This window comes from Coregonus clupeaformis, chromosome 7 (assembly GCF_020615455.1).
Source record: "Coregonus clupeaformis isolate EN_2021a chromosome 7, ASM2061545v1, whole genome shotgun sequence".
NCBI classification, from domain to species: domain Eukaryota; kingdom Metazoa; phylum Chordata; class Actinopteri; order Salmoniformes; family Salmonidae; genus Coregonus; species Coregonus clupeaformis.
The window spans coordinates 57,003,247-57,147,425 of record NC_059198.1 but is presented as its reverse complement, the minus strand read 5'-3'; the positions used below and the strand labels follow the sequence as shown (position 1 = coordinate 57,147,425).

Genomic DNA, 144,179 nt, shown 5'->3' with positions numbered 1-144,179 from the left:
CATGTGATGTCATTCATGTTTCATACCTGATGAGTACAAGTGTGCACGCGTGCGATCTAGATATCCTGGTCAGTAAACACTTCATTTGGGCTGTAGAAAATCTGTTTCTGCTGTGATGATGTCGCGAGTGTGCCGTGGTGGCAAAGGCTCACATTTCGAACCAGAAAGATTGTTGAAACCTTTTGAACTAAAGAGGTACAGTTGAAGTCGGAAGTTTACATACACTTAGCTTGGAGTCATTAAAACTCATTTTTCAACCACTCCACACATTTCTTGTTAACAAACTATAGTTTTGGCAAGTCGGTTACTTTGTGCATGACACAAGTCATTTTTCCAACAATTGTTTGCAGACAGATTATTTCACTTATAATTCACTGTATCACAATTCCAGTGGGTCAGAAGTTTACATACACTAAGTTGACTGTGCCTTTAAACAGCTTGGAAAATTCCAGAAAATTATGTCATGGCTTTAGAAGCTTCTGATGGGCTATTTGACATCATTTGAGTCAATTGGAGGTGAACCTGTGGCTGTATTTCAAGGCCTACCTTCAAACTCAGTGCCTCTTTGCTTGACATCATGGGAAAATCAAAAGAAATCAGCCAAGACCTCAGAAACAAAATTGTAGGCTCCACAAGTCTGGTTCATCCTTGAGAGCAATTTCCAAACGCCTGAAGGTACCACGTTCATCTGTACAAACAATAGTATGCAAGTATAAACAGCATGGGACCACGCAGCCGTCATACCGCTCAGGAAGGAGACGCGTTCTGTCTCCTAGAAATGAACGTACTTTGGTGTGAAAAGTGCAAATCAATCCCAGAACAACAGCAAAGGACCTTGTGAAGATGCTGGAGGAAACAGGTACAAATGTATCTATATCCACAGTAAAACAAGTCCTATATCGACATAACCTGAAAGGCAGCTCAGCAAGGAAGAAGCCACTGCTCCAAAACCGCCATAAAAAAGCCAGACTACGGTTTGCAACTGCACATGGGGACAAAGATCGTACTTTTTGGAGAAATGTCCTCTGGTCTGATGAAACAAAAATAGAACTGTTTGGCCATAATGACCATCGTTATGTTTGGAGGAAAAAGGGGGTCGATTGCAAGCCGAAGAACACCATCCCAACAGTGAAGCATGGGGATGGCAGCATCATGCTGTGTGGGTGCTTTGCTGCAGGAGGGACTGGTGCACTTCACAAAATAGATGGCATCATGAGAAAGGAAAATTATGTGGATATATTGAAGCAACATCTCAAGACATCAGTCAGGAAGTTACATTTTGGTTGCAAATGGGTCCTTCCAAATGGACATAGACCCCAAGCATACTTCCAAAGTTGTGGCAAAATGGCTTAAGGACAACAAAGTCAAGGTATTGGAGTGGCCATCACAAAGCCCTGACCTCAATCCTATAGAAAATGTGTGGGCAGAACTGAAAAAGCGTGTACGAGCAAGGAGGCCTACAAACCTGACTCAGTTACACCAGCTATGTCAGGAGGAATGGGACAAAATTCACCCAATTTATTGTGGGAAGCTTGTGGAAGGCTCCCCGAAACGTTTGACCCAAGTTGAACAATTTAAAGGCAATGCTACCTAATACTAATTGAGTGTATGTAAACTTCTGACCCACTGGGAATGTGATGAAAGAAATAACAGCTGAAATAAATCATTATCTCTACTATTATTCTGACATTTCACATTCTTAAAATAAAGTGGTGATCCTAACTGACCTAAGAAGGGAAGTTTTACTAGGATTAAATGTCAGGAATTGTGAAAAACTGAGTTTAAATGTATTTGGCTAAGGTGTATGTAAACTTCCGACTTCAACTGTATGTACCACAGGTTCCTTTGAACTAAAGACCCACAGTGTGTTCGGAAAGTATTCAGACCCCTTCACTTTTTCCATGTTTTGTTACATTACAGCCTTATTCTAAAATATATTAAATTGTTTGTTTTTTCACTCTGACAGAGCTCCAGAGTTCCTCTGTGGAGATGGGAGAACCTTCCAGAAGGACAACCATCTCTGCAGCACTCCACCAATCAGGCCTTTATGGTAGAGTGGCCAGACGGAAGCCACTCCTCAGTAAAAGGCACATGATAGCCTGCTTGGAGTTTGCCAAAAGGCACCTAAAGGACTCAGACCAGGAGAAACAAGATTCCCTGGTCTGATGAAACCAAGATTGAACTCTTTGGCCTGAATGCCAAGCGTCACATCTGGAGGAAACCTGGCATCATCCTTACGGTGAAGCATGGTGGTGGCAGCATCATGCTGTGGGGGTGTTTTTCAGCGGCAGGGACTGGGAGACTAGTCAGGATCGAGGGAAAGATGAACGGAGCAAAGTACAGAGAGATCCTTGATGATCCAAACATCTCTGGAGCAACCTATGTCCTGTGCAGCGACGCGCCCCATCCAACCTGACAGAGCTTGAGATAATGTGCAGAGAAGAATGGGAGAAACTCCCCAAATACAGGTCTGCCAAGCTTGTAGCGTCATACCCAAGAAGACTCGAGGCTGTAATCACTGCCAAAGGTGCTTCAACAAAGTACTTAGTAAAGGGTCTGAATACTTATGTACATTTGCAAAAATTTCTAAAAACCTGTGTTTGCTTTGTCATTATGGGGTATTGTGTGTAGATTGATGAGGGGAAAAAAACAATTTCATCAATTTTAGAATAAGGCTCTAATTTAACAAAATGTGGAAAAAGTCAAGGGGTCTGAACACTTTCCGAATGCACTGTATATCTTAATCTGACAATTATTCTCTGCTTCACCTCATGCCAAGATGAAAAGTCCCCCACAAAGCATGGCTTTTATCTCCAACAACATCCTATTGTACTTCATATGGAGCCCCTACGGTTCATTTCTAAAGGAGAGATTTCCTCCCTGTGATACAAATGGCCCCCTTTCTTTTACCACAGGTTCCTTTGAACTAAAAAGTTACAGCGCCTTCAGAAAGTATTCATACCCCTGGACTTATTCCACATTCTGTTGTGTTACAGCTTGAATTCAAAATGGGTTACATTTATTTATTTTTCTTTCACTAATCTACACATAAAACCCCATAATGATCAAGTGTAACATGTTTTTAGAAATGTTTGCACATTCATTGAAAATTAAATACAGAAATATCTCATTTACATACGTATTCACACCCCTGAGTCAATACACACCTGTATTGTACAATATTTGCCCATTTATTATTTCTTCAAGCTCTGTCAAATCGGTTGTTGATCGTTGCTAGACAACCATTTTCAGTTCTTGCCGTAGATTTAAGTCAAAACTGTAACGCAGCCACTGGGGAACATTCACTGTCTTCTTGGAAAGCAACTCCAGTGTAGATTTATCCTTGTGTTTAAGGTTATTGTCCTGCTGAAAGGTGAATGAATCTCCCAGTGTCTGGTGGAAAGCAGACTGAACCACGTTTTCCTCTAGGATTTTGCCTCTGCTTAGCTCCATTCCGTTTATTTTTTATCCTGAAAAACTCCCCAGTCCTTAACAATTACAAGCATGCCCATAACATGATGCAGAGAGTGGTAACATATGGAGAGTGGTACTCAGTAATGTATTGGATTTGTCCCAAACATAACACATTGTATTCAGGACTAAAAGTTAATTGCTTTCCCACATTTTTTGCAGTATTACTTTGTTGCAAACAGGATGCATGTTTTGGAATATTTGTATTCTGAACCAGCTTCCTTCTTTTCACTCTGTCAATTAGGTTAGTATTGTGGAGTAACTACAATGTTGTTGATCGATCCTCAGTTTTCTCCTTTCACAGCCGTTAAACTCTAACCTGTTTTAAAGTCAGCAGTGGCTTATGGTGAAATCCCTGAGTAGTTTCCTTCCTCTCCGGCAACTGAGTTAGGAAGGACACCTGTATCTTTGTAGTGACTGGGTGTATTGATACACCATCCAAAGTGTAATTAATAACTTCACCATGCTCTAAGGGATATTTAATGTCTGCTTTTTAATTGTGTTCCTATCTACCAATAGGTGCCCTTCTTTGCGAGGCATTGGAAAACCTCCCCGGTCTTTGTGATTGAATCTGTGTTTGAAATTCACTGCTTGATTGAGGGACCTTACAGGTAATTGTATGTGTGGGGTACAGAAATTAGATAGTTATTCAAAAATCATGTTAAAAAGTATTATTAAACACAGAGTGAGTCGTTGTATCTTTATATGTAACTTGTTAAAGCACATTGTTACTCTTTAACTTGTTTAGGTTTGACATAACAAAGGGGTTGAATACCTATTGACTCGAGACATTTTAAGCTTTTCATTTGAATTCATATGTAAAAATGTCAAACATAATTCCACTTTGACATTATGGGTTATTGTGTGTAGGCTAGTGACAAAAAAAATCTAAATGTAATCCATTTTAAATTCAGGCTGTAACAACAAAATGTGGAACACGTCAAAGGGGTGTGAATACTTTCTGAAGACACTGTATGTACCACAGGTTCCTTGAATCTGATTCGTCCCCATATCCTATGTGAGTAGACAGGTGGAATAGAGCATTGTACAACTTGCTATAAGCCTTCATAACAGCTCATTGCTCCTTATAAACAGTCATAAAGCATTTATAATGCAGCATACCCAGGGTCCAGAGGTGCTCCAAAGATGTCATGCTTTGTTCTTCCTTTACTAAACTCCATGGTGGTGATGAAAGCTGGACCTGGAGAGAGACCAACACAGTCCCCAGGTTATAACCAGGACCTGGAGAGAGACCAACACAGTCCCCAGGTTATAACCAGGACCTGGAGAGAGACCAACACAGTCCCCAGGTTATAACCAGGACCTGGAGAGAGACCAACACAGTCCCCACGTTATAACCAGGACCTGGAGAGAGACCAACACAGTCCCCAGGTTATAACCAGGACCTGGAGAGAGACCAACACAGTCCCCACGTTATAACCAGGACCTGGAGAGAGACCAACACAGTCCCCAGGTTATAACCAGGACCTGGAGAGAGACCAACACAGTCCCCATGTTATAACCAGGACCTGGAGAGAGACCAACACAGTCCCCAGGTTATAACCAGGACCTGGAGAGAGACCAACACAGTCCCCACGTTATAACCAGGACCTGGAGAGAGACCAACACAGTCCCCATGTTATAACCAGGACCTGGAGAGAGACCAACACAGTCCCCAGGTTATAACCAGGACCTGGAGAGAGACCAACACAGTCCCCAAGTTATAACCAGGACCTGGAGAGAGACCAACACAGTCCCCACGTTATAACCAGGACCTGGAGCGAGACCAACACAGTCCCCACGTTATAACCAGGACCTGGAGAGAGACCAACACAGTCCCCAGGTTATAACCAGGACCTGGAGAGAGACCAACACAGTCCCCAGGTTATAACCAGGACCTGGAGAGAGACCAACACAGTCCCCAGGTTATAACCAGGACCTGGAGAGAGACCAACACAGTCCCCAGGTTATAACCAGGACCTGGAGAGAGACCAACACAGTCCCCAGGTTATAACCAGGACCTGGAGAGAGACCAACACAGTCCCCAGGTTATAACCAGGACCTGGAGAGAGACCAACACAGTCCCCAGGTTATAACCAGGACCTGGAGAGAGACCAACACAGTCCCCACGTTATAACCAGGACCTGGAGAGAGACCAACACAGTCCCCAGGTTATAACCAGGACCTGGAGAGAGACCAACACAGTCCCCACGTTATAACCAGGACCTGGAGAGAGACCAACACAGTCCCCAGGATATAACCAGGACCTGGAGAGAGACCAACACAGTCCCCAGGTTATAACCAGGACCTGGAGAGAGACCCACACAGTCCCCAGGTTATAACCAGGACCTGGAGAGAGACCAACACAGTCCCCAGGTTATAACCAGGACCTGGAGAGAGACCAACACAGTCCCCAGGTTATAACCAGGACCTGGAGAGAGACCAACACAGTCCCCACGTTATAACCAGGACCTGGAGAGAGACCAACACAGTCCCCATGTTATAACCAGGACCTGGAGAGAGACCAACACAGTCCCCAGGTTATAACCAGGACCTGGAGAGAGACCAACACAGTCCCCACGTTATAACCAGGACCTGGAGAGAGACCAACACAGTCCCCATGTTATAACCAGGACCTGGAGAGAGACCAACACAGTCCCCACGTTATAACCAGGACCTGGAGAGAGACCAACACAGTCCCCAGGTTATAACCAGGACCTGGAGAGAGACCAACACAGTCCCCAGGTTATAACCAGGACCTGAAGAGAGACCAACACAGTCCCCAGGTTATAACCAGGACCTGAAGAGAGACCTACACAGTCCCCACGTTATAACCAGGACCTGGAGAGAGACCAGCACAGTTCCCAGGTTATAACCAGGACCTGGAGAGAGACCAACACAGTCCCCATGTTATAACCAGGACCTGGAGAGAGACCAACACAGTCCCCAGGTTATAACCAGGACCTGGAGAGAGACCAACACAGTCCCCAGGTTATAACCAGGACCTGGAGAGAAACCAACACAGTCCCCACGTTATAACCAGGACCTGGAGAGAGACCAACACAGTCCCCACGTTATAACCAGGACCTGGAGAGAGACCAACACAGTCCCCAGGTTATAACCAGGACCTGGAGAGAGACCAACACAGTCCCCACGTTATAACCAGGACCTGGAGAGAGACCAACACAGTCCCCACGTTATAACCAGGACCTGGAGAGAGACCAACACAGTCCCCATGTTATAACCAGGACCTGGAGAGAGACCAACACAGTCCCCAGGTTATAACCAGGACCTGGAGAGAGACCAACACAGTCCCCAGGTTATAACCAGGACCTGGAGAGAGACCAACACAGTCCCCACGTTATAACCAGGACCTGGAGAGAGACCAACACAGTCCCCAGGTTATAACCAGGACCTGGAGAGAGACCAACACAGTCCCCACGTTATAACCAGGACCTGGAGAGAGACCAACACAGTCCCCATGTTATAACCAGGACCTGGAGAGAGACCAACACAGTCCCCACGTTATAACCAGGACCTGGAGAGAGACCAACACAGTCCCCAGGTTATAACCAAGACATGGAGAGAGACCAACACAGTCCCCAGGTTATAACCAGGACCTGGAGAGAGACCAACACAGTCCCCAGGTTATAACCAGGACCTGGAGAGAGACCAACACAGTCCCCACGTTATAACCAGGACTTGGAGAGAGACCAACACAGTCCCCACGTTATAACCAGGACCTGGAGAGAGACCAACACAGTCCCCATGTTATAACCAGGACCTGGAGAGAGACCAACACAGTCCCCAGGTTATAACCAGGACCTGGAGAGAGACCAACACAGTCCCCACGTTATAACCAGGACCTGGAGAGAGACCAACACAGTCCCCAGGTTATAACCAGGACCTGGAGAGAGACCAACACAGTCCCCAGGTTATAACCAGGACCTGGAGAGAGACCAACACAGTCCCCAGATTATAACCAGGACCTGGAGAGAGACCAACACAGTCCCCACGCTATAACCAGGACCTGGAGAGAGACCAACACAGTCCCCATGTTATAACCAGGACCTGGAGAGAGACCAACACAGTCCCCAGGTTTTTATAACCAGGACCTGGAGAGAGACCAACACAGTCCCCACGTTATAACCAGGACCTGGAGAGAGACCAACACAGTCCCCACGTTATAACCAGGACCTGAAGAGAGACCAACACAGTCCCCAGGTTATAACCAGGACCTGGAGAGAGACCAACACAGTCCCCACGTTATAACCAGGACCTGGAGAGAGACCAACACAGTCCCCATGTTATAACCAGGACCTGGAGAGAGACCAACACAGTCCCCAGGTTATAACCAGGACCTGGAGAGAGACCAACACAGTCCCCACGTTATAACCAGGACCTGGAGAGAGACCAACACAGTCCCCACGTTATAACCAGGACCTGGAGAGAGACCAACACAGTCCCCAGGTTATAACCAGGACCTGGAGAGAGACCAACACAGTCCCCAGGTTATAACCAGGACATGGAGAGAGACCAACACAGTCCCCACGTTATAACCAGGACCTGAAGAGAGACCAACACAGTCCCCATGTTATAACCAGGACCTGGAGAGAGACCAACACAGTCCCCAGGTTATAACCAGGACCTGGAGAGAGACCAACACAGTCCCCAGGTTATAACCAGGACCTGGAGAGAGACCAACACAGTCCCCACGTTACAACCAGGACCTGGAGAGAGACCAACACAGTCCCCAGGTTATAACCAGGACCTGGAGAGAGACCAACACAGTCCCCAGGTTATAACCAGGACCTGGAGAGAGACCAACACAGTCCCCACGTTATAACCAGGACCTGGAGAGAGACCAACACAGTCCCCAGGTTATAACCAGGACCTGGAGAGAGACCAACACAGTCCCCACGTTATAACCAGGACCTGAAGAGAGACCAACACAGTCCCCAGATTATAACCAGGACCTGTAGAGAGACCAACACAGTCCCCAGGTTATAACCAGGACCTGGAGAGAGACCAACACAGTCCCCAGGTTATAACCAGGACCTGGAGAGAGACCAACACAGTCCCCAGGTTATAACCAGGACCTGGAGAGAGACCAACACAGTCCCCAGGTTATAACCATGCAACTATGTGACTCAGTTGGTAGAGCATGTGTGTTTTAGTGCGTGTGTACCTGTGTTCTGAGCGCAGAACTCTCCCTGGTGTGAGCGGTGCTCCATGCAGCCTGCCTGCTCCCCCAGACTGGGACATGGCTCTCCACTGTTCCTGGGCTCCTGCTCAATGTGGCGCTGCCTACAGTCGATTGATGATTCATCGATTTTTTTGGGGCGTTAAAAAAAATGCAATAACATTTGCAGACTTTAAAGCATTTTAAAAGTACAAATAAATCGATCCCAGAAGATACCACATGAGTGTTTTAATACGCTTATTATTTCCAATGTGGTCCTCGGAATAGGACAAAACGGCGGTTTGCACAGGAAGCCCAATTCTGATATTTTGCCACTAATTGATATTTTTTGACCAATCAGATCTTTTCCCCAATAATTGGGCAAAATATCAGTATTTGAGCTTCCTGTGTAAACGCAGCCAACATGACTAATAAATAGCACACGGGACTCACCGGACCCTCGCGGACCGCTGGCAGGGCTGGCCACAACTGCTCCAGTAACTCCACTCAGTCACCACACACGACTGGCCTGGACGAGAGACAACAAGGTCACACGACTGGCCTGGACGAGAGACAACAAGGTCACACGACTGGCCTGGACGGGAGACAACAAGGTCACACGACTGGCCTGGACGGGAGACAACAAGGTCACACGACTGGCCTGGACGAGAGACAATAAGGTCACACGACTGGCCTGGACGAGAGACAACAAGGTCATCATTTGCATTGAGGGTCTTCATAAACACCTATAAAACACAGAAGTGTGACATTCCGGCTACATCAACAACGCTTCATTAATAGTACATTCATAGCATTGCTGCATAACACTGTCCTTGGACACATCTACGTCTTTTGATAGACCATTCAGGGAATCGTTACCTGACATTCATACACTTGCCATGTTCTTCACTCCTGGTTTGGTGGATGTACATGCTTTTGTTCCAGCCCAGCATAAAACACACCTATCAACTCATCAAGGCTTTGATTAGCTGAATCAGATGTGTTAGTGGAGGGGTTTGGAACAAAAGTCCCAGGCACTAGGAGCGAAAACCCCTGAGGTGGCAACTTAGGTGTTGTTAGTTTGACGACCGAAGTTCTGTAACTTTTTAAACCATGTGAGCCAAGGGTGTGTACAGTTCACTCAGCCGACTGCTCAACATTCTAGAAGTGACAGTCAATCAATGAGATTGAGTTGGCACCCTATTCCCTCTAAAGTGTACTACTTTTGACCAGATCCCAACGGGAATAGGGCTGCCATTTGGGACGCAGACTTGGATTTGAAGGATTAGTGTTTCTGTACAGCGTTGAGTGATCTGAATGTAACTGTAACGTTGAATGAACTGGATCCAGTCACTGACCCATTTGATCCTGTCATTCTCTTTTTAACGCTCTCTGAGTACTGAGTCTTTGATGTGTCAGGTATTAGGTTCGCTCGGCTTGGCTGACTCCTACAGTAATGGCCACAGAGATCCTATTCAATTCTATACGTAGTGCACTACATCGGGGAAAAAAAAGGTGCTATTCGGGACGGAGATAAATGACTAATAGAAGTGCATTCCTGGCATATTTGTCCATAATTCCATCCTGTTTGCAAATTCATAATAAGCAAATCAGTTACGATTGAAACCAGTCAACATAGTTGATATCAGATCAGTCAGTGTACTAACCATAGAAATCATATTAAATTACTAGAGGGGATATATTTAGCTAGCTAGCTAGCTAGCAACTGTTCAACTAATGTAATGGAAGCCTAACCAGCCAGGCTAACCAAGCTAACTAACTACCTCCAAGTTTTGAATATTGTTTGCAGGAGAATGTAATAGTTTTACGCGAGTTGGTAGCTATCATTTATATTTTACAAAAGTTTCATTATAATGCCTAATTTAGTTGTTTGTTACAAAGCTAGCTAGCTACTATGCCAACTAACGTTAGCAGGCTAAAGGCTAGATAAAGCGCTAACGTTACCGTTAGCTAGATGTAACGTTAGCTTTTCATCCCCACTTTGTCTTAAACTAGTGTCGTAGTAAATATTAAAATGTTATAGCTTGGTCTGACTAAAATCTTGTGCATGACCCATTTTAATGTTAGGAGCTTGTTTTCAGTCAATGCTGTTCCTATGCAAGAACAATGGACAGAGCCAATATCTTCTCAAGGACAACTCCCACGCCACAGGCCACAATCTGGTTGCTCCCCACGAGACTTTCCTTTGAGAACATACACACATTCACACACACATCTCCATGCATACGCACACTCATCCTCATGCCTCACGAGTTACGCACACACACAAACTGCACATCTTTCTACTGGTCGGTGCCTAGGGCAGAGGACTCTGCCGTGCACAAAATGGGGCTTCTACTCTGGACAGAGCAGACCCGCCTCCTACGCTTCGGGAACCAATCAAGGGACTAGAAGAAGGACCCCTTCCTTTGTGTTGCATTGTATAAAGTAATGCTGAAAACTCTGTTTTTTGTCTCCATAAGAGGCAACTGAAATGGGTCCATGCATTGGGCCCATGCATGTAGCTTGAGCAGTACCAGCTATCTCTGTGTTTAATAAACTGCCTTTTGCTTAAATATATTCCTCTCCGTCTAGCGTCGTTGGTTCTGAACTTCCTCTCCTGTATGGTTTCACCAACACTAGTCAGTGCATTAAAGCCAGCTGTGGCGATTTTCGCATGTAAATCTTGGTGGGGCAAACTCAACCAATTATTTTAGATGTATGACAGCGAAGCCACTACACAACACTAAACAATACATTAAATGCACTATAACTGTGACAAACGGTGCCCACAAACTGTTAGGGCCTATACAACGATTATCCGACAGTGGAGCTTTTTAAATATGGATTTAATTGTAATTTTTTTGTCAACGATCTACACAAAATACTCTAATGTCAAATTGGAAGAAAAATTTTAACATTTGTAAAACATTTATGAAAAATTAAACACTATTTTGATTACATAAGTATTTAACCCCCTCCCCCTCCCCCCTCTAAGAGCTTTGCACACCTGGATTGTACAATAATTGCACATTATCCTTTCGAAAATTCTTAAACTTTGTCAAGTTGGTTGTTGATCATTGCTAGACAGCCATTTTCAAGTCTTGCCATAGATTTTGAAGCTGATTTAAGTCAAAACTGTAACTAGGCCTCTCAGGAACATTCACTGTCTTCTTGGTAAGCAACTCTAGCAAAGGCTTTTATAACTAACCCAAGATAGACCACAGGCTGTCGTTTCCAATGGGAGCAAATTAACCATAGTGGGCAAAACAAGCAAGGAGGTGGGCAGAGCCAAGCACAAGATAGCTTTCTGTGTTTGCAAACATTGCCACAAGAGGGCGATGCAGGCAAGTTGGTGGCAGAACACAGGGGAGTTCTTATCCACCTAATTTTAGAACGCTGGTTGAGAGAATGCCAAGCGTGTGCAAAGCAAAGAGTCACGATGCCAGCATGTTCTGTATTTAACTGAACTAATCGTCATTCAAAAGAGTAATCTTTTTGTTGTTGTTGGTAAATCAGTCGTAATTCTGATTATCGTAGTTCATATTTGCTGTCCGTTTGGTTTTCCAATGAAGAATTTCAAATATAAAATACATTTTTTTTTTTTTTTATGTTGTTTACTACATGATTCCATATGTGTTATTTCATAGTTTTGATGTCTTCACTATTATTCTACAATGTAAAAAATAAAAAAAAATAAAGAGAAACCCTGGAATGAGTAGGTGTCCAAACTTTTGACTGGTACTATATAAACTTAGCGACTGTTTCAGCAAGAATCAAAACATAATTGTAAGCGTACGAGAACCCAAAAAAGTTATTTTGTTTAGAAGTAATTAAAATCTAGGCTATGTTGAATGGGCGCAGATGGCGATTGCTTTCTTACTGCAGCCAATAGTCGCGCGCATCTGTGCGTGACGTCAGTGTGTCGTGTCCTGGAAAGGGGTCTATTCACGCCTACTCTGTGAAGTGTGCGTGTGCAATAACTCAATTCGCCCTTGCACTTCTTCTAAAGAAAACAACTTTTAGAAATTGGGCAAAGGGTAGTCTACAAAACTTAGTCCACTCTGTTCGTAACAGATTCTTGGTTTGGAAACAGAACTGTATCGAGATCAAATGTTTCAGTGATGAGAAAATTTGCAGAATGTCGGCCAAAATCCATCTTCGCTCCATCTTCTCCCACTGCCAGCCACTGGGCTTCCTCTCATCACCATATTTGGTAGTGAGTGGAAACGCCAACTGGATGCTTCACATTTATACATCTGGTGAAATATGTCTCATTGTTCTATCTGTGACTAGTGTATATTTGGCCTTGTGTTTTAGGTTATTGTCCTGCTGAAAGGTGAATTTGTCTCCCAGTGTCTGTTGGAAAGCAGACTGAACCAGGTTTTTCTCTAGGATTTAGCCTGTGCTTAGCTCTATTCCGTTTCTTTTTATCCTAAAAAAAACTCCCTAGTCCTTGCCAATGGCAAGTATAGGCTTCCCATAGCCACCACCATGCTTGAAAATATGATGTGTTGTGTTGGATTTGCCCCAAACGTAACACTTTGTATTCCGGATTTTTTTTTGCAGGTTTACTTTAGTGCCTTATTGCAAAAAGGATTAATGTTATGTACAGGCTTCCTTTTCACCCTGTCATTTAGGTTAGTATTGTGGAGTAACTACAATGTTGTTGATCCATCCTCAGTTTTCTCCTATCACAGCCATTAAACTCTGTAACTGTTTAAACTGTTTTGTGGTCCTCTGTAGCTCAGCTGGTAGAGCATGGCGCTTGTAACGTCAAGGTAGTGGGTTCGATCCCCGGGACCACCCATACACAAAAATGTATGCACGCATGACTGTAAGTCGCTTTGGATAAAAGCGTCTGCTAAATGGCATATTATTATTATTTATTATTATTATGATGTCATAAACCCTCAAAGTTCCAGAGTGGGCTGAAAATGGCAGCCATCTTGGTCAGGGATAAATCCAAACCAGTCTAATTGGTATGGATGGCAGTAGAGGCAGAATCCTGATTTTACTACTCGGGACAATAAAAAGAAGACATGATGTATCAGAAATTATGTAATATAATTATTGTCAACCTAAAATATTGTCATATAATTATAAATACAGTTTATATGGGTTTTATATCAATTTTCTGTATAAATAGCCTCTAAAATATATGTAAGAAGACCATAAATGTCTCCATTTTTTGTTTGTTTTTTAAAGCTGTGAGTGCTATTGTAACCTCTAATTATTTGACTAATTATCCATCATCTTCTCTGAAGGGCCCATGGGATCGACGATAAAGGGACGGGTTACAATCAAGTTATTTTCTATAGTTGAATCCTTCCAAGTAGCAGCAGCACAAACTTTAGTGACACAACACGTTAGGCTACACCTCCATCACTTCCCTTCTCTGTCACTCACACGTCTCCCATGAATCCTCCTCACGTGCAGGGGAGTCTGGGAAGGGTATTTTCAGAATAACAGTCCCAACATAAAATCTAAAATCATAAAATGCCATAATAAAAATCTCAGATACACATTACATATTTGTCATTATAAAATATATAAACTGAACGAAAATATAAACGCAACATGTAACAATTTAGAAGATTTTACTGAGTTACAGTTTATATAAGGAAATCAGTCAATTGAAAAAAATTAATTAGGCCCTAATCTATGGATTTCACATGACTGGGAATAAATACCTTTTTTTTTAAAGGTAGGGGCGTGGATCAGAAAACCAGTCAGTATCTGGTGTGAACATTTGCCTCATGCAGCACAACACATCTCCTTCACATAGAGTTGATCAGGCTGTTGATTGTGGCCTGTGGAATGTTGTCCCGCTCCTCTTCAATGGCTGTGCGAAGTTGCTGGATATTGGCGGGAACTGGAACACGCTGTCGTACACGTCAATCCAGAGCATCCCAAACATGCTCAATGGGGGACATGTCTGGTGACTATGCAGGCCATTTTCAGCTTCCAGGAATTGTGTACAGATCCTTGTGACATGGGGCTGTGCATTATCATGCTGAAACATGAGGTGATGGCGGCGGATGAATGGCACGACAATGGGCCTCAGGATCTCGTCACAGTGTCTCTGTGCATTGAAATTGCCATCGATAAAATGCAATTGTGTTCATTGTCCGTAGCTTATGCCTGCCCATACCATAACCCCACCTCCACCATGGGGCACTCTGTTCACAACGTTGACATCAGCAAATAACTCGCCCACACGACGCCATACACGTGGTCTGCCGTCTGCCCAGTACAGTTGAAACCGGGATTAATCTGTGAAGAGCACACTTCTCCAGCGTGCCAGTGGTCATCGAAGGTGAGCCATTTGCCCACTGAAGTCAGTTACGAAGCCAAACGGCAGTCAGGTCAAGACCCTGGTGAGGATGACGAGCACGCAGATGAGCTTCCCTGAGACGGTTTCTGACAGTTTGTGCAGAAATTATTCGGTTGTGCAAACCCACAGTTTCATCAGCTGTCCGGGTGGCTCATCTCAGACCATCCCGCAGGTGAAGAAGCCGGATGTGGAGATCCTGGGCTGGCGTGGTCACACGTGGTCTGCAGTTGTGAGGCCGGTTGGACATACTGCCAAATCCTCTAAAACAACGTTGGAGGCGGCTTATTGTAGAGAAATTAACATAAAATGATCTGGCAACAGCTCTGGTGGACATTACTGCAGTCAGCATGCCAATTGCACGCTCCCTCAAAACTTGAGACATCTGTGGCATTGTGTTGTGTGACAAAACATTTTAGAGTGGCCTTTTATTGTCCTGTGTAATGATCATGCTGTTTAATCAGCTTCTTGATATGCTACACCTGTCAGGTGGATGGATTATCTTGGAAAAAGATAAATGCTCACTAACAGGGATTTAAACAAATTTGTGCACAACATTTGAGAGAAATAAGCTTTTTGTGCATAATATAACATTTCTGGGATCTTTTATTTCAGCTCAGGACACAACACATGTTGCGTTTATATTTTTGCTCAGTAATATTTCTTATTCCAAAACCATGGCTACACTATAATATGATACAATATCAGTACTTGTTTGCTTTTACAACTTGTCTAAGTCCCATCATCAACTGATTTCAAAGTTTGAATGGAATGTTGGCATATTGGCAGTTAATTAAAACAATTATGGATTCCCAATCTACTCTTTTTCTCTCTCTCTCTCCCTCTCTTTCCAAACTGCCTTTCCCAGCGATGATGGTAGTGTTGGTATGGGGGTAATCTGGGGGTAGGGTTAGGGTAGTTTAGGGGTGGTTTTCGGGCGGGGGATTGGATCTAGGGTTGGGGGTAGGGTAGGGGTAGGGGTGGTAATGTGGAGGGTCACAACGGGACCTGGTGGAATGTTGGCATATTGGCAGTTAATTTTTTTTTTTTAATGGTGGAATCATTCTTCTAAACTGACCGGCTAGCAAGCTAACAAACATAAAGTGCAGATCAATTCTTCAAATGCATTATTTTACACAATATCTTATCACAGCAGTGGCAAACCATGGCAGACCTTTATCCCATTATAAGAAGGTTCATGTCCATTCTAGTATTCCAATTCCTAAATCTATGGTCCGAACACTTAGAACATCCACCAGCCAACATTGACCACATCTGAAATCGCACCCTACTCCCTCTATAGTACACTACTTTTGAACAGGGCACATAGGATTATGGTCATAAGTAGTCCACTGTACATGGGGACAGGGTGCTATTTCAGACGTTGCCATCCTGTACTTATAGGTGAAGTAGAGTGTATGAACTAGAGAATGTGGGCCCATACAAATGGACTCTGTCTGCTCCCAACCTCTAATCCAACAGTAAGATAAACACTTTAAAGAAGTGCAGATATGTCGTGTCTGAACAGTGTACTGGAAAGTTAGGCGCTGTACGCGTCCCTATGTGCCCTGGCCAAACGTAATGCACTATTTAGGGAATAGGGTGTCATTTGGGACGCGTCATCTATTGGCAGCGCTGGTGAGCAAGTACAGTAGATAGATCAGTATGTTTCGGGTTCTCAAACTGAGGTACTGCAGATGGGACGCGTATTTAAAAAATATATATATATAGAAAAATATGTTGTGTTTTTTGTTGTGATTCATTATTTTGTTAATATCGCTAGCTGCAACAGAATACCACCGTGGATACAATTTTTATGTCTCTGCGTCCAGTATGAAGGAAAGATAGACGTACAGTAGTTTCATGAGCGAGTGCTAACTAGCATTAGCGCAATGACTGGAAGCCTACAGGAACAGTTAGCATGCTAGCTGTTCCTGTTCATCCGACTACGGAATTTGATAATAATAATAATAATAATATGCCATTTAGCAGACGCTTTTATCCAAAGCGACTTACAGTCATGTGTGCATAAATTTTTTGTGTTTGGGTGGTCCCGGGGATCGAACCCACTACCTTGGCGTTACAAGCGCCGTGCTCTACCAGCTGAGCTACAGAGGACCACATAAATGGCTTCTTTGCCAAAATCTCGAACTATTCCTTTAATATGGAGGAAATTACAATCATTGGAGCGCTAAATACAGTGTTTTTCTGTAAAGAAAATTCTTAGGCGAGCCGTCTAAGTGGTCATTTTCGGGATTGAAATACAGTTTCAGTGTCAACTTAAACAAACAAATCCAGACAGAAGCATGCAGAAAATATATTGAACTAAATGTATTTTTTAATAGTACCATCTTTGAGAACTAACGATAAAATAAACGTTAGACAGTCAGGGAGAATCGATAAAATAAAATAAACGGGCATTCAGGGCATATGCCCATTGATTTTGTTATAATGTTTGAGCAGAGGAACACAGCATTAGCCATAGCAAAATGCATACAATTACAGGAAATTAGCTTTAAAACTGCAAAAATTGTCTCATCTCAATGGATAAATATGTAGAATTGCAGGAAATCAGCTTTACAACAGCAACATTTACTCTATGCCGCCAAGATACCTGTTTAGCTAATAAACCATGTTAGAGTTTACACTTCCTCTTCCAATGAACTGTGGGGACAGGGAGGTCAAAATAATCAAACTGATTACTTCTACTTGCCATTACCGGTTTGCCTGGGCGGGGGTCCCTGGGCAAGAAAAGTTTGAAAATCCCTGGGTTATAGCAGCGGTAGAGCGTAAACCGTGAGTGGTAAAATTAGATAAGGGTTTAAAATCCCACTGGTAAGAAAACACTATGCATCCATTGTTTCTCTGGCCAGATACAGTGCTTTCGGAAAGTTTTCAAACCACTTCACTTTTTCCACATTTTGTTACGTTACAGCCTTATTCTAAAATTGATTAAATTGTTTTTTTTCCCTCATCAATCTACACACAATACCCCATAATGACAAAGTGTCACGGTTTCTGCCGAGGCTGCTCCTTCTCCTTGTTCGGGCAGGCTTCGGCGGTCGTCGTCCCCGGAGTACTAGCTGCCACCGTTCGTTGTTTCTGTGTTTGTTTGGTTTGGTCTGTCTTGGTACACCTGTTTCTCATTTTGTCTTGATTATGTGTCCTTTAAGTTCTCGTTGTTTCTGTCTTGTGGTTGTGTGTAGTTGTTCCTTGTCAGCTGGTGCTTCCAGTCAGTTAGTGCTCTATTCTGTGTTAGATAGAGAGTCCTTGTTGTGTGTTCTCTGTGTTTTGCATTTATACGCTGTGTGGGTTATTGTTCTCTTGCCTCCGGCTCTGGTTGTAGCCGTTCTTTCTGTGGACTTTACTAAAGTAATTTTGGACTAGCATCTGTGTCCTGCATCTGATTCCTACACCACACCTACGCCCGCTCTGACACAAAGCAGAAACTGGTTTTTAGAAATTGTTGCTAATTTCTTAAAAATAAAAAACTGAAATCACATTTACATAAGTATTCAGACCCTTTACTCAGTACTTTGTTGAAGCACCTTTGGCAGCAATTACAGCCTCGAGTCTTCTTGGGTATGACGCTACAAGCTTGGCACACCTGTATTTGGGGAGTTTCTCCCATTCTTCTCTGCAGATCCTCTCAAGCTCTGTCAAGTTGGATGGGGAGTGTCGCTGCACAGCTATTTTCAGGTCTCTCCAGAGGTGTTAGATCGGGTTCAAGTCCGGGCTCTGGCTGGGCCACTCAAAGACATTCAGAGACTTGTCCCGAAGCCACTCCTGCGTTGTCTTGGCTGTGTGCTTAGGGTCGTTGTCCTGTTGGAAGGCAAACCTTTGCCCCAGTCTGAGGTCCTGAGCCCTCTGGAGCAGGATTTCATCAAGGATCTCTCTGTACTTTGCTCTGTTCATCTTTCCCTCGATCCGGACTAGTCTCCCAGTCCCTGCCACTGAAAAACATCCCCACAGCATGATGCTGCCACCACCATGCTTCACCGTAGGGATGGTGCCAGGTTTCCTCCAGACGTGACGCTTGGCATTCAGGCCAAAGAGTTCAATCTTGGTTTCATCAGACCAGAGAATCTTGTTTCTCATGGTCTGAGAGTCCTTTAGGTGCCTTTTGGCAAACTCCAAGCGGGCTGTCATGTGACTTTTACTGAGGAGTGGCTTCGGTCTGGCCACACTACCATAAAGGCCTGATTGGTGGAGTGCTGCAGAGATGGTTGTCCTTCTAGAATATTCTCCCATCTCCACAGAGGAACTCTGGAGCTCTGTCAGAGTGACCATCGGGTTCTTGGTCACCTCCCTGTCCACGGCCCTTCTCCCCCGATGGCTCAGTTTGGCCGGGCGGCCAGCTCTAGAAAGAGTCTTGATGGTTCCAAACTTCTTCCATTTAAGAATGATGGAGGCCACTGTTTTCTTGGGGACCTTCAATGCTGCAGAAATGTTTAGGTACCCTTCCCCAGATCTGTGCCTCGACACAATCCTGTCTCTGAGCTCTACGGACAATGGCTTGGTTTTTGCTCTGACATGCACTGTCAACTGCGGGACCTTATATAGACAGGTGTGTGCTTTTCCAAATCATGTCCAATCAATTGAATTTACCACAGGTGGACTCCAATCAAGTTGTAGAAACATCTCAAGGATGATCAAAGGAAACAGGATGCTCCTGAGCTCAATTTCGAGTCTCATAGCAAAGGGTTTGAATACTTATGTAAATAAGGTATTTCTGTTTTTTATTTGTAATACATTTTGCAAAAATTTCTACAAACCTTGTTTTTGCTTTGTCATTATGGGGTATTGTCTGTAGATTGCTGAGGAAGTTATTTTATTTTATCCATTTTAGAATAAGGCTGTAACGTAACAAAATGTGGAAAACGTAAAAGGGTCTGAATAGATTCTGAATGTGCTGTATATACTGTAGAATGCATCCAAAATGGCGATATTTTCCATATACTGTATAGTTCACTAATTCAAATGTTATCCTATTCCCTACATAGTGCACTATGTCTGGCGTCCCAACTGGCACCCTATTCCCTATATAGTGCACTGCTTTTAACCATGGGCCCTGGTCTAAAGTAGTGCACTATTTAAGGAATAGGGTAGCATTTGGGGCAATTCATGACAACCGTGACAACCGTTACTGTAGTGACTCCGCCCATCCTCCCTTACCTGGGCACGCGGTGGGGTAGTCATAGCAACAGTCCTTGGTCCTCAGGCAGCCCTCGTCGCAGTAGCAGGTTCCGTAAACACGGTCCATCCTCCAGTCTGCCGTTGCACAGGTGATGTCTGAACCCCGGCAGCACTTCCCAGCGCACCCCCCTTCCACCACCACGTGGTACGATACCAGCACGACAGCCACCAGCAACAACACATAATCCACGGATGACGCCATCGTCAGGGACAAAAAATACAAGGGGGGGGGACCAAGTTAGCGGGGGGCCTCCAAGGATTCCCCAAGAGGCTGAAATAGTCTCCCCAAATAACAATGTGTGTGTATGTCGTCTCCTCAGTGTGTGTCGGCGTCCTTTCCACAGTCTGTGTGTGTGTGTGTGTGTGTGTGTGTGTGTGCGTCTCTGTGTGTGTTTGTGTGTGTGGATCTTCTACTCAGTGTGTTTTCAGATCACAGGTTTAGAAGGACAGGGACAAACTTCGATCGAACAGGACACCAGTACACACAGTCCCAGACCCAGCCTACCCCAGTCCAGTCCAGTCCAGCCCAGTCCAGCCCAGCCCAGCCCAGCCCAGTCCAGTCCAGCCCAGCCCAGTCCAGCCTCTGCCCCGCCGCTGGAGCCCTTGTGACCTGGAATTCCTGCGTCCACACAGCCCTTCTGTTTACCAGCAGATTGAGCTGAAGAAAAGCTCCATTCCACGAACACACAGCTCTGCTCCTCTGTTCACACACAGATCAGTCACTCCGGCAGTGTGTCTGTCTGTCTGGTGTCTGTTTCTGCCCCGACTGCTTGTAGACTCACCACACACCTCTCCCTCCTGAGATTCTCTCTCTCACCCACTGAGTTCCTCCCTCTCTCTCTCTCCATGCCTCACTCCCTCTCTCTCTCTCTCTCTCTCCTTCCCTCGCTCGCCTCTCTCTCTCTCTCTCTCTCTCTCTCTCTCTCTCTCTCTCTCTCTCTCTCTCTCTCTCGCCCTCCCAGTGTCTCAGGCAGTGTAATGCCAGTCTTGCCCAGCCGGTTTCAGCTCCATACCTAGGAGCCTGAGGGGCAGAAGCAGGAATATGAATGATTGGCTGGAGTCCAGGCCTCAAATGCTGAGGGGGCTAGAGTACAGGGTCTGTGTTCCAAATGGCACCCTGTGTGGTTTACCTGTTAGTGTTAAGTTATCTATACAAACACAGTTTGACATCCACATCACTAGCCATCACTAGCCGGCTACCACCCGGTTACTCAACCCTGCACCTTAGAGGCTGCTGCCCTATATACATAGACATGGAATCACTGGCCACTTAAATAATGGAACACTAGTCACTTTAATAATGTTTACATATCACTTTAATAATGTTCACATACTGCTTTACTCATCTCATCTCATATGTATATACTGTATTCTATTCTACTGTATTCTAGTCAATGCCACTCCGACATTGCTCGTCCTAATATTTCTATATTTCTTAATTCCATTCTTTTAGTTTTAGATTTGTATGTATTGTTGTGAATTGTTAGATACTACTGCACTGTTGGAGCTAGAAACACAAGCATTTCTCTACCCCCGCAATAACATCTGCAAAATATTTGTATATGACCCATACAATTTGATTTGATATCCACACTTGATGTGTACTCTTGACGTGTAGTCTTGATGTGTAGTCTTGACGTGTAGCCTTGACGTGTAGCCTTGACGTGTAGTCTTGACGTGTAGCCTTGACGTGTAGCCTTGACGTGTAGCCTTGACGTGTAGCCTTGACGTGTAGCCTTGACGTGTAGTCTTGACGTGTAGCCTTGACGTGTAGCCTTGACGTGTAGCCTTGACGTGTAGCCTTGACGTGTAGTCTGGGTGAAGAAGTGCAAGACAACAGGTTCTGTGCTGTTGTCAGAGAGAGGCACGTCAGATCAGCGGTAATAACTTAATCTGCCAACGTGGTTTGACTTGAGGATGATTGATTTGTTTGTCTGCGTACCAAATGGCACACTGTTCCCTACATGTGCTGCTTTTCGACTGTTCCACCCTTATGTTATACTAGGGACATAGTGTTTCCATATCTAGGGCTGATATGGACATGGTGTTTCCATATCTAGGGCTCATGTTATACTAGGGACATGGTGTTTCCATATCTAGGGCTCATGATATACTAGGGACATGGTGTTTCCATATCTAGGGCTCATGATATACTAGGGACATGGTGTTTCCATATCTAGGGCTCATGATATACTAGGGACATGGTGTTTCCATATCTAGGGCTGATATGGACATGGTGTTTCCATATCTAGGGCTCATGTTATACTAGGGACATGGTGTTTCCATATCTAGGGCTCATGATATACTAGGGACATGGTGTTTCCATATCTAGGGCTCATGATATACTAGGGACATGGTGTTTCCATATCTACGGCTCATGATATACTAGGGACATGGTGTTTCCATATCTAGGGCTCATGATATACTAGGGACATGGTGTTTCCATATCTAGGGCTGATATGGACATGGTGTTTCCATATCTAGGGCTCATGATATACTAGGGACATGGTGTTTCCATATCTAGGGCTCATGATATACTAGGGACATGGTGTTTCCATATCTAGGGCTCATGATATACTAGGGACATGGTGTTTCCATATCTAGGGCTCATGATATACTAGGGACATGGTGTTTCCATATCTAGGGCTCATGATATACTAGGGACATGGTGTTTCCATATCTAGGGCTGATATGGACATGGTGTTTCCATATCTAGGGCTGACAGTGAGGACTTGTGAAGAACAGAATCAACATCCTCTGCATAATTAAAACAGTTTGCTTTGTGAGAAAGTGTTAAAGTTCACAGTTAGCCATTGTTATGTAAATGACAGCTGAAATGTACCAGTGGCCTGACTTTGGCCCCAAGTGAGAGCAGGGCCTTCGGAAAGCCATGGTCCAGTGAGACAGAACTGCCGGCCCCCGTTAGATGGTCTGAGCCTTTTGAGAAAAAACATAGGGGTGAATCCTGTATGGAAACGCGCCATTTGTGCACTACTTTTGATCAGAGCCCTACTGTCCCTGGTCAAAAGTAGTGCACTATATAGGGAATAGGGTGTCATAGGGCTCTGGTCAACAGTAGTGCACTACATCGGGAATAGGGTGCCATAGGGCTCTGGTCAACAGTAGTGCACTACATCGGGAATAGGGTGCCATAGGGCTCTGGTCAAAAGTAGTGCACTATATAGGGAATAGGGTGTCATAGGGCTCTGGTCAACAGTAGTGTACTATATAGGGAATAGGGTGCCATAGGGCTCTGGTCAACAGTAGTGCACTACATCGGGAATAGGGTGCCATAGGGCTCTGGTCAACAGTAGTGCACTACATCGGGAATAGGGTGCCATAGGGCTCTGGTCTAAAGTAGTGTACTATATAGGGAATAGGGTGCCATAGGGCTCTGGTCTAAAGTAGTGTACTATATAGGGAATAGGGTGCCATAGGGCTCTGGTCTAAAGTAGTGCACTACATCGGGAACAGGGTGCCATAGGGCTCTGGTCTAAAGTAGTGCACTACATCGGGAATAGGGTGCCATAGGGCTCTGGTCTAAAGTAGTGCACTACATCGGGAATAGGGTGCCATAGGGCTCTGGTCAACAGTAGTGCACTACATCGGGAATAGGGTGCCATAGGGCTCTGGTCTAAAGTAGTGCACTACATCGGGAATAGGGTGCCATAGGGCTCTGGTCTAAAGTAGTGCACTACATCGGGAATAGGGTGCCATAGGGCTCTGGTCTAAAGTAGTGCACTACATCGGGAATAGGGTGCCATAGGGCTCTGGTCTAAAGTAGTGCACTACATAGGGAATAGGGTGCCATAGGGCTCTGGTCTAAAGTAGTGCACTACATCGGGAATAGGGTGCCATAGGGCTCTGGTCTAAAGTAGTGCACTACATCGGGAATAGGGTGCCATAGGGCTCTGGTCTAAAGTAGTGCACTACATCGGGAATAGGGTTCCATTTGGGACACATCCTTTGAGTCTCCATTAGTTTTCATTTCAAGAAAAGAGAGCGCAGAAATGCTTCCTTTATGCCAGACACACAGAGTAAGTTTAATAAAATATAATTTTGTATCAGTTAGTTTACAAGCAAAAAATATTGTAATCAGATTAGATACTTTTGAAAAACTAGATGATTACTTCTTGGATTGCTTTTACATTCAGAAAGGATGCTTTCTTTTTGTCTACTTTTAGTGATTCGTAAGGGGAAAAGTAATCCAAAAGTAACTGAAAGTAATCAGATTACGTTACTGAGTTTGGGGTAATCCAAAAATTACGTTACTGATTACAATTTTGGACAGGTAACTAGTAACTGTAACAGATTATATTTAGAAAGTAATCTACCCAACCATGCACACAGACATATGCCTGCTCACACACACATAGTCTGCCCCTCTCTCTCCCCCTCTCCCTCTCTCTCTCTCTCTCTTCCCCCTCTCCTCCCCCTTAGCCTCCCTTTCTCCGGAAAGCTGCTCCGACCCAGCGGAGGGAGGGGGTCTGCACGGGTCCTGTGATTCTCCCTTGCGTCACAGAGCAGGCAGGTCCAGAGACAGTAACACCCTTCATCATCAGGTGTGTAGAAGTCCATCTGAACTCAGTCTGACCTTACGACCACTTATAGACATTGTTTTTATGGAAACTGTTTTGTTTTGTTTTGTATGTATGTTTTGAAATGATGTTCAGAAAATCAGAGTAAAACTTTACGTTTTTTGTGTAACTATTTCTGCAAGTACTGTGTAACAAGTATTGGTATTACACTTTCCTTAAAGTACTAACCCCTAGCCTTACCTTAGCCCTAACCCTAACCTAACCCTAACCTAACCATAACCCTAACCATAACCAAACCATAACCATAACCCTAACCCTAACCTAACCATAACCCTAACCCTAACCATAACATAACCCTAACCCTAACCATAACCCTAACCCTAACCCTAACCATAACCATAACCATAACCCTAACCCTAGCCCTAACCATAACCCTAACCAAAGTTACCTAATCTGAGTGTCCATTTCTCTTTGTCACAGTGAAGCATTAAACTGAGTTATACCTACCTAGCAGAGTTAAACAGTTAAGGGTTAAACTGAGTTATACCTACCTAGCAGAGTTAAACAGTGAAGAGTTAAACTGAGTTCTACCTACCTAGCAGAGTTAAACAGTTAAGGGTTAAACTGAGCTCTACCTACCTAGCAGAGTTAAACAGTGAAGGGTTAAACTGAGTTCTACCTACCTAGCAGAGTTAAACAGTGAAGGGTTCAACTGAGTTCTACCTACCTAGCAGAGTTAAACAGTGAAGGGTTAAACTGAGCTCTACCTACCTAGCAGAGTTAAACAGTTAAGGGTTAAACTGAGTTCTACCTACCTAGCAGAGTTAAACAGTTAAGGGTTAAACTGAGTTCTACCTACCTAGCAGAGTTAAACAGTTAAAGGTTAAACTGAGTTCTACCTACCTAGCAGAGTTAAACAGTTAAGGGTTAAACTGAGTTCTACCTACCTAGCAGAGTTAAACAGTGAAGGGTTAAACTGAGTTCTACCTACCTAGCAGAGTTAAACAGTGAAGGGTTAAACTGAGTTCTACCTACCTAGCAGAGTTAAACAGTTACATGTTAAACTGAGTTCTACCTACCTAGTAGAGTTAAGCAGTTAAGGGTTAAACTGAGTTCTACCTACCTAGCAGAGTTAAACAGTGAAGAGTTAAACTGAGTTCTACCTACCTAGCAGAGTTAAACAGTTACATGTTAAACTGAGTTCTACCTACCTAGCAGAGTTAAACAGTGAAGGGTTAAACTGAGTTCTACCTACCTAGCAGAATTAAACAGTTACGGGTTAAACTGAGTTCTACCTTCCTAGCAGAGTTAAACAGTGAAGGGTTAAACTGAGTTCTACCTACCTAGCAGAGTTAAACAGTGAAGGGTTAAACTGAGTTCTACCTACCTAGCAGAGTTAAACAGTGAAGGGTTAAACTGAGTTCTACCTACCTAGCAGAGTTAAACAGTTACATGTTAAACTGAGTTCTACCTACCTAGCAGAGTTAAACAGTGAAGGGTTAAACTGACTTCTACCTACCTAGTAGAGTTAAACAGTGAAGGGTTAAACTGAGTTCTACCTACCTAGCAGAGTTAAACAGTGAAGGGTTAAACTGAGTTCTACCTACCTAGCAGAGTTAAACAGTGAAGGGTTAAACTGAGTTCTACCTACCTAGCAGAGTTAAACAGTGAAGGGTTAAACTGAGTTATACCTACCTAGCAGAGTTAAACAGTGAAGGGTTAAACTGAGTTCTACCTACCTAGCAGAGTTAAACAGTGAAGGGTTAAACTGAGTTCTACCTACCTAGCAGAGTTAAACAGTTAAGGGTTAAACTGAGTTATACCTACCTAGCAGAGTTAAACAGTGAAGGGTTAAACTGAGCTCTACCTACCTAGCAGAGTTAAACAGTGAAGGGTTAAACTGAGTTCTACCTTCCTAGCAGAGTTAAACAGTGAAGGGTTAAACTGAGTTCTACCTACCTAGCAGAGTTAAACAGTGAAGGGTTAAACTGAGTTCTACCTACCTAGCAGAGTTAAACAGTTAAGGGTTAAACTGAGCTCTACCTACCTAGCAGAGTTAAACAGTGAAGGGTTAAACTGAGTTCTACCTACCTAGCAGAGTTAAACAGTTAAGGGTTAAACTGAGTTCTACCTACCTAGCAGAGTTAAACAGTGAAGGGTTAAACTGAGTTCTACCTACCTAGCAGAGTTAAACAGTTACATGTTAAACTGAGTTCTACCTACCTAGCAGAGTTAAACAGTGAAGGGTTAAACTGAGTTCTACCTACCTAGCAGAGTTAAACAGTGAAGGGTTAAACTGAGTTCTACCTACCTAGCAGAGTTAAACAGTGAAGGGTTAAACTGAGTTCTACCTACCTAGAAGCAGTTTATTGTTCTGTTAGAAGGAACATACTGTACCTCCCTCTTCTCCCCTCTTCTCCTCCTCCTCCTCTCCTCAGCGGCCAAATATTGACCCATCCCGATGCTTGACATTCTACAAAACAGAGAGCGGACGGATGGTGTTGGTTCTTCTATTGTGTGAAAAAGGGAGGCATTTCTGAATCACTACTTATGTAGTTCCATGACAAATACACAGTGAGTGGATATGAAAGAAATATATGATTAATCTGGTGCGAACAACGTTGAGTGTTTGAGAAGGATTTCCTACAGTGATGAACAGTGACTGTTGAGGGGTTTATAGGGAGGGGAAGGCATCTGCATTCCAAAAGGCACCCTATTCCCTTTATAGTGCACTACTTTTGAAGAGGGGAGGGGATGAGAAGGAGAGGGGGAGAAGGAGGGAAGGAGAGGGGGAGAAGGAGAGGGGGGGAAGGAGGGAAGGATGAGGGAAGGAGAGGGGGAGAAGGAGAGGGGGGGAGGAGGGAAGGCATGTAGGAAAGGCACATGAAAGGTTGTGTACTTCACGTCTGACAGGCTCCTGATCCGGAACATTCTGCTGCACTTGCTCTCTCTGACTCTGTGTGTGTGTGTGTGTGTGTGTGTGTGTGTGTGTGTGTGTGTGTGTGTGTGTGCGTCAGTTGGTAGAGCAAGGTGCTTACAATGCCAGGGTTATGGGTTCGTTTCCCACGGGGGAACCAGGACGGAGAGAAAAGTACCTAAATGTTTGCACTCACTACTCAGAGACACGCTTGTCGCTGTGGATAAAAGCTTCTGCTAAATGACTAAAATATACATGTTTTATGTGCATTTTGTGGGTGCCTGCGTGTGCACAAGCGTGTGTCTGAGTTTAAGGTTAAGACTGAAGACATCCTGACTATCTGAAGACATCCTGAGTATCTGAAGACATCCTGACTATCTGAAGACATCCTGACTATCTGAAGACATCCTGACTATCTGAAGACATCCTGACTATCTGAAGACATCCTGACTATCTGAAGACATCCTGACTATCTGAGAGATGGGTGGTTATTTCCTTTACTCCAGGTTAAACAGCTCCTGACCTCCATGCTAAACACTCACTAAAACACAGCACACACACATCCCTCGGTTAACACACACACACACCGATCCCTCAGTTAACACACACACACACACACACACAGATCCCTCAGTTAACACACACACACACAGATCCCTCAGTTAACACACACACAGATCCCTCAGTTAACACACACATAGATCCTTCAGTTAACACACACACAGATCCCTCAGTTAACACACACACACAGATCCCTCAGTTAACACACACATAGATCCTTCAGTTAACACACACACAGATCCCTCAGTTACACACACACACACACACACACAGATCCCTCAGTTAACACACACACACACAGATCCCTCAGTTAACACACACACAGATCCCTCAGTTAACACACACACACACAGATCCCTCAGTTAACACACACACAGATCCCTCAGTTAACACACACATAGATCCTTCAGTTAACACACACACAGATCCCTCAGTTAACACACACACAGATCCCTCAGTTAACACACACATAGATCCTTCAGTTAACACACACACAGATCCCTCAGTTAACACACACACACACACACAGATCCCTCAGTTAACACACACACACACAGATCCCTCAGTTAACACACACACAGATCCCTCAGTTAACACACACACAGATCCCTCAGTTAACACACACACAGATCCCTCAGTTAACACACACACAGATCCCTCAGTTAACACACACACATATCCCTCAGTTAACACACACACAGATCCCTCAGTTAACACACACACAGATCCCTCAGTTAACACACACACAGATCCCTCAGTTAACACACACACAGATCCCTCAGTTAACACACACACAGATCCCTCAGTTAACACACACACAGAAAGCAGAGAGGAGAGGGAGAGAGAGAGAGAGAGACAGTAATTGACTACAGCTACTCAATCTACATGCCTCGGAGTTAAAACCTCTATATTCAGTCCACCACTCAGCCTTGCCTTTTACATGCCTCGGAGTTAAAACCTCTATATTCAGTCTACCAGTCAGCCTTGCCTTTTATCACTGGTGGTCATTTCTGTACGCGTCATTGTCTCATATAATTCTGTTGGCTGGGAGTCTCTGACTACCAGAAGGGCCCAACATTGGCTATTATTTGTATATAAAGCAACTTCTCCAGAAACTCCCATACTACCTCACCTCACTTCTAAAATGGAAATCTAAGGGTTGTACCGTTATCTTAAAAGTGAACATCTTTGGTTCTCATGTGGTATATTACTAGCAGCTGCTAATGAAGATGTTGGAAGTCTTGGTAATTAGCTGTTATTGACAGACAGAGCTGTTGGTTGTCTTGGTAATTAGCTGTTATTGACAGACAGAGCTGATGTTGTCTTGGTAATTAGCTGTTATTGACAGACAGAGCTGTTGGTTGTCTAGGTAATTAGCTGTTATTGACAGACAGAGCTGATATTGTCTTGGTAATTAGCTGTTATTGACAGACAGAGCTGTTGGTTGTCTTGGTAATTAGCTGTTATTGACAGACAGAGCTGTTGGTTGTCTTGGTAATTAGCTGTAATTGACAGACATAGCTGATGTTGTCTAGGTAATTAGCTGTTATTGACAGACAGAGCTGATGTTGTCTTGGTAATTAGCTGTTATTGACAGACAGAGCTGATTGCTGTCTGATTACCAACACCAAACAAGCAGCCTTCTCCTTCCTTTAATGTGTCTACTCCTGCAGGAGTAGTGTTCATGCGTCCCAAATGACACCCTATTCCGTACATAGTTTACTACTTACCCTAATGGATACTGGTCTAAAGTAGTGCACTATATAGGGAATAGGGTGCCATTCTCTGGTCTAAAGTAGTACACTATATAGGGAATAGGGTGCCATTCTCTGGTCTAAAGTAGTGCACTATATAGGGAGTAGGGTGCCATTCTCTGGTCTAAAGTAGTGCACTACATAGGGAATAGGGTGCCATTCTCTGGTCTAAAGTAGTGCACTACATAGGGAATAGGGTGCCATTCTCTGGTCTAAAGTAGTGCACTATATAGGGAATAGGGTGCCATTCTCTGGTCTAAAGTAGTGCACTATATAGGGAATAGGGTGCCATTTAGGACGCACATTTAAGTATTACTCAGCTTTACTTCCACCTGGAAACCAGAGAGCCATAACAAAACAGATCGTTCCTACGTAACGTCACCTACGTGTACCCACACACTGTAGAGATATCACACTGTCCCCTAGACAAACGTCCAGGCAACAACTCCATGTTCCTTTTACACAATAGCTATGTTTCCATTTACTTGTCAAGTGATTTTTTTCCCCCGACATTTAGTAAGTTCGCATAGCAAATAGATAATTGCCTGCTGCGGTGCGTTTCCATGTGTCTATAAAAAAAACAGCTGGATGTAACGATGTCACACATAAAAAAGAAATGTTCACAAAAACCTAGTATCGAATATAAATGTAGTGGTTGAAGTGTTTTCATTACCCATTTAGGTAAATTGCGCATTAATACATTGGCGACAGCCTGTATACCAGGGATCATCAACTAGATTCAGGCGCAGGACAATTTTTTCTTGAGCGGATTGTCAGGGGACAGGAACATCATTTTTATAATTTGTAGACAACAAATTGACCGCAAGAAGCCCAAGCAGATAAGGTTGGACTAAAACATTATAATTTCAAACCTTGCTTGTATTTGTATATGATCACGTGAATCTCTATTATACGTGGAAATACTTGGGAACAGATTTCCCAACTTCAAATCACTTGGTTTATGTCCAACAATGAAAATGCAAAAAACAAAATGTTTGTTTATTTTTGCTCAGAAAACATGGGGGGCAAAATAAAACCAACCGCGGGCCAAATTCAGCCCGTGGGCCGCCAGTTGGGGACCCCTGCTGTATGCCCTCCCACCTATCTGTTTCATATCTCAGGTAGCCTGCGAAACCCAGCATGGATACAATGCAATAACAGACTAATATTTACCATATTCTAATCATTCTCATGGTGAAACTTGCACTCCTGTAGATCTGAAATAATTGGATGGTGAAACTTGACGGCCAACCAGAAAGCAAGGTGAAGCATTTCAGGCATTCTTGAAAGTCAGGACAATCCTTGTCCTGCAAAGAAACATAATTTTTTATCATGTTTCTTTATTTTGCAAACAGTAGACATTTAGAATTAAATGTGGAGTGGAGCTTTACAGTTGCCCAGGGTACCTTCAAATTGATGCGGCAATCATCATTTAAATCGAAAAACACACTTTCCGTCATTTGTCACGATAAAGAAAATCCACCCCCGTCGAATGGGATGAAAGTGTTGTCCATCTTTACAACATTTCACCCATATCTGCCATTTCCATTACACACGTTGCAAAGATTTAATTTTTTTCCGACATTGTTTTTGTTGAATACACCTGGGGTCAATGGAAACCTGCCCAGTAACTCATGCAATGGTCTGTCACAGAGACAATTTCGAAGAAACACAAACACTCTCCAGCGAACGGATAATGCACACAGTAGTTTACATTTTACATTTTAGTCATTTATCAGACGCTCTTATCCAGAGCGACTTACAGGAGCAATTAGGGTTAAGTGCCTTGCTCAAGGGCACATCGACAGATTTTTTCACCTAGTCGGCTCGGGGATTAGAACCAGCAACCTTTCGGTTACTGGCACAACGCTTTTACCCACTAAGCTACCTGCCGCCCCGTAGTTGTAGTCGAGGCAAAAATACAACTTCTCTTACCTTGTTGGGTGTGACGCACTCCTCTCGGAAGAGGGGCACGCAACACCCTGCTACGACTCAACTCTCCGTGGTGTGGAAGAGGTATGGGACTGTAGGTGTGAACTGGGGCTTATATAGCTTCAGGAGGAGTTGGTAAATTGGAGACAGCTGCGTCCTGACGAGGGCGCGGGGTCAGCTCTCCAATCATCAATGTTCATTGACCAATCAGCTGCTCGTTGGGGAATTTCAGGAACCCATTTCCTGAAATACAGCCATGAAAATACACAACCCACAACACAGAAACTGGGGAACGTAACATTGGGTATGTTTGGTATTGCTATTGGACTCTTAACATGTTTTGTAATAGTATATCTCTTGAGCTCAACGTAAGAGGCTTCATCACACAGTAGCTTTGTCACATTGTCAGAAAGACAGTCAAAAGCCTTGATATTTGACTTGAAAGCAAAATGACCTTAGTGACTGTGTACAGCATCAGCCTGCCCATCTAACTCCAAGCCAGTCATGGGGCTCCATCTTGGCTCGGTTTCCCCATGCCTATGCAGTAATAACAGGCAGTGAGTGAAACTGAATGTCTTTATTGGAGAGTTGATACCCATGAGAGGTCAGTGGGGCCAAACAGTTGGCATCACCCTGAACATCTAACAGTAATCCTTTGTCCTTTTCTGCCCGTGGAGACGCATTGATCTCAATCCAAGGGCGACGTGAAGGACTTGGAAGTTTTGAAAACATTGGACTAGCCGCAGGGCCGAACCGTAGGAAGGTGATAAAGATGGAGATATGATTGTGGCTGTATTTGTGGGGCTGTAACTATGAACCTTGGTATTGGAAATATGTTCTATTGTCATACCACACTGTCATTGGATGTTATTCAGCTATTCTGACTTCAGATTCTACTTCACACTAGGACAATAGGGTACGTCCCAAATGGCCCCCTATTCCCTACATAGTGCACTACTTTTGACCAGAGCGCTATGGACCCCCTAGTCAAAAGTAGTGCACCTATACAGGGAATAGGGGGCCATTTGGGACATAGGCTATAGGAAGAGGATTATGTCAGTGGAATCACTTACTGCAACTAGAATTGTATATTCTCTTCATTACATTATCATAAATCTGATGTTTTCATTAGTGAGTCACCTCTGACCCCCTGAGATCACTGTTTCTAACAGACTCCTTCGTATTGATATTGTCCTGATGTTGTCTGTTTACACTTATGAGATCTGATCACAGTCAGATCACAATGCGTCTTTTAATAATGAGGACAAGATCAGGACGAAGGACGTGTGTTGGAATCAGGTATAAACAGGGCTTTGTGTTGTCAGTAGTTAGCTTCTCTCCTTCAGGCTGTGTTGTCAGTAGTTAGCTTCTCTCCTCCAGGCTGTGTTGTCAGTAGTTAGCTTCTCTCCTTCAGCCCCTTCAGGCTGTGTTGTCAGTAGTTAGCTTCTCTCCTCCAGGCTGTGTTGTCAGTAGTTAGCTTCTCTCCTCCAGGCTGTGTTGTCAGTAGTTAGCTTCTCTCCTCCAGGCTGTGTTGTCAGTAGTTAGCTTCTCTCCTCCAGGCTGTGTTGTCAGTAGTTAGCTTCTCTCCTCCAGGCTGTGTTGTCAGTAGTTAGCTTCTCTCCTCCAGGCTGTGTTGTCAGTAGTTAGCTTCTCTCCTTCAGGCTGTGTTGTCAGTAGTTAGCTTCTCTCCTTCAGGCTGTGTTGTCAGTAGTTAGCTTCTCTCCTCCAGGCTGTGTTGTCAGTAGTTAGCTTCTCTCCTTCAGGCTGTGTTGTCAGTAGTTAGCTTCTCTCCTTCAGGCTGTGTTGTCAGTAGTTAGCTTCTCTCCTTCAGGCTGTGTTGTCAGTAGTTAGCTTCTCTCCTTCAGGCTGTGTTGTCAGTAGTTAGCTTCTCTCCTTCAGGCTGTGTTGTCAGTAGTTAGCTTCTCTCCTTCAGGCTGTGTTGTCAGTAGTTAGCTTCTCTCCTTCAGCCCCTTCAGGCTGTGTTGTCAGTAGTTAGCTTCTCTCCTCCAGGCTGTGTTGTCAGTAGTTAGCTTCTCTCCTTCAGGCTGTGTTGTCAGTAGTTAGCTTCTCTCCTTCAGGCTGTGTTGTCAGTAGTTAGCTTCTCCTTCAGCCCCTTCAGGCTGTGTTTTTCCCCTGATGACTTTAGCTCCAGACCCACCACCACCTATGATTGGTGCGTACCAAATGTCATATAGGGTGCCATTTGGGAAAAACACACCATTTCTCATCACATTCATGAATCATATAATCATAACAGCTTTGATCACCTCTATATACCTGATGTTTATGCAAACATTGCAGCCGTGAGCAGACAGCTATCATCAGACAAACTACTGTGTTGTTCACCAGGCAGACAGCACTAGAGGCATCCCCGACCCTGTTTACAGTACCAGCCCTTTGGCCCGTACATAGTCAACCTGTACAACCATTTGGCACAACGGTTGTGGTTTTCCTGCACACACTCACTACAGTGAGTCAGTTCACTGGGGTAACGAAGGGGTAGCTTGGTTGTTGCATAGGGGTGCCTGCAATCTATTTTGTACATCTGTGCATTTACTGATGAACGCTTTCTTGAGGGCGTTTCAGCCCCGTCACGACCCTCCCTGGTCAATGTAACGGCTCATTCGATCTCCCTCCAACGCAACTGATTTTCTCCTCATCTCACCCGACACACAAAAACAAGATACAATAGATGTGTATGAGGGCCCTCATTGTTGAACACAATGCAGTCTGTTCAGTGGTATAGTGTGACTGTGTTGAAACGACACCATGTAGCCTACTTAGTGAGGGAAAGGCCACATTCCCAGTCCTGTGGGAAAGATGTGGTCTCTATATTGGTGATATGGAATGCACTCTGGATGTGTCCCAAATGGCACCCTATTCACTATATAGTGTCCCAGTCCAAAGTAGTGCACTATATAGGGTTACAGGGTGCCATTTGGGATGTAACCTCTAATATTCAATGTCATTCTTCATTCAGTATGTATACAGTTGAGCAGATCTTAAAGCCATTAGTGTAGTGCAGCGTGTATACACTGAGCCATAAAGAGTATATATATATATATATATATACACACACACACATACACACACTACCAGTCAAAAGTTTGGACACACCTACTCATTCAAGGGTTTTTCTTTATTTTTTACTATTTTCTACACTGTAGAATAATAGTGAAGACATCAAAACTATGATATAACATATGGAATCATGTAGTAACCAAAAAAGTGTTAAATCAAAAATATATATATATTTTTTTGACATTCTTCAAATAGCCACCCTTTGCCTCGATGACAGCTTTGCACACTCTTGGCATTCTCTCAACCAGCTTCATGAGGTAGGCACTGGAATGCATTTCAATTAACAGGTGTGCCTTCTTAAAATTTAATTTGTTGAATTTCTTTCCTTCTTAATGCGTTTGAGCCAATCTGTTGTGTCGTGACAAGGTAGAGGGGGTATACAGAAGATAGCCCTATTTGGTAAAATACCAGGTCCATATTATGGCAAGAACAGCTCAAATAAGCAAAGAGAAACGACAGTCCATCATTGCCTCAATCGTAAAGTACATTACATTTGAACACAGATCTTCCCAGATACTTCTGCGATACGGATTGAATCCAGCCTGGAATGTTTCAAACCTATATTTCATTCCAACAGTGTCCATATTTGGGATTTGTTCATTTTATGGAACAATGATAAAACATTGAATCCCATGATGACAGGATACAGTCATGTCAGCAGTTAGTGTGAGCTGAACATTGTCATTTTGTATTGGTCCAGCAGCCAAGGCCTTCCTTCTGGTCACAAAGACACAATTCAAACATTGTAACAGCATCATTTCAAATATTCCTCTGTAATACAGTTAGAGAGAAATACAAGAGTACATTTTATCACAGAATTGATGACCTCTGGATAACTCCTAAGGACTTTAAGGATGGATAAAACTTCCACATAAATCAAAATATTGAATAACACCGTGGTAGTACATAGCACCAACAAGTTTTTACAAAGTTAGATTTTTTCAAAACAAGAGAAACGTTTATATTTCGCTAAAATGTTTTATTTTGTTCAGGTGGCATTGGCACTGCGTATGGGGTCACGGCCTTTAACCCCTGAGTTCTGCTCTCTGATTGGCTGATAGGCAGGTTGTGTCAGGAGTCCTGTCTCCTGCTCTTCTTAATCTTCTTGATCTTCTCCTGCCTGACCGTTTCTACCTCCAGGGAAGCGATCTCAGACAGTCTCTGGATGATTGAGGCTGACGGGGCTCCACTGAATGGGTCTGGGTATAACTGGGCTGGAGGAGAAACACAGGGGAGAGTAGTAACTCCATAGACTCCTTCATGGATTGGAGAGGGCTAACATCTTGAGGAGGTGAGCTCCACAAACAACTGCAAGTCATTTTGTGATATGGGGAGCACTGGACTAGAACCAAAACAGGGTCTAAGCAAGCATCAGGATCCGACTGTCCTGGAGGAGGGACCGAGAGAACAGTCTAATGGCTGGAGGGGGGACAGAGAGAACAGTCTAATGGCTGGAGGAGGGACCGAGAGAACAGTCTAATGACTGGAGGAGGGACCGAGAGAACAGTCTAATGACTGGAGGAGGGACCGAGAGAACAGTCTAATGACTGGAAGAGGGACCGAGAGAACAGTCTAATGGCTGGAAGAGGGACCGAGAGAACAGTCTAATGACTGGAGGAGGGACAGAGAGAACAGTCTAATGACTGGAGGAGGGACAGAGAGAACAGTCTAATGACTGGAGGGGGGACAGAGAGAACAGTCTAATGACTGGAGGAGGGACAGAGAGAACAGTCTAATGACTGGAGGAGGGACAGAGAGAACAGTCTAATGACTGGATGGGGGACAGAGAGAACAGTCTAATGGCTGGAGGAGGGACAGAGAGAACAGTCTAATGACTGGAGGAGGGACAGAGAGAACAGTCTAATGACTGGATGGGGGACAGAGAGAACAGTCTAATGGCTGGAGGAGGGACAGAGAGAACAGTCTAATGACTGGAGGGGGGACAGAGAGAACAGTCTAATGGCTGGAGGAGGGACAGAGAGAACAGTCTAATGGCTGGAGGAGGGACAGAGAGAACAGTCTAATGGCTGGAGGGGGGACAGAGAGAACAGTCTAATGACTGGAGGGGGGACAGAGAGAACAGTCTAATGGCTGGAGGAGGGACCGAGAGAACAGTCTAATGGCTGGAGGAGGGACAGAGAGAACAGTCTAATGACTGGAGGAGGGACCGAGAGAACAGTCTAATGACTGGAGGAGGGACAGAGAGAACAGTCTAATGACTGGATGGGGGACAGAGAGAACAGTCTAATGACTGGAGGAGGGACAGAGAGAACAGTCTAATGGCTGGAGGAGGGACAGAGAGAACAGTCTAATGGCTGGAGGGGGGACAGAGAGAACAGTCTAATGGCTGGAGGAGGGACAGAGAGAACAGTCTAATGACTGGAGGAGGGACAGAGAGAACAGTCTAATGGCTGGAGGAGGGACAGAGAGAACAGTCTAATGACTGGAGGAGGGACCGAGAGAACAGTCTAATGACTGGAGGAGGGACAGAGAGAACAGTCTAATGGCTGGAGGAGGGACAGAGAGAACAGTCTAATGGCTGGAGGAGGGACAGAGAGAACAGTACGGATACCAAATAATATATAACTAGATGGTAGGAGTACTGGGCTAGAAAACAAACGGAGTAAGAAAGTGTTAGGAAGCCAACTGACAGCTTCAAGGAAGCTAGAAAACAAATCACAAGTAAGAGCGCACAACTCCAAAACCATTCACGCACACACAGTAAGAAAGATGGGGGGGGAATGGTCTGCTACAGACAGACAGACAGACAGACAGACAGACATGACCGATTGACAGGAGGAAGGGCACTTAATCACGACTAGAATCACTACTCTCGACGGGTCTGACCTAGAGTATGTGGACAACTACAAATACCTAGGTGTCTGGTTAGACTGTAAACTCTCCATCCAGACTCACATTAAGCATCTCCAATCCAAAGTTAAATCTAGAATCGGCTTCCTATTTCGCAACAAAGCCTCCTTCACTCATGCTGCCAAACATGCCCTCGTAAAACTGACTATCCTACCGATCCTTGACTTCGGTGATGTCATTTACAAAATAGCCTCCAACACTCTACTCAGCAAATTAGATGTAGTCTATCACAGTGCCATCCGTTTTGTCACCAAAGCCCCATATACTACCCACCATTGTGACCTGTACGCTCTCGTTGGCTGACCCTCACTACATATTCGTCGCCAAACCCACTGGCTCCAGGCCATCGATAAATCACTTCTAGGCAAATCCCCGCCTTATCTTAGTTCATTGGTCACCAAAGCAACACCCACCCGTAGTATGCGCTCCAGCAGGTATATCTCACTGGTAATCCCCAAAGCCAACACCTCCTTTGGCCGCCATTCCTTCCAGTTCTCTGCTGCCAATGACTGGAACGAATTGCAAAAATCTCTGAAGCTGGAGACACTTATCTCTCTCACTAACTTTAAGCATCAGTTGTCAGAGCACCTTACCGATCACTGCACCTGTACACAGCCCATCTGAAATTAGCCCACCCAACTACCTCATCCCCATATTGTTTTTTATTTTGCTCATTTGCACATCATCTTCTGCACATCTATCATTCCAGTGTTAATACTTGCTTTATCTTGGCCAGGTCGCAGTTGTAAATGAGAACTTGTTCTCAACTGGCTTCTTACCTGGTTAAATAAAGGTGAAATAAAGGTGAAATAAAGGTGAAATAAAGGTGAAATAAAATGTTTCACCGAGTCGTGGCTGAACGACAAGGATAATATAGAGCTGGCTGGGTTTTCCGTGCATCGGCAGGACAGAGCAGCTACGTCTGGTAAGATGATGGTGGCCTGAGGTAGAGTACCTCATGATAAGCTGTATACCACACTATCTACCAAGAGAGTTCTCATCTATATTATTCGTAGCCGTCTATTTACCACCACAAACCGATGCTGGCACCAAGACCGCACTCAACGAGCTGTATAAGGCCATAAGCAAACAAGAAAATGCTCATCCAGAAGCGGCGCTCCTAGTGGCCGGGGACGTTAATGCAGGAAAACCAGTTTCACCTCATTTCTACCAGCATGTCACATGTGCAACCAGCGGGAAAAAAACGCCAGACCACCTTTACGCCACACACGCACATTCAAAGCTCTCCCTCGCCCTCCATTTGGCAAATCTGACCATAATTCTATCCTCCTGATTCCTGTTTACAAGCAAAAACTAAAGCAGGAAGTACCAGTGACTCGCTCAATAAGGAAGTGGTCAGATGACGCGGATGCTACGCTACAGGTCTGTTTTGCTAGCACAGACTGGAATATGTTCCGTGATTCATCCAATGGCATTGAGGAGTTTACCACCTCAGTCACCGGCTTCATCAATAAGTGCATCAACGACGTCGTCCCCACAGTGACCGTACGTACATATCCCAACCAGAAACCATGGATTACAGGCAACATCCACACGAGCTAAAGGCTAGAGCTGCCCTTTTCAAGGAGCGGGACTCTAACCCGGACGCTTATAAGAAATCCCGCTATGCCCTCAGACGAACCATCAAACAGGCAAAGCGTCAATACAGGACTAAGATTGAATCGTACTACACCGGCTCTGACGCTCGTCGGATGTGGCAGGGCTTGCAAAACTATTACAGACTACAAAGGGAAACCCAGCCGCGAACTGCCCAGTGACGCGAGCCTACCAGACGAGCTAAATGCCTTTTATGCTCGCTTCGAGGCAAGAAACACTGAAGCATGCATGAGAGCACCAGCTGTTCCGGACGACAGTATGATCACGCTCTCCATAGCTGACGTGAGCAAGACCTTTAAACAGGTCAACATTCACAAGGCAGCGGGGCCAGATGGATTACCAGGACGTGTACTCAGAGTATGCGCGGACCAACTGGCAAGTGTCTTCACTGACATTTTCCACCTCTCCCTGACCGAGTCTGTAATAACTACAATACCGGTCAACACACCTACTCATTAAAGGGTTTTTCTTTATTTTTACTGTTTTCTACATTTTAGAATAATAGTGAAGACATCAAAACTATGAATTAACACATTTGAAATCACGATGTAACCAAAAGAAGTGTTAAACAAATCAAAATATTTAATATTTGAGATTCTTCAAAAGAGCCACCCTTTGCCTCGATGCCAGCTTTGCACACTCTTGGCATTCTCTCAACCAGCTTCATGAGGTAGTCACTGGAATGCATTTCAATTAACAGGTGTGCCTTAAGGTTAATTTGTGGAATTTCTTTCCTTAATGCGTTTGAGCCAATCAGTTGTGTTATGACAAGGTAGGGGTGGGGGTATACAGAAGATAGCCCTAGTTGGTAAAAGACCAAGTCCATATTATGGCAAGAACAGCTCAAATAAGCAAAGAGAAATGACAGTTCATCATTACTTTAAGACATGAAGGTCAGTTAATACGGAACATTTCAAGAACTTTGAATGTTTCTTCAAGTGCAGTCGCAAAAACCATCAAGCGCTGTTCATTGGAGACCGTGTGAATCAGGCCTTCATGGTCAAATTGCTGCAAAGAAACCACTACTAAAGGACCCCAATAATAAGAAGAGACGTGCTTGGGCCAAGAAACACGAGCAATGGACATTAAACCGGTGGAAATTTGTACTGGAGTCCAAATTTGAGGTTTTTGGTTCCAACTGCTGTGTATTTGTGAGAAGCGGTATGGCTGAGCGGATGATCTCCGCATGTGTATTTCCCACCGTAAAGCATGGAGGAGGTGGTGTTATGGTGTGGAGGTGCTTTGTTGGTGACACGGTCTGTGATTTCTTTAGAATTCAAGGCACACTTAACCAGCATGGCCAACAACAGCATTCTGCAGTGATACGCCATCCCATCTGGTTTGGGCTTAGTGGGACTATCATTTGTTTTTCAACAGGACAATGACCCAACACACCTCCAGGATGTGTAAGGGCTATTTTACCAAGAAGGAGAGTGATGGAGTGCTGCATCAGATGACCTGGCCTCCACAATCCCCCGACCTCAATCCAATTGAGATGGTTTGGGATGAGTCGGACTGGAGAGTGAAGGAAAAGCAGCCAACAAGTGCTCAGCATATGTGGGAACTCCTTCAAACACTGTTGGAAAAGCATTCCAGGTGAAGCTGGTTGAGAGAATGCCAAGAGTGTGCAAAGCTGTCATCAAGGCAAAGGGTGGCTAATTGAAGAATATCAAATATATATTGACTTGTTTAACACTTTGTTGGTTACTACATGATTCCATATGTGTTATTTCATAGTTTTGATGTCTTCACTATTATTCTACAATGTAGAAAATAGTACAAATAAAGAAAAACCCTTGAATGAGTAGGTGTTCTAAAACTTTTGACCGGTAGTGTACATGTTTCAAGCAGACCACCATAGTCCCTGTGCCCAAGAAAGCGAAGGTAACCTGCCTAAATGACTACTGCCCCGTAGCACTCACGTCAGTAGCCATGAAGTGCTTTGAAAGGCTGGTCATGGCTCACGCCAACATGGTCATGGCTCACATCAACACCATCATCCCAGAAACCCTAGACCCACTCCATATTCGCATACCGCTCCAACAGATCCACAGATGACGCAATCTCAAACGCACTCCACACTGCCCTTTCCCACCTGGGCAAAAGGAACACCTGTGTGAGAATGCTGTTCATTGACTACAGCTCAGCGTTCAACACCATAGTGCCCACAAAGCTCTTCACTAAGCTAAGGACCATGGGACTAAACACCTCCCTCTGCAACTGGATCCTGGACTTCCTGACGGGCCACCCCCAGGTGATAAAGGTAGGCAACAACACATCTGTCACGCTGACCATCAACACTGGGGCCCCTCAGGGGTGCGTGCTTAGTCCCCTCCTGTACTCCCTGTTCACCCATGACTGTGTGGCCAGGCGCGACTCCAACACCATCATTCCGTTTTCTGATGACACAACAGTGGTAGGCCTGATCACCGACAACGATAAGACAGCCTATAGGGAGGAGGTCAGAGACCTGGCCGTGTGGTGCCAGGATAACAACCTCTCCCTCAACGTGATCAAGACAAAGGAGATGATCATGGACTACAGGAAAAGGCGGGCCAAACACGCACCCATTCACATTGAAGTGGAACAAACAAACTGTGATGGTCCAAACACACCAAGAAAATTGTGAAGAGGGCACGACAACGCCTTTCCCCCTCAGGAGACTGAAAAGATTTGCCATGGGTCGCCACATCCTCAAAACGTTATACAGCTGCACCATCGAGAGCATCACCGCCTGGTATGGCAACTGCTAGGCCTCCGACCGTAAGGCGCTACAGAGGGTAGTGCGTACGGCCAAGTACATCACTGAGGACAAGCTTCCTGCCATCAAGGACCTATATAGTAGGCGGTGTCAGAGGAAGGCCCAAAAAATTGTCAAAGACTCCAGTCACCCATGTCATAGATTGTTCTCTCTGCTACAGCACGGCAAGTCTAGGTCCAAAAGACTGCTTAACAGCTTCTACCCCCAAGCCATAAGACTGCTGAACAATTAATCAAATGGCCACCCGGACTATTTACATTGACCCCCAACCCCCTTGTTTTTACACTGCTGCTACTCTCTGTTTATTATCTATGCATAGTTACTTTACCCCTACCTACATGTACAAACTACCTCGACTAACCTGCATACCCGCACATTGACTCGGCACCGGTACCCCCTGTATATAGCCTCCTTATTGTGTTACTATATTTTCTTAACTCTATTTCTTGAACTGCATTGTTGGTTAAGGGCTTGTAAGTAAGCATTTCACGGTAAGGTCTACACCTGTTGTATTCGGCGCATGCGACAAATAAAATTGGATTTGAAGTTGATTTACTTTATTGAACAATTCATATGATTCATTTATACGATTATCATTGTATTAGTTGGGATTCAATTCAATTGCGGTGAATCAAATCAGGTGAATCAAAATAATACTTTGTGAATCCTGAACAGCAATTTTAGAAAATATATCTTTTCTTTTCTGATTTTATGCCTTTAAAACTTGTTTTGTAGATACTTCCAGTTGATTTGGCCATCCAATGTATGGGACATTGCAACTCAATAGATGCTAGTCAGCCTGAAAAGTAAACACTTCTAAGGTAGCTTAGATAAATATGACTAAACTCAAAAAGGTACATTTCCTGAAGAACATTTGTGGGCTTGGTTCATCTGAATAAAAAGATTTGTAGCCTACCATAGCCATTTGATCTTTGATATATTGAATGAGCTAATTATTTCAAAAGGTATAAAACTTATTTGGTTGTAATGTTTTACATCAAGGGTGGTCAACCATCCTCCAGGAGAGCTAATGGGTGGTCAACCATCCTCCAGGAGAGCTAATGGGTGGTCAACCATCCTCCAGGAGAGCTAATGGGTGGTCAACCATCCTCCAGGAGAGCTAATGGGTGGTCAACCATCCTCCAGGAGAGCTAATGGTGTGCAGGCTTTTATTCCAGCCCCCATCTAACAAACCACATTTTAGAAATGATCTGCTCAACTGGCCGTTGATAAAACTGTCTGATGTGTTTAAGCAGGGCTTGATCAAAAGCCTGCAATACCCAGTAGTTCTCCAGCCTGAGGGTTGACCATGTGTTATATACAGTTGCCCAACAGGTATTCTACACTGAACAAAAATATAAAACGCAACGTGCAACAATTTCAAAGATTTTACTGAGTAACAGTTCATATAAATTAATCTGTCAATTTAAATTAATTCATTAAGCCCTAATCTATGGATTTCTCATGGCAGGGAATACAGATACAGTGCATTCGGAAACTATTCAGACCTTAACTTTTTCCACATTTTGTTACGTTACAGCCTTATTCTAAAATTGAATAAATATTTTTTTCCCCCTCAATCTACACACAATACCCCACAATGACCAAGCGAAAAAGAGGTTTTTAGGAAATGTTGCTAATTCATAACAAATTAATAACTGAAATTTCACATTTACTGTAGATTAGTATTCAGAGCCTTTCCTCAGTACTTTGTTAAAGCACCTTTATCAGCGTTTACAGCCTTGAGTCTTCTTGGGTATGACGCTACAAGCTTGGCACACCTGTATATGGGGAGTCTATATAAAGGTCCCACAGTTGACAGAGCATATCTGTCCGTAGATCTCCAAGACAGAATTGTGATGAGGCATATATCTGGCGTAGGGTATACAACTATTTTTAGAGTGTTGAATGTTTTCCAAGAGCACAGCCACAATTGGGAAATGGAAGAAATATGCAACTACCCAGACTGCCTAGAGCTGGCCGTCCGACCAGACTGAGCAACCTGGCAAGAAGGACCTTGGTCAGGGAGGAGACCAAGAACCCAATGACCACTCTGACAGAACTACAGAGTTCCTTGGCTGAGATGGGAGAACCTGCCGGAAGGACAACAGTCTCTAGAGCGCTTCACCAATCTGGGCTTTATGGGAGAGTGGCCAGACGGAAGCCACTCCTGAGAATAAAGGCACGACAGCACGCCTGGAGTTTGCAAAAAGGCACGTGAAAGACTCAGATCATAAGGCAAAAGATTCTGTGGTCTGATGAGACAAAAGTGTAACTCTTCGGCCTGAATGCAAAGTGACTATGACTGGAGAAAACCAGGCACAGCTCATCACCCGTCTAACACCATCCCTACCGTGAAGCATGGTGGTGGCAGCATCATGCTATGGGGATGCTTTTCAGAGGCAGTGACTCTGAGACTGGTTAGGATAGAGAGAACAATGAATGGAGCCAAATACAGGCAAATCCTTGATGAGAACCTGCTTCAGTGCAAACGACCTTAGACTGGGGCGAAGATTTACGTTCCAACAGGACAATGACCCCAAGCATACAGCCAAAGCAACCCTGGAATGGCTTTAGAACAAGAATGTGAAAGTCCTTGATTGGCTGCAGCCAAAGCCCAGACTTGTATCCCATTGAAAATCTGTGGAAAGACTTGAAGATTGCTGTTCACCACCACGCCCCATCTAACTTGAGAAAATCCTCAAATCCAGACGTGCAAAGCTGATACAGACATACCTAAGACGATGACTCACAGCTGTAATTGGCGCCAAAGGTGCTTCTACAAAGTATTGACTCAGGGGTGTGAATACTTATGTAAATGAGGTAATTCTGTATTTAATACATTTGCTAAAATTTCTAAAAACATGTTTTCACTGTCATTATGGAGTAAAAATCTACTTAATCCATTTTGAATTCAGGCTGTAACAACAAAATGTGGAAAGGTCAAGGTCGTGGTCAAAAGTTTTGAGAATGACAAATATTAATTTCCACAAAGCCTGCTGCCTCAGTTATGATGGCAATTTGCATATACTCCAGAATGTCATGAAGAATGATCAGATGAATTGCAATTAATTGCAAAGTCCCTCTTTGCCATGAAAATGAACTTAATCCCAAAAAAACATTTCCACTGCATTTCAGCCCTGCCACAAAAGGACCAGCTGACATCATGTCAGTGATTCTCTCGTTAACACAGGTGAGAGTGTTGACGAGGACAAGGCTGGAGATCACTCTGTCATGCTGATTGAGTTAGAATAACAGACTGGAAGCTTTAAAAGGAGGGTGGTGCTTGAAATCATTGTTCTTCCTCTGTTAACCATGGTTACCTGCAAGGAAACACGTGCCGCCATCATTGCTTTGCACAAAAAGGGCTTCACAGGCAAGGATATTGCTGCTAGTAAGATTGCACCTAAATCAACTATTTATCGGATCATCAAGAAGTTCAAGGAGAGAGGTTCAACGGTTGTGAAGAAGGCTTCAGGGCGCCCAAGAAAGTCCAGCAAGCGCCAGGACCGTCTCTTAAAGTTGATTCAGCTGCGGGATCGGGGCACCACCAGTACAGAGCTTGCTCAGGAATGGCAGCAGGCAGGTGTGAGTGCATCTGCACGCACAGTGAGGCAAAGACTTTTGGAGGATGGCCTGGTGTCAAGAAGGGCAGCGAGGAAGCCACTTTTCTCCAAGAAAAACATCAGGTACAGACTGATATTCTGCAAAAAGGTACAGGGATTGGACTGCTGAGGACTGGAGTGAAGTCATTTTCTCTGATGAAACCCCTTTCTGATTGTTTGCGGCATCTGGAAAACACCTTGTCCGGAGAAGACAAGGTGAGCGCTACCATCAGTCCTGTGTCATGCCAACAGTAAAGCATCCTGAGACCATTCATGTGTGGGGTTGCTTCTCTGCCAAGGGAGTGGGGTCACTCACAATTTTGCCTAAGAACACAGCCATGAATAAAGAATGGTACCAACACATCTTCTGAGAGCAACTTCTCCCAACCATCAAAGAACAGTTTGGTGACGACCAATGCCTTTTCCAGCATGATGGAGCACCTTGCCATAAGGTAACTAAGTGGCTCGGGGAACAAAACATTAACATTTTGGGTCCATGGCCAGGAAACTCCCCAGACCTTAATCCCATTGATAAGTTGTGGTCGATCCTCAAGAGGCGGGTGGACAAACAAAACCCCACAAATTCCAAGCATTGATTATGCAAGAATGGGCTGCCATCAGTCAGGATGTGGCCCAGAAGTTAATTGACAGCATGCCAGGGTGGATTGCAGAGGTCTTGAAAAAGAAGGGTCAACACTGCAAATATTGACTCTTTGCATAAACTTAATGTAATTGTCAATAAAAGCCTTTGACACTTATGGAATGCTTGTAATTATACTTCAGTATACCATTGTAACATCTGACAAAAATATATAAAAACACTGAAGCAGCGAACTTTGTGAAGACCAATACTTGTCATTCTCAAAACTTTTGACCACAACTGTACAATACACCACCACCAGGTTGTTGGGCACCTACTGAACCAAAAAATATACTGTATTTATTTTCTCAATTACATATATTGCTAAATAAAAAGGTTTAAGGAAATACATGCAGGCACCACATTACTACAAGACAAAACAGCTCGCTCAATCAAGCAAGCATGATGGTCTTGTAAGTATAATAGCAAAGCTTGTTTTCATATAATAAAAAATACAAATTAAAAAAACGTAGTGGAAAGGGATTAGTGTGGTGTGAAGAATCCACAACTTTAACTTGTATGTGGTACAAACCACATTACTGTGGAAGCACCTCCTCAAAGAGTATGAATCAGGCTGTTTGAGAAGGTGTGACTCCTGAGCAACCTGCCTACACACAGTTTGAAGTAGAATAGACCAACATAACTACTGTAATAGGACAAAGCTGTGTGCTGGAAAACCTTGGTAGAGCATGGGTGGAATAGGAATTGTGGTGCTCATGTGAATTTCCTTTATTTTTTCAGCTTCAGATCAATGCCTACCTCTCACTTAAAACATAGTTTTTTTTGTTTTAAATTATACTTACATTTCTGATTAGCTCCTATTGTGAATAGACTGCAGGTTCTGTTATTTACTCCGGGTCTGAGAACAGAATGAGCAAAAAAGACTAGTCACCCTCAAAACTCCTGAAACGTCACGCTACATACTGTAGACACGCATCCCAAACAGCAACAACCTGTTCTCTACATCAAGGGAATTCAACTCTAAACCCTACGAGGTCCAGAGCCTGATTGGTTTTCTGTTCTAACTGATAGTTAATTACACCCACCTGGTGTCCCAGGTCTAAATCAGTGCCTGAGTAGAGGGGAACTGGCTTCGAGGTCCAGAGTTGAGTATGAGGGCCATATATAGTGCAGCATATTTGACTAATACCCTATGGCGTGCCATTTGGCCCTATGGGCCTTCAGAAAGTATTCATACCCTTTGACTTATTCCACATTGTTGTTACACAGCCTGAATTCAAAATTGATTCAATTGATTTTTTTATCTCACCCATCTACACACACACTACCCCATAATGACAAAGTGACAAATGTTTAGACATTTTTGCAAATTCATTGAAAATGAAATACCGAAATCTCATTTACATAATTATTCGCAACCCCGAGTCAATACATGTTAGAATCATCTTAGGTAGCGGGTAAGTTTCTAAAGGCTTTGCACACATGGATTGTACAATATTGGCACATTATTAATATGCCATTTAGCAGACGCTTTTATCCAAAGCGACGTACAGTCATGTGTGCATACGTTTTTACGTATGGGTGGTCCCGGGGATCGAACCCACTACCCTGGCGTTACAAGCGCCATGCTCTACCAATTGAGCTACCGAGGACCACAGACACCATCATTTTTATTATTTTTGTAATTCAACTGTCAAGTTGATTGTTGATCATTGCTAGACAGCCATTTTCAAGTCTTGCCATAGATTTGAGGAAATGTAAGTCAAAATTGTAACTAGGCCACTCAGGAACCTTCAATGCAGTCTTGGTAAGCAACTCGTGTGGATTTGGCCTTGTGTTTTAGGTTATCGTCCTGCTGAAAGGTGAATGTGTCTCCCGGTGTCTGGTGGAAAGCAGACTGAACCAGGTTTTCCTCAACGATTTTACCTGTGCTTAGCTCTATTACGTAGATTTTTATCCCCCAAAAACTCCCCAGTCCTTGCCGATGACAAGCATACCCATAACATGAGGCAGCCACCACCATGCTTGAAAATATGAAGAGTGGTACTCAGTGATGTGTTGGATTTGCCCCAAACATAACGCTTTGTATTCAGGACATAAAATGAATTTCTTTGCCACAATTTTTGCAGTTTTACTTTAGTGTCTTATTGCAAACAGGATGCATGTTTTTGAATATTGTTTATTCTGTACAGGCTTCCTTCTTTTCACTGTCATTTAAGTTAGTATTGTGGAGGAACTACAATGGTGTTTATCCATCCTTAGTTACAGAGTTTAATGGTTGTTATAGGCGAAAACTGTTCTAAAAGTCACCATTGGCCTCACGGTGAAATCCCTGAGCGGTTTCTTTCCTCTCTGGCAACTGAGTTAGAAAGGACACCTGTATCCTTGTAGTGACTGGGTGTATTGATCAGTACATCATCCAAGGTGTCGGCGGCAGGTAGCTTAGTGGGTAAGAGCGTTGCGCCAGTAACCGAAAGGTCGCTGGTTCTAATCCCCGAGCCGACTAGGTGAAAAATCTGTCGACGTGCCCTTAAGCAAGGCACTTAACCCTAATTGCTCCTGTAAGTCGCTCTGGATAAGAGCGTCTGCTAAATGACTAATAATAAATAATAATAATTAATAACTTCACCATGCTCAAAGGGATATTCAATCTTTTTTTTTTTTTTTTACCCATCTACCAATAGGTGCCCTTCTTTGCGAGGCATTGGAAAACATCCCTGGTCTTTGTGGTTGAAATTCACTGCTCGACTGAGGGGCATTACAGATAATTATATGTGTGGGGTACAGAGACAAGGTAGTCAATCAATCATGTTAAACACTATTACTGCATACAGAGTGAGTCCAAGCAAATTCTTACTCCTGAATTTATTGAGGCTTGCCATAACAAAAGGGGCTGAATCCTTATTGACTCAAGACATTTCAGCTTTTAATTTGTAATTATACTGAACAGAAATATGAACACAACATGCAACATTTTCAACGATTTTACTGAGTTACAATTCATATAAGGAAATCAGTCAATTGAAATAAATAAATTAGGCCCTAATCTATGAATTTCACATGACTGGGCAGGGGCGGATCCATGGGTGGACCTGGGAGGGCATAGGCCCACCCACTGGGGAGCCAGGCCCAGCCAATCAGAATGAGTTTTTCCCCCACAAAAGGGCTTTATTACAGACAGAAATACTCCTCAGTTTCATCAGTTGTCCGGGTCTCTGACGATCCCGCTGGTGAAGAAGCTGGATGTGGAGGTCCTGGGCTAGCGTGGTTACACGGTTTTGAGGCCGGTTGGACATAATGCCAAATGGTACAGAAATTAACTTTAAAAACACAGTCAACAGTGCTGGTGGACATTCCTACAGTCAGCATGCCAAATCCACGCTCCCTCAAAACTTAAGACATATGTGGCATTGTGTTGTGTGACAAAACTGCACATTTTAGTGTGGCCTTTTATTGTCCCCAGCACAAGGTGCACCTGTGTAATGATCATGCTGTTTTATCAGCTTCTTGATATGCCACACCTGTCAGGAGGATGGATTATCTTGACAAATGAGAAATGCTCACTAACAGGGATAAACTAATTTGTGCACAACATTTGAGAGAAATAAGCTTTTTGTGCATATGGAACATTTCTGGGATCTTTTATTTCAGCTCATGAAACATGGGACCAACACTTTACATGTTGCGTTTATATTTTTGTTCAGCATAATTTGTAAACATTTCTCAAAACATAAATTCCACTTTGACATTATGGGGTATTATGTGTAGGCCAGTGACACAAAATCTCAATTTAATCAATTTTAAGTTCAGGCTGTAACACAACAAAATGTGTAAATAGATAAGGGGTGTGAATATTTTTGAAAGGCAATAGGGTGTAGACATAATGTAGCTATAATACTGTGATGGTGCAATAACACTACTCTGGTACCTGTTCTTGTAGCCTTCTGTTGAGAAGGGGTTTCTTCCATTGAGCGAGGCTGCAGCTGGCAACAGGATGGCAGGAAATGACTTCAGGTCATACGCCTCATAAGAGCTGGAGGGCAGAGGTACCCACCATCAACACCCTAACACAGCACATTTACATTTTAGTCATTTTAGCAGACGCTCCTATCCAGAGCGACTTACAGGAGCAATTAGGGTTAAGTGCCTTGGTCAAGGGCACGTCGACAGATTTTTCACCTAGTCGGCTCTGGGATTAGAACCAGCGACCTTTTGGTTACTGGCACAACGCTCTTAACCACTAAGCTACCTGCCGCCACACACCATCAACCCCATACCCGAACACTCCGTCAACCCCATACCCGAACACCATCAACCCCATACCGTAACACCCCATCAACATCCTAACACACCATCAACCCAAACCTACCATCAACCCCACACACACTAACAAAGTTTTTAATTGTTTAAAAAACACCTAAACTCCAATGACTGTCAGATTAGAGTCACCAAACTATGACCTCTGATCAGAAGGGGTTTGGCTGGCTCTCTCTATTGTCTGACACACTAACCTACCAGCTAATCTCCCCCAGTGAAATAGAAGTTATGCAGGGTCAGCCTTAACGATTTGGGGGCCCGTTTCAAAATGCAATTGAGGTCCCTTACCCCCAGAAAGGGACATTTTACGCCATACATTAAGTGTTTTGATAATGAATAACCTGGTATTAAAAATACCTTCAATTCTTGGGTTTAATTTCAGGTAATTAGTGTTAGTTTTGTGGGCCCCCTGGGCAGTTGGGGGCCCGTTTCATTCGAAACACGGCTGAGTCCGACTCTGGCATTTATCGACAGTAGAGACACAGAGTACAGTGCTGGATTAATGGCGGGGAAGAAATACTCAGGATGAGCTGCTTAGTTACCCGAAGGCCAAGCGGGGTCTGCTTACCCAAAGGCACAGGGGCGAGCAGGGGCGTGGGAAAGCTTCTTGCGGAGGGTATAGTGGTGGAGTTGGCCCGACCGGTGGGTCTGGTATTCTCTGGGCAGGGGAGGGATGGAGCCGCTGGGCTTCAGGGGACGCTCATCTAGGGGGGGAAATATCATTATAAAAAGTAAGCTTTACTAAGAGAACATGTCAACAAGATTGTGTGGAAATTGAAAACAACACTGGCTCATATAGAAGGTAAAGCCTCAGTTTGACGTGGACGTTGCAGCTACAAATAAGTGTTTAGAAACATTTACACACAAAAGAAATGCTGCTGGCTAATGTTCTTATTTGAATAGCAGGCAACCAAGCCTGATCATTTCAATAGCTTGGCCGTTGAAAAAAAATACAAATGCTGAGGTCGCCATCTACTGGTGACACACTGTAGTCACACGTGTCCAACAACCAAACTGCGCCTTCACTACTGCACGATCTTACAGTAATAATTAAATTGGAAAAAATAAACAAATACCTCTGAAATCATACTTGGGATACATCCTGCTGTCATTCTTCCATTTATTATCAAACAGAAAGTGTCTCCCACAGAGGTCTTTCTCAGGGTAGTTATTATCTGAGGAGTCAAGTTGGGACAAAGGAGACACCTCTCTGCCCAGGAAAGAGGAAGTAGACCTGAACAACATGTAAATAACATTCAATAGGAGGCCACAAATTAACATTCATTCAACTGAATGGAGTAGTGCCAACTAATATAGCTAACCTGAGTGTCCATCCCAAATGGCATCCTACTCCCTATATAGTGCACTTACCCCTATACATATCTACCCCCATCACTACAGTATCCCTGCACATGTAAATACAGTATTAGAACACACTTTAAGTAGTTCCTGTATATAGTATGATTACTTACTTAATTGTGTATTTCATATTTCCTATTCTTGTGTTTTTTTCTAGTAATACATTGTATTAATTATTGCATTGTTGGGTTTTGAGTTTAAGAATGCATTGCACTGTACTTGTGCATGTGACATTAAAACTTGAAACTTTTGACCAGGGCCCATCCAAAGTAGTGCACTATATAGGGAATAGGGTGCCATTCTCTGGTCTAAAGTAGTGCACTATATAGGGAATAGGGTGCCATTTGGGACGTATACACATTCTCTTGTACACTTAACGTTACTTACCCCTCCACATTCCAGTTGGAATCCTTCCCGTCCCTGGAGTCTAGAATTTCAAAATAAAAAGGCATGCTGTGGTATTCAGCTGTAAGATGTGAAGAAAGTGGAACCAGCATAGTAGATGATTCAATCACACTACAGGTGTTTAATTGATTGTATTAGGATTCCCCAATAGCTACTGCACACGCAGCAGCTACTCTTCCTGGGGTCCACATAAAAAAAAAATACATGAAAGTACAGAACAGTTATAGACAAGAACATAAGATGACATTAAAGTCCAAATAAAATAAGTTATTGGAAAGACACCAAGAGACAAAATGTACACACTTTTCATATATGCATAATCATATTCTTATATACAGTACAGTTGAATTAGATCTTAAGATTGAGGAGAGGTGCTGTGATAGGTAAAAATACGTGTTTTTTTCAAGCTAAGCTTGCTTTTTGCCTGAGTAACCGCTGGTGGCAGAGCGTTCCACGATGGCATGGCTCCGTTAGCTAAGGCCAAGCAATAAACTACAGTGTACCCCATCTCATCGTGAAACATTACCAGTGTGTAATAGGTAGTCTGGCTAGCTGGTGGCTAATGAAATGGGGTCAGTGCTCTACAGCAGACTCCCCAAGGGGCAAATAGGTCCTATTCATGAGTGTATTACTTTAGACCAGAACCCTACGGGCACTACACAGGGAAAAGGGTGACATTTGGGAAGCAGTGATATAGATTTGCTCTGGACATACATATAATGGACTGTCAGACGGCCAGCTGGCTCAAAACAAAGCAACATGCCTTGCCCTTAAAGGGATATTCCACCCTATAATTGAAATGTGACGTGAAACGTCATCATAAGGTTATCCTCACTGGAGATAGGGGATGGGCATAGTTGTCTAGAACATAAACCATCTGTCTATATCCTCAGGACTAAGTTTTATTACGTTAAAATGTCCTTAAAGTGCACCATCAGATTAATATCCTTAATGACTTCAACTCCCATTGCGCAAAGCGGTTCTCCCGTCTCCCCGCTTGCAGGCAAGTGAGGCACTGTAAGAACGGTTGCTAAGGGACGCCATTTGCGTCTTTGCGTCTCAAAAAAGATACACGTCAACTAAGCTTGTTGCCCATCATGAGGACCAAGGCACTATTCATATAATTAATATAAATGACTATTTGTATGGCATGTTCAATGGAAACACCGGTTGTTGTTTTTTTACTCCGACGCGTTTCGGTTGCATGGCCTTCGGAGTACAAAAATATGATAATACAATGTCCTCTTTTGAACAGATGTTTCCAATGAACCCTGATTAGAAGAGGGAACGGTTACAGAATTCATTGGCTCTTTGTGCTGTTGCCCTCCGCTATGTTTGGACCGTTTTGGTCCATGTTTGCTGTGCTCTAGTGTACTATAGAATGGATGGGCGGCAGGTAGCTTAGTGGTTAAGAGCGTTGTGCCAGTAACCGAAAGGTCGCTGGTTCTAATCCCCGAGCCGACTAGGTGAAAAATCTGTCGATGTGCCCTTGAGCAAGGCACTTAACCCTAATTGCTCATGTAAATCGCTCTGGATAGGAGCGTCTGCTAAAATGTAAATGGCTCTCCTGTTCTTAACACTTTGCCCGGTCATGTTCAAGGTTAGAACTACCTTTCTGGGGGTTCTGATGCCTCTATTTTTTTGATAACATATCTACAGTATTTCACTTTTTTAAATGGGTATAGTATTGCTTACTAGGTGTTGTCCAATGAATTCTGTAACCATTCCCTCTTCTAATCTGGGTTGATTGGAAAAATCTGTTCAAGAGGACATTGTATTATCATATTTTTGTAATCCCTAACGAAGGCCATGCAACCGAAACGCGCCGGAGTAAAAAAAAACCAAAAAAAGTTGTTTCCATTGAACATGCCATACAAATAAAGGCATTTTAATTAATTATATTTAAGAGTGCCTTGGTCCTCCTTTTTGATGACCGATTTATCAAAGAGCGCCTTCTGTCAACCAAAATCGACTATTGTGTACCTATTGTGTACCTTGCAGCGCTTCCCTTGCTTCGTTTTTTCTACAAGCTTGTTGACCCCATCAGGACCTGAAGATGAGTCCACGTCACAATCATTTAACACGTTCATTCATTTACGTAGTTATTACACATTGATTACACTATCACCTCGTATTTCATGTCACAACGATTCACCGAAACGTATGCTATGATGTGGGTAAAGTTGGTAAAGACACTTCCAAGCTCTGGACAGTGGTCATAAAAAAGCTAGCTAGTTGATGGATGCAAACAATGTTCTTCCCCAAAAACATAGCAAAACAACTGTTGTTTCAGTAGCTATAGTTAGCTAACTTTCTAGCTAGGTGTCATAATCTAAAAACACCCCTAATTTATAAAACAGTATTTATTTGATTAATGGTGGTCGGACCCACCAACGTGAAGCTAGCCACAATTAGGATTAGCCACAATTGTGGAATTTGTGGTTCGCCTTCAAAATAAACCTCAATGAAAGTGATGCAAATTAATACAAATAGTGGAATAATGCCATAATGGAATATATCGTGCTAAACGAGGTAGGAATGTTCTTATATAAATTCAACAAAATACAATAACTTGTTATTTTGACAAAAATCTGATGAAATCACACTGGATGTATTAGACTTTAGAACTGCATTGGGGGCATACTTGTTTCCTATGGATTGTGGATCAATGACATGGGGTATCAGTCTACTCTGACACCCAGAGAACATTGTCATAGCTCTTATTGCGGGACTCTGAAACCACTGTGAATTGAGCCACATTTATTGTACTAGTCAACCTACTATGTGTATTTAACACAATTGCAGAGGAAAAACAATACAACCTGGATGTTTTGGAGCCTGATAACTGAGGACTTCTTTGGGGGGGAAAAACACTTGGGTACTGAGTAGACCGACACCCCATTTCATTGATCCCCAATCCTTAGGTAAGGCTGTACAGTGCAATATGTCAATAGGCTGACTGGGAGGTGATTTCCCACAGTCAAAATCCCGCAATAAGAGCTACGACACTAATATTTGGGTAAACTCTTCACAGTTGTGTTCTGTGGGTGTCACCGAGTAGACTGGTACCCCATTTCATCCTTGTTTAACATGATCTAGTCATGTCATATATATATGTCATATATATATATATATATATATATATATAGCATGATTCCGCCAATTCTAACCTTCTGCATCACTATCAAATGAGGGCCTTTTATTTTCAGGCGAAACGCAAATGCCACTACTGTGGCTAATCCTTATTGTGGCTAGTTTCACAACACATAATCCGGTCCAGTCAATCCATACCAGCCAGATGAAGCTAGCTGGTTGTTTATAACTTTAGTTTTGGGCTGGCTAGCTAGTTATTTCATTAGGAGAACAACGAGTGGCTACCTAGCTAATACTTACTCACGTTGATTCCGAAATCATTGCTGAGAATATTGAAAATGACTGCAGTTTCTACTGGTCATTGTTTTCAGGCTGGTTGCATTTGGTGCTAGCTAGGTACCAAGCTTAAACTAGCTAGATACCCCAGAAGTTGCTAACTCCAAACGGGGTTCTATAGGTTGCAGGCTAACAGGGCCCTTGACCGTTGCCATAGCAACAGGGCCCTTGACCGTTGCCATAGCAACAGGACTCGCATAGCTTTGAGATAGAAATGCGATCTCTACCAGGTTGAATATGGAGAGATCCTAACGCCTACATTGATAGCTAGTTGTAAAATCCCTGAAATAAACTGTACTAACTACTTCTCATTTTGATATCGACTATTGTGTGGAACTACTAGAGACAGCATTGCATTGGGTGTTTGTAGTCGACTTTAACTGCAGTTTTCCATACATTGCGTCCTAACTCACATGCATTATTTAACAATGTAAATCAGGAATTTGTGGATTTGGATGATTATTCATTTAACTGCACAGATTAATTGCACGCATGCCTCATGGTTGAGAAGAAATTGACTACCTCTTTAAAGAAACATGTTTTAAACGCCTACACCTTTGTATTATCTATTTGCATATACTTTAGACATGTAAAATCATACGCGCCACTATGGGTTTCTTCACCGTACCCAAACTAAAAACAGATTTAAGTAAGCATAACTAATAAAGCATCAACTACTTACCGTTCAGAGGGCATTTTCTCCTAGGTGTGTGGACATGACTCGGCTTGACTCCGGCCAGCCTTCCTCTTGGTATACTAAACCCCGGACGATGACTGCGGCCGAGAGCTCCATAGCTGCCTCGGCCCAACTGTGCGCCAGTGTAACCCGAGCAACCCAGCGAGAAGTCCCCGGCAGTGCTGATAGAAGCCGCCACCTGTAGTGTCATCAGCTTCGGGCTGGCTATGGGGTGCATTACCGCTTTAAAAATACTGACGACAGCACGCTACACTGTACAGACTAAAATCTAGAGATAACACTTTGCACTAAATGTCCAAAAATCATAAACTGGCTAGCTAATTTGCCATGCCAGTATGTAAGCAAAAAAAACAACTAGCTACTAGCTAGCTAGCTGACGTATTGAGTCATGTAGTTTCCATGGCTACAGACTGTGGCTGGCCCAACATATCAGAAAGTCCCAGCCCTAAATCATTTACATACTAAAAATACACCTCAACTACTGCTAAAACAACTCCCTTACACAAACCCGTCCTGTAAAAAGTGAAATGTGCCCATTTGTGACAGCAGGATACATGCTGGACTAAATGCTAAATAAAGAACGTATTACATTGTAATCCTGCAAAATGTCTCGGATGTGGCTCAAGTCATTACTGATGTGATAAAATAGTAGTGAGTAGAGCAGGGCTCGCCAACCTTATTCCCGGAGAGCTACCGCCCTGTAGGTTCACACGCCAACCCTAATTTAGTGCACTTGACTCTAAAAAAAATTAGCTGGTTGATGAGCTGAATTATGTTAGGTACAACTAGAGCAAAAACCTACAGGAGGGTAGCTCTCCAGGAACAGGCTTGGAGAGCCCCGCAGTAGAGTCCAGTGTATTTTATGTAGGAACACACTTGGGATGCTCCAATGCTACACAAAATAGATTTCAGACACCAGAGTTATGAGACAAGACCAATAAGTTCCTTTTGATGTTTATTGTACAAACTCAACAGCATCCTGTGAAAAACCTGAAAGACAAGAAATGTGAACATTAATACCAGAAAACAAGCCACATTGCTTACGGCAAATACACATTTCCTATGTTTAGTTCGAGATCCGTTGTCGCCAATGTTCAAATGTTTTCCGGCGCTGAGCAGATTCTGTCTGCTGAGCAGAAACTTGAACTTTTAAAATTCAGAGCATCTAACACACACACAACTTCCTTTAATTCATTAAGTAACTGGAGGGGGGAACATCCTCAAAGTGCCAGTGGTTTACTAATGTGGTTTCAGACAAATTGGCTTATTTTTCAGACTGGATTCACCAGAGTCGATAAGATGGGGAAAAAAGTTGAGCATCATTAACCACATTGTGTAAAATAGAAACTGGACACTTGGGACTTGAGAAGATGCCCATAAACAATGTTCAAATGGTTTTGTTCTCGATCACAACACTGGTATAAAGCTGATCATGTAGGCAGTAGTCCCCAAACCTGATGCTGACAGCTACACCATGCCAGTGTTGGGAAACGCTGCCTTAACCCTGACGTGCGCCGCATCTCACCTCTAGTTCATCCTCCTGACAAGTCTGTTGATCTGGTCCTCCCTGTTTCCAGCATCGCCTCCCTCCACAAAGTGAGTAGTCTTCTTGTTCATGCCGCCGCGGGGGGTGGACAGCTTGAAGGGCCACAGGAAGTTGTTAGCAGGCTTGAAGTTCTTCCCGACTGTGTAGATCTCATGTATCAGGTCCTCCATGCAGATGATACTGTATTTACCTGGAGGGACGAGGACAGAGTGAGGAGTGCTTGTACATATTTGTTTAAAAAAAGGGCAATCTGCAGTTCAATTCAAAGAGCTGAGGGATGGGGTTGGAGAAATGTAACCACTCAAATTCATATACATATGGAAGGACTGACCATCCAGGAGATCAAATTGACAATGATCGGTACCAATCAAAGATAACCCCTTCTAAATTGTATTGGTAACATAGTGCTTTCGGAAAGTATTCAGACCCCTTGACTTTTCACACATTGTCACATTACAGCCTTATTCTAAAATGGATTCCCCTCAGCAATCTACACAACACCCCATGATGACAAATTAATTTTGTTTGCCACATGCACCGAATACAACAGGTGTAGACTTCAGTGAAACAAGCCCTAAACCAACAATGCAGTAAAACAAGAGATAATTAAAAATAATTAAAGAGAAGCAGTAAAATAAAATAAACAGTAGGGAGGCTATATACAGGGGGTGACAAAGCAAAACCAGGTTTATTTTTTTTTGCAAATTTATAAAAATATAAAAACAGAAATACCTTATTTACATAAGTATTCAGACCCTTTGCTATGAGACTCAAAATTGAGCTCAGGTGCATCCTGTTTCCATTGATCATCCTTGAGATGTTTCTACAACTTGATTGGAGTCCACCTGTGGTAAATTCAATTGATTGGACATGATTTGGAAAGGCACACACCTGTCTATATAAGGTCCCACAGTTGACAGTGCATGTCAGAGCAAAAACCAAGCCATGAGGTTGAAGGAATTGTCCGTAGAGTTTAAGAGACAGCATTGTGTTGAGGCACAGATCTGGGGAAGGGTACCAATTGTGTTATGCAGCATTGAAGGTCCCCCAAGAACACAGGGTGCTCCATAATTCTTAAAATGGCAGTTTGGAACCACCAAGACTCTTCCTAAAGCTGGCCGTCCGGCAAAACAGAGCAATCTGGGGAGAAAGACCTTGGTCAGGGAGGTGACCAAGAACCCGATGGTCAGTCTGACAGAGCTCCAGAGTTCCTCTGTGGGGATGGGAGAACGTTCCAGAAGGACAACCATCTCTGCAGCACTCCACCAATCAGGCCTTTATGGTAGAGTGGCCAGACGGAAGCCACTCCTCAGTAAAAGGCACATGACAGCCAGCTTGGAGTTTGCCAAAAGGCACCTAAAGGACTCTCAGACCATGAGAAACAAGATTCTCTGGTCTGATGAAAACAAGACTGCACTCTTTGGCCTGAATGCCAAGCATCACGTCTGGTGGAAACCTGGCACCATCCCTACGGTGAAGCATGGTGGAGGCAACATCATGCTGTGGGGATGTTTTTCAGTGGCAGAGACTGGGAGACTAGTCAGGTTCGAGGGAAAGATGAACGGAGCGAAGTACAGAGAGATCCTTGATGAAAACCTGCTCCAGAGCGCTCAGGACCTCAGACTGGGGTGAAGGTTCACCTTCCAACAGGACAATGACCCTAAGCACACAGCCAAGACAACGCAGGAGTGGCTTCGGGACAAGCCTCTGAATGTCCTTGAGTGGCCCAGCCAGAGCCCGGACTTGAACCCGATCTAACACCTCTGGAGAGACCTGAAAATAGCTGTGCAGCAACGCTCCCCATCCAACCTGACAGAGCTTGAGAGGATCTGCAGAGAAGAATGGGAGAAACTCCCCAAATACAGGTGTGCCAAGCTTGTAGCGTCATACCCAAGAAGACTTGAGGCTGTAATCGCTGCCAAAGGTTCATCAACAAAGTACTGAGTAAAGGGTCTGAATACTTAAGTAAATGTGATTTCAGTTCTTTATAAACCTGTTTTGGCTTTGTCATTATGGGGTATTGTGTGTAGATTGATGAGGGGGAAAAAACTATTTAAATCCATTTTAGACTAATGCTATAACGTACCAAAATGTAGGAAAAGTCAAGGGGTCTGAATACTTTCCGAAAGCACTGTATATATAGCAGATGTTATTGTGGGTGTAGCGAAATGCTTGTGGCTAAAGGTCTGTGTACAGTAATGGGATATCTATGTCCAAATGATTCAATGTGGTTTCAGACAAATTGGCTTATTTTTCAGACTGGATTCACCAGAGTCGATAAGATGGGGAAAAAAGTTGAGCATCATTAACCACATTGTGACGAAGATTGAATGACGGGACAATCATTACAGTGCAGACAACCCATCTATTCTACAGTAGAGTAAATGTGAAAGTGGCTTTGACTTCCAACATTATGAAGGCTTGAAAATGCGTACCCAGGGCCTTCTCGATCAGGGCGTTGTCTGTGAGGGCGATGCGCTGCTTGGTCATCCTGCCGTGGCCACGCTTGTAGATCAGCTCGCGCACCGACTTCAGGTTGGGGTACCTGGGAGACGAGAGCACAAAACTACTATCTGTGGACCACCGTGGTGCAAGTAGTGTAGTCGCAAACAAAAACAGTGATAACTACCGCAGCTGCACCCAACCAAAACATTAATTTGGATCATTTCATACTGGGCGTGACAGAAGTGTTTTTTAACGGTTTTACTGAGTGCCATTAGTAATATCAATGTGGTTTCAGACAAATTGGCTTATTTTTCAGACTGGATTCACCAGAGTCGATAAGATGGGGAAAAAAGTTGAGCATCATTAACCACATTGTGAAGAACTTCCGGGACAAGTTGTACCATCTACCTCAAGCGACACAGAACCGTAACCCTAAAATTCAACAGGGTGTTCACAAAGCAGGGGTGTATTTATTAGTGCAAACCCGTTTGCAACATGAAAAGTTCCGCTACGAAAACGAGCATTTCTTATTGGCCAATTCAGGTTAGTCCCACCCTACTTTGGCTTCCTAGTGAATACACCGTGGTAGTATTGTCAGCCTTACCCCCAAGCGATGTAGGGCTCGGCGATCCTCAACATGTTGATTGAAGCCTTGTTCAGTTTGACGAACACTCCGTTGAAGATCTGACGCAGACGCAGGAGCTGGAGGACCTTGCGCACCTTGGGGCTGACGCCGTTGATACTGAGAGGGGGGCCAGGCAGAGAGGTACACAGAATGTTGTTCAGCACAGCGTCACTAGTTTTCATTTTCCAGTCGGTTTTTAGTTTACCTTCAGTGTGGTTTCAGACAAATTGGCTTAGTTTTCAGACTGGTTTCACCAGAGTCGATAAGATGGGGAAAAAAGTTGAGCATCATTAACCACATTGTGAAGAAGTTTGAAAGACAGGAAGGAGACATTGTCACCAGCTATACCAAGTGACAACAAATACAAATCAGTGTCCAGGTAACGACTTAATTACATCCATGTTTTGGTGAGTAATGGTGTACAAGACACATGGAAATCTGACATTAAAAAAAATGCATTTAGCAGACTTTCATCCACAGAAAACATACCCCCTGATCCTGATGACGAAGGCCAGTTTGGGCTCAGCTGGGACGTAGAAGTTCCCGACCTTGCGGGCCGTCCGCCCCATGCGGATCTCGCGCCTGTACATCTCCCTGTAATCCTTGTGGTACTTCTCAGCCCTCTTGTAGATCAGTTTCCTGGTCACCTTGCGAGTCTGGGGATACGAGGCGTCAACTATGAGTCGGAGCAGAACACTACAGCAGAGTAACACCTATAGTTAACTTCACAGTAGGACCAAAGTTGATACTGCACGTTGTAGAGAAAAACAGGGCGCTATGAAATTAATGTTGGAAGCGTAATTCTTTGCCCCATGTCATTATAAATTACATAGCATCAACTAGATTATTATTTACAATATTATAACCTTAGACTTGACAGTGTTAATACAATAAGAACGTTAATTTGCTGTGACCTTTGCTAGTTCAGACTGCGCTGCTCTTGGTTGTCTCTCTTCCATATTTGGTGCTTGACCAATCAGATTTTACACATTTGAATAAACCTTGAATTAATTCCTCCTTTTATGGGTGAACACCCTACAGGAAGCTATGTTTAAACTGATGGAGTGGATAGCTAAATGTTACAGCTGACATTGCTTATTTAGGACAACATTTCTATGTGGTTTCAGACAAATTGGCTATTTCAGACTGGTTTCACCAGAGTCGATAAGATGGGGAAAAAAGTTGAGCATCATTAACCACATTGTAGTTATACCGATTGAATGACAGTGGGGCTTAAATGAATAGCTATTACCCCGACAACCAGCCAGTTCTACGCAGTACGTCACCTGCATTTCTGGGGAGATTGTATGCATTGTAAATCGTAAATATGGAAACCTGCTAGTTAGGTTATTACTTGGGTTAGTTCAAACTTGCCTTTTTATCGGCCAGCATCTTCTTGATGCGCATGGCCTTCATGGTGGCGAAGGCCTTGCGCCTTTTCAAAAGGCTCTCAGGGACCGCCGGAACCTTTTTTCTGCAACAGAGGCAACACTTTGTTTAGAGTAGCAAAAAACTGTTTAACATGGAAGTGACCGACTGAGGAATAATACCGTAACGGACCAAACATGTTGCGAAGGCTGTTAGTGTTAACTAGCAACGTCACCGAAAACTAGCCATTCCCAAACCGTGAGCCTGGCTTAGTAAATTAGCTAGTTAGTTTCGCCGGCCGAAGACAAGACGCCAAGTCTACATTGTGATATAGAGGGGATCAAACAGCGAAATATTCAGAAAATATACTTTGCAACTCATCGACAATATGTAAGTAACACTACGAGCCACGCATATAGCTTAAAACGTGCAAATTGATTCGCAAACCGGGCATGTTTATGCCCACATCCAGTCCGAGTCAACCAAATGAACAAAAAATATCGTAGAGTAGAAAACGTCACTCAACACTACCGACGCGACAAACATGTTCGTTAACTGACGATAAACAATTTCATGTCAAATAACGTAGGATTATTTGTTAAATTAGTAGATGGGCATAGATTCTGGCAGAGCAAAAATCACTCACTCTGCGTCCGCCATTGTGTCCACCGAGAAAGAGAATTTCCCTCATGCGCATGCGTGAGTTAAAGGGTTGTAGGACCCCAGTCGCTGTCTATTCAACTGCCTGAGAATAATTTGCTCCTGGCACTAATCTCGCAGTGTCCCCCCCTCCAGTGGCGATTTTAGCATGTCAATCTTGGTGGGGCAAACTCAACATGAGAAACGGTGAAACTGTTAGGGCCTACATAAAGCTGTCCCAACTGCAGAGCTTTCTTTTCAGCACCATGGAGTGAATCCTTACCACTGCTACACCTGGCAATTAGCGGAGCCTTGTCTGGCAACGAAACAGTTCATTCAGACTCATTTACTGCCTTTAAAAAAAAGACATAGCTGATATGGCTGACTTGCTTATACAAATGTGGTTTCTACTGACAATTGAGATGTACAAACTATGGCATAAGGGAACGATGAGCAGATAAGAAGCAATCTGTAATTTCGATTAAGACATTCATGAGCTAACTAAGCCAGGTGATAGCCTGATAGCCAGGTGTCGTCAATATAACTATTTGTTCAGCACTTTTGAAATGTACAGCTACAGAATTCAGAACATGGGCCGTTCTTACAGTATTCTCCCTGTACACCAAGTCAGAACCGTAGGATAAATAAAGGGGGCATATAAGCAGACAATGAAAGCTCTTATAATATTTGATGATGACATTTCTCTAAAACAGGCTATATGCTACATGTGCACCACCAGTCAGAACAGTAGGCTAAAATATGAGGGGGAAAGGGAGAAAATTATTAGGGTAAGGCACATTGGCTACTAACAGCTTAATACACAACATACACTTTGTATTACTTTCTTAGCTACAGTATACATATCTCCCTGGCATATTATATAATTTATGCAGCAGTATACAATACATTTTTGGACTCACCTTGTTGTGCTGTGCTCACTTGAACAGGAAGGTGGCACGGTGGTCCTTCTTGTGGGCAAATTTTGTCATCGAACTTTGTCATCAAAGCCTGGCATTCTCTGGCTTAATGGTGCTTTCAAGACAACTGAGAACTAGGAAAAAAACTATGTCGAATCATGACGTCAGTGATCTTCAGGTCGGAGCTTTAGAAAGAGGTCATAGTTCCCGACTTGGAATTCCGAGTTGGATGACCGTTTAAAACGTATTTTCCCAGTCTGAGCTAGTTTTTTTCAGAGTTCCCAGTTGTCTTGAACTCACTGAAGTCTGAGATGTCCCAGTTCCGAGTTTCCAATTGTTTTGAACGTGGCCAATGTATTTAACCTTTTCTGGCCCATTGTGTTGCATGTAAATGTTTATCCTTTTAAGCTTGGAAAAGATACCTTTAAACCCAGACTTGGACCACACACCCTCTCCACTGAATCGATGGCTTTGCAACGCTTGCAGTTAGCCACTGATTCCTTCCAAACCACTCATTGTTGAATTTGCGATTTCCAACTTGTTGTGTAATGTTTATGTCCAATGGCCGATGAGCACAGATACATTTTATCTATAATTTCTCTTCATATGGCAAGGCTTGAAAAGGATTTGCCAGTAGATTGTCGACTTGATTCATGATGATGACTGTTTGTCTAGCCTGCTAGCTAAGATTATGATGCTGACATGATCAGTCCAATCAAAGCTAGGGTAGATATAATGTGATTTGACTTAATTTTATCTGTGGCCAATGACCTTGAGCCATCTTGGATGGGCACTTCTAATGTAAATCTATGGCAGTACCCAAGGGGCTTGAATATTCGAGCTCTCCCTGTAGATGTTGCGTGACATAGTGTCCCCATGAGTGACAGAACGCTGAGCCAATCACGGAAAAACTAGAGAACATTACCAATCCCTACACTCAGTATTTTCCACTGGATGCCCCACCACCACCACAGAAAGCACTGAGCTAGGCTGGAATACCTGCATTTTGAAGCTGCCTTACTCAAGAAATCAAAAAAGAGACCATGTTTGTATGCGGCTTTATTAACTAAATTATTATTGTTTTTTACATTCTTTGCAAACTGATATATGACACGTATTAATGCCAAAATAACATGCAAAACAGGCAAAATAAATAAATATATATATATTTAGCTAAACAGGTGGGGCTCAAAAGAGGTGCTCCACCCCCTTAGTTTCAGGAAGAGAACTGTATTGAGATCAGGCTTTTCTTCGATAGCAAAATCAGCAGAATGTCAGCCCAGTTACATCTCGCTCCATAAACTGCTGGCCATTGGGCTTCCTCTCCCCACTTTATTTGGTGGGGAGTGGAAATTCCCACCGGATGCTTCAGATTTATACAGCCGGTGAAACATCTTACTCCTAGTTCTATCTGTGCTACCGGCACAGACAGAAATGGGTAACCTAGATAAGTCACGGGCTATAAATCTGATGCACGTTTTCTCACCATCAAATATGCTAGTGAGAGGAAGTCCAGTCGCGGGTAGTGGGAGAGGCTGTAACTAGGGGAGACTGGACCGACATTCTGCACATTTTGTCATCGATGAAACATCTGATCTCAATAAATGTTTCTGTTCCCAACACTAAAATATGTTACGAACACAGTGCACTGAGTTTTATAGACTTGACGCTTTGCCAAAACATTTTAAAAATCACGTTGTTTTCACAACGGAGGCGTTCCCTAACAGAAATATGCAAATAATTGCGACAACGCACCAATAGAATCTCGCTAACTCGTGCTTGGCTCTGCCCGCCTCCTTGCTTGTTCTGCCCACCTGTGCTTAATTTGCTCCCACTGTAAACGACGCAGATGAATTATCTTGGGTTAGTTATAAATATATGTGCTACCGGTGGACGCCTCCTTCTCCCGCCTGCTGTTTACCGGAGTCCTAGCTAGCTAGCACGCGCACAGTGTCTTATTCTTCTTCTTTTAAATGTTATTGGCGAATCGCAACCAACTGACAGTTGCATACACTGCCATCTACTGTACTGGAGTGTGAGGCAGGTCACGACCAATCTATACCACTATATTTTCTTAACTAACCCTGAATTTCTAATAAAATGAAAGAATTCCCCACAAACCTCACTACTCCCATCACCCCCACCCAAAAATACCACCCACTCCCCATTCCCGTCTGACCTCTGACCCTGTCAAACAACCTCTCCCTTTCTACATCATACAGTTCACAAAATAATAATACATTTTCAACCGTTTCCTCTACCATGCAGCCATTACACATTCCAGTACCATGTTTCCCTATTAATTTCAAAGATTAATACAATTCCGTATGCCCTACTCTCATCCTACACAACATAACCTCCTCCCTTCTGTTCCCATTATATGACACATTTTACATTTTTACATTTTAGTCATTTAGCAGACGCTCTTATCCAGAGCGACTTACAGGAGCAATTAGGGTTAAGTGCCTTGCTCAAGGGCACATTTACGTCATTTAGCAGACGCTCTTATCCAGAGCGACTACAAATTGGTGCATTCACCCTATAGCCAGTGGGATAACCACTTTACAATTATACTTTTTTTTTTTTTTTGGGGGTAGAAGGATTACTTTATCCTATCCCAGGTGTTCCTTAAAGAGGTCTCCGGAAGGTGGTGAGTGACTCCGCTGTCCTGGCGTCGTGAGGGAGCTTGTTCCACCATTGGGGTGCCAGAGCAGCGAACAGCTTTGACTGGGCTGAGCGGGAACTATGCTTCCGCAGAGGAAGGGGAGCCAGCAGGCCAGAGGTGGATGAACGCAATGCCCTCGCCTGGGTGTAGGGACTGATCAGAGCCTGAAGGTACGGAGGTGCCGTTCCCCTCACTGCTCCATAGGCAAGCACCATGGTCTTGTAACGGATGCGAGCTTCAACTGGAAGCCAGTGGAGTGTGCGGAGGAGGGGGTGACGTGAGAGAACTTGGGAAGGTTGAACACCAGACGGGCTGCGGCATTCTGGATGAGTTGTAGGGGTTTAATGGCACAGGCAGGGAGCCCAGCCAACAGCGAGTTGCAGTAATCCAGACGGGAGATGACAAGTGCCTGGATTAGGACCTGTGCCGCTTCCTGTGTAAGGCAGGGTCGTACTCTCCGAATGTTGTAGAGCATGAACCTGCAGGATCGGGTCACCGCCTTGATGTTAGCGGAGAACGACAGGGTGTTGTCCAGGGTCACGCCAAGGCTCTTCGCACTCTGGGAGGAGGACACAACGGAGTTGTCAACCGACACTATCTCCCGTACAGATTTCCTTTTCTATAAAAATGTCTGCCCTTGCTACTTTCATCCTATATTCTCTGCCAGCAATCTAACCCAATTTCCCCTCTACCCAACTGCACCTGTATATCCACAATATTATTTTTCTCTGTTCTTTGTGCCGTTATGTCTACTATATCACTTCCATAAATGAGCCGCAATACAACAGAACTGAATTTCAATACCGTTTCTTTGTAACCATAACAACAGCATCATTATTTCTAACGTTCACGTTCTGACTTTCCAGATTTTAAATTACACAAAACTGATGCAGAGTGAACATATTACTACTCTTCTTGGTTGCACCTCTATTTTCTGCGACTTAGGTTCCATCCCTGCAGAACAGTTGATAACCATTGCTATAAATGCCAAAAATCCAATCTTACTGAAACATATATCCCTTGTTGGTTTATCCCTCTGTACTGGTACAGATCTACTCCTCCCACCACTCCTCTCAGGATCCCTCCCCCTTGACCCATCTTCCTCTACTTTCTTCCCTGCCTCCGCATACGACAACTTCTGCACCACTCTAACCCTGGAAACCTCAACCTGCCTCTCTCTCTCTCACACCGGACATGTCTGATCCCCAGCCCCATGGGAACCCCTACAATTAACACGTACCACTACTTTCCCCAATGCTACACATTCCTTGTCTCATTAAAGAGAGATTATAAATAAAGTGTTAAATAACTACATTATCTTTATCATGTGTGTTAAATAGTTAAGTAGTTATATTATTATATTACAGTCAACTTTGATGACCCCTATGTAAAAAATAATAATAATAACTGTAAGAATGGCTGGTAAACCTTTTTTGAGATGAGTGCCACTAGTAGCTCAGCTGGTAGAGCACGGCGCTTGTAACGCCAAGGTAGTGGGTTCGATCCCCGGGACCACCCATACACAAAAATGTATGCGCGCATGACTGTAAGTCGCATTGGATAAAAGCGTCTGCTAAATGGCATATTATTATTACATCACTAATCCAATGTCATTAACATCGCAAAGCATAACATGTCCAAATTATGCCAGCCACAACCTTGGAAAAACACTAGTCTACTGCATATTACAGTGAACTTTGATGGATTATAATTCAATTTTAACACAGTAAAATTGGATGGTAAACATTTTGTCATATGTCTGCGTGAATGAATGCATGAATTAAAATCCCTCAAAGTTCAAAGTTAATATGTTACTTCATATTACAGTGGACTTTGAGGGATTTTAATTAATTCATTCATTCATGCAGAATTCTGACAAAATGTTTACCATCCAATTGTACTGTGTTAATACTGAATTAGAATCCCTCAAATTTCACTATAATAGAACATAACAATTATTTTCCTCATCTTGGAGCTGGCTTAATACAGACATCGTACGGTATTCAATGGTCATCACACTGGATTAATGATCTACTAGTGACACATCTATATACAGTTCCAGGGTCAGTAGCTATATACAGGGTCCCTGTATATAGGGTCCCTGTATATAGCTACTGACCCTTGAACTGTCCCTGTATATAGCTACTGACCCTTGAACTGTCCCTGTATATAGCTACTGACCCTGGAACTGTCCCTGTATATAGCTACTGACCCTGGAACTGTCCCTGTATATAGCTACTGACCCTGGAACTGTCCCTGTATATAGCTGACTTACTTTCTCATGTTTTTCTTATTTCTATTTATTGTGTTTTTGTTCTACTTGACTTTCATATATATATATATATATATATATATATATATATATATATATATATATATATATATATATATATATATATATATATCACTGAGGCTGCTGAGGGGGGACGGCTCATAATAATGGCTGGAATGGAGTCAATGGAATGGCATCAAAAACATGTTTTTCACATGTTTGATTCCGTTCCATTGACTCCATTCCAGCCATTATTATGAGCCGTCCTCCCCTCAGCAGCCTCCAGTGATACAGTACTACTGATATTGATGACTGCATTGTTGGGAAAGAGCTAGCAAGAAAGGCATTGCACTGTACTTGTGCACCTGACAATAAAAACATGAAATTTGAAATATATATACGCTATACTTATTGAATAGAATTACAATTGATGTGTACATATTGACTGGTTTTACAAGATTTTGGATGACATTTGAATGTAACTTATAAAGTTTAATAACCTTAAATCAAACCGACATATTGTTCATGTAATAAACGAAAACAGTAAAATCGTCATCAGTGATAAAACGCTTTGTACAGGTGCCACATTTACAGTTAGGTTATCTTTAAAAAGTCCGAATGTTATTTTATTTAATAAAAAAATAAAACAAGGAAGACAATTAAAACATGTATTAAACAATGGCTAAAACATTTCCCCTCTATTTTCATTCATCTGACACCACTTCAAAAGTCCTACAGGTGGCACAAAAGAGCTCATCAATTCAGCCTCCAGTTTCCACTACGCGCCTTTCATTTGACTAAAAATAATCCGCCTTCTATTTCTGTCAGGCGCTGCGGCCCCCGTCCTATTGGGGTCCATTGACGGGCAAAGTGGTTAAAAAGCGCATTAGCCGCTGCTGTGTTATGAGAGCATTGCAGGTCTGTCGCTGCTGCAGATGGAAGGGCGAAACGCAGTGGCAGTGTCTACACGCAACTCCGTCCTTACTTAATCTATGCGCACTTCTGACAACTGGGACTGTTTGCGGGATCGGGAAGCAACTTGAGAAAACCAGCAACAAGTTTTCTAACATTTGTTGAGCATTGCATTCATTGATTCAGTTAATGGCTGCATGCTTTTGCTGTCTTGGGGTAGAGTAATTTATTTGAGAAAATCAAAAATCAGTCCAGTAGATCTCTATTCTATTTAGAGTGTTTTGAATTGACAGGATTCAGACCGTTGGTTTCACCGGCGATATTAGTTTAATTAGTTTACAAGTCATTTCGGTAGATAGCCTATTTATCACAACTTTGGCTGCTATAACTGACTTGTCATTTAAACCACAGTAAAGCAAACGGTGTGCACTTTCTATACAATATTATCTCCGTTTTGAATTTCTTTAATTATCTTGCTCATTGCCATCGCATTCAAGATGATGAATGCTATGGTCATTCTTGCGGAATTCTTCGTGGTCATCTTGAAAGTACTCTGGGCTTTTATCACCGCCGGGGCGAAATGGGTGGTGCGGCCGAAGGAGAAGAGTGTAGCGGGACAGGTGTGTGTGATCACCGGGGCTGGAAGCGGCCTCGGCCGGCTGTTCGCCAAGGAGTTCGCTCGAAGACGGGCTGTACTGGTGCTATGGGACATCAACAGCCAAAGCAACGAGGAGACCGCGGAGTTGGTGAGGGAAATCTACCGGGAGCTGGACAGTGAAACCCCGATGTCCAAAGACGGTGAGTTGCCTGAAAATATCTGTCATCCGATTTTTTCAACGCGATTATTTGGCTCATGAGCTTGATCAAATATTGTCTGGTCAGGAGGGTCACCATATACATTATTCTATTGATAACAATATGGTGTTTTTAAACCAACTAGCCTATTTACTGTCGACTCAGTTTATTAGCATTTAATTCTGAGTAGAACTTCATTCCGTACGCTAGGCGTGGGTACGGTGCACTCGCCACAGGGCAGCTCCCTGTTAAAGTCCTCTCTCTGGTCCTACACTGTGGGTTTGTGCTAGTAGCCTACCCTGTCATTGCCTATAGGGGCGAAAATGTATAGGCTCATATTTAATAATAATAATAATAATAATAATTATAATAATAATATATTTGACCTACACACAGAGTGCACTCAGCAGCTATAGAGGGCAGAAAATAATATGTTTCAGAACTGTTTAATGGCAATTAAAGGTTCTGACTTTCCCATCAACTTTAAATGAAAAGTTATTTTCCATGGCTTGATTTTAAATGTGTTATTACCTTATTCTGATTTGGACTGTCTATTTTGATTTTCTTGTCTGCCCTCCAGTGATGTACTCTAATACTGTGGTGTGGTTCATTCTCACTTCCTCTCTCTCCCTCCCTCCATCTATCCAGGAGCAGTCGGAGGGCTAGAGGAGGTTCTTCCGTTCCAGCCGCAGGTGTACACGTATGTGTGTGACGTGGGCAAGCGGGAGAGTGTGTACTCCACGGCGGAGAAGGTGCGTCGGGAGGTGGGAAACGTGGACATGTTGATAAACAACGCCGGCGTGGTCTCCGGTCACCATCTCCTGGAGTGTCCTGACGAGCTGATCGAACGCACCATGGTGGTCAACTGCCACGCACACTTCTGGGTGAGTCCCCCACGCCTACTGTACTGTCAGCCCTGTCCCCTGTCCCCCACGCCTACTGTACTGTCATCCCTGTCCACTGTCCCCCACGCCTACTGTACTGTCATCCCTGTCCACTGTCCCCCACGCCTACTGTACTGTCATCCATGTCCCCTGTCCCCCACGCCTACTGTACTGTCATCCCTGTCCCCTGTCCCCCACGCCTACTGTACTGTCATCCCTGTCCACTGTCCCCCACGCCTACTGTACTGTCATCCCTGTCCCCCACGCCTACTGTACTGTCATCCCTGTCCCCTGTCCCCCACGCCTACTGTACTGTCATCCCTGTCCCCTGTCCCCCATGCCTACTGTACTGTCATCCCTGTCCCCCACGCCTACTGTACTGTCATCCCTGTCCCCTGTCCCCCACGCCTACTGTACTGTCATCCCTGTCCCCCACGCCTACTGTACTGTCATCCCTGTCCCCCACGCCTACTGTACTGTCATCCCTGTCCCCCACGTCAACTTTACTGTCATCCCTGTCCCCCATACCTACTGTACTGTCATCCCTGTCTCCTGTCCCCATACCTAATCGACTGTCATCCCTGTCCCCCACGCCTACTTTACTGTCATCCTTGTCCCCCATGTCTACTGTACTGTCATCCCTGTCCCCATACCTACTGTACTGTCATCCCTGTCCCCCATGCCTACTTTACTGTCATCCCTGTCCCCTGTCCCCATACCTACTGTACTGTCATCCCTGTCCCCCATGCCTACTGTACTGTCATCCCTGTCCCCTATCCCCCATGCCTACTGTACTGTCATCCCTGTCCCCTGTCCCCAATGTCTACTGTACTGTCATCCCTGTCCCCCATGCCTACTGTACTGTCATCCCTGTCCCCTGTCCCCCATACCTACTGTACTGTCATCCCTCTCCCCTGTCCCCCATACCTGCTGTACTGTCATCCCTCTCCCCATACCTGCTGTACTGTCATCCCTCTCCCCATACCTACTTTACTGTCATCCCTGTCCCCTGTCCCCCATACCTACTGTACTGTCATCCATGTCCCCATACCTACTGTACTGTCATCCCTGTCCCCCATACCTACTGTACTGTCATCCCTGTCCCCATACCTACTGTACTGTCATCCCTGTCCCCTGTCCCCCATACCTAATCGACTGTCATCCCTGTCCCCCACGCCTACTTTACTGTCATCCCTGTCCCCCATGTCTACTGTACTGTCATCCCTGTCCCCCATGCCTACTGTACTGTCATCCCTGTCCCCATACCTACTGTACTGTCATCCCTGTCCCCCATACCTACTGTACTGTCATCCCTGTCCCCATACCTACTGTACTGTCATCCCTGTTCCTGGTCCCCATACCTACTGTACTGTCATCCCTGTCCCCCATGCCTACTGTACTGTCATCCCTGTCCCCTGTCCCCCATACCTACTGTACTGTCATCCCTGTCCCCTGTCCCCCACGCCTACTGTACTGTCATCCCTGTCCCCTATCCCTATCCCCTGTCCCCTGTCCCCTGTCCCTGTCCCCTATCCCTGTCCCCTGTCCCCTACCCCTCTCACTGCCTAGACCTCAGGTTGACCCTTCAGGACTCCCACCAACTAGGACTGGATCAACGATGTTGATATTTTATGGGGGTGTTTTAAATCCCCCGAGGCCAGTTTATTGGGTGGTAAACGGGGTTATTCCCTTCATTTACTGTATGATTCATTCAAATGATTGCTAGCCTTTAAGATCAATTCATTCAGGGTTGGAAAGATGAATAACTCTCTGAGAACGGCCATGTTGTCGATCATAAGGACCCACATAGTTTAAACATCTAATAGTATTTACTACTAAATCTACTCCAATCTGTCTGGATTATATTGTAGTAACAAAGTGACAGCATCCGTTCTGTACAAACTCTCACCTAAACTTGTCTCCATCTCAGAGTTTCCAGGATCAGTGATGATCATCACCTCCTTATACTGGCAGGGTGTTTACTGTTCTAGGAATGTCTCTCTCTCTCTCTCTCTCTACCTCTCTATCTCTCTCTCTCTCTCCGCTCTCTCTCGCTCTCGCTCTTCTCTCTCTCTCTTCTCTCTCCTCTCTCTCTCTCTCTCTCTACCGCTCTCGCTCTCCTCTCCTCTCCTCTTCTCTCTCTCTCCTCTCCTCTCTCTCTTTCTCTCTTTCTCTCCCTCTCTCTCTGTCTCTCACTCGCTCTCTCTTTCTGTTTCTCTCTCTCTCACTCGCTCTCTCTCTCTGTCTCTCACTCTCTCGCTCTCTCTCTCTCTCTTTGTCTCTCGCTCTCCTCTCCTCTCCTCTCTCCTCTCCTCTCTCTCTCTGTCTCTCGCTCTCTCGCTCCCTCCCTCTCTCTCTCTCTCTCTCTTTCTGTTTCTCTCTCTCTCTGTCTCTCACTCTCTCTCGCTCTCTCTCTCTCTTTCTCTTTGTCTCTCGCTCTCTCTCTCTCTCTCTCTCTCTCTTTCTGTTTCTCTCTCTTTCTGTTTCTCTCTCTTTCTGTTTCTCTCTCTCACTCTCTCATTCTCTCTCTCTCTCTCTCTCCTCCCAATGGTTCATTTAGGTGTTTGTGTCTTTCTCTGTGTGTGGAAAGTAAATGATGACCATAAATAGTTCCCATACGTTGCTCAGCTCTCCTCCAGTCACCATACGTTGCTCAGCTCTCCTCCAGTCACCATACGTTGCTCAGCTCTCCTCCAGTCACCATACGTTGCTCAGCTCTCCTCCAGTCACCATACGTTGCTCAGCTCTCCTCCAGTCACCATACGTTGCTCAGCTCTCCTCCAGTCACCATACGTTGCTCAGCTCTCCTCCAGTCACCATACGTTGCTCAGCTCTCCTCCAGTCACCATACGTTGCTCAGCTCTCCTTCAGTCACCATACGTTGCTCAGCTCTTCTCTCCTCCAGTCACCATACGTTGCTCAGCTCTTCTCTCCTCCAGTCACCATACGTTGCTCAGCTCTTCTCTCCTTCAGTCACCATACGTTGCTCAGCTCTTCTCTCCTCCAGTCACCATACGTTGCTCAGCTCTTCTCTCCTCCAGTCACCATACGTTGCTCAGCTCTCCTCTCCAGTCACCATACGTTGCTCAGCTCTCCTCTCCTCCAGTCACCATACGTTGCTCAGCTCTCCTCTCCTCCAGTCACCATACGTTGCTCAGCTCTCCTCCAGTCACCATACGTTGCTCAGCTCTCCTCTCCTCCAGTCACCATACGTTGCTCAGCTCTCCTCCAGTCACCATACGTTGCTCAGCTCTTCTCTCCTCCAGTCACCATACGTTGCTCAGCTCTCCTCCAGTCACCATACGTTGCTCAGCTCTCCTCCAGTCACCATACGTTGCTCAGCTCTCTTTCAGTCACCATACGTTGCTCTCCTCTCCAGTCACCATACGTTGCTCAGCTCTCCTCCAGTCACCATACGTTGCTCTCCTCTCCAGTCACCATACGTTGCTCAGCTCTCCTCCAGTCACCATACGTTGCTCAGCTCTCCTCCAGTCACCATACGTTGCTCAGCTCTCCTCCAGTCACCATACGTTGCTCAGCTCTCCTCCAGTCACCATACGTTGCTCAGCTCCTCTCCAGTCACCATACGTTGCTCAGCTCTCCTCCAGTCACCATACGTTGCTCAGCTCTCCTCCAGTCACCATACGTTGCTCTTCTCTCCTCCAGTCACCATACGTTGCTCAGCTCTCCTCCAGTCACCATACGTTGCTCAGCTCTCCTCCAGTCACCATACGTTGCTCAGCTCTCCTCCAGTCACCATACGTTGCTCAGCTCTCCTCCAGTCACCATACGTTGCTCAGCTCTCCTCCAGTCACCATGCGTTGCTCAGCTCTCCTCCAGTCACCATACGTTGCTCAGCTCTCCTCCAGTCACCATACGTTGCTCAGCTCTTCTCTCCTCCAGTCACCATACGTTGCTCAGCTCTCCTCTCCTCTACCAGCCTCAGAAAGAGAGAGTGGTGGGCTGGGCTGGGTTTGATGTTGTTACAACTGAAGCCAGCTGTTTGGCAGGCAGACAGAGAGAAACTGCATCCCATATGGCACCCTATTCCTATGGGCCCTGGTCAAAAATAGTGCACTACTTAGGGAATAGGGTGCCATTTGGAAGGCAGGCATAGACTGATGATCCCACTGGTATGTCAATCCCCTCTGCACTGCCCTGAGCTCACTGACATATCCCCCACTTCCGCCAGGAGAGAGAGGGGGATGGGGAAGAGGGAGAAGCGTTGGCTCCCACACGGCATGTCTCTCCATCCACTGTAGCTCTCTCAGACCTCTTTAGGCCATTGGATAGGATAGTCCTTCCTGGTACCTTGGCTCCCCCCCCCCCCGCCTGCCTGCTCTATCCCCTACATAGTGTACCATGGGTCCTGGTCATTAGTAGTGCACTATATAGGGAATAGTGTGCCATTTGAGACGCAGTCCTGTGTTCTCCATTTGTTTTCCCTCTTCCTCGCTTGCCAACATGAATATTTATCTTAAAGACTAGATGTACCTGGGACAGGACGGAGGAGAATGTGCACAGCTCTGTCCTAGTTGTAGCGATGATGATGAACGGGAGGCTCCCAGGCAAACTAACTGGGGTGCAGACAGGCAGACAGGCAGGCAGGCAGGCAGACAGACAGGCAGACAGACAGACAGACAGGCAGACAGACAGACAGACAGGCACTCAATCTGCTTGGCCAGAGTAGTTAATTAAAAGCCCATTGAACGGGCACATCCTGTCTGCGGGGGGTGTTAGTAAACTAGACCATTCTGATGGCTGCTTAGAGCATTGTTTAGGAGATGACCCCCCTGTGGTGAGGCAGTTATGAAGGGGGGGTATTTGTTTAGAAACCTGCAGAGAGCCGACTTACTCTGAAGAACCAGGAGGCTTTTTATAGCACAGGTTGCTTCACAATCACAATCGGCCATATTTCTTAGTGTTTGTTTACATGTGGTGGTGATGAAGGATGTGTTGATCAGAGTGGGTGTTTGTTTACTGCTCCCTAATGCCGCAGAGACCGTCTGATTCGTTCTCAGGGCTTTGAGTGGAGAGACCGTCTGATTCGTTCTCAGGGCTTTGAGTGGAGAGACCGTCTGATTCGTTCTCAGGGCTTTGAGTGGAGAGACCGTCTGATTCGTTCTCAGGGCTTTGAGTGGAGAGACCGTCTGATTCGTTCTCAGTGACACCATGAAACCATGTGATGTGATTCTAAAAAATGAGCATGAACAATATCTTGTCTGTTCAATGGACCATGTAGGAGACCGGTTATGTATGACCAATCTATTAACAGTGAAGATTCCCTATTTGCAATAGATTTTTAACTGTACCCAGTTCCCATAGGAGTTGTTGAAAATAGTGCACTATATTTTGGAATAGGGAGACATTTGGGATTCCCTGAGTGAGGGATCCAGTGGTGTAGTGGTAGTAGTCTGCATTCTCATTAGGGTTAGGGCTGTAGTGGTTAGGGTTAGGGCTGTAGTGGTTAGGGTTAGGGTTAGGGCTGTAGTGGTTAGGGCTGTAGTGGTTAGGGTTAGGGCTGTAGTGGTTAGGGCTGTAGTGGTTAGGGTTAGGGCTGTAGTGGTTAGGGCTGTAGTGGTTAGGGTTAGGGCTGTAGTGGTTAGGGTTAGGGCTGTAGTGGTTAGGGTTAGGGCTGTAGTGGTTATGGTTGTAGTGGTTAGGGTTAGGGCTGTAGTGGTTAGGGTTGTAGTGGTTAGGGTTAGGGCTGTAGTGGTTAGGGTTAGGGCTGTAGTGGTTAGGGCTGTAGTGGTTAGGGCTGTAGTGGTTAGGGTTGTAGTGGTTAGGGTTGTAGGGGTTAGGGCTGTAGTGGTTAGGGGTTAGGGCTGTAGTGGTTAGGGTTGTAGTGGTTAGGGTTAGGGTTGTAGTGGTTAGGGCTGTAGTGGTTAGGGTTGTAGTGGTTAGGGTTAGGGCTGTAGTGGTTAGGGCTGTAGTGGTTAGGGTTGTAGTGGTTAGGGTTGTAGGGGTTAGGGCTGTAGTGGTTAGGGTTAGGGTTGTAGTGGTTAGGGTTAGGGCTGTAGTGGTTAGGGCTGTAGTGGTTAGGGCTGTAGTGGTTAGGGTTGTAGTGGTTAGGGCTGTAGTGGTTAGGGTTAGGGCTGTAGTGGTTAGGGCTGTAGTGGTTAGGGTTAGGGCTGTAGGGGTTAGGGCTGTAGTGGTTAGGGTTAGGGTTGTAGTGGTTAGGGCTGTAGTGGTTAGGGTTAGGGCTGTAGTGGTTAGGGTTAGGGCTGTAGTGGTTAGGGCTGTAGTGGTTAGGGTTGTAGTGGTTAGGGTTAGGGCTGTAGTGGTTAGGGCTGTAGTGGTTAGGGCTGTAGTGGTTAGGGTTAGGGTTGTAGTGGTTAGGGTTGTAGTGGTTAGGGTTAGGGCTGTAGTGGTTAGGGCTGTAGTGGTTAGGGTTAGGGCTGTTAGGGTTAGGGCTGTAGTGGTTAGGGTTAGGGTTGTAGTGGTTAGGGTTGTAGTGGTTAGGGCTGTAGTTGTTAGGGCTGTAGTGGTTAGGGCTGTAGTGGTTAGGGCTGTAGGGGTTAGGGCTGTAGTGGTTAGGGCTGTAGTGGTTAGGGTTAGGGCTGTAGTGGTTAGGGTTAGGGCTGTAGTGGTTAGGGCTGTAGTGGTTAGGGCTGTAGTGGTTAGGGTTAGGGCTGTAGTGGTTAGGGTTGTAGTGGTTAGGGTTAGGGCTGTAGTGGTTAGGGCTGTAGTGGTTAGGGCTGTAGTGGTTAGGGCTGTAGTGGTTAGGGTTAGGGCTGTAGTGGTTAGGGCTGTAGTGGTTAGGGTTAGGGCTGTAGTGGTTAGGGTTAGGGCTGTAGTGGTTAGGGTTGTAGTGGTAGTATTCTCATTAGGGCTGTTCCTGCTTCTGTTTTCTCTTGTTCTTTGCGGAGGGACGGCGGGACGGAGGGAGGGAGGGAGGGAGGGAGGGCAGTGTGGGTAGGGAGGGAGGGCAGTGTGGGTAGGGAGGGAGGGCAGTGTGGGTAGATGAAAGCAGGGACTAATGAATGGGGACAGACCAGTGTGTCAGAATGGAGGATGTGGTCCATTAGAGACACCAGTTGCTGCGGTTCTGGAACCTGATTTGCCTTGGCTATTAATATGGAGATTTCTGCGCACGTAGGGCTCTGGTCAAAAGTAGTGCACTATGTAGGGAATAGGGTGCCATTTGGGACTCAACCATCCTCTCTTCTCTTACACAAACACATGCAAGCCGGTGTCGTAGGTCACTACATGCAGATGGTCTATCACACAAAGCTTTGATATGTGTTGTGTATGTAGGCCACAGCAGGTTTTACAGAAAGAACTAAAGTACTTCTCCATATTATATGACTCAACAACTAACCACAAATGTGATTTAGTGCTAGTCATATATATATATATAGTTGAGTAGGACGTTAAAACCAGTTTAGGGGATATGGTGCTTTCTAAAGCTTTAGACTCATAGTGGTTTTGGCACTTTGTGGATATTACTGAACAGGACATTTTATTTCCTCCACACAGTGTTTGCCAAAAGAAGGGATTAAAATCAGGGGGAGAGAGTGGTCCAGTTCTTGTGTTTCAGTTTTTGTTTACAGAGGAAGGGAGGGAATTGCTCTGCTGCTTTCTCAAGACTGTCATCTCTCTGTTTGGAGATAAACAGGCAAAAGCACATTTCTCCTCCATGTCTGTTCGAGGTTCATGTTTTCTGTGGAAAAAGTACGAATAAAAAAATAAAATACATAATTCTGTTTTCTTTCTATGTCTAGCATTTACTGGTTATTATTCCAACGGCTATCCCACAGGCTGGCAGTAGCTCAGCCCACCCAGGGTAACAGTTGCAGATGATTATCAGATAATGTTCTGCCCCCGAAACTCTTGTAAAGTGTCTATCGAGAGTCCAAAACGCGTACACGTACGCACAGCAGGGGTTGTAGAGTCTTGGGACCGTTGCCTTTCATACTTTTCTCCTTCTCAGCACGGCTCAAGCAATTTATCCAACTGTCAACACATTAAAATTAATAGAGGAGGCGTACGCGGAGCAGCGTTGGTTGAGAATTTTTGGGGGAGGTGCACGTTCGGGCTGCGCGTCCCCCACGGACGGTGGTTTCAGAGCCGCAAACCCATGTCGCAATGGGGGAGGTCGGACTATCGCGTCAATGAGTCTGGCCCTTACAGTGAAGTTTGAAGTCTCCCTCTCTGGCCTCTCAACCAACACCAGCCGTTTCCTCCACTCCCTTCTCTTTCTCTGCTCCAACATGACCTGGCAGTGGGTTCACTGCACTGACTCCATCTGAAACGCTCCAACGAGTGTGGAAACCAGACGAAGGGAGAGACTGAGGGAGAGACGGAGCAGGGGAAGGGCAGAGTCCAGATGGGAGAAGGAGGGGGGTTGCTGAGAGAGGGATAGAGAGTGTGTGCGCGCGTTGTTGGATAGCACGGTGGGAATGGAGCGCCGATGGAGACGTGAGCAGGAAGTGGGTGGTTATCTAAGCATGAGTCTGCCAGGCTATACAGACATACATACACACATACAGTGCCCTCCCCCGTCTCCACCATGGGTCCCGGATGGTCCCTGGTGGTCCCAAGGCCTGATTCAGAGGCCCATCCCGGCCTAGGATGGGTGCAGCTGTATGCGAGCCACTGGGCCCAGCTCTGACCAGTCACGGATCAGACCGCACTTCCTGGGCCCAGCTCTGACCAGTCACGGATCAGACAGCACTTCCCGGCCCAGCTCTGTACCAGTCACGGATCAGACAGCACTTCCCGGCCCAGCTCTGACCAGTCACGGATCAGACAGCACTTCCCGGCCCAGCTCTGTACCAGTCACGGATCAGACAGCACTTCCCGGCCCAGCTCTGTACCAGTCACGGATCAGACAGCACTTCCCTTTATTCTTGTGTTTGAGGGAGAGGTGGGGAGAGGCTATAGGGACACGCCTGGTGCCCAAATGGATGACGTGTGTCGCACAGCTGAGAGTCGAGTGTGGAAACGAATGGATTCGGTTCAGTCAGTTGTCCTGATAAGCCTTTCCCAGTAGTGGCCTGGTAGTGAGAATCAGAGTAAATGGATATGGAACGTTCTGGCTAGATTACAGAGAGGATGTACAGAGGTTTCAGGCTTCACTCATTCACAGTTTAGTCATTTAGCAGACGCTCTTATCCAGAACAAGTTACAGTAGTGAGGTCCTCTTGTGAATTGTGGTTTAAGTAGTGGAAATAACCCTAGATAAGTCAGTTACCAATATATTGATCAGGGTATTAACAGGTGTGTGAGATGCAGTGTTCCTCTCCTATCTCACCGTGCTCATGTAGTGGAAGTTAATCTTGTCTCACTAAGCTCCCTGGAGAGCGGCGTGGCTCCCTGGAGAGCGGCGTGGCTCCCTGGAGAGCGGCGTGGTGAGAACAAAGAGAGAGAGTGAGAGAGGAAAAGAAGGAAGGCCGTCACTTCCTGTCCCGTCCCGTCACGTCCCGTCACTTCCTGTCTCGTCCTGTCACTTCCTACAGGCTAGATTAGAGGAGAGTGTAATGGTGAGCTGCTATCTGACCCACTTATGTGACAATTGGTTTCTTGTCTGCGGATCATGGGCTTGACGTGATGCCAAGTGACAGGAGCTAAGTTCCCCTCCCTGCATTCCTGCCCGGACCAGAGAAAGGAGCCAGCCAGGCAGAAGGGTCGTACTTGACTGGTTTTATATGGGCCATCCCTGGGCTCAGTGCACCTGTAGGCTAGGCTGGTTGGCTGGGCTGGATGTGGTTGGAGGGAGTTAGCGATTAGGGTATTGTGTGTGTGTGTGTGTCTGTTTGGCAGAGTTAAGCTAGAGCAGAGTTAAGGTAGAGTTTGCGTAGAGGTAGAGTTTGAGTAGAGGTAGAGTGAGTAGAGTTTGAGTAGAGGTAGAGTTTGAGTAGAGGTAGAGTGAGTAGAGTTTGAGTAGAGTTTGAGTAGAGTTTGAGTAGAAGTAGAGTTTGAGTAGAGTTTGAGTAGAGGTAGAGTTTGAGTAGAGGTAGAGTAGAGGTAGCGTTTGAGTAAAGTTTGAGTAGAGGTAGAGGTTGAGGTAGAGGTAGAGTTTGAGTAGAGTTTGAGTAGAGGTAGAGTTTGAGTAGAGTTTGAGTAGAAGTAGAGTAGAGGTAGAGTTTGAGTAGAGTTTGAGTAGAAGTAGAGTAGAGTTTGAGTAGAGTTTGAGTAGAGGTAGAGTTTGAGTAGAAGTAGAGTAGAGTTAAGGTATAGTTTGAGTAGAGTTTGAGTAGAGGTAGAGTTTGAGTAAAGTTTGAGTAGAGATAGAGTTTGAGTAGAGTTTGAGTAGAGGTAGAGTTTGAGTAGAGTTTGAGTAGAAGTAGAAGTGGAGTAGAGTTTGAGTAGAGGTAGAGTTTGAGTAGAGGTAGAGTTTGAGTAGAGGTAGAGTTTGAGTAGAAGTAGAGTAGAGTTTGAGTAGAGGTAGAGTTTGAGTAGAGGTAGAGTAGAGGTAGCGTTTGAGTAAAGTTTGAGTAGAGGTAGAGGTAGAGTTTGAGTAGAGTTTGAGTAGAGGTAGAGTTTGAGTAAAGTTTGAGTAGAGGTAGAGTGAGTAGAGTTTGAGTAGAGGTATAGTTTGAGTAGAGTTTGAGTAGAAGTAGAGTAGAGTTAAGGTATAGTTTGAGTAGAGGTAGAGTTTGAGTAGAGGTAGAGTAGAGGTAGCGTTTGAGTAAAGTTTGAGTAGAGGTAGAGGTTGAGGTAGAGGTTGAGGTAGAGGTTGAGGTAGAGGTTGAGGTAGAGGTTGAGTAGAGTTTGAGTAGAGTTTGAGTAGAGGTAGAGTTTGAGTAGAGGTAGAGTTTGAGTAGAGTTTGAGTAGAGTTTGAGTAGAGGTAGAGTTTGAGTAGAGTTTGAGTAGAAGTAGAAGTGGAGTAGAGTTTGAGTAGAGGTAGAGTTTGAGTAGAGGTAGAGTAGAGGTAGCGTTTGAGTAAAGTTTGAGTAGAGGTAGAGGTTGAGGTAGAGGTTGAGGTAGAGGTTGAGGTAGAGGTTGAGGTAGAGTTTGAGTAGAGTTTGAGTAGAGTTTGAGTAGAGGTAGAGTTTGAGTAAAGTTTGAGTAGAGATAGAGTTTGAGTAGAGTTTGAGTAGAGGTAGAGTTTGAGTAGAGTTTGAGTAGAAGTAGAAGTGGAGTAGAGTTTGAGTAGAGGTAGAGTTTGAGTAGAGTTTGAGTAGAGGTAGAGTTTGAGTAGAGGTAGAGTTTGAGTAGAAGTAGAGTAGAGTTTGAGTAGAGGTAGAGTTTGAGTAGAGGTAGAGTAGAGGTAGCGTTTGAGTAAAGTTTGAGTAGAGGTAGAGGTAGAGTTTGAGTAGAGTTTGAGTAGAGGTAGAGTTTGAGTAAAGTTTGAGTAGAGGTAGAGTGAGTAGAGTTTGAGTAGAGGTATGAGTTTGAGTAGAAGTAGAGTAGAGTTAAGGTATAGTTTGAGTAGAGGTAGAGTTTGAGTAGAGGTAGAGTAGAGGTAGCGTTTGAGTAAAGTTTGAGTAGAGGTAGAGGTTGAGGTAGAGGTTGAGGTAGAGGTTGAGGTAGAGGTTGAGGTAGAGTTTGAGGTAGAGTTTGAGTAGAGGTTGAGTAGAGGTAGAGTTTGAGTAGAGTTTGAGTAGAGGTAGAGTTTGAGTAGAGTTTGAGTAGAGTTTGAGTAGAGTTTGAGTATAGGTAGAGTTTGAGTAGAGTTTGAGTAGAAGTAGAGTTTGAGTAGAGGTAGAGTTTGAGCAGAGTTTGAGCAGAGTTTGAGTAGAGTTTGAGTAGAGGTAGAGTTTGAGTAGAGATTGAGTAGAAGTAGAAGTAGAGTAGAGTTTGAGTAGAAGTAGAGTTTGAGTAGAGGTAGAGTTTGAGCAGAGTTTGAGTAGAGTTTGAGTAGAGATTGAGTAGAGTAGAGTTTGAGTAGAGGTAGAGTTTGAGTAGAGATAGAGTTTGAGTAGAGTTTGAGTAGAAGTAGAGTAGAGTTAAGGTATAGTTTGAGTAGAAGTAGAGTTTGAGTAGAGTTTGAGTAGAGGTAGAGTTTGAGTAGAGTTTGAGTAGAAGTAGAAGTAGAGTAGAGTTTGAGTAGAGGTAGAGTTTGAGTAAAGGTAGAGTTTGAGTAGAGGTAAAGTGAGTAGAGTTTGAGTAGAGGTAGAGTTTGAGTAGAGGTAGAGTTTGAGTAGAGGTAGAGTTTGAGTAGAGTTTGAGTAGAGGTAGAGTTTGAGTAGAGTTTGAGTAGAGGTAGAGTTTGAGTAGAGTTTGAGTAGAAGTAGAGTAGAGTTTGAGTAGAAGTAGAGTAGAGTTAAAGTATAGTTTGAGTAGAGGTAGAGTTTGAGTAGAGGTAGAGTTTGAGTAGAGGTAGAGTTTGAGTAGAGTTTGAGTAGAGGTAGAGTTTGAGTAGAGGTAGAAATTGAGTAGAGGTTGAGTAGAGGTTGAGTAGAGGTAGAGGTTGAGTAGAGGTAGAGGTTGAGTAGAGTTTGAGTAGAGGTAGAGTTTGAGTAGAGGTAGAGTTTGAGTAGAGGTAGAGTTTGAGTAGAGGTAGAGTTTGAGTAGAGGTAGAGGTTGAGTAGAGTTTGAGTAGAGGTAGAGTTTGAGTAGAGGTAGAGATTGAGTAGAGTTTGAGTAGAGGTAGAGTTTGAGTAGAGGTAGAGTTTGAGTAGAGTTTGAGTAGAGGTAGAGTTTGAGTAGAGGTAGAGTTTGAGTAGAGGTAGAGTTTGAGTAGAGTTTGAGTAGAGGTAGAGTTTGAGTAGAGTTTGAGTAGAGGTAGAGTTTGAGTAGAGGTAAAGTTTGAGTAGAGTTTGAGTAGAGATAGAGTTTGAGTAGAGGTAGAGTTTGAGTAGAGGTAGAGGTTGAGTAGAGGTAGAGTTTGAGTAGAGGTAGAGTTTGAGTAGAGGTAGAGTTTGAGTAGAGGTAGAGTTTGAGTAGAGTTTGAGTAGAGGTAGAGTTTGAGTAGAGTTTGAGTAGAGGTAGAGTTTGAGTAGAGTTTGAGTAGAGGTAGAGTTTGAGTAGAGGTAGAGTTTGAGTAGAGGTAGAGTTTGAGTAGAGGTAGAGTTTGAGTAGAGGTAGAGTTTGAGTAGAGGTAGAGTTTGAGTAGAGGTAGAGTTTGAGTAGAGGTAGAGTTTGAGTAGAGTTTGAGTAGAGGTAGAGTTTGAGTAGAGTTTGAGTAGAGGTAGAGTTTGAGTAGAGTTTGAGTAGAGGTAGAGTTTGAGTAGAGGTAGAGTTTGAGTAGAGGTAGAGTAGAGGTAGAGTTTGAGTAGAGGTAGAGTTTGAGTAGAGGTAGAGGTTGAGTAGAGGTAGAGGTTGAGTAGAGGTAGAGTTTGAGTAGAGGTAGAGTTTGAGTAGAGGTAGAGTTTGAGTAGAGGTAGAGTTTGAGTGGAGTTTGAGTAGAGGTAGAGTTTGAGTAGAGGTAGAGTTTGAGTAGAGTTTGAGTAGAGTTTGAGTAGAGGTAGAGTTTGAGTAGAGGTAGAGTTTGAGTAGAGTTTGAGTAGAGGTAGAGGTTGAGTAGAGGTAGAGGTTGAGTAGAGGTTGAGTAGAGGTAGAGTTTGAGTAGAGTTTGAGTAGAGGTAGAGTTTGAGTAGAGGTAGAGTTTGAGTAGAGTTTGAGTAGAGGTAGAGTTTGAGTAGAGGTAGAGTTTGAGTAGAGGTAGAGTTTGAGTAGAGGTAGAGTTTGAGTAGAGGTAGAGGTAGAGTTTGAGTAGAGGTAGAGTTTGAGTAGAGGTAGTTTGAGTAGAGGTAGAGTTTGAGTAGAGGTAGAGTAGAGGTAGAGTTTGAGTAGAGGTAAAGTGGGTAGAGTTTGAGTAGAGGTAGAGTAGAGTTAAGGTATAGTTTGAGTAGAGTTTGAGTAGAGGTATAGTTTGAGTAGAAGTAGAGTAGAGTTAAGGTATAGTTTGAGTAGAGGTAGAGTTTGAGTAGAGGTAGAGTTTGAGTAGAAGTAGAGTTTGAGTAGAGTTTGAGTAGAGGTAGAGTTTGAGTAGAGGTAGAGGTTGAGTAGAGGTTGAGTAGAGGTTGAGTAGAGGTTGAGTAGAGTTTGAGTAGAGGTAGAGTTTGAGTAGAGTTTGAGTAGAGGTAGAGTTTGAGTAGAGGTAGAGTTTGAGTAGAGTTTGAGTAGAGGTTGAGTAGAGGTAGAGTTTGAGTAGAGGTAGAGTAGAGTTTGAGTAGAGGTAGAGTTTGAGTAGAGGTAGAGTAGAGTTTGAGTAGAGGTAGAGGTTGAGTAGAGGTTGAATAGAGGTTGAGTAGAGGTTGAGTAGAGGTAGAGGTTGAGTAGAGGTAGAGGTTGAGTAGAGGTAGAGTTTGAGTAGAGTTTGAGTAGAGGTAGAGGTTGAGTAGAGGTAGAGTTTGAGTAGAGTTTGAGTAGAGGTAGAGGTAGAGTTTGAGTAGAAGTTGAGTAGAGGTAGAGTTTGAGTAGAAGTTGAGTAGAGGTAGAGGTTGAGTAGAGGTAGAGTTTGAGTAGAGTTTGAGTAGAGGTAGAGTTTGAGTAGAGGTAGAGTTTGAGTAGAGGTAGAGTTTGAGTAGAAGTAGAGTTTGAGTAGAGTTTGAGTAGAGGTAGAGTTTGAGTAGAGGTAGAGGTTGAGTAGAGGTTGAGTAGAGGTTGAGTAGAGGTTGAGTAGAGGTTGAGTAGAGGTTGAGTAGAGGTAGAGTTTGAGTAGAGGTAGAGGTAGAGTTTGAGTAGAGGTAGATTTTGAGTAGAGGTAGTTTGAGTAGAGGTAGAGTTTGAGTAGAGTTTGAGTAGAGTTTGAGTAGAGGTAGAGTTTGAGTAGAAGTAGAGGTAGAGTTTGAGTAGAAGTAGAGTTTGAGTAGAGGTAGAGTTTGAGTAGAGGTAGAGTTTGAGTAGAGGTAGAGTAGAGGTAGAGTTTGAGTAGAGGTTGAGTAGAGGTAGAGTTTGAGTAGAGGTAGAGTAGAGTTTGAGTAGAGGTAGAGGTTGAGTAGAGGTTGAATAGAGGTTGAGTAGAGGTTGAGTAGAGGTTGAGTAGAGGTAGAGGTTGAGTAGAGGTTGAGTAGAGGTTGAGTAGAGGTAGAGGTTGAGTAGAGGTTGAGTAGAGGTAGAGTTTGAGTAGAGGTAGAGTAGAGTTTGAGTAGAGTTTGAGTAGAGGTAGAGGTTGAGTAGAGGTTGAATAGAGGTTGAGTAGAGGTTGAGTAGAGGTAGAGGTTGAGTAGAGGTTGAGTAGAGGTAGAGGTTGAGTAGAGGTAGAGGTTGAGTAGAGGTAGAGTTTGAGTAGAGTTTGAGTAGAGGTAGAGGTTGAGTAGAGGTAGAGTTTGAGTAGAGTTTGAGTAGAGGTAGAGGTAGAGTTTGAGTAGAAGTTGAGTAGAGGTAGAGTTTGAGTAGAGTTTGAGTAGAGGTAGAGGTTGAGTAGAGGTAGAGTTTGAGTAGAGTTTGAGTAGAGGTAGAGTTTGAGTAGAGGTAGAGTTTGAGTAGAGTTTGAGTAGAGGTAGAGTTTGAGTAGAGGTAGAGTTTGAGTAGAGGTAGAGTGAGTAGAGTTTGAGTAGAGGTAGAGTTTGAGTAGAATTTGAGTAGGGGTAGAGTAGAGTTAAGGTAGAGTTTGAGTAGAAGTAGAGTAGAGTAAAGGTATAGTTTGAGTAGAAGTAGAGTTTGAGTAGAGTTTGAGTAGAGGTAGAGTTTGAGTAGAGGTAGAGTTTGAGTAGAGGTTGAGTAGAGGTAGAGGTTGAGTAGAGTTTGAGTAGAGGTAGAGGTTGAGTAGAGTTTGAGTAGAGGTAGAGGTTGAGTAGAGTTTGAGTAGAGGTAGAGGTTGAGTAGAGTTTGAGTAGAGGTAGAGTTTGAGTAGAGGTAGAGGTAGAGTTTGAGTAGAGTTTGAGTAGAGTTTGAGTAGAGTTTGAGTAGAGTTTGAGTAGAGGTAGAGGTAGAGTTTGAGTAGAGGTAGATTTTGAGTAGAGGTAGTTTGAGTAGAGGTAGAGTTTGAGTAGAGTTTGAGTAGAGTTTGAGTAGAGGTAGAGTTTGAGTAGAAGTAGAGGTAGAGTTTGAGTAGAAGTAGAGTTTGAGTAGAGGTAGAGTTTGAGTAGAGGTAGAGTTTGAGTAGAGGTAGAGTAGAGGTAGAGTTTGAGTAGAGGTTGAGTAGAGGTAGAGTTTGAGTAGAGGTAGAGTAGAGTTTGAGTAGAGGTAGAGGTTGAGTAGAGGTTGAATAGAGGTTGAGTAGAGGTTGAGTAGAGGTTGAGTAGAGGTAGAGGTTGAGTAGAGGTTGAGTAGAGGTAGAGTTTGAGTAGAGGTAGAGTAGAGTTTGAGTAGAGTTTGAGTAGAGGTAGAGGTTGAGTAGAGGTTGAATAGAGGTTGAGTAGAGGTAGAGGTTGAGTAGAGGTTGAGTAGAGGTAGAGGTTGAGTAGAGGTAGAGGTTGAGTAGAGGTAGAGTTTGAGTAGAGTTTGAGTAGAGGTAGAGGTTGAGTAGAGGTAGAGTTTGAGTAGAGTTTGAGTAGAGGTAGAGGTAGAGTTTGAGTAGAAGTTGAGTAGAGGTAGAGTTTGAGTAGAGTTTGAGTAGAGGTAGAGGTAGAGTTTGAGTAGAGTTTGAGTAGAGTTTGAGTAGAGGTAGAGTTTGAGTAGAGGTAGAGTTTGAGTAGAGTTTGAGTAGAGGTAGAGTTTGAGTAGAGGTAGAGTTTGAGTAGAGGTAGAGTGAGTAGAGTTTGAGTAGAGGTAGAGTTTGAGTAGAGTTTGAGTAGGGGTAGAGTAGAGTTAAGGTAGAGTTTGAGTAGAAGTAGAGTAGAGTAAAGGTATAGTTTGAGTAGAAGTAGAGTAGAGTTTGAGTAGAGGTAGAGTTTGAGTAGAGTTTGAGTAGAGGTAGAGTTTGAGTAGAGGTAGAGTTTGAGTAGAGGTTGAGTAGAGGTAGAGGTTGAGTAGAGTTTGAGTAGAGGTAGAGGTTGAGTAGAGTTTGAGTAGAGGTAGAGGTTGAGTAGAGTTTGAGTAGAGGTAGAGTTTGAGTAGAGGTAGAGGTAGAGTTTGAGTAGAGTTTGAGTAGAGTTTGAGTAGAGTTTGAGTAGAGTTTGAGTAGAGGTAGAGGTAGAGTTTGAGTAGAGGTAGAGTTTGAGTATAGGTAGAGTTTGAGTAGAGTTTGAGTAGAGGTAGAGTTTGAGTAGAGGTAGAGTTTGAGTAGAGGTAGAGTTTGAGTAGAGTTTGAGTAGAGGTAGAGTTTGAGTAGAGGTAGAGTTTGAGTAGAGGTAGAGTGAGTAGAGTTTGAGTAGAGGTAGAGTTTGAGTAGAATTTGAGTAGGGGTAGAGTAGAGTTAAGGTAGAGTTTGAGTAGAAGTAGAGTAGAGTAAAGGTATAGTTTGAGTAGAAGTAGAGTTTGAGTAGAGTTTGAGTAGAGGTAGAGTTTGAGTAGAGGTAGAGTTTGAGTAGAGGTTGAGTAGAGGTAGAGGTTGAGTAGAGTTTGAGTAGAGGTAGAGGTTGAGTAGAGTTTGAGTAGAGGTAGAGGTTGAGTAGAGTTTGAGTAGAGGTAGAGGTTGAGTAGAGTTTGAGTAGAGGTAGAGTTTGAGTAGAGGTAGAGGTAGAGTTTGAGTAGAGTTTGAGTAGAGTTTGAGTAGAGTTTGAGTAGAGTTTGAGTAGAGGTAGAGGTAGAGTTTGAGTAGAGGTAGATTTTGAGTAGAGGTAGTTTGAGTAGAGGTAGAGTTTGAGTAGAGTTTGAGTAGAGTTTGAGTAGAGGTAGAGTTTGAGTAGAAGTAGAGGTAGAGTTTGAGTGAGAAGTAGAGTTTGAGTGAGGGAGTTTGAGTAGAGGTAGAGTTTGAGTGAGGTAGAGTAGAGGTAGAGTTTGAGTAGAGGTTGAGTAGAGGTAGAGTTTGAGTAGAGGTAGAGTAGAGTTTGAGTAGAGGTAGAGGTTGAGTAGAGGTTGAATAGAGGTTGAGTAGAGGTTGAGTAGAGGTTGAGGTAGAGGTAGAGGTTGAGTAGAGGTTGAGTAGAGGTAGAGTTTGAGTAGAGGTAGAGTAGAGTTTGAGTAGAGTTTGAGTAGAGGTAGAGGTTGAGTAGAGGTTGAATAGAGGTTGAGTAGAGGTAGAGGTTGAGTAGAGGTTGAGTAGAGGTAGAGGTTGAGTAGAGGTAGAGGTTGAGTAGAGGTAGAGTTTGAGTAGAGTTTGAGTAGAGGTAGAGGTTGAGTAGAGGTAGAGTTTGAGTAGAGTTTGAGTAGAGGTAGAGGTAGAGTTTGAGTAGAAGTTGAGTAGAGGTAGAGTTTGAGTAGAGTTTGAGTAGAGGTAGAGGTAGAGTTTGAGTAGAGTTTGAGTAGAGTTTGAGTAGAGGTAGAGTTTGAGTAGAGGTAGAGTTTGAGTAGAGTTTGAGTAGAGGTAGAGTTTGAGTAGAGGTAGAGTTTGAGTAGAGGTAGAGTGAGTAGAGTTTGAGTAGAGGTAGAGTTTGAGTAGAGTTTGAGTAGGGGTAGAGTAGAGTTAAGGTAGAGTTTGAGTAGAAGTAGAGTAGAGTAAAGGTATAGTTTGAGTAGAAGTAGAGTAGAGTTTGAGTAGAGGTAGAGTTTGAGTAGAGTTTGAGTAGAGGTAGAGTTTGAGTAGAGGTAGAGTTTGAGTAGAGGTTGAGTAGAGGTAGAGGTTGAGTAGAGTTTGAGTAGAGGTAGAGGTTGAGTAGAGTTTGAGTAGAGGTAGAGGTTGAGTAGAGTTTGAGTAGAGGTAGAGTTTGAGTAGAGGTAGAGGTAGAGTTTGAGTAGAGTTTGAGTAGAGTTTGAGTAGAGTTTGAGTAGAGTTTGAGTAGAGGTAGAGGTAGAGTTTGAGTAGAGGTAGAGTTTGAGTATAGGTAAAGTTTGAGTAGAGTTTGAGTAGAGGTAGAGTTTGAGTAGAGTTTGAGTAGAGGTAGAGTTTGAGTAGAGGTAGAGTTTGAGTAGAGGTAGAGTTTGAGTAGAGGTAGAGGTAGAGTTTGAGTAGAGTTTGAGTAGAGGTAGAGTTTGAGTAGAGGTAGAGTTTGAGTAGAGGTAGAGTTTGAGTAGAGGTAGAGTTTGAGTAGAGGTAGAGTTTGAGTAGAGGTAGAGTTTGAGTAGAGGTAGAGGTAGAGGGTGTGTCTGTGCTAGCGCTGCTGCTACTCACAAGGAAGTGTTTCTATTCTGTTTAATGAGTCTGGGAAAAGTCTGTTGCCCTTGTTGGCCTTTTCAGGGGTTGTGTGTGTGTGTGTGTGTGTGTGTGTGTGTGTGTACACTGGAAGGGAAGTTGCCTTGAGGTTTCGGGGAAAGAGAATTGAGAACAGCATGGATGTTTGAGTTCACTACTAGAATGTTTTTGCTTGTTGCAAATGAATGCTGATTCCCTTTGGATTAACCTTTCAATTATTTACATCCTATGATCCCACACTATAGACACACACCTGACTGAGTCCCTCTCCACCACAACAATCCACTTCTGTCGCTATGACTACACAAACCCTCCACTTTCTCTAGCCTCAATCCAATACAGCAATCAAAACAGAAATGTCCTTGTGGGTGTTTTGACCAAGGACCCGTCCCTCGCTCTCTCTCTCCGGCCTCCCGTCAGTGTTGGGGTCGTTCTAATGAATTGACCATCTGGACCTTCTCTAACAACAGTATGTGTTCATATTCCTGTTGGTCAGGCGCTAGCACTAATACGCTCTGACACCCCAGCTGCGAGCAGCTTTGTGTGGGCAAGATTGTCTTGGGGGTACGCAGCAATTAGAGGCAGGCAGCGGGCAGGACACTCCGACGGGGGCCCGAGAGGCCGAGCGGCTCTGTCAGGGGGGGGGTGTAATTTAGCGGAACTGGGATCCTTAAGGCCCAATTACGGATCGCTCTGATGTAAGACATGAGCCCCTGGTCGCTTTCACAGGTTTCGTGTCTGAGAGGTCGCCAGAGGTCGCCAGAGGTCGCCAGAGGTCGCGGCCGACACGCCAGAGATGCCATGAGAAGCAGGGAATCATGGGAGGGATGGGAGTTTGGGCAGAGGGCGGAGCCTGTCCCTGTGTGCTTGCTATACATAGGCCCAGGAGGTTTTCCATCCTGACCATGGAACCTAACTAGATATAGAAACACGTCCTGCGCTTGGAATGATCATTTACAGTCAACTCAGGATTGCACATCCAGCTAGCGCGGTGCAAACTCTGCCTTCCCTCAATCTCTGACCTCACAGTTCTGCCCTGAAAGCCAAAGCTTTTCAATAGCAGTTTACCCGAAAGGTCTTATTTTCCTGCCCTGATGGCAGGCAGGCCCAGTCATTGTGCTTGCAGGATCAAATCAAAACCAAGCCTCCCTCCTTTCCCCCTGTACATAATGGTGCAGTGTGGGAGTGGGTTCTGGGTTGAGTGAGTTGGCTGGACCAGGTACGGGCATATCTCTGCTAATGATCCATTTGCACGCATAGCCCCACCCACCCACCATCCGTCTTGGCACGGAGAAGCCTGTCTCCGCTCCTTGCCCAGTCCTGATATTCCTTCTGACCACTCCTCCCTCCCCTCCTCTCAACCAGCGCCCCATCCCTCGATGAACTCAATATTGCAGCAATTTCAGATTTTAATGTCCTGGAAAGGTGCAGATGTTTGCTTGCATCAGATCTTCTAAATCCCTCTCTTCTCCCGTCCATAGACCATAAAGGAAGATTGTCTGGAAGTGATTAATGCTCCATCTAGCTTCATACATACATACATACAGTGAGGGGAAAAAGTATTTGATCCCCTGCTGATTTTGTACGTTTGCCCACTGACAAAGACATGATCAGTCTATAATTTTAATGGTAGGTTTATTTGAACAGTGAGAGACAGAATAACAACAACAAAATCCAGAAAAACGCATGTCAAAAATGTTATACATTGATTTGCATTTTAATGAGGGAAATAAGTATTTGACCCTCTGCAAAACATGACTTAGTACTTGGTGGCAAACCCTTGTTGGCAATCACAGAGGTCAGACGTTTCTTGTAGTTGGCCACCAGGTTTGCACACATCTCAGGAGGGATTTTGTCCCACTCCTCTTTGCAGATCTTCTCCAAGTCATTAAGGTTTCGAAGCTGACGATTGGCAACTTGAACCTTCAGCTCCCTCCACAGATTTTCTATGGGATTAAGGTCTGGAGACTGGCTAGGCCACTCCAGGACCTTAATGTGCTTCTTCTTGAGCCACTCCTTTGTTGCCTTGGCCATGTGTTTTGGGTCATTGTCATGCTGGAATACCCATCCACGACCCATTTTCAATGCCCTGGCTGAGGGAAGGAGGTTCTCACCCAAGATTTGACGGTACATGGCCCCGTCCATCGTCCCTTTGATGTGGTGAAGTTGTCCTGTCCCCTTAGCAGAAAAACACCCCCAAAGCATAATGTTTCCACCTCCATGTTTGACGGTGGGGATGGTGTTCTTGGGGTCATAGGCAGCATTCCTCCTCCTCCAAACATGGCGAGTTGAGTTGATGCCAAAGAGCTCGATTTAGGTCTCATCTGACCACAACACTTTCACCCAAACGCAAACTTCAGACGGGCCTGTATATGTGCTTTCTTGAGCAGGGGGACCTTGCGGGCGCTGCAGGATTTCAGTCCTTCACGGCATAGTGTGTTACCAATTGTTTTCTTGGTGACTATGGTCCCAGCTGCCTTGAGATCATTGACAAGATCCTTCTGTGTAGTTCTGGGCTGATTCCTCACTGTTCTCATGATCATTGAAACTCCACGAGGTGAGATCTTGCATGGAGCCCCAGGCCGAGGGAGATTGACAGTTCTTTTGTGTTTCTTCCATTTGCGAATAATCGCACCAACTGTTGTCACCTTCTCACCAAGCTGCTTGGCGATGGTCTTGTAGCCCATTCCAGCCTTGTGTAGGTCTACAATCTTGTCCCTGACATCCTTGGAGAGCTCTTTGGTCTTGGCCATGGTGGAGAGTTTGGAATCTGATTGATTGCTTCTGTGGACAGGTGTCTTTTATACAGGTAACAAACTGAGATTAGGAGCACTCCCTTTAAGAGTGTGCTCCTAATCTCAGCTCGTTACCTGTATAAAAGACACCTGGGAGGCAGAAATCTTTCTGATTGAGAGGGGTTGAAATACTTATTTCCCTAATTAAAATGCAAATCAATTTATAACATTATTGACATGCGTTTTTCTGGATTATTTTGTTGTTATTCTGTCTCACACTGTTGAAATAATCCTACCATTACAATTATAGACTGATAACGTACAAAATCAGCAGGGGATCAAATACTTTTTTCCCCCCAGAGAGAGAGAGAGAGAGAGAGAGAGAGAGAGAGAGAGAGAGAGAGAGAGAGAGAGAGAGAGAGAGAGAGAGAGAGAGAGAGAGAGAGAGAGAGAGAGAGAGAGAGAGAGAGAGAGAGAGAGAGAGGAGAGAGAGAGAGAGAGAGAGAGAGAGAGAGAGAGAGAGAGAGAGAGAGAGAGAGAGAGAGAGAGAGAGAGAGAGAGAGAGAGAGAGAGAGAGAGAGAGAGAAGAGAGAGAGAGAGAGAGAGAGAGAGAGAGAGAGAGAGAGAGAGAGAGAGAGAGAGAGAGAGAGAGAGAGAGAGAGAGAGAGAGAGAGAGAGAGAGAGAGAGAGAGAGAGAGAGAGAGAGAGAGAGAGAGAGAGAGAGAGAGAGAGAGAGAGAGAGAGAGAGAGAGAGAGAGAGAGAGAGAGAGAGAGAGAGAGAGAGAGAGAGAGAGAGAGAGAGAGAGAGAGAGAGAGAGAGAGAGAGAGAGAGAGAGAGAGAGAGAGAGAGAGAGAGAGAGAGAGAGAGAGAGAGAGAGAGAGAGAGAGAGCCCTGCCTGTGGCACCAAAAGTCCTGCTGAGTGTTAGTCTTCAATCTCCCTCAGTGTTAGTCTTCTCAGCCTGTGTCCCAAATGGCACCCTACCCCCTATATAGTGAACTACTTTTGACCAGGTGCTATTGGGCTATGTAAGGAAAAGGGTGCCATTTGGGACTCAGCTCTGTCTCCTCTAGTGTTGTGTTTCTCACCGCTCCAGGTAGATAGAAGTTGCACTAAGGCACAGATCTAGGATCAGCTTAATCCTTCTTAAATCCTGACCTTAGCCATTAGAGGGAAGGGCTCTTGTCAAAAGTAGTGCACTATGTAGGAAATAATGTCAATTTGGGACACACAACCTCTCTCTCTCTCTCTCTCTCTCTCTCTCTCTCTCTGTCTGTCTGTCTGTCTCTCTCTCTCTCTCTCTGTCTCTCTCTCTCTCTCTCTCTCTATCACTCTATCACTCTGAGTATTGTTCTGCTTGGGCAGCGCAGAGGGCAGTGGGGTGGACAGCGGTTGAATTGCATTGTGGTCGATGGTGAGTGAACGGGGACCTGTGATTGGTTCTGTCAGCGGGTCTTTAGAGCCGGGTACTGGATCCGTGTGGGAAAGAACAGACGCATACAGTAAACCATCTATCTTCTCTGTGGTGTGCTCTCTCTCTCTCTCTCTCCCTCTTGTTTTTCCGTCTGTTATGAAATTCAAGTCAAAAAGTCTCACTCTCTTTCTCTGCATCACCATGGAGAAGAGAGGAAGAGAGTGAAACAGAAAGAGGATCAAAGGGTTTTGGCAGAGACAAACTGCACCAGTAAACTAACCTTCCTCTGTTTTTTTTCTTCTTCTCCCTCCTTCCCCCTCTTCTCTCTCTCTCTCCTGCAGACCACCAAGGCATTCCTTCCCAAGATGTTGGAGCTGAACCACGGCCACATTGTGACGGTTGCCAGCTCTCTGGGGCTATTCAGCACAGCTGGCGTGGAGGTGAGTTACTTCACATGAATGAGACACTCTCTCTGCGGTTAGTTAGTAGTACACACACACACACAGAGAGAGAGAGAGAGAGAGGGAGATTCACCTTTCTCGTATTATTCCCCCCCAACTCCGGAAAATTAAAGAACAGAGATGAGCTTTGGGGGGCCCTCTGTCTGTAGTTGGGGGTCTGGGTCGGGGGGCCTGTTACGGGGCCCTCTGTCTGTAGCTGAGGGGGGGGTCTGGGTGTGGGGGCCTCTTACGGGGCCCTCTGCCTGTAGCTGGGGGGGGGCTGTTACGGGGCCCTCTGTCTGTAGCTGGGGGGGCCTGTTACGGGGCCCTCTGTCTGGGGGTGGGCCGTAGGGCCCTTGGCTCTGGGGGAAGAACAGGCTGACAGGTCTCTGTGGGAGGGAGACATCTTCATCAGGTTCTTTTTGAAACCATCGCAGTTCTCTCAGTATTCACAGCCAATTCACTCTAAATGGAGGGGGGGTTGTTTTCTTTTTTGTGGGGGGGGTCCTCTTTCGTCCAGGCCCCTCACTGTTTCTTTTTGTCAGTGTTAAAAGGATTTTATGTGGTCATTTGTCCTGGGGACAATAGGAAGAGTAGCTGTGGGTTCCAGAGAAGCCTTCTAGAATGGTTCCTTAATATTCTAGAACACATGGACTCCCTTTCACTCCCTCTCTCCATTCCAAAGTGGTGTCATTTTCTTTAGGCAACGCTACCCCATTGCCTTTTGTTTTTCTAGCTGTTGTTGCGCGGGCGGGCACTCATCCATAACCATTAAGTCTCTCTTCAAAAGGACTGGAGCACAGTCAAGGTTTTAACCTATTATACTTTATAGAAATGTAATGTGATTTTAGGGCAGGAGGGAGTATTCATTTAAGAACCATAGTCTGGCAGGCTTGTCACGTGGGCACAGTCACATCTCCTTTATCCTCTCTGTTTCTCCAGTCACATCTCCTTTATCCTCTCTGTGTTTCTCCAGTCACATCTCCTTTATCCTCTCTCTGTTTCTCCAGTCACATCTCCTTTATCCTCTCTGTTTCTCCAGTCACATCTCCTTTATCCTCTCTGTTTCTCCAGTCACATCTCCTTTATCCTCTCTGTTTCTCCAGTCACATCTCCTTTATCCTCTCTGTTTCTCCAGTCACATCTCCTTTATCCTCTCTGTTTCTCCAGTCACATCTGCTTTTTGAAGATTAGTTCCCCAGCGAACCACATCAAACCCCCCCCCCCGTCCCTTAACCCAACCCCAGTCCATAACCCAACCCCAGGGTTGGGAGGGTTGGGAGGGGTGGGAGGAGTTTAGTGATCTTCGTCCCAAATGGCATCCTATTCCTTTTGACCAGGGCTCATAGGGCTCAAAGTGCTCATAGGGTTCATAGTGCTCATAATGCTCATAGGGTTCATAGGGTTCATAGTGCTCATAGTGCTCATAGGGTTCATAGTGCTCATAGTGCTCTGGTCTAAACTAGTGCACTATATAGGGAATAAGGTGCCATTTGGGACATATCCGTGGCAAATGTGGAAATATAAGAACCTAGCCAGACATCCACTCACACTACCATCCCCACAATGGAAGCCACGCTGTTGCTGCAGGGTTTTAAAGGGGGTACCTGGTGTGTCCATAGAGATGGAATGAGAACATGCTTGGAACCTCTGACCTTGGCAATTTGACGAGTAAACCCATAGGTCCACCCATTATGGCGTCATTGACCTCAATGGTGACGCCCGTTCTATTCAGTGTAATTCTATGGTTGTGTCCTTACTCCAGTATGGTAGCTACACAGGATTGAACAGGGACACCTTTTTTTCCTCATGACCCCTATAGGATTACTGCGCCAGTAAGTTTGGGGCCATCGGCTTCCACGAGTCGCTGAGCCACGAGATCAAGGCTTCTGATAAGGACGGCATTAAGATGACGCTGGTCTGCCCCTACCTGGTGGACACGGGCATGTTCAAAGGCTGCAGGATAAGGTGAGACATCATCAATCACTCATTCACTCACTCAATCAATCATTCACTCAATCAATAAATCAAACATGATCCATAACATTCTCATAGTGCTTTATCACTTAGCCTAAAATTGCTATTTAAATATACGTCGAGGTTAGTAATTAAATTAAACGCACCAGAAGGAATCCACTGCTAACGGCAATGTTCCGGCAAAAAAAATGTTCGGCACGGCGCAAATTTCAGGTCTGCTGACCGCAAAACTTCAAAGTTGTGAAAATTATCTGCAACTTTTGGCGCGCGTTTCCTGTGAACGCTGAGGCTGCACCCGCTTTAAGTTACAGTTGTAACAGTGGCCATGTAGGCTGCTGTGGCTATTTGATCGTAATGTAGGCCTACCAGAGTGGCCTACCATCAAAAACAATGGAGAAAATGCATCCCATAACATTTGAACAGGGAAATAGCTGTTCTATCATTCAGCCTACAGTAGCAGCCAATGTGTGGTGTTCAATGTAGGCCTACATTCCATGAGACTTTTGAGAAGAAAAACATGCAGGTCTTGACAATAACCTGTTTATCCACTTGTCCTTCAGACAAGGAGGTGACTGAAAAATGTTGTGTTTGAAACAAGAAACCACTTTACAAAAAAAATATCATTATTATTCCCATACCATTATTACAGAGAAAGAATCAGACAAAATATGCTACCCTCTGCCTATTGGCTACTTAGCTTATTAAAGCCTGTCTCAAAATACAACACTGCCCCTTTTAGACAGAAAAAATGCTGTTTACCTGACTTGCTTTTCAAAGATGTCTAGAAATGCATAAGTTGTGTGCTCTTGTAGGAAGCAACCACTCCCCCATTGCTGACTACAAATGATCTATAACTGGGCTAATAACTCACTAACTAGCAAAGGATATGAAAATGTGCACGTGGCTACATGCAGCTCTCGCTTTGATCTCAAAACAAGCACATCTACTCACGACCGCTCATGCTGTAAACACAGTCCAGTTCAAAGTGAATGGCACAGATCCATATATGGCAATGGTCTATTTGCTTATAGGGATACTGCAGCTCTGATTGGTTATGGCGCACCGGTCTGGTAGAGTATGGGTCGTGCCTGTCAATGCGCTCTGCCTACAAGAAAATCTCTTGCATAGTTAGTTTTGGTATGTTGCAGTGACTAATATTGTGTTGATTCGATCACAATTCTCACTGTAGAGGGAAACGCTGATAGTGTTTAACTAAAGGGGAAAACTCTAGAGAGTTGAGTGAAGTTCAATCTCGTGCTTCTCTGCACACATTGATATTTATTCTGCGCGGCAGTCCCAGAAGAGCTGCGCGGCAGTCCCAGAAGAGCTGCGCGGCAGTCCCAGACGAGCTGCGCGGCAGTCCCAGAAGAGCTGCGCGGCAGTCCCAGAAGAGCTGCGCGGCAGTCCCAGACGAGCTGCGCGGCAGTCCCAGAAGAGCTGCGCGGTAGTCCCAGACGAGCTGCGCGGCAGTCCCAGAAAAGCTGCGCGGCAGTCCCAGACGAGCTGCGCGGCAGTCCCCGAAGAGCTGCGCGGCAGTCCCCGAAGAGCTGCGCGGCAGTCCCAGACGAGCTGCGAGGCAGTCCCAGACGAGCTGCGCGGCAGTCCCAGACGAGCTGCGCGGCAGTCCCAGACGAGCTGCGCGGCAGTCCCAGAAAAGCTGCGCGGCAGTCCCAGACGAGCTGCGCGGCAGTCCCAGACGGCTAACAGTGCACCATTTTATTATATTTCCCCCCCTTTCATAACTGGGAATCTACAGCGAGAGAGCTGCCCTTAGGTTAGTGGTGTACCTCTATACACCGAGTGTACAAAACATCCATGACATAGACTGACAAGGTGAATCCTGGTGAAAGCTATGATCCCTTATTGATGTCACCTGTTAAATCCACTTCAGTCAGTGTAGATGAAGGGGAGGAGACTGGTTAAAGAAGGATTTTTAAGCCTTGAGACAATTGAGACATGGATTGTGTACGTGTGCCATTCAGAGGGTGAATGGGCAAGACAAAATATTTAAGTGCCTTTGAACGGTGTACTGGTGACATCTAGCCAACTTGACACAACTGTAGGAAGCATTGGAGTCAACATGGGCCAGCATCCCCGTGGAACGGTTTCAACACCTTGTAAAGTCCATTACCCGACGAATTGAGGCTGTTCTGAGAGGGAAAAAGGGGGGTGCAGCTCAATATTAGGAAGGTGTTCTTAATGTTTTGTACACTCAGTGTACCATACTGCACTGTTCTACTGAGTTGACTAGTGCCTTGACCTGTATGCTAATGTCAGTGTTTCACATAGAGCTCTACTTAACCAAGGGATACCCTCCCTACCTCCCCTAACAGGTGCACCCTGGATACTGTTCCCCTCTTTAGTTACAATGCCCCCCACTGTGTGTGTGTGTGTAAGCGGAAGGTTTTCTGTATCTGAACTAGCCTATTCCAGGGGTTTAGATGGATATGGTTTAGATCAGATCAGACATGGTTGTCTATTGTGTACAACCTAAACACTACGTTGCTGAATAGCACCCTGGGCACTTTCCCCTTGTGTTCATGTGTGTTCTGCCCTCCTTCTGGCTGTCTCTAACTGTTATGCCACTTCCTGTCTGTACAGGAAAGAAATTGAGCCCTTCCTGCCTCCCCTGAAGCCAGAGTTCTGTGTAACGCAGTCTATGAGGGCCATTCTCACCGATCAGGCTATGATCTGCACGCCACGCATTGTATACATGGTCAACTTCATGAAAAGGTCAGTCCTCTCTTTCTCCTTCTGTCTCTCTCTCAATTCATAAAGAAATGCTTTATTGATATGAATGGTGGTGGCAATCTCTCTCTCTCTTTCTTTTCTTTCCTCACAGACTCCTTTTCATCTCCCCATCTTTTATCTTCCTTGTCTCTCAGCTCTCTCTTCCTCTCTGCTCCTCTCTTCCTCTCTGCTCCTCTCTTCCTCTCTGCTCCCCCCTTCTTCACTACACCCTCTCCTCTCCTTCCACATACCACTCCTCTCCTCTCCGTCCACACCCCTCTCCTCTCCGTCCACACCCCTCTCCTCTCCGTCCACACCCCTCTCCTCTCCGTCCACACCCCTCTCCTCTCCTCTCCTTCCACATACCACTCCTCTCCTCTCCGTCCACTCCCCTCTCCTCTCCGTCCACACCCCTCTCCTCTCCGTCCACACCCCCTCTCCTCTCCTCTCCTCTCCGTCCACACCCCTCTCCTCTCCGTCCACACCCTCTCCTCTCCTCTCCGTCCACACCCCTCTCCTCTCCTCTCCGTCCCACTCCCCTCTCCTCTCCTCTCCGTCCACACCCTCTCCTCTCCTCTCCGTCCACACCCCTCTCCTCTCCTCTCCGTCCACTCCCCTCTCCTCTCCTCTCCGTCCACATCCCACCTCCTTCTCCGTCCACATCCATCTCCTCTCCGTCCACATCCCTCCCCTCTCCGTCCACTCCCCTTTCCTCTCCTTCCACACCCCGCTCCTCTCCGTCCACATCCCTCGCCTCTCCTTCCACATCCCTCTCCTCTCCTCTCCTTCCACATCCCTCTCCTCTCCGTCCACACCCCTCTCCTCTCCGTCCACACCCCTCTCCTCTCCGTCCACACCCCTCTCCTCTCCGTCCACACCCCTCTCCTCTCCTCTCCTTCCACATACCACTCCTCTCCTCTCCGTCCCACTCCCTCTCCTCTCCGTCCACACCCCTCTCCTCTCCGTCCACACCCCTCTCCTCTCCTCTCCTCTCCGTCCACACCCCTCTCCTCTCCGTCCACACCCCTCTCCTCTCCTCTCCGTCCACACCCCTCTCCTCTCCTCTCCGTCCACACCCCTCTCCTCTCCTCTCCGTCCACTCCCTCTCCTCTCCTCTCCGTCCACACCCCTCTCCTCTCCTCTCCGTCCACACCCCTCTCCTCTCCTCTCCGTCCACTCCCCTCTCCTCTCCTCTCCGTCCACATCCCACCTCCCCTTCTCCGTCCACATCCATCTCCTCTCCGTCCACATCCCTCCCCTCTCCGTCCACTCCCCTTTCCTCTCCTTCCACACCCCGCTCCTCTCCGTCCACATCCCTCGCCTCTCCTTCCACATCCCTCTCCTCTCCTCTCCTTCCACATCCCTCTCCTCTCCGTCCACATCCATCGCCTCTCCGTCCACATCCCTCGCCTCTCCTTCCACATCCCTCGCCTCTCCGTCCACATCCCTCGCCTCTCCTTCCACATCCCTCTCCTCTCCTCTCCTTCCACATCCCTCTCCTCTCCGTCCACATCCCTCGCCTCTCCGTCCACATCCCTCGCCTCTCCGTCCACATCCCTCGCCTCTCCGTCCACATCCCTCGCCTCTCCGTCCACATCCCTCGCCTCTCCGTCCACATCCCTCTTCTCTCCGTCCACATCCCTCCCCTCTCCGTCCACTCCCCTCTCCTCTCCTTCCACATCCCACTCCTCTCCTCTCCGTCCACACCCCTCTCCTCTCCGTCCACATCCATCGCCTCTCCGTCCACATCCCTCTCCTCTCCGTCCACATCCCTCTATATGCTACCTAGCACATTGCAATTGTCACCTCTACATTCCCTCGATGTGTATATATACTGATAAGTACAGTGTGTTGTGAATGAATGAATGTCTCTAAATGAAGAGCTGTGTGGATTTAAACTCTGTTCTCTCTCTCCTCTCTGCAGCATCCTGCCCTTCGAGGCCATCGTGTGTATGTACCGGTTCCTGGGTGCTGATAAGTGCATGTACCCCTTCCTAGCCCAGAGGAAGGAGCTGATGAACAACAACGAGGCCAAGGGGGACATCTAGGGGGCGCTGTCGCCGCGGGGTGGGGGCCCATAACCTGGAGGCACAAGGATAAGACCACTGAGGAAGAAGAGGGGGATTTAAAAAGAAGAGTATTCAAAAAGACTGAATCTAGACTGGTGAACTTGCATTGAGCAGACACAAAGGTTGACCGTATTGTTCCTCTGGAACGAGGCCAGCTGTGTACTACACATGATTTATTCCTCTTCATTTTTTTTCATATTGTATTTTTTTGTCGTAAAAAAAAAAAAAAAAAAAAGTTTTTTTTTTCTTCTAAGGTTTGTTTAAAGAAACCGACCATCTATATACTGTGTCGATAGTTTTTTTTTTTTTTATCATACGAGAAAAAAAAAGGTATTAACTATTTACGTAATGTAGCCACCATCTTTTTATTTAGTATCTTTGTGGAAATATACAGTATGTTACTGTACAGTAAAATCTTGTCACTTTTAGTTTCTTTTTTTATTTGTAGACATGCACTGTAATACTGTCTGTCTCTGTAGAAACGGTTCAACGTGGCATTTCATCACCCAGACTTAGGGTTGCACATTTCCGGTAACTTTCTGAAAATTCCCAGGTTTTCTGAAAATCCTGGTTAAAAGATTCCCAGAATCAAGATGGGGGGGGGTGGGGGGGTGGAAGCAGGAAATCCTGAATCCTCCAACCAGGATTTCTGGACAACCTGTGAATTTTGAGAAACACTACCCAGCAACCCCTGAGGCTCGGTCTAACCAATCACGACACGATGCTCCAAATGGTTATCCAATCATACTGTAGCGATCTTAGCTTGCCTTATGCATTTTAATTCCGCAGATAACATGAAGATATTCTGATTATTCCATTTATTTCAAACAGTTCCTCTGGACCTTTTACAACGTTCCACTTTTTATTAGTATCTTTCTTTGTCACCATGGAAATCTAAAAGGAAATCACTCACTTCACGTTATCCTTTTGTAGAAATGATTTCTATTCAGCTTTCCAACTAAATACTCTTTCCCTCCTGCCCATTGAGCAAAACTGGTTGAAAGATGTCCTTTTCAACGTCAAAAATGGTCGAAACAACATCTTTTCAACCAGTTTTGCTCACCGAGTGAGGCCTTTCCAAGTAGGGTGCAGCATTTCAGAACATCCAGGTACGAGCGTGTATAGGAGGGATATGGCTCTCTTATCAAGTGGAAGTCAGTTGTATGTATCCTGGTTATTCCCTCCTGATTACAGGGAATTTACAGGAATTGAGCAAACCTAGTTCCTCTGGTTGAACTCTTGAGTGATGGGATCAGTCAACCTTCAAGATAAATACCTTGCTAAACTCTTTTGAGTATTGATTGATTGGAATGTAGTGAGTATCAATTGCAAATCAATGAGAAGTAAAAAATTAAATAAAAAATAAAAAATAAACATCTTGCTCGAGATGGATGTGCCATATGCAAATGAGTTGTCGCTCCCGGCCATTGATTTGGGTAAATCAATGGCCGGGAGCCAAATGTCTCATTCATGTGACTTGCTTCAGCAGTCGACTTAAGATCTTTATCACACTTCTGACTTATCGCTGGCTTTATCAATCAACACATTTCCCCCCCCCCATCTTAAGACATAATTCCAATCAAACCAAATGAACAGCCCTTTATCTATCTGTGAGTGATGTGTGTGTGAGGAGGAATACTATAGCTAGCTGATCTAGAAACACCATGGTCTGTTTTCACAGCTTAGTTCGGCCATTCAGTAGTCTCTCTCTCTCTCTCTCTCCCTTGTCCTCCACCATTTGGCCATTCAGTAGTCTCTCTCTCTCTCTCTCTCTCTCTCTCTCTCTCTCCCTTGTCCTCCACCATTTGGCCATTCAGTAGTCTCTCTCTCTCTCTCTCTCTCTCTCTCTCTCTCTTTCTCTCTGTCCCTCGTCCTCCACCATTTGGCCATTCAGTAGTCTCTCTCTCTCTCTCTCTCTCTCCCTCTCTCTCTCTGTCTGTCCCTCGTCCTCCACCATTTGCGTCCAGTAGTCTCTCTCTCTCTCTCTCTGTCTGTCCCTCGTCCTCCACCATTTGCGTCCAGTAGTCTCTCTCTCTCTCTCTCTGTCTGTCCCTCGTCCTCCACCATTTGCGTCCAGTGAAAATGTAAACGTTGGTTGGTCTGGTTGTGAGTACAGCACTACATTACCCTCCATGGAAAAGATGACAGTCTGTCTGTCTCCACTAGGGTTGCACATCCTGGTTAAAAGATTTCCGGATTTAAAAAGACCTGACAACCAGAATCGTCCAACCAGGGAATTTGGGGAAAAGTTACTTTTGCAACCCTGGTCTCCACAGTATTTGCTGCTTGGATATTTGATATACTTTAGGGAGTAGCACGACTGCAGAGTTTTTATGAATCGTTCAAATACATTCCAATAGGCGTCATTCCTCCGGTGATGAGCCTTAATTAATTCTCTACCTCTTTATTTTTGCCATTCGTTGACAGTATGACATAAGACTCTTTTTGTATTTTTTATTTGTTTTTCTTAAAGACTGCTCTTTAGTGGAGCAGATGTGGTTCCAATGTTTTGTGTCTAACTAACTTAAATGAATAAAGTGATTTAGATTATTAGATTATTACGTGGTGTGTCTGTCTACTTTAGACCGTATTCAAAAAGAGCCTCAGAGTAGGACTTCTGATCTAGGATCAGTTTTGTCTTTCAATCAATCAATTTTTTTCAATTTTATTTTATATAGCCCTTCTTACATCAGCTAATATCTCGAAGTGCTGTACAGAAACCCAGCCTAAAACCCCAAACAGCTAGTAATGCAGGTGTAGAAGCACGGTGGCTAGGAAAAACTCCCTAGAAAGGCGAAAGCCTAGGAAGAAACCTAGAGAGGAACCAGGCTATGAGGGGTGGCCAGTCCTCTTCTGGCTGTGCCGGGTGGAGATTATAACAGAACCATGCCAAGATGTTCAAAAATGTTCATAAGTGACAAGCATGGTCAAATAATAATCAGGAATAAATCTCAGTTGGCTTTTCATAGCCGATCATTAAGAGTTGAAAACAGCAGGTCTGGGACAGGTAGGGGTTCCATAACCGCAGGCAGAACAGTTGAAACTGGAATAGCAGCAAGGCCAGGCGGACTGGGGACAGCAAGGAGTCACCACGGCCGGTAGTCCCGACGTATGGTCCTAGGGCTCAGGTCTCTCAGTTGGCTTTTCATAGCCGATCATTAAAGAGTTGAAAACAGCAGGTCTGGGACAGGTAGGGGTTTCGTAGCCGCAGGCAGAACAGTTGAAACTGGAATAGCAGCAAGGCCAGGCGGACTGGGGACAGCAAGGTGTCATCATGCCCGGTAGTCCTGACGTATGGTCCTAGGGCTCAGGTTCTCAGAGAGAAAGAGAGAACGAGAGAATTAGAGAGAGCATACTTAAATTCACACAGGACACTGGATAAGACAGGAGAAGTACTCCAGGTATAACCAACTAACCCCAGCCCCCGACACATAAACTACTGCAGCATAAATACTGGAGGCTGAGACAGGAGCGGTCCGGAGACACTGTGGCCCCATCCGAAGAAACCCCGGACAGGGCCAAACAGGAAGGATATAACCCCACCCACTCCGCCAAAGCACAGCCCCCGCACCACTAGAGGGATATCCCCAACCACCAACTTACAATCCTGAGACAAGGCCGAGTATAGCCCACAGAGGTCTCCACCACAGCACAAACCAAGGGGGGCGCCAACCCAGACAGGAAGATCACGTCAGTAACTCAACCCACTCAAGTGACGCACCCCTCCCAGGGACGGCATGAAAGAGCACCAGCAAGCCAGTGACTCAGCCCTGCAACAGGGTTAGAGGCAGAGAACCCCAGTGGAGAGGGGAACCGGCCCGGCAGAGACAGCAAGGGCTGTTCGTTGCTCCAGCCTTTCCGTTCACCTTCACACTCCTGGGCCAGACTACACTCAATCATATGACCTACTGAAGAGATAAGTCTTCAGTAAAGACTTAAAGGTTGAGACCGAGTCTGCGTCTCTCACATGGGTAGGCAGACTGTTCCATAAAAATGGAGATCTATAGGAGAAAGCCCTGCCTCCTGCTGTTTGCTTAGAAATTCTAGGGACAATTAGGAGGCCTGCGTCTTGTGACCGTAGCGTACGTATTGGTATGTACGGCAGGGGTGTTATTCAGATCACATGGACGGGGACGGGGACGGGGACGGGGACGGGGACGGGGACGGGGGGAACTGGTCCTGGATCAGCACTGGCCCTGACCTAGGTCGACGTTGACAGTAAACACATGATGCTATTGATAATAACAGATTCCATAATATGGTCTGAAAGAACATTACATTGCAGATGGAGGAATTCAACTCACATGACATTGACTTGTACTGTATAATACGGTGACTGCTTTCACAGTGACTGGTAGAGCAGGTCAAAGGGGAGATGTGAATCACTGATAAAGGCCAGAAGGATGTGTGTGTTGTCATTAGGTCTCATGGGTCTCACTCTGTTTCCGCTACATCACTCAGAATGTTACCACTAGCTGTGTCAACCACCCACCCCCACCAATAGAATAACACCCCCACCTCCACCAATAGAATAACACCCCACCCCCACCAATTGAATAACACCCCAACCCCCACCAATAGAATAAAACCCCCACCAATAGAATAACACCCCCACCCCCACCAATATAATAACACCCCCACCCCACCAATAGAATAACACCCCCACCCCCACCAATATAATAACACCCCCACCCCCACCAATAGAATAACACCCCCACCCCCACCAATAGAATAACACCCCAACACCCACCAATAGAATAACACCCCAACCCCCACCAATAGAATAACACCCCCACCAATATAATAACACCCCACCCCCACCAATAGAATAACACCTCCACCAATAGAATAACACCCCCACCCCCACCAATATAATAACAACCCCCACCCCACCAATAGAATAACACCCCCCACCCCCACCAATAGAATAACACCCCCACCCCCACCAATAGAATAACACCTCCACCCCCACCAATAGAATAACACCCCACCCCCACCAATAGAATAACACCCCACCCCCACCAATAGAATAACACCCCCACCTCCACCAATAGAATAACACCCCCACCCCCACCAATAGAATAACACCCCCACCCCACCAATAGAATAACACCCCAACCAATAGAATAACACCCCACCCCCACCAATAGAATAACACCCCCACCTCCACCAATAGAATAACACCCCCACCCCCACCAATAGAATAACACCCCCCACCCCACCAATAGAATAACACCCCCACCCCCACCAATAGAATAACACCCCCACCCCCACCAATAGAATAACTCCCCCACCCCGACCAATAGAATAACACCCCCACCAACAGAATAACACCCCCACCAATAGAATAACACCCCCATCAATAGAATAACACCCCCACCCCACCAATAGAATAACACCCCCACCCCCACCAACAGAATAACACCCCCACCAATAGAATAACACCCCACCCCCACCAACAGAATAACACCCCCACCTCCACCAATAGAATAACACCCCCACCCCACCAATAGAATAACACCCCCCCACCAATAGAATAACACCCCCACCCCGACCAATAGAATAACACCCCCACCAACAGAATAACACCCCCACCAATAGAATAACACCCCCATCAATAGAATAACACCCCCACCCCACCAATAGAATAACACCCCCACCCCCACCAACAGAATAACACCCCCACCAATAGAATAACACCCCACCCCCACCAACAGAATAACACCCCCACCTCCACCAATAGAATAACACCCCCACCCCACCAATAGAATAACACCCCCACCCCCACCAATAGAATAACACCCCCACCCCACCAATAGAATAACACCCCCACGCCACCAATAGAATAACACCCCACATCCACCAAAGTATTCCTTTCAAACTGTTGATGTACTTACTCACTCCTTACTGTGTACCCCCCTCCTATCCCTCCCCTCCTATTCCTCTCCTCTTCCTTCCTCCCCTCCTATCCCTCCCCTCCTATTCCTCCCCTCCTATCCCTCCCCTCCTATTCCTCCCCTCCTATTCCTCTCCTCCCTCCAGAGCAGTAGCTGTTAGTAACTAGCTGTAACAGCACCGCACACCTAGCTACCTACTGCAGCACCGCACACCTAGCTACCTACTGCAGCACCACACACCTAGCTAGCTAATGCAGCACCACACACCTAGCTAGCTACTGCAGCACCGCACACCTAGCTAGCTAATGCAGCACCACACACCTAGCTAGCTACTGCAGCACCGCACACCTAGCTAGCTACTGCAGCACCGCACACCTAGCTACCTACTGCAGCACCGCACACCTAGCTACCTACTGCAGCACTGCACACCTAGCTACCTACTGCAGCACCACACACCTAGCTATCTACTGCAGCACCGCACACCTAGCTAGCTAATGCAGCACCACACACCTAGCTAGCTACTGCAGCACCGCACACCTAGCTAGCTACTGCAGCACCGCACACCTAGCTAGCTACTGCAGCACCGCACACCTAGCTATCTACTGCAGCACTGCACATCTAGCTAGCTACAGCAGCACACCTAGCTAGCTAATGCAGCACCACACACCTAGCTAGCTAATGCAGCACCACACACCTAGCTAGCTAATGCAGCACCACACACCTAGCTAGCTACTGCAGCACCGCACACCTAGCTAGCTACTGCAGCACCGCACACCTAGCTAGCTACTGCAGCACCGCACACCTAGCTAGGTACAGCAGCACACCTAGCTAGCTACTGCAGCACCGCACACCTAGCTATCTACTGCAGCACTGCACATCTAGCTAGCTACAGCAGCACACCTAGCTAGCTACTGCAGCACCGCACACCTAGCTAGCTACTGCAGCACCGCACACCTAGCTAGCTACTGCAGCACCGCACACCTAGCTATCTACTGCAGCACTGCACATCTAGCTAGCTACAGCAGCACACCTAGCTAGCCACTGCAGCACCGCACACCTAGCTAGCTACAGCAGCACACCTAGCTATCTACTGCAGCACTGCACATCTAGCTAGCTACAGCAGCACCACACACCTAGCTAGCTACAGCAGCACCACACACCTAGCTAGCTACAGCAGCACACCTAGCTATCTACTGCAGCACTGCACATCTAGCTAGCTACAGCAGCACACCTAGCTAGCTACAGCAGCACCACACACCTAGCTAGCTACTGCAGCACCACACACCTAGCTAGCTACAGCAGCACACCTAGCTATCTACTGCAGCACTGCACATCTAGCTAGCTACAGCAGCACACCTAGCTAGCTAATGCAGCACCACACACCTAGCTAGCTACTGCAGCACCGCACACCTAGCTAGCCACTGCAGCACCACACACCTAGCTATCTACTGCAGCACTGCACATCTAGCTAGCTACAGCAGCACACCTAGCTAGCTAATGCAGCACCACACACCTAGCTAGCTAGCTACAGCAGCACACCTAGCTAGCTAATACAGCACCGCACACCTAGCTATCTACTGCAGCACCGCACACCTAGCTATCTACTGCAGCACCGCACACCTAGCTAGCTACAGCAGCACACCTAGCTAGCTACAGCAGCACACCTAGCTAGCTACAGCAGCACACCTAGCTAGCCACTGCAGCACCGCACATCTAGCTAGCTACTGCAGCACCGCACACCTAGCTAGCTACAGCAGCACACCTAGCTAGCTACAGCAGCACACCTAGCTAGCTACAGCAGCACATCTAGCTAGCTACTGCAGCACCGCACACCTAGCTAGCTACAGCAGCACACCTAGCTAGCTACAGCAGCACACCTAGCTAGGTACAGCAGCACACCTAGCTATCTACTGCAGCACCGCACACCTAGCTAGCTACAGCAGCACACCTAGCTAGCTACAGCAGCACACCTAGCTAGCTACAGCAGCACACCTAGCTAGCCACTGCAGCACCACACATCTAGCTAGGTACAGCAGCACACCTAGCTATCTACTGCAGCACCGCACACCTAGCTAGCTACAGCAGCACACCTAGCTAGCTACAGCAGCACACCTAGCTAGCTACAGCAGCACACCTAGCTAGCTACAGCAGCACACCTAGCTAGCTACAGCAGCACACCTAGCTAGCTACAGCAGCACACCTAGCTAGCTACAGCAGCACATCTAGAATAGTGTGCCATTTGGGACGTAAACTTGTATTGCAGGGAGATTGGGCTTCCTTCCCAAACTGGGAACATTCCCATTGAGGAAAGGAACCCCTTCGGAATGCCATGCTAGATAATATGCAAATAATTTACCTCTCTGCCTTTTGAGTTCCGGAAACTTCAGAATGTACACTCACCTCTTCATTAATGATTCACAAATGTTGCTAACCTCTCACCATTACCAATAACAGGGAAAGTTGGGGAGGGGGGGGGGTATGATATTTATGCATCTTTCTCACTCATCATTATTCACGAATGTAGGAGTATTCATAAACATATTATATTCTTATTTACAATAAAAGTGACTCCAAAATGACACAATACATTATTTACCATTCATTTCTATTGGGCACAACATAATCTGAAACACTACCAAAACAAACTGTTAATACATTCAACACATTTGTAGAGTCAAGGAATATCAGACCAAATACTAAACTTTTGACTACTTTAATACACTATAAGTGAATTTTTTCCAAATACTTATGACACCTTCAAATGGGCGAACTAGATACATAATGCTTTCATTTCTAAAAGGTGACGTTCTGTACTGTCGCCTCATATGAAACATTTCATTTCAAATCCCACATTCATTTAGCAGACGCTCTTATCCAGAGCGATTTACAGGAGCAATTAGGGTTAAGTGCCTTGCTCAAGGGCACATCGACAGATTTTTCACTACTAAACTACCTGCAGATTTAGCTTCACTGTCCCAATAAATACGTAGGGGAGTGTATCTACTTCTAAAAGAGCTTTCCTTTTGTAGTCAAATATTGGGGTGGATTCTACACATCTATCCAACATGTTGGGGTTGACCCACAGCATAACACATCTATCCAACATGTTGGGGTTGACCCATATCATTACACATCTATCCAACATATTGGGGTTGACCCACACCATAACACATCTTCCCTTAATGTATGTATGTATGATATCATTGCTAGTTCTTTTTATATTTTTCTTGATTTTAACATTTTAATTCCTCGTAAATGATCAATAATTGTGTTATCTTCACATAGACTCATATGGATACTGTAGGTTTTTTCTTTTCTTCTTTTTTATAGTTAGTCATTTTTTACATTTTACATTTATCAGACATTCTTATCCAGAGCGACTTAAAGTAGTGAGTTCATACATTTTAATACTTTTTTCTACTGGTCCCCCCGTAGGAATCAAACCCACAACCCTGGCGCCATGCTCTACCAACTGAGCTACACGGGACTACTAGTCTTCATAAAAATAAAAATAAAATTATGTACACATCCACACACCCTGGTTGCCAGGTTTTTGCAGAAGCGGTCGTGGGGGATTGTGTGTTCTCCATGACGGTGGTGCCTGAGTCTGTTCTGGGGGTCCAATCAGAGAGAGGGAAGATGTTAGGATGGATCCCTAGGAATGCATCCTTCCTTCCTTCCTTAATGTAATCACTTTTCTAATACATAGAATGGATCCTTACAAACCCTTCTTTGAAATCATCACTGATCTAATGCATAGAATGGATCCTGTCAAGGGACATTATCCCCACCTCTAAAGCCTGAAACACACAGAGAATCTCCCTGACAATACACTGCCGATAGGTACTTATCACAGTGGGAGGCCGTTCCATCTCTTTCTCGAACAAAAGTGGTACCTGTAGGCTATGGGATGGTAGCTAGCTAAGTGCACAGATGCAATGCACACAACACTAAATACTTCCTCCAAGCTAGCTAACCACTGTAGCTAGTATTGACATTATAATTAAATCACAATGAATTTGTTCCCTTGAAACAGCTGCCTGTGTTAGCTGCCGAGTTAGTGCAGTGTCTTTAGCTAGCTAGCTATGTTGTGCTAGCTAGCGAACATGCTAACGTTAGCTAGCTAAACATTTGGCTATGGGCTGGCACTGGCAGTACGGGATTATGGAGAGTAAATTACATTGTTTCTTCGTCCTCTTGCTAGGTTATCTAGTTGTGGCCATCTGGCAGGTATCAACAAGGGCTTTCTACAAAATAGCAACATTAGCGCCGATAACTAGCTAGCTAGCTAAAATTGGAATCTAGACCATAAACTAAGCAACACTCACGGACATGCATTGCCAAACAAGGCTACTGCCACCTTCTGGTTTGGAGTATTTTAAGAAAGCTGAGTGGCTGACGACTTCAAGGTCTATGCTGTGTGAACAAAAAAGAGATTGACTGCCGACACTGTTCAGAGGTGCTAAGTACTGTCAGCAGGCAAACGTTTGACAGTCCTACCGGTGTGTCTGAGCTATCACCCATAGATGCCCTATATCCCTTCCTCTAACCCTAACCACGTAGGCCCTATATCGTGGGTGAACAGGGAGGACAGGAGGGGACTAAGCACACACCCCTGTGGGACCCCGTGTTGAGGTGATGTTGCCTACTCTCACCACCTGGGATCAGCCCTTCAGGACGTCCTGAATCCAGTTGCAGAGTTGCATGATGCATACTTCCCAGTGTTGGGAACTAGGACTTGTGGTCCTCTGTTGCTCAGCTGGTAGAGCACGGCGCTTGTAACGCTAAGGTAGTGGGTTCGATCCCCGGGACCACCCATACACCATTTTTTTTTTTTATGCACGCATGACTAAGTCGCTTTGGATAAAAGCGTCTGCTAAATGGCATATCATATTATTATAGTAATTTAACTACATTTTGCATTAGTTTGGTGGTAGTTGAACTAAATTCAAATCTAGCCAGTGTTTCCAGTAGTTAATTACGGTGTAGCTAACTACTGGAACTACACACTACTGTTTTACCATGTAGCGGTGTAGCTAACTACTGGAACTACACACTACTGTTTAGCCATGTAGCGGTGTAGCTAACTACTGGAACTACACACTACTGTTTAGCCATGTAGCGGTGTAGCAAACTACTGGAACTACACACTACTGTTTTACCATGTAGCGGTGTAGCTAACTACTGGAACTACACACTACTGTTTAGCCATGTAGCGGTGTAGCTAACTACTGGAACTACACACTACTGTTTAGCCATGTAGCGGTGTAGCAAACTACTGGAACTACACACTACTGTTTTACCATGTAGCGGTGTAGCTAACTACTGGAACTACACACTACTGTGTTTGCAAAAAGAAAAGATGGGTGAAGTAGGAAATCATTTCCTTTCTTTTTTTGCATCAGACCAGCATTATTATCACTTGAAATATAGTTTTTTTGTCTTTAATAGGCTAAATTACACATTATTTTAACATACAGTGGATATAAAAAGTCTACACACCCCTGTTAAAATGGCAGGTTTTTGTGATGTAAAATAATGAGACAAAGATAAATCATGTCAGAACTTTTTCCACCTTTAATGTGACCTATAACGTCAACAATTCAATTGAAAAACAAACTGAAATCTTTTAGGAAAAAAAAAAAAAAAACTCACAATAAGCTGGTTGCATAAGTGTTCACACCCTTAAACTAATACTTTGTTGAAGCACCTTTTGATTTTATTACATCACTCAGTCTTTTTGGGTAGGAGTCTATTAGCATGGCACATCTTGACGTGGCAATATTTGCCCACTCTTCTTTGCAAAAGCGCTCCAAATCTGTCAGATCACAAGGACATCTCCTGTGCACATCTCCTTTTACTTTTAATAAACGTTTAATCAATCTCTGTGTTCAACAAATTTACCAACTTTTTAGTTTTGTCCTCACTCATCTTTTTTCGTTAAACTTTTTCACCCCGGACGTTTTATCCCGAGACAGAAGAGTCATTTTCCTGTGCGTTTTAGCTGCCAATTTTACTTTATTTTCCATTTTTCCATCGCAACTTTTTTCCCTTATTCAACTTTTTCACTCCGGACGCTTTATCTGGACATGGTTCGTCAACATCTTCAACAGCCGAAGCTAAGTAGTAACATTAACATGATGTCTTCTAATTGCAGTCGCTGTACTCATAATATACAGGAGAACGATCGCCTTACGGCGAGAATAGCTGTGCTACAAGCCCAGCTTCAGACGCAATCGTTAGGCAAGGGTAATGTCAGTGTAGGAAAGGAAGAAACAGCGTCTGTGCCACCAGTAAGTACAGACAGTAACGTTAGTATAAATCCCCCCGCACAGTCCCCGCAGCCGGACAACTTTCTCATGGCTTCTGGAGGGAAATACTGTTGGAATGCTCAACCGGTGTCGCTCATTCAGCCGACAGAAACCTTCAACCGGTTTTCCCCATTATGTAGCGAGTCGGAGTCTGAGTCTGAGTCTTCTCTTGTCTCTACTCCTCCCGTTACGGGGTCTGAGACGCCGAAGGCTCCCACCATTAGCTCTGACAAATTGAAAACCCTAGTCATTGACGACTCCATTACCCGCAGTATTAGACTTAAAACGAATCACCCAGCGATCATACACTGTTTACCAGGGGGCAGGGCTACCGACGTTAAGGCTAATCTAAAGATGGTGCTGGCTAAAGCTAAAACTGGCGAGTGTAGAGAGTATAGAGATATTGTTATCCACGTCGGCACCAACGATGTTAGGATGAAACAGTCAGAGGTCACCAAGTGCAACATAGCTTCAGTGTGTAAATTAGCTAGAAAGATGTGTCGGCATCGAGTAATTGTCTCTGGCCCCCTCCCAGTTAGGGGGAAGTGACGAGCTCTACAGCAGAGTCTCAGCACTCAATCGCTGGTTGAAAACTGTTTTCTGCCCCTCCCAAAAGATAACATTTGTGGATAATTGGCCCTCTTTCTGGGACTCACCCACAAACAGGACCAAGCCTGACCTGCTGAGGAGTGACGGACTCCATCCTAGCTGGAGGGGTGCTCTCCTCTTATCTACCAACATAGATAGGGCTCTAACTCCTCTAGCCCCACAGTGAAATAGGGTGCAGGCCAGGCAGCAGGCTGTTAGCCAACCTGCCAGCTTAGTGGAGTCTGCCAATAGCATAGTCAGTGTAGTCAGCTCAGCCATACCCATTGAGACTGTGTCTGTGCCTCGACCTAGGTTGGGCAAAACTAAACATGGCGGTGTTCACCCTAGCAATCTTATTAGGATAAAGACCTCCTCCATTCCTGCCATTATTGAAAGAGATCGTGATACCTCACATCTCAAAATAGGGTTACTTAATGTTAGATCCCTCACTTCAAAGGCAGTCATAGTCAATGAACTAATCACTGATCATAATCTTGATGTGATTGGCCTGACTGAAACATGGCTTAAGCCTGATGAATTTGCTGTGTTAAATGAGGCCTCACCTCCTGGTTACACTAGTGACCATATTCCCCGTGCATCCCGCAAGGGCGGAGGTGTTGCTAACATTTACGATAGCAAATTTCAATTTACAAAAAAAAAAAATGGCGTTTTCATCTTTTGAGCTTCTAGTCATGAAATCTATGCAGCCTACTCAATCACTTTTTATAGCTACTGTTTACAGGCCTCCTGGGCCATATACAGCGTTCCTCTCTGAGTTTCCTGAATTCCTATCAGACCTTGTAGTCATAGCAGATCATATTCTAATTTTTGGTGATTTTAATATTCACATGGAGAAGTCCACAGACCCACTCCAAAAGTCTTTCGGAGCCATCATCGACTCAGTGGGTTTTGTCCAACATGTCTCTGGACCTACTCACTGCCACAGTCATACTCTGGACCTAGTTTTGTCCCATGGAATAAATGTTGTAGATCTTAATGTTTTTCCACAAAATCCTGGACTATCGGACCACCATTTTATTACGTTTGCAATCGCAACAAATAATCTGCTCAGACCCCAACCAAGGAGCATCAAAAGTCGTGCTATAAATTCTCAGACAACACAAACATTCCTTGATGCCCTTCCAGACTCCTTCTGCCTACCCAAGGACGTCAGAGGACAAAAAATCAGTTAACCACTTAACTGAGGAACTCAATTTAACCTTGCGCAATACCCTAGATGCAGTTGCACCCCTAAAAACGAAAAACATTTGTCATAAGAAACTAGCTCCCTGGTATACAGAAAATACCCGAGCTTTGAAGCAAGCTTCCAGGAAATTGGAACGGAAATGGCGCCACACCAAACTGGAAGTCTTCCGACTAGCTTGGAAAGACAGTACCGTGCAGTACCGAAGAGCCCTCACTGCTGCTCGATCATCCTACTTTTCCAACTTAATCGAGGAAAATAAGAATAATCCAAAATTTCTTTTTGATACTGTTGCAAAGCTAACTAAAAAGCAGCATTCCCCAAGAGAGGATGGCTTTCACTTCAGCAGTAATAAATTCATGAACTTCTTTGAGGAAAAGATCATGACCATTAGAAAGCAAATTACGGACTCCTCTTTGAATCTGCGTATTCCTCCAGGGCTTAGCTGTCCTGGATCTGCACAGCTCTGCGAGGGCCTGGGATCGGGAGAGACACTTAAGTGTTTTAGTACTATATCTCTTGACACAATGATGAAAATAATCATGGCCTCTAAACCTTCAAGCTGCATACTGGATCCTATTCCTACTAAACTGCTGAAGGAGCTGCTTCCTGTGCTTGGCCCTCCTATGTTGAACATAATAAACAGCTCTCTATCCACCGGATGTGTACCAAACTCACTAAAAGTGGCAGTGATAAAGCCTCTCTTGAAAAAGCCAAACCTTGACCCGGAAAATATAAAAAACTATCGGCCTATATCGAATCTTCCATTCCTCTCAAAAAATTTTAGAAAAAGCTGTTGCGCAGCAACTCACTGCCTTTCTGAAGACAAACAATGTATACGAAATGCTTCAGTCTGGTTTTAGACCCCATCATAGCACTGAGACTGCACTTGTGAAGGTGGTAAATGACCTTTTAATGGCGTCAGACCGAGGCTCTGCATCTGTCCTCGTGCTACTAGACCTTAGTGCTGCCTTTGACACCATCGATCACCACATTCTTTTGGAGAGACTGGAAACCCAAATTGGTCTACACGGACAAGTTCTGGCCTGGTTTAGATCTTACCTGTCGGAAAGATATCAGTTTGTCTCTGTGAATGGTCTGTCCTCCGACAAATCAACTGTACATTTCGGTGTTCCTCAAGGTTCCGTTTAGGACCACTATTGTTTTCACTATATATTTTACCTCTTGGGGATGTTATTCGAAAACATAATGTTAACTTTCACTGCTATGCGGATGACACACAGCTGTACATTTCAATGAAACATGGTGAAGCCCCAAAATTGCCCTCGCTAGAAGCCTGTGTTTCAGACATAAGGAAGTGGATGGCAGAAAACTTTTTACTTTTAAACTCGGACAAAACAGAGATGCTTGTTCTAGGTCCCAAGAAACAAAGAGATCTTCTGTTAAATCTGACAATTCATCTTGATGGTTGTAAAGTCGTCTCAAATAAAACTGTGAAGGACCTCGGCGTTACTCTTGACCCTGATCTCTCTTTTGACGAACATATCAAGACTGTTTCAAGGACAGCTTTTTTCCATCTACGTAACATTGCAAAAATCAGAAATTTTCTGTCCAAAAATGATGCAGAAAAATTAATCCATGCATTTGTTACTTCTAGGTTAGACTACTGCAATGCTCTATTTTCCGAGCTACCGGATAAAGCACTAAATAAACTTCAGTTAGTGCTAAATACGGCTGCTAGAATCCTGACTAGAACCAAGAAATTTGATCATATTACTCCAGTGCTAGCTTCCCTACACTGGCTTCCTGTTAAGGCAAGGGCTGATTTCAAGGTTTTACTGTTAACCTATAAAGCGTTACATGGGCTTGCTCCTACCTGTCTTTCCGAGTTGGTCCTGCCGTACATACCAATACGTACGCTACGGTCACAAGACGCAGGCCTCCTAATTGTCCCTAGAATTTCTAAGCAAACAGCGGGAGGCAGGGCTTTCTCCTATAGATCTCCATTTTTATGGAACAGTCTGCCTACCCATGTGAGAGACGCAGACTCGGTCTCAACCTTTAAGTCTTTACTGAAGACTTATCTCTTCAGTAGGTCATATGATTGAGTGTAGTCTGGCCCAGGAGTGTGAAGGTGAACGGAAAGGCTCTGGAGCAACGAACAGCCCTTGCTGTCTCTGCCAGGCCGGTTCCCCTCTCCACTGGGGTTCTCTGCCTCTAACCCTGTTGCAGGGGCTGAGTCACTGGCTTGCTGGTGCTCTTTCATGCCGTCCCCTGGGAGGGGTGCGTCACTTGAGTGGGTTGAGTTACTGACGTGATCTTCCTGTCTGGGTTGGCGCCCCCCCTTGGTTTGTGCTGTGGTGGAGACCTCTGTGGGCTATACTCGGCCTTGTCTCAGGATTGTAAGTTGGTGGTTGAGGATATCCCTCTAGTGGTGCGGGGGCTGTGCTTTGGCAGAGTGGGTGGGGTTATATCCTTCCTGTTTGGCCCTGTCCGGGGGTTTCTTCGGATGGGGCCACAGTGTCTCCGGACCGCTCCTGTCTCAGCCTCCAGTATTTATGCTGCAGTAGTTTATGTGTCGGGGGGCTGGGGTTAGTTGGTTATACCTGGAGTACTTCTCCTGTCTTATCCAGTGTCCTGTGTGAATTTAAGTATGCTCTCTCTAATTCTCTCGTTCTCTCTTTCTCTCTGAGAACCTGAGCCCTAGGACCATACGTCAGGACTACCGGGCATGATGACACCTTGCTGTCCCCAGTCCGCCTGGCCTTGCTGCTATTCCAGTTTCAACTGTTCTGCCTGCGGTTACGAAACCCCTACCTGTCCCAGACCTGCTGTTTTCAACTCTTAATGATCGGCTATGAAAAGCCAACTGAGAGACCTGAGCCCTAGGACCATACGTCGGGACTACCGGCCGTGGTGACTCCTTGCTGTCCCCAGTCCGCCTGGCCTTGCTGCTATTCCAGTTTCAACTGTTCTGCCTGCGGTTATGGAACCCCTACCTGTCCCAGACCTGCTGTTTTCAACTCTTAATGATCGGCTATGAAAAGCCAACTGAGATTTATTCCTGATTATTATTTGACCATGCTTGTCACTTATGAACATTTTTGAACATCTTGGCATGGTTCTGTTATAATCTCCACCCGGCACAGCCAGAAGAGGACTGGCCACCCCTCATAGCCTGGTTCCTCTCTAGGTTTCTTCCTAGGTTTTCGCCTTTCTAGGGAGTTTTTCCTAGCCACCGTGCTTCTACACCTGCATTACTAGCTGTTTGGGGTTTTAGGCTGGGTTTCTGTACAGCACTTCGAGATATTAGCTGATGTAAGAAGGGCTATATAAAATAAAATTGATTGATTGATTGCACAGCCCTCTTCAGATCACCCCAGAGATGTTCAATTGGATTCAGGTCTGGGCTCTGGCTGGGCCATTCCAAAACGTTAATCTTCTTCTGGTGAAGCCATGCTTTTGTGGATTTGGATGTGTGCTTTAGGTCGTTGTCGTGCTGAAAGGTGAACTTCCTCTTCATCTTTCTAACGGACGCCTGAAGGTTTTGTGCCAAAATTGCCTGGTATTTGGAACTGTTCATAATTCCCTCCACCCTGACTAAGGCCCCGGTTCCAGCTGAAGAAAAACAGCCCCAAAGCATGACACTGCCACCACCATGCTTCTCTGTGGGTATGGTGTTCTTTGGGTGATGTGCAGTGTTGTTTTTGCGCCAAACATACCTTTTGGAATTATGGCCAAAAAGGTCAACCTTGGTTTCATCAGACCATAACACATTTTCCCACGTGCTTTTGGGGGACTTGATGTTTGTTTTTGCAAACTTCAGCCGGGCTTGGATGTTTTTCTTTGTAAGAAAAGGCTTCCGTCTTGCCACCCTACCCCATAGCCCATTCATATGAAGAATACGGGAGATTGTTGTCACATGTAGCACACAGCCAGTACTTGCCAGAAATTCCTGCAGTTCCTTTAATGTTGCTGTAGGCCTCTTGGAAGCCTCCCTGACTAGTTTTCGTCTCGTCTTTTCATACATTTTGGAGGGACGTCCAGTTCTTGGTAATGTCTCTGTTGTGCCATATTTTCTCCACTTGATGATGACTGTCTTCACTGTGTTCCATGGTATATGTAATGCTTTGGAAATTATTTTGTACCCTTCTCCTGACTGATATCTTTCAACAATGACATCCCTCTGATGCCTTGGAATCTCTCTGCGGACCATGGCTTTTGCTCTGAGATGCAACTAAGAAAATGGCAGGAAAATCCTACTAGAACAGCTGAACTTTATTTGTGATTAATCAGAGTCACTTTAAATGATGGCAGGTGTGTAATGACTTCTATTTAACACGAGTTTGAATGTGATTGGTTAATTCTGAACACAGCCACATCCCCAGTTATAAGATGCAACCAGGTTATTGTAAGGTTTTCATTTGTCATTTTTCCCCCTCGAAGATTTAAGTTAATTTTTCAATTGAATTGTTCCCATTATAGGTCACATTAAAGGTGGAAACCGTTCTGACATGATTTATCTTTGTCTCATTATTTTACATCACAAAAACCTGCCATTTTAACAGGGGTCTGTAGACTTTTTATATCCACTGTATGACCTCAAAGTGATCTGACCTTGCAATTTGTAGTCATTGGCATTTCAGGTTTACAATAATAATAATTAATATAATAATAATTAATATAATTTTTTACAAAGTAGTTTGGATGTAGTGAACTCCTTTTTCAAAGTAAGTTTAGTTAGGTCAACTAAATGTTTCTGAACAGTAGCTTCTTTCAGTGTAAATTAATTGGTAGCTTGGCAAAGTTTTCAGAGTAACAACACTGATCCTTCCCTCCTCTTTTGCCTTGACATGTCTCTCTCTCTCTCTCTCTCTCTCTCTCTCTCTCTCTCTCTCTCTCTCTCTCTCTCTCTCTCTCTCTCTCTCTCAAAATAGTCCAAATTGGTGAAGTGAAATGAAAAAAAGTGGTGCGTGCATATGTATTCACCCACTTTGCTATGAAGCCCCTAAATTAGATCTGGTGCAACCAATTACGTTCAGGTTAGGGTTGGGTTGGGTTGGGTTATAAAAAAATATCAGAAACTTTGAACATCCCACAGAGCACAATTAAATCCATTATTAAAAAATGGAAAGAATATGGCACCACAACAAACCTGCCAAGAGAGGGCCGCCCACCAAAACTCATGGACCAGGCAAGGAGGGCATTAATCAGAGAGGCAACAAAGAGACCAAAGATAACCCTGAAGGAGCTGCAAATTGGAGTATCTGTCCATAGGACCACTTTAAGCCGTACACTCCACAGAGCTGGGCTTTACGGAAGAGTGGCCAGAAAAAAGCCATTGCTTAAAGAAAAAAAAAATAAGCAAACAAGTTTGGTGTTCACCAAAAGGCATGTGGGAGACTCCCCAAACATATGGAAGAAGGTATTCTGGTCAGATGAGACTAAAATTGAGCTTTTTGGCCATCAAGGAGAACGCTATGTCTGGCGCAAACCCAACACCTCTCATCAACCCGAGAACACCATCCCCACAGTGAAGCATGGTGGTGGCAGCATCATGCTGTGGGGATGTTCTTCATCGGCAGGGACTGGGAAACTGGTCAGAATTGAAGGAATGATGGATGGCGCTAAATACAGGGAAATTCTTGAGGGAAACCTGTTTCAGTCTTCCAGAGATTTGAGACTGGGACAGAGGTTCACCTTCCAGCAGAACAATGACCCTAAGCATACTGCTAAAGCAACACTTGAGTGGTTTAAGGGGAAACATTTAAATGTCTTGGAATGGCCCAATCAAAGCCCATACATCAATCCAATTGAGAATCGGTGGTATGACTTAAAGATTGCTGTACACCAGCGGAACCCATCCAACTTGAAGGAGCTGGAGCAGTTTTGCCTTGAAGAATGGGCAAAAATCCCAGCTTATAGAGACATACATATTTTGCATCTTCAAAGTGGTAGGCATGTTGTGTAAATCAAATGATACAACCCCCGCCCCCCGCAAAATCCATTTTAATTCCAGGTTGTAAGGCAACAAAATAGGAAAAATGCCAAGGGGAGTGAATACTTTCACAAGCCACTGTAAATACAACCCATATTTATGTTTATTTATTTTCCCTTTTGTACTTTAACTATTTGCACCTCATTACAACACTGTATATAGACATAATATGACATTTGAAATGTATTTATTCTTTTGGAACTTCTGAGTGTAATGTTTACTGTTAATATTTATTGTTTATTTCACTTTTGTTTAATATCTACTTCACTTGCTTTGGCAATGTTAACATTCCCATGCCAATAAAGCCCTTAAATTGAAATTGAATTCAGAGAGAGCGAGAGAGAGAGAGTAGTGCACTACACAGGGAATAGGGTGCCATTTGGGACACATCCTAAATGTGTGTCTGGAGAAAGAGGGAGAACTGTAGAGTGATTAACTACCCATCTAGGTCAGAGTGTAGGGGGACAAGTATTTCTAGATTTGCCCATAGTCTATCAGTGATAATGACGTAAATGGGAGTGATAAAACGCTGGTCAGTTTGTCCCCCAACATCCCCCTCTCCAATCCCAATGGCTTTCCACTCCCATAATTCATTGTTTAATTATTTCATTCTGTTGAGGTGCCTTCCTCCATCCTCTCCTCCCTGTCATGGAAGAAGAGATCGGAGTGAGGGAGTTAGGGAGGGAGGGAGGGAGAGTGTGATGGAATGAGGGCGAGAGGGAAGGAAAAGTAGGGCCCGTGGCTGGGGAGGAGTGGGGCCCGTGGCTGGGGAGGAGTGGGGCCCGTGGCTGGGGAGGAGTGGGGCCCGTGGCTGGGGAGGAGTGGGGCCCGTGGCTGGGGAGGAGTGGGGCCCGTGGCTGGGGAGGAGTGGGGGCCCGTGGCTGGGGAGGAGTGGGGCCCGTGGCTGGGGAGGAGTGGGGGCCCGTGGCTGGGGAGGAGTGGGGTCCGTGGGCTGGGGAGGAGTGGGGTCCGTGGCTGGGGAGGAGTGGGGGCCCGTGGCTGGGGAGGAGTGGGGCCCGTGGCTGGGGGAGGAGTGGGGCCCGTGGCTGGGGAGGAGTGGGGCCCGTGGCTGGGGAGGAGTGGGGCCCGTGGCTGGGGAGGAGTAGGGCCCGTGGCTGGGGAGGAGTGGGGGCCCGTGGCTGGGGAGGAGTGGGGTCCGTGGCTGGGGAGGAGTGGGGTCCGTGGCTGGGGAGGAGTGGGGTCCGTGGCTGGGGAGGAGTGGGGTCCGTGGCTGGGGAGGAGTGGGGCCCGTGGCAGGGGGAGGAGTGGGGCCAGTGGCTGGGGAGGAGTGGGGCCTGTATTTGGGGAGTTTCTCCCATTCTTCTCTGCAGATCCTCTCAAGCTCTGTCAGGTTGGATGGGGAGTGTTGCTGCACAGATATTTTCAGGTCTCTCCAGAGATGTTCGATCGGGTTCAAGTCCAGGCTCTGGCTGGGCCACTCAAAGACATTCAGAGACTTGTTCCGAAGCCACTCCTGCATTGTCTTGGCTGTGTGCTTGGGTTGTTGTCCTGTTGGAAGGTGAACCTTTGCCCCAGTCTTAGGTCCTGAGCACTCTGGAGCAGGTTTTCATCAAGGATCTCTCTGTACTTTGCTCCGTTCATCTTTGCCTCAATCCTGACTAGTCTCCCAGTCCCTGCCGCTGAAAAACATCCCCACAGCATGATGCTGCCACCACCATGCTTCACTGTAGGGATGGTGCCAGGTTTCCTACAGCTTGGCATTCAGAACAAAGAGTTCAACTTGGTTTCATCAGACCAGAGAATCTTGTTTCTCATGGTCTGAGAGTCTTTAGGTGCCTTTTGGCAAACTCCAAGCGGGCTGTCATGTGCCTTTTACTGAGGAGTAGCTTCTGTCTGGCCACTCTACCATAAAGGCCTAATTGGTGGAGTGCTGCAGAGATGGTTGTCCTTCTGGAAGGTTCTCCCATCTCCACAGAGGAACTCTGGAGCTCTGTCAGAGTGACCGTCGGGTTCTTGGTCACCTCCCTGACCAAGGCCCTTCTCCCCCGATTGCTCAGTTTGAGTCTTGGTGGTTCCAAACTTCTTCCATTTAAGAATTATGGAGGCCACTGTGTTCTTGGAGACCTTCAATACTGCCGAAATGTTTTGGTACCCTTCCCCAGACCTGTGCCTCAACACAATCCTGTCTCGGAGCGCTACGGACAATTTCTTCGATCTCATGGCTTGGTTTTTGCTCTGACATGCACTGTCAACTGTGGGACCTTATATAGATAGGTGTGTGCATTTCCAAATCATGTCCAATCAATTGAATTTACCACAGGCGGACTTCAAGTTGTAGAAACATCTCAAGGATGATCAATGGAGAATAAGAGCACTTCCTCCCAGTTGCCCACTGCACTGAGGCTAGGAAACACTATCACCACCGATAAATCTACAATAATCGAGAATTTCAACAAGCATTTTGCTACAGCTGGCCATGCTTTCCATCTGGCTACCACTACCCCGGCCACCAACTCTGCACCCTCCGCTGAAACTTGCCCATGCCCCCCCCCCCCGCTTCTCCTTCACACAAATTCAGACAGCTGACGTTTTGAAAGAGCTGCAAAATATGGACCCCTACAAATCAGCTGGGCTAGACAATCTGGACCCTTTCTTTCTAAAACTAGCCGCCGAAATTGTCGCAACCCCCTATTACTAGTCTGTTCAACCTCTCTTTCATAACGTCTGAGATCCCCAGAGATTGGAAAGCTGCCGCGGTCATCCCCCCTCTTCAAAGGGGGTGACACTCTAGATCCAAACTGCTACAGACCTATATCCATCCTGCCCTGCCTTTCGAAAGTATTTGAAAGCCAAGTTAACAAACAGATCACCGACCATTTCGAATACCACCGTACCTTCTCCGCTATGCAATCCGGTTTCCGAGCTGGTCATGGGTGCACTTCAGCCACGCTCAAGGTCCTAAACGATATTATAACCGCGATTGATAATAGACAGTACTGTGCAGCCGTCTTCATCGACCTGGCCAAGGCTTTCGACTCTGTCAACCACCGCATTCTTATTGGCAGACTAAATAGCCTTGGTTTCTCAAATGACTGCCTCGCCTGGTTCACCAACTACTTCTCAGATAGAGTTCAGTGTGTCAAATCGGAGGGCCTGTTGTCTGGACCTATGACAGTCTCTATGGGGGTGCCACAGGGTTCAATTCTTGGGCCGACACTTTTCTCCGTGTATATCAATGATGTCGCTCTTGCTGCTGGTGACTCTCAGATCCACCTCTACGCAGACGACACCATTTTGTATACATCTGGCCCTTCATTGGACACTGTGTTAACAAACCTCCAAACGAGCTTCAATGCCATACAACACTCCTTCAGTAGCCTCCAACTGCTCTTAAACACTAGTAAAACTAAATGCATGCTTTTCAATCGAACGCTGCTGGCACCCGCCCACCCGACTAGAATCACCACTCTTGACGGGTCTGACCTAGAGTATGTGGACAACTACAAATACCTAGGTGTCTGGTTAGACTGTAAACTCTCCTTCCAGACTCACATAAAGAATCTCCAATCCAAAGTTAAATCTAGAATCGGCTTCCTATTTCGCAACAAAGCCTCCTTCACTCATGCTGCCAAACATGCCCTCGTAAAACTGACTATCCTACCGATCCTTGACTTCGGCGATGTCATTTACAAAATAGCCTCCAACACTCTACTCAGCAAATTGGATGTAGTCTATCACAGTGCCATCCGTTTTGTCTCCAAAGCCCCATACGCTACCCACCACTGTGACCTGTACGCTCTTGTTGGCTGGTCCTCACTACATGTTCGTCGTCAAACCCACTGGCTCCAGGCCATCTATAAATCACTGCTAGGCAAATCCCCACCTTATCTTAGCTCATTGGTCACCATAGCAGCACCCACCCGTAGTCTGCGCTCCAGCAGGTATATCTCACTGGTCATTCCCAAAGCCAACACCTCCTTTGGCCGCCATTCCTTCCAGTTCTCTGCTGCCAATGACTGGAACGAATTGCAAAAATCTCTGAAGCTGGAGACTCTTATCTCCCTCACTAACTTTAAGCATCAGTTGTCAGAGCACCTTACCGATCACTGCACCTGTACACAGCCCATCTGAAATTAGCCCACCCAACTACCTCATCCCTATATTGTTATTTATTTTGCTCTTTTGCACCCCAGTATCTCTATTTGCACATAATCTCTTGCACATCTAGCATTCCAGTGTTAATACTATTGTAATTATTTTGCACTATAGCCTATTTATTGCCTTACCTCCATAACTTGCTACATTTGCACACACTGTATATATATTTTCTGTTGTATTTTTGACTTTATGTTTTTTTACCCCATATGTAACTCTGTGTTGTTTTTATCGCACTGCTTTGCTTTATCTTGGCCAGGTCGCAGTTGTAAATGAGAACTTGTTCTCAACTGGCTTACCTGGTTAAATAAAGGTGAAATAAAAATAAAATAAAAATTGGAAACAGGATGCACCTGAGCTCAATTTCGAGTCTCATAGCAAAGGGTCTGAATACTTATGTAAATAAGGTATTTCTGCTTTTTATATTGAATACATTTGCAAACATTTCTAAAAACCTTTTTACGCTTTGTTATTATGGGGTATTGTGTGTAGATTACTGAGGATTTTTTTTTATTTAATCAGTTTTAGAATAAGGCTGTAACGTAACAAAATGTGGAAAAAGTCACTGTGTCTGAATACTTTCCGAAGGCGCTGTAGAACATAATGCCCTGATATAACAGTAAAAATAACAACAGCCATAGCCTGTATAGACTAGAACAGCGGTCACCAACCTTTTCTTAGTCAAGATCACTTTATGAGTCAAAATGCAAGCCGAGGGCAGTTCTCTGCTGGGCGCCGGAGAGCAAGTACGCCTACAATGTACTGTGTGATATCAATTAAATGATCAATAGCCTATAGGGCCTGACTATTGTCACGATCGTTACATGAACCGGACCAAGGCGCAGCGTGATAAGCGTACATTCTTTTAATGAGTACACACACGAACAAAATAATAAACGATACGTGAAGTCCTAGGGTTAAACAAAAACCTTACGGATCAAGATCCCACAATACAAAAGTGCCAACAGGCTGCCTAAGTATGGTTCCCAATCAGAGACAACGAGAATCAGCTGCCTCTGATTGGGAACCATCCTGGCCAACATAGAAATACAACGATCTAGAACAGAAACCTAGAAAACTATAACATAGAACCTACACACCCTGGCTCAACATTAAAGAGTCCCCAGAGCCAGGGCGTGACAGTACCCCCACAAGGCGCGGACTGCGACCGCGCCAACCAAACACAACAGGGGAGGGGCCGGGTGGGCATTCTGCCTCGGAGGCAGATCCGGCTCCGGGCGTGACCACCACTCTCTCTCCACCCCCCCGTAGCGCCCCTGGTCTGGTCTGGCCCCGCTGGCCGGAGCTGGACTGGACACCGGTGGAGCAGGCACGGGCCGTGCCGGACTGACGACGGGCACCACTGGCTTGGTGCGGGGAGCAGGAACGGGCCGGACCGGGCTGACGACGCGCACCACTGGCTTGGTGCGGGGAGCAGGAACGGGCCGGACCGGGCTGACGACGCGCACCACTGGCTTGGTGCGGGGAGCAGGAACGGGCCGGACCGGGCTGGCGACGCGCACCACAGGCTTGGTGCGGGGAACAGGAACAGGCCGAACCGGGCTGGCGACGCGCACCACAGTCTTGGTGCGGGGAACAGGAACAGGCCGGACCGGGCTGGCGACGTGCACCACAGGCTTGGTGCGGGGAGCAGGAACGGGCCGGGCTGGACTGGGAACACGCACCATAGGCTTGGTGCGGGGAGCCGGAACGGGCCGGGCCGGACTGTGGAGGCGGACTGGAGGTCTGGAGCGGAAAGCTGACACAACCCATCCTGGCTGAATGCCTACTTCCACACAATACGTGTGAGGCATCAGCACAGGACGTACAGGGCTGTGCACTCGTACTGGCGCTACAGCACGTGGCACTGGCGCAGGATATACGGGACCGAGGAGGGGTACTGGAGGCCACGAGCGTTGAGCCGGCACACTCCGTCCTGGCTGCATGCCCACCTTAGCACGACACGTGCGTGGTGCTAGCACAGGACGTACAGGACTGTGCCGGAACACTCGCGGCACAGTACGTGGCTCACGGAGCCTGCCCTTTTAGCCCCCCAAACATTTTTTTCTTGGGGCTGTCTCTCGGGCTTCCTCCTCGGCCGGTACCCACTGCGTTGCCGCTGCTCCTCTCTGTAGCGCGCCTCCACAGTCTCCTCCCAAGGACGGCGATCCATTCCGGCCTGGATCTCTTCCCAAGTCCTTTGGTGGGATCTTCTGTCACGATCGTTACATGAACCGGACCAAGGCGCAGCGTGATAAGCGTACATTCTTTTAATGTGTACACACACGAACAAAACAATAAACGATACGTGAAGTCCTAGGGTTAAACATAAACCTTACGGATCAAGATCCCACAATACAAAAGTGCCAACAGGCTGCCTAAGTATGGTTCCCAATCAGAGAACGAGAATCAGCTGCCTCTGATTGGGAACCACCCTGGCCAACATAGAAATACAACGATCTAGAACAGAAACCTAGAAAACTATAACATAGAACCTACACACCCTGGTCCTCTGTAGCTCAGCTGGTAGAGCACGGCGCTTGTAACGCCAAGGTAGTGGGTTCGATCCCCGGGACCACCCATACACAAAAAAAAAAAATTTATGCACGCACGACTGTAAGTCGCTTTGGATAAAAGCGTCTGCTAAATGGCATATTATTATTATTATTATTATTAACATTAAAGAGTCCCCAGAGCCAGGGCGTGACAACTATAATGCATGGGTGGAGAAGCCAGGGCAAAGTTCTATTTCCAATTCAATTACATTCCTACAAATTATAGGCTTGACTGGAAATATATATATTGTTTCATGTATTTGCCTATTTTCATATATAATAAGAGAGGTCTGATTTTCTCCATGTAGGTCTACCACTTATTATAAATAACCTCGAGTCCCTTATATTTCAAAACTCAAGTCTCAAGCTAGGCTATATGATAACACTGGCCAGAGGTCAGTTACTATGTGATAACACTGGTCAGAGGTCAGTTACTATATGATAACACTGGCCAGAGGTCAGTTACTATATGATAACACTGGTCAGAGGTCAGTTGCTATATGATAACACTGGTCAGAGGTCAGTTACTATATGATAACACTGGTCAGAGGTCAGTTACTATATGATAACACTGGTCAGAGGTCAGTTACTATATGATAACACTGGTCAGAGGTCAGTTACTATATGATAACACTGGTCAGAGGTCAGTTGCTATATGATAACACTGGTCAGAGGTCAGTTACTATATGATAACACTGGTCAGAGGTCAGTTACTATATGATAACACTGGTCAGAGGTCAGTTACTATATGATAAGACTGGTCAGAGGTCAGTTACTATATGATAACACTGGTCAGAGGTCAGTTACTATATGATAACACTGGTCAGAGGTCAGTTACTATATGATAACACTGGTCAGAGGTCAGTTACTATATGATAACACTGGTCAGAGGTCAGTGTCACGGTTTCGGCCGAGGCTGCTCCTCCTCCTGGTTCGGGCAGGCTTCGGCGGTCGTCGTCCCCGGAGTACTAGCTGCCACCGATCTATGTTTCATGTTCGTTTGGTTTGGTCTTAATGTTGTACACCTGTGTCTAGTTAGTCCTCGTTAGTGTTCTATTTAGTTCTCGTTGTGTGTGTCTGTGTTTGTGTGTGATTGCGCCTCTGTTACGTGTTGGAGCTACATTTTCCCTCTAGTGTTTGGAGTGGTTTCTTTGCACATGTTTTGTGCGCAGTTTATTTTGTCGCCTGTGTGCGCCTGGTATTCGCCTTCAGGCTTATTGTGCTTTTGTTTGTGTGAATTTTGCACTAAAGCCTTTGAACTGAGCCTCTGCGTCCTGCGCCTGATTCCTACACCACACCCACCTTCAGCACCTTATGACAGAATCACACACCCCAATGGAATCAGCAGGATCGGCAGAGACGCCTGTGTCGCTCGAGGAGCATATCCGTGGACAAGATGGCCAGATTCGACAACTGGAGACAGCTCTACAGGAGGTAATCTACACCTTGCACCGATGGGAGGCCAGCCGGGTACCCACACCTCCACCTATCCTGCCCACCCCATCGGTCGGTCCACCAGTCCTAGGTTCGGAACCCAGGGGGATTCGGCTCTCGCTCCCGAGGGCGTATGACGGAACAGCTGCCGGGTGTCAGGGGTTCCTCCTGCAGGTGGAGCTCTACCTGGCCACTGTACACCCGGTGCCCTCGGGATACGAGAGCGTTTCCGCCCTCATCTCCTGTCTCACGGGCAAGGCGTTGGAGTGGGCTAACGCCGAGTGGAGGAGAATGGACGCCAACACCGTGACCTACGCAGAGTTCTCCCGCCGCTTCAAGGCCGTGTTCGACCATCCACCTGAGGGCAAAGCGGCGGGGGAGCGTCTAGTCCAGTTGAGACAAGGGAGGAGGAGCGCGCAGGCGTTCGCTCTAGAGTACCGGACTCTAGCGGCTGATGCAGGGTGGAATGAGCGGGCTCTCATCGACCATTTTCGATGTAACCTACGAGAGAACGTTCAACGTGAGTTGGCCTGCAGGGATACCCATCTTACATTCGACCAGTTGGTCGATATGTCCATCCGTCTGGACACCCTGCTGGCCACCCGTGGGACGTCCCGAGGGGAGTCCGTCCATTCCGCCCTCCGGGCGCCTCCGAGCCGAGCCCTATGGAGCTCGGGGGTGCCGGCGCTAGAGAACGGAGTGGGAGGAGCCCGAGGGGGCCTGTCTCCTGCACCAAGTGCGGTCGTGGAGGGCACACTGCGGCCAGGTGCTGGGGAGGGTTCTCCGGGGAGAAGACAACAGGCCACGCACTGGGGGGCCTCCCAGGTGAGTAGACGTCCCCACTTACCCAGAGCTTTCTGTTGCGCACTTTTTGTATACCTGTGTGTTTTCCACAGGTTGCACCTCATTCCCAGCATAAGGCGCTCGTAGATTCAGGCGCAGCTGGGAATTTTGTTGATCGGAAGTTTTGTTTTGAGTTAGGGATCCCTCTCCTACCTGTTCACAAACCTTTTCCCGTTCATGCCTTAGATAGCCGTCCGTTGGGGTCGGGGTTGATCAGGGGAGATCACAGCGCCACTTGGATGTGTGCGCAGGGGGGTCATGAGGAGACTATACAGCTGTATCTGATCGACTCTCCTGCGTACCCAGTGGTGCTGGGGATTCCCTGGTTAAGCACCCACAACCCTGCTATTTCGTGGCAACAGAGGGCTCTCGATGGGTGGTCTGCTCAGTGCGAGGGGCGATGTCTGGGTGTTTCCGTGGGGGGCGACTTCGGTGGAGAGTCCAAACCAAGTGCCCGCACTGCACATTCCGCCTGAATATGGGGATTTAGCTCTCGTGTTTAGCAAAACTAGGGCGACGCAGTTGCCTCCTCATAGACAGGGGATTGTGCGATTGATCTCCAGGCAGGAGCAGCGCTCCCACGGAGCCATGTGTATCCTTTGTCTCAAGAGGAGAGAAAAGCTATGGAGACTTACATAGCCGAATCTTTGAGACAGGGATACATTCGGCCCTCCACTTCTCCCGCCTCCTCGAGTTTCTTTTTGTGAAAAAGAAGGATGGAGGGTTGCGCCCGTGCATTGATTACCGTGGTCTCAATCAGATTACTGTGAAATACAGTTATCCACTCCCTCTGATTGCGACCATGACGGAGTCATTGCATGGAGCGCGGTTTTTCACAAAACTGGATCTCAGGAGCGCGTATAACTTGGGTGCGCATTAGGGAGGGTGACGAATGGAAGACAGCGTTTAGTACCACGTCAGGTCATTTCGAATATCTCGTCATGCCATATGGGTTGATGAATGCTCCATCAGTCTTCCAATCCTTCGTAGATGAGATTTTCCGGGATATGCAGGGACAAGGGGTGGTCGTGTACATTGATGACATTCTGGTGTACTCGTCTACCCGAGCCGAGCATATAACCCTGGTGCGTCGTGTATTGAGGAGGCTGTTGGAGCACGACCTATATGTCAAGGCAGAGAAATGTCTGTTTTTCCAGGAGTCGGTCTCCTTTTTGGGTTATCGGTTGTCCGCGTCAGGGGTGAGAATGGAGGTGGATCGTGTGTCCGCTGTGCGTAATTGGCAAACCCCAACTACTGTAAAAGAGGTGCAGCAGTTTTTGGGCTTTGCGAATTACTACCGGAGGTTTATCCGGGGGTTTTGGACAGGTGGCAGCTCCCATCACGTCCCCTTCTGAAGGGGGGTCCGGTGCGACTGCAGTGGTCAGCCGATGCGGACGGGGCCTTTAGGAGACTGAAGGACCTGTTTACGTCGGCTCCGGTGCTGGCGCATCCGGATCCCGCATTACCCTTTCAGGTTGAGGTGGACGCGTCTGAGGCTGGTATAGGGGCCGTTCTCTCTCAACGGTCCGGCACGCCACCTAAACTCCGCCCCTGTGCTTTTTACTCTAAGAAGCTCAGCCCGGCGGAGCGTAACTATGACGTTGGGGACAGGGAGCTGTTAGCTGTAGTTCAAGCCCTTAAGGTGTGGAGGCATTGGCTTGAGGGGATCAACACCCTTTCCTCATTTTGACTGACCATCGGAACCTGGAGTACATCCGGGCAGCGAGGAGACTGAACCCTCGCCAGGCTCGATGGAGTATGTTTCTCACCAGGTTCGTATTTAAAATCACGTACATCCCTGGGTCCCAGAATGGTAAGGCAGATGCGCTGTCCCGGCGGTATGACACGGAGGAGAGGCCTGTTGAGCCCACTCCCATACTACCGGAGTCGTTCCTTGTGGCACCGGTGGTGTGGGAGGTCGATTCCCGAAATCGAGCGAAGCTTGCGTGCACGACCCCAGCCCTCCACAGTGTCCTGAGGGTCGGAAGTACGTTCCGCTCGAGATTCGGGATCGACTCATTTACTGGGCTCACACGTCACCCTCCTCTGGACATCCGGGTATCGGCCGGACAGTGCATTGCCTTAGCACTAAATACTGGTGGCCCACTTTGGCTAGGGATGTGAGGGTTTATGTCTCCTCCTGCTCGGTGTGCGCCCAGTGTAAGGCGCCCCGACATCTGCCCAGGGGTAAGTTACAGCCCCTACCCGTTCCACAACGACCATGGTCCCACCTCTCGGTGGATTTTGTAACAGACCTTCCCCTCTCTCAGGGGAATACCACCATCCTGGTCGTTGTGGACCGTTTCTCTAAGGCCTGTCGTCTTCTCCCTATGTCGGGTCTTCCTACTGCCCTACAGACTGCTGAGGCCCTATTTACCCACGTCTTCCGGCATTACGGGGTCCCCGAGGATATAGTGTCTGATCGAGGCCCCCCAGTTTACCTCCCGGGTGTGGAGAGCGTTTATGGAGCGTTTGGGGGTCTCGGTTAGCCTTACCTCGGGTACCACCCGGAGAGTAACGGGCAGGTAGAACGTGTCAACCAGGATGTGGGTAGGTTTCTGAGGTCTTATTGCCAGGACCGGCCTGAGGAGTGGGCGCGTTACATTCCCTGGGCCGAGATGGCCCAGAATTCTCTCCGCCACTCCTCTACCAACCTAACCCCTTTCCAATGTGTATTAGGTTACCAGCCGGTTCTGGCACCGTGGCAGCAGAGCCAGATCGAGGCCCCTGCGGTGGATGATTGGATGAGGCGCTCGGAGGAGACGTGGGAACGCTGCCCACGTCCACCTGCAGCGGGCCGTCCGTCGTCACAAGGCGAGCGCCGATCTCCACCGCAGTGAGGGGCCGGTGTACGCACCCGGAGATCGAGTCTGGCTCTCTACCAGAAACCTACCCCTCCGCCTGCCCTGCCGGAAGCTGGGTCGGCGGTTTGTGGGCCCTTTAAAGTCCTGAGAAGATTGAACGAGGTGTGTTATAAGTTACATCTGCCTGTTGAATATAAGAATATTAACCGCTCGTTCCATGTGTCTCTTCTCAGGCCGGTGGTAGCTGGTCCACTCCAGGACAATGAGATAGGAGAGACTCCTCCGCCCCCATTGGACATCGAGGGGGCTCCGGCGTACACCGTTCGGTCCATCTTGGACTCCAGACGCCGGATGGGGGTCTCCAGTATCTCGTGGAGTGGGAGGGGTACGGCCCGGAGGAGCGGTGCTGGGTGCCGCGGAGGGACATCCTAGACCCATCTCTCCTGTCGGAGTTCCACCGGGACCATCCCGCGCGCCCTGCTCCGCGTCCTCCTGGTCGTCCCCGAGGCCGGGGTCGGCGCACGGCTGGAGCCGCGCGTCAAGGGGGTACTGTCACGGTTTCGGCCGAGGCTGCTCCTCCTCCTGGTTCGGGCAGGCTTCGGCGGTCGTCGTCCCCGAGTACTAGCTGCCACCGATCTATGTTTCATGTTCGTTTGGTTTGGTCTTAATGTTGTACACCTGTGTCTAGTTAGTCCTCGTTAGTGTTCTATTTAGTTCTCGTTGTGTGTGTCTGTGTTTGTGTGTGATTGCGCCTCTGTTACGTGTTGGAGCTACATTTTCCCTCCAGTGTTTGGAGTGGTTTCTTTGCACATGTTTTGTGCGCAGTTTATTTTGTCGCCTGTGTGCGCCTGGTATTCGCCTTCAGGCTTATTGTGCTTTTGTTTGTGTGAATTTTGCACTAAAGCCTTTGAACTGAGCCTCTGCGTCCTGCGCCTGATTCCTACACCACACCCACCTTCAGCACCTTATGACAGTCAGTTACTATATGATAACACTGGTCAGAGGTCAGTTACTATATGATAACACTGGTCAGAGGTCAGTTACTATGTGATAACACTGGTCAGAGGTCAGTTGTTGTAGCCTATTCCTTGTGAGGCACATCGGCGCATAAATTGAAATAACTTGTTTTTGTTTCATTTCCCTGGACTGATGGTCATGTCTCAGAGGAAGGAGGGAGAAGATTGCGAGTCGAAGTGGAGAAGCGTTGTAGTGCTGATCATAGTCTCTGAATGTACTGAGACAGTCTAAGGCTCTCGATCAGATCAATCAGTGATTGATATAGAGGGGGACTGGAGGCCCTTCAAGTCAAAATCACTGATATCAAATAACTGGGCAAATGCTCCGACATCCTCTTCTGGACACGGTCTCTTGATTTTTTTTTTTTACAGTGAGCTTTGTTTGCCCATTTTACTTGTTTTTGCTTGCCAAGTTGGCTAGTGAGTCTTAGCTAGCTAACGATGAGTAGCCTACACAGTGTACCCTAGCCTACACAGCGTACCCTAGCCTACACAGTGTACCCTAGCCTACACAGTGTACCCTAGTCTACACAGTGTACCCTAGCCTACACAGCGTACCCTAGTCTACACAGCGTACCCTAGTCTACACAGCGTACCCTAGCCTACACAGCGTACCCTAGTCTACACAGTGTACCCTAGCCTACACAGTGTACCCTAGCCTACACAGCGTACCCTAGCCTACACAGCGTACCCTAGCCTACACAGTGTACCCTAGCCTACACAGTGTACCCTAGCCTACACAGCGTACCCTAGCCTACACAGCGTACCCTAGCCTACACAGTGTACCCTAGTCTACAGCGATAACTACTGTCTACTGCACGTGGTATCAGTGCGAAGTGACACGTGCCAGAACCCACCCATTATTTTGAAATTGATGAAGCTAATTGTTTAATTTCCCTGTAAATAATCAAGGTTTTACAAGGGCTGCCCAATAAATATGAGTAGTAGTGGTCTGGTCGTCTCTCACCAAACACACCAGTTCCTTCAGTCAGAATATTATCTGATAGATACATGGCGGGAGACAGATAGAAGTGTCTGAATATTATCTGATAGATACATGGCGGGAGACAGATAGAAGTGTCTGAATGTTATTATATTATTAGCAGTGCACTGTCTAGGGAATAGGCTGTTATTTGGGATGCTTGGGATGCAGCCTGTAACAGCAGCATGTGGGATCTCTCCTAACAGTTTACGTCAGGTCCTCTCAGCTTTATACATGTGTTTGACTGTCATGTAAATACTGTATCTCTCTCTCACACACGCACACACACACGCACACACACACACACGCACACACACGCGCACGCACGCACTCATTCACAGAAGTTGATGTGTATGAGTGTAGTTACAGTATATAGATGGTTCTGAGCTGCTATTAGCGTCCACGTGGCATTTCAAATGGGTTTATATAGTGGTTATAATGCACTATGCTGCTCCGTGTTTTACCTTGATAGGGCCGTCCACCGTGTCCACTCCCTGCTCCGACAGCTGTTTCAAGGCACTTAGAGCAGCCCGCCGAGAGAGAAGAAGAACAGATGGCCCAGTGAGAGAGGGAGGGACTGAGTGTCACCCTTCGGCTGCTTTTCAAATAACACTTACTCTGAGAAACCCAATGCCAGCAGGACACTTACCCTTCTCCCTTCTAACACGAACACTTACTCTGAGAAACCCAATGCCAGCAGGACACTTACCCTTCTCCCTTCTAACACGAACACTTACTCTGAGAAACCCAATGCCAGCAGGACACTTTCCCTTCTCCCTTCTAACCCTCTCTTCTCCCTATGTTGTCTTTAGCTCCGTTCCCCTAAATGTTTATCTAGCGTTTTTTGGGCTAATGTGTGTGTGAGTTTGTGTGTGTATGGGTGTGTATGGGTGTGCGAGAGCGTGTAATGTATGTGAGTGAGCGTGTGTGTGTTTTCCCTTCACTGTGTTTATCTAGCGTTATTGGGTTAACATTTCCACTCTGTGTTTGGTTGCCTGCAAGTCAATCACTGTCCCATCTGCATACCTGACCACTAACACAAAACAGCCACAGGTCTACAATATCTATCAATCACACACACACTGGCTTAGAAACACAACAACAGAGATTCACCACTAACAACACACACACTGCTAACAGATACAATTCTGAGTTCCATCCCAAATGACACCCTATTCCCTACATAGTGCACTTCTTTTGACTAGAGTCCTATGGGTTCCTGGTCAAAAGTAGTGCACTACATAGAGGAATAGGGTGCCATTTGGGACACATCCTGTGTCTGCTGATCAATAGGCTATCTGATGGAAGATTTGATCCATGTTTGGCCTGAGACAAAACAACATAGGATGATGGGGTGCTGTTAACCACTTTGTGACAAATGTGTTTGTGAAAATCTCTTTCATTCAATTCAATTTCATTGAATGGATCTTTACTGTCCCAGAAGGGCAGCATCAAAAGAAGCTCTGTGCTAATGAAATGTGATTGATTGATTGATTGATTGATTGATTGATTGAAGGAAGAAGAATTGACTCTGTATGACATCATGATGCACTGTTGTCAACCGCTTTGTTAGAAGACACACACACACACACACACACACAGCACACACACACACACACACAGACACGCACACACACACACACACAGACACACACAGACACACACAGACACAAACACACACACACAGACACACACACAGACAAACAGACACACACACACACACACACACACACACACACACACACACACACAGACACACACACACACACACACACACACACACACACACACACACACACACACACACACACACACACACACACACACACACACACACACACACACACACACAGACACGCACACACAAACACACACACAAACACACACACACAGACACACACACAGACACAAACACACACACACACACACATACACACACACACACACAGACACACACACACACACACACAGACACACAGACACACACACAGACACACACAGACACACACAGACACACACACACACACACACACACACACACACACACACACACACACACACACACACACACACACACACACACACACAGACACGCACACACATACACACACAGACACACACACACACAGACACACACACACACAGACACAGCAAACTTTTTTGTTGGTTTTTGTGTAATAAATAGACTATAAAAAGCCCTGTGGTTTAGTACAACAACAAAAAATGGAACATTTATCGTCATAATAAATAACCAGACATAGTGTCCCATCGATGGCGGCCCCAGAATCCATTTTATAATCCCCAACACACAGAATGAGATGATAGCTGAGCTGCTCAATCAATCAAATGTATTTATAAAGCCCTTTTTACATCAGCAATGTCACAAAGTGCTTATACAGAAACCCAGCCTAAAACCCCAAGCAATGCAGATGTAGAAGCACAGTGGCTAGGAAAAACTCCCTAGAAAGGCAGGAACCTAGGAAGAAACCTAGAGAGGAACCAGGCTATGCGGGGTGGCCAGTCCTCTTCTGGCTGTGCCGGGCGGAGATTATAAGAGTACATGGCCATTAAGACCAGATCGTTCTTCTGGCCTTCAGCTTTCTCGGATACAACCAGACAATCTGGACACCTGATGCATCAAAGTAGGCCTAACCAGGCCAAACTGGACTCGACTGAGCTGAGTTTAACCAGGCCAAACTGGACTGGACTGAGCTGAGTTTAACCAGGCCAAACTGGACTGGGCTGAGCTGAGTTTAACCAGGCCAAACTGGACTGGACTGAGCTGAGTTTAACCAGGCCAAACTGGACTGGACTGAGCTGAGTTTAACCAGGCCAAACTGGACTGGACTGAACTGAGTTTAACCAGGCCAAACTGGACTGGACTGAGCTGAGTTTAACCAGGCCAAACTGGACTGGACTGAACTGAGTTTAACCAGGCCAAACTGGACTGGACTGAGCTGAGTTTAACCAGGCCAAACTGGACTGGACTGAACTGAGTTTAACCAGGCCAAACTGGACTGGACTGAGCTGAGTTTAACCAGGCCAAACTGGACTGGACTGAGCTGAGTTTAACCAGGCCAAACTGGACTGGACTGAGCTGAGTTTAACCAGGCCAAACTGGACTGGACTGAACTGAGTTTAACCAGGCCAAACTGGACTGGACTGAGCTGATCTGATCCTACCAGGCTGCTGATCTCTGACACAGACTATTTTCTACCATGGTTGAGATGAGGTCCAGATGTGCCCTTCTCTCCTAAGAGGAGGAGGAAAGAGAGTGAGGTAGAGGGGGGGGTTGATATAAATCAGCTGAAATGACATCACCAGGTCCCGTTGTGACCCTCCACATTACCACCCCTACCCCTACCCTACCCCCACCCCTAGATCCAATCCCCCCGCCCAAAAACCACCCCTAAACTACCCTAACCCTACCTACAGATTACCCCCATACCAACACTACCATCATCGCTGGGAAAGGCAGTTGGGAAAGAGAGGGAGAGAGAGAGAGAGAAAAAGAGTAGATTGGGAATCCATATTTTTTTTATTAACTGCCAATATGCCAACATTCCATTCAAACAATGCAGTCAATCCACAGCCTGGTTGAAATCAGTTGATGATGGGACTTAGAAAGCAAACAAGTACTGATATTGTATCATATTATAGCACTCACAGATGTCCAAGAAAACAAAAATTCAGACATGGTCTGTTTACATATATTTGGGACTATTTATACAGAAAATGGACATAAAACCCGTATAAAACTGTATTTATAATTATGTGACAAAGTAAATATGACAAGCAAATATAGCCATCTAGTTTATCCCCTGAAAGTTAGCTTGTTAACTAGTCATATTGACGTGATCTGTTATTAGCTAGCTAGTCAACTTGACGTGGTCCTTCAATCAATGTTTCAAGTTTTAATGTCACATGCACAAGGACAGTGAAATGCCTTTTTTTGCAAACTCAAAACCCAACAATGCAATAATCAATACAATGTATTACTAGGAACAAAACACACAAATAAGGATAGGAAATATGAAATACACAATAAAGTAAGTAATCATGCTATATACAGGAACTATTTAAAGTATGTCCTAATACTGTATTTACAATGTGCAGGGATACTGGAGTGATGGAGGTAGATATGTATAGGGGTAAGGTGACTAGGCATCAGGGTATATGATAAACAGAGTAGCAGCAGTTTGCATGTGAGCGGGTGTAGAGTCAGTATAAATGTAACCCATCATGTCTGTCAGCAGCAATCGTGATTAAACACTCTTAAAAACCTTGTTGAAAAAGGGGGAATACTGTTAGCTAACATCGCTAGGTAGGCCTACGCTGGTTGGAGAGAAAAAATGTACATTTGGTCTACTTACCACTATGTTTAGCCAACTGTACAACGTTTCTACCGGTAGTTTACAAAGTAAACATTATCAGCTAACGGTAACGTTACGTCGGCAAACCCGCCCTTCTGCTGCTTGACAGGCAGAGCCCACAAAGAATGGGGAAATTAACCTAAACCACTCATACTAGTCAGGTATAATGGTGGTGAATATTGAGAGATATCGTGAGGCTACCGTCATGCATCTGAAATGACATGATCAATTGATGTTCACCGATCATGAAAAGCATGCAGTGACTTGCTGTATAACTCTGATGATAGAGCTAAATGTGCGCAAATGTTTTGCACGGCATGATGGGAAATGTGTAGATCTGACTATGGTCTTCAAGAGGTGATGATAATGAAATAGTTAACATATATTTAATAATCCCTTGAAAACGGCACCAAGTGTTCAATGGTTTTAGCGGAGCTGGGGTCTCCTTGCATCTTTATTTATAATGACCTATTCTGGAACGTTGAGGTTTCATGACATAGCCCTTTTAGTCATTCATTAGGATCTCTATGCATTCAACTTTGACCCTGTTGTTGCGACCGTTGTCATGTTAACCTGACAGCTGCATGTTCTAAATTCCTCAGTTTATATTAAGACCTATATTAAGACCTTCCACTGCTTTCATTTGTTCACATTCACAACAGTAATTTAGCAGCTTGCCCTAGCCTACTTGGAAATAATTTGTAAATAATGACCTTGTATTTTCTTGCTATGGTGAATAAAAAGTTGGCTACTCCAAACAATATTTTCTGGTAAACTTATTATATGAGCTGGCTAGACAAATAAATCCATTATTCATTAGTTTATGCAGGACCTAAGAAACATTATAAGAGTAATCATTATTAGCCAAAGATAAGGGCCTTTAGATATTCACCTATCAAAGTCAAGAAAAAAAAATAAAAGATGAAATGGCAGTGTGCATTCCCCCAGGCTAAATGCAAAAGCATTTCTGTGCCAATAGACAAGAACAGCTCAAAGACAGAACTACAAACATGCATTAAAAGCATTTGCGTGAAGCTGTGTGATTGACAAGGACACGTTTGATGTCAGACAACAACAATAGAGCGTGCATGATTTAATGTGTGCCAAAGCAGGTAAGATGATAAGGGACATTTATACTGAGGGGTTGGCGGGACTTTTAAATGCATCACCACATTTATGACTAGGTCGGTTGGCGGAAATAAATGTACAGGCAATACCTTTCAGATATAAAGAAAAGTCAGCAAAAAGATGAAGGCATGGTAAAGATGGAGGCATGGTAAAGATGGAGGCATGGTAAAGATGGAGGCATGGTAAAGATGGAGGCATGGTAAAGATGGAGGCATGGTAAAGATGGAGGCATGGTAAAGATGGAGGCATGGTAAAGATGGCAGCATGGTAAAGATGGAGGCTTGGTAAAGATGGAGGCATGGTAAAGATGGAGGCATGGTAAAGATGGAGGCTTGGTAAAGACGGAGGCATGGTAAAGATGGAGGCATGGTAAAGATGGAGGCATGGTAAAGATGGAGGCATGGTAAAGATGGAGGCTTGGTAAAGACGGAGGCATGGTAAAGATGGCAGCATGGTAAAGATGGAGGCATGGTAAAGATGGAGGCATGGTAAAGATGGAGGCATGGTAAAGATGGAGGCATGGTAAAGATGGCAGCATGGTAAAGATGGAGGCATGGTAAAGATGGAGGCATGGTAAAGATGGAGGCATGGTAAAGATGGAGGCATGGTAAAGATGGAGGCATGGTAAAGATGGCAGCATGGTAAAGATGGAGGCATGGTAAAGATGGAGGCATGGTAAAGATGGAGGCATGGTAAAGATGGAGGCATGGTAAAGATGGAGGCATGGTAAAGATGGAGGCATGGTAAAGATGGCAGCATGGTAAAGATGGAGGCATGGTAAAGATGGAAGCATGGTAAAGATGGAGGCATGGTAAAGATGGAGGCATGGTAAAGATGGAGGCATGGTAAAGATGGAGGCATGGTAAAGATGGAGGCTTGGTAAAGATGGAGGCTTGGTAAAGACGGAGGCATGGTAAAGATGGAGGCATGGTAAAGATGGAGGCTTGGTAAAGACGGAGGCATGGTAAAGATGGAGGCTTGGTAAAGATGGAGGCTTGGTAAAGACGGAGGCATGGTAAAGATGGAGGCATGGTAAAGATGGAGGCATGGTAAAGATGGAGGCATGGTAAAGATGGAGGCATGGTAAAGATGGAGGCATGGTAAAGTCTGCGGAAAAATGTCTTGGTATGAAAGGTATAAAAATATTCTGTATGGTAGAGTGAATAGTGAGATCTGGAGAATTCTCTCTTTCTCCCGTCATCTCACCCACTCCTCCTCTCCCTATCTCTCCACTCCTCATCTCCCTATCTCTCCATTCCTATCTCTCCACTTCTCCTTTCCTATCTCTCCACTCCTCCATTCCTATCTCTCCACTCCTCCTTTCCTATCTCTCCACTCCTCCTTTCCTATCTCTCCACTCCTCCATTCCCATCTCTCCACTCCTCCTTTCCTATCTCTCCACTCCTCCATTCCCATCTCTCCACTCCTCCATTCCTATCTCTCCACTCCTCCATTCCTATCTCTCCACTCCTCCATTCCTATCTCTCCACTCCTCCATTCCTATCTCTCCACTCCTCCATTCCTATCTCTCCATTCCTCCATTCCTATCTCTCCATTCCTCCATTCCTATCTCTCCACTCCTCCTTGCCTCTTCTACTATGATTGGAGACTGGCCAACAACTCAAACATATTAACATCTCACAACAAGTAACCATGACATATCAACTGAGTGGAAAAAGGTCATTCAAGATTTCCATACCAGGATTCAATTTCTGGATTCTATGTCAGTTCACACCTTGCTATAGCAATACTATATTAAATCATCTTCCACAGCTAAAACATAGAATCCACAGTAAAAATATACTCTCATGTTACAGCTATCTCCACCTCACTAACCCCTCACACACACACACACACACGCACGCACACACGCACGCACGCACGCACGCACGCACGCACGCACACACACACACACACACACACACACACACACACACACACACACACACACACACACACGCACACACACACACACACACACACACGCACACACGCACACACACACACACACACTTATCCTACATCCCCATCCATTCATTTCAACCTTAACCTAATCATCAGGAAGATAAGGTCTTAACGAGGTCTTAACTAGGGAAGCTGTGGTCTCTAGATGAGGGAGATGTGATGGCTGTTCCAGCTCCCTTCGTTAGAGCAGCCTGATACATAATATATCATAATATATAAATAATAGAAACCATGACTGTGACTCATATTCCTCCAATTAGATCCATGACACCCTCTGAGTGTTGAGATGTAGCCAGGTTGGAACAAGTATTTGATACACTGCCGATTTTGCAGGTTTTCATACTTACAAAGCATGTAGAGGTCTGTAATTTGTATCATAGGTACACTTCAACTATGAGAGAAGAATTCACAAAATGGGACAAACACCAAATTGAGACTCTGTTTTTGCAGAATTCTGCAAAAAAATCCCTCCATGTACAACGCAAAACCCCCCAAAATGCATGCAGAGCAGAATTAGGACGATTCCCGCTAATGATCCAAATCCAGAAAAGAGCAATTCAATTCTACAACCACCTAAAAATAAGTGATTCTCAAACCTTCCATAACAAAGCCATCACCTACAGAGAGATGAACCTGGAGAAGAGTCCTTCTCTCTGCCAGCTGGTACACAGGACTCTGCTCACAAACAGACCCCACAGAGCCCCAAGATGGCAACACAATTAGACCCAACCAAATCATGAGAAAACAAAAAAGATAATTACTTGACACATCGGAAAGTATCAACATAAATATTGAAAAACTGTAACGTTATTTGGCCCTGAACAGAGAGTACACAGTGGTAGAATACCTGACTACTGTGACTGACCCCAAATTAAGGAACTCTTTGACAATGTACAGTCTCAGTGAACACATGCACACATGACTGTAAGTCGCTTTGGATAAAAGCGTCTTGCTAAATGGCATATTATTATTATAGCCTTGCTATTGAGAGAGGCCG

At 45.5% G+C, this 144,179-nt stretch overlaps 4 protein-coding genes and 5 non-coding genes across 16 annotated transcripts in view; 1 reads left to right on the top strand and 8 right to left on the bottom strand.

Moving 5' to 3' along the window:
* LOC121570647 (somatomedin-B and thrombospondin type-1 domain-containing protein) overlaps positions 1-20,986 on the bottom strand; it is a 22,233-nt gene extending 1,247 nt beyond the window's left edge. Inside the window, exons 1-4 of the mRNA XM_041882121.2 lie at positions 20,163-20,986; positions 9,107-9,182; positions 8,660-8,778; positions 4,594-4,672 (exon numbers count right to left, since the gene is read on the bottom strand). Of these exons, the coding sequence (XP_041738055.2) occupies positions 4,594-4,672; positions 8,660-8,778; positions 9,107-9,182; positions 20,163-20,385 (497 nt within the window). The 5' untranslated portion in view covers positions 20,386-20,986. The remainder of the gene's footprint in view (positions 1-4,593; positions 4,673-8,659; positions 8,779-9,106; positions 9,183-20,162) is intronic.
* Positions 20,987-35,361: 14,375 nt separating this feature from the next.
* Positions 35,362-57,024, bottom strand: si:ch211-171b20.3. Of its 8 annotated transcripts, none has more exons than XM_045221683.1 (8): positions 56,614-56,700; positions 54,497-54,552; positions 52,485-52,680; positions 51,815-51,972; positions 51,307-51,442; positions 50,350-50,454; positions 47,264-47,319; positions 35,362-36,180 (listed from the first exon to the last, which is right to left on the bottom strand). In XM_045221683.1, the coding sequence occupies exons 3-8, from the start codon at positions 52,592-52,594 to the stop codon at positions 36,038-36,040; spliced, it is 708 nt and encodes a 235-aa protein (XP_045077618.1). In that variant the 5' UTR covers positions 52,595-52,680; positions 54,497-54,552; positions 56,614-56,700; the 3' UTR covers positions 35,362-36,037. The 8 variants fall into 8 exon arrangements, with proteins under 8 accessions (XP_045077618.1, XP_045077617.1, XP_045077620.1 ...); XM_045221682.1 differs by lacking the exon at positions 56,614-56,700 and adding an exon at positions 55,896-56,071; XM_045221685.1 differs by lacking the exon at positions 56,614-56,700 and adding an exon at positions 55,896-56,071 and having other exon boundaries at positions 52,485-52,563.
* Positions 57,025-57,570: 546 nt separating this feature from the next.
* LOC121569966 (60S ribosomal protein L7) lies at positions 57,571-63,355 on the bottom strand. The gene is made up of 7 exons (XM_041881335.2): positions 63,259-63,355; positions 62,619-62,718; positions 61,734-61,900; positions 61,224-61,361; positions 60,610-60,719; positions 58,154-58,364; positions 57,571-57,618 (listed from the first exon to the last, which is right to left on the bottom strand). Exons 1-6 carry the CDS (start codon positions 63,270-63,272, stop codon positions 58,156-58,158), a joined length of 738 nt encoding a protein of 245 aa, XP_041737269.1. The 5' UTR covers positions 63,273-63,355; the 3' UTR covers positions 57,571-57,618; positions 58,154-58,155.
* Positions 57,870-57,961, bottom strand: LOC121570830. The gene has a single exon (XR_006001569.1). It is a non-coding gene; the product is annotated as a small nucleolar SNORD12/SNORD106 (small nucleolar RNA).
* Positions 60,399-60,490, bottom strand: LOC121570829. Its single transcript, XR_006001568.1, has one exon. It is a non-coding gene; the product is annotated as a small nucleolar SNORD12/SNORD106 (small nucleolar RNA).
* LOC121570828 lies at positions 60,902-60,993 on the bottom strand. Its single transcript, XR_006001567.1, has one exon. It is a non-coding gene; the product is annotated as a small nucleolar SNORD12/SNORD106 (small nucleolar RNA).
* LOC121570833 lies at positions 61,454-61,545 on the bottom strand. Its single transcript, XR_006001572.2, has one exon. It is a non-coding gene; the product is annotated as a small nucleolar SNORD12/SNORD106 (small nucleolar RNA).
* Positions 62,359-62,447, bottom strand: LOC121570832. The gene has a single exon (XR_006001571.2). It is a non-coding gene; the product is annotated as a small nucleolar SNORD12/SNORD106 (small nucleolar RNA).
* A 6,641-nt stretch (positions 63,356-69,996) lies between the features above and the next one.
* On the top strand, positions 69,997-103,978 carry LOC121569965 (retinol dehydrogenase 10-A). Its single transcript, XM_041881334.2, has 6 exons — positions 69,997-70,815; positions 71,461-71,696; positions 95,133-95,231; positions 97,054-97,199; positions 99,810-99,941; positions 101,863-103,978. The coding sequence occupies exons 1-6, from the start codon at positions 70,515-70,517 to the stop codon at positions 101,984-101,986; spliced, it is 1,038 nt and encodes a 345-aa protein (XP_041737268.1). The 5' UTR covers positions 69,997-70,514; the 3' UTR covers positions 101,987-103,978.
* Positions 103,979-144,179: the final 40,201 nt, after the last annotated feature.

Bases quoted from the DNA above. Each gene is read 5' to 3' on its own strand.
- si:ch211-171b20.3 (XM_041881336.2), bottom strand. From the start codon at position 56,845: ATGCACCCCATAGCCAGCCCGAAGCTGATGACACTACAGGTGGCGGCT. The intron at 52,525-56,613 runs GTAAGTAGTTGA...TTGAAATTCTAG, and splicing joins GAGAAAATGCCCTCTGAACG to ACTCCAGGGACGGGAAGGAT. The intron at 47,320-50,349 runs GTACCAGAGTAG...TTCTGTTCTCAG, and splicing joins ACAGAAGGCTACAAGAACAG to ACCCGGAGTAAATAACAGAA.
- LOC121569966 (XM_041881335.2), bottom strand. The intron at 61,362-61,733 runs GTATGTTTTCTG...CCCCCCTCTCAG, and splicing joins TTCGTCATCAGGATCAGGGG to TATCAACGGCGTCAGCCCCA. The intron at 58,365-60,609 runs GTACGCATTTTC...TCGTCCCTCCAG, and splicing joins CCTGATCGAGAAGGCCCTGG to GTAAATACAGTATCATCTGC.
- LOC121569965 (XM_041881334.2), top strand. From the start codon at position 70,515: ATGATGAATGCTATGGTCATTCTTGCGGAATTCTTCGTGGTCATCTTG. The intron at 70,816-71,460 runs GTGAGTTGCCTG...CCATCTATCCAG, and splicing joins AACCCCGATGTCCAAAGACG to GAGCAGTCGGAGGGCTAGAG. The intron at 95,232-97,053 runs GTGAGTTACTTC...TGACCCCTATAG, and splicing joins TCAGCACAGCTGGCGTGGAG to GATTACTGCGCCAGTAAGTT.